This window comes from Peromyscus californicus, unplaced genomic scaffold (genome assembly GCF_007827085.1).
Source record: "Peromyscus californicus insignis strain IS unplaced genomic scaffold, ASM782708v3 Scaffold_4__1_contigs__length_199733344, whole genome shotgun sequence".
In the NCBI taxonomy this organism is placed as follows: domain Eukaryota; kingdom Metazoa; phylum Chordata; class Mammalia; order Rodentia; family Cricetidae; genus Peromyscus; species Peromyscus californicus.
The window spans coordinates 4,826,400-4,970,578 of NW_026294562.1; the positions used below are offsets into that span (position 1 = coordinate 4,826,400).

Here is a 144,179-nt window from a genome sequence, read left to right on the forward strand (position 1 = left end):
GGCATGTGATTTATTTACATAAATCAGGGACAAAGGGAGTTAACATGTTATAGGGGGTTCTTAACGGCAAGTAACAAGAACCAAATCTGACCCTTTGAAGAAGAAACAAGAATGTATTAGAGCATGTTAGGTGACTCCCAGAATCCTATGAGGCTTGGAGGCTGAAGCTTGTGGGCAATAAAGTTTGTAACAGATCCTCAAATCAGTCACAGTGGATGCCCGCTGCCTTCATCCTTGGGAAAGAAAAATGCAGCAGCTTACACTGTGGCCTTCCCTCCCGTGGGCTGAGCTACTAGATTCTCTACAAACTGGTTGGTCCTGGCTCTCTACACCTTTGAGCTCCCTTCCTGAAACTGTGGCTTTTGCCCATGCAGAGCTGTCCCGTCCACAGTGGTACCCAGTGGCACCCCGGCTTCGTCTTGACGGTCAGTGGTGTTTTGATGGGTGTTTTAGACTTCACGGAGACGGAAATCCCTGGGCTGTAGAGACTTAGTCCCACTTCTGCCATGGATTTCAAAGGCACCTCTGATTCTCTGCCTGGTGGAGCAAGCTCTCGAGTGTCTCTAAGGGAGGGGCAAATATTGCATCTCAGAGGACAGTGCAGTTTAAACTTACACTAAGAAAGAAAATTCTCACATGCTGTTTCCAGCAGCAGCTGTCAGTCTTGATTTTATGCCCAGTAGCCATCTTGGGATTGCCTAGGACAGCAAAGGACCACTGTTTTCTCCGCTGCTTGGGCCTACGGGCATACCTGACCACTTATGGTAAGGATCTTCCATCTTTTAGTTCTTTCCCATCTGCCTCTGGTGGGTGGAGGGCAGTGGAGGCATGGCGTCAATTCTTCCCATTCCGTGTATCTCGCATCACTCTTCATGTACTCATGGCCAAGACCATACACTGAATATTTAATGTGGCAGATAACAGCTAGAGAGTCATTAGCTTCCCCGCCCTTCCGCTGTCCTCTCATTGGGAAAGAAAGAGCTGTTTTGTGCTGCTTCTCTCGGGTCAGGTACCAGCTTCTGTGTCCCAGGTGCCTGGCCTTCTCTTAGATGCCTTTGCCTGGTCAGTCCAGGCCTCTGCAGGAGAAGGACTCATCCCACTTGAAGAGGGAGCGCTCTTTGTGGGTTGTAGGAAGGAGAGAGGGGAGGTGGTGGAGGCCTGAGTCTGGCTGGTCGGAAGGAGTGGGGATGTGGAACGGTGAAGGCCTGTTTCAGCCGGTCGGCACTCCATTGAACAATGCCATGTCTTCCACGAGGGCAGGCTACCTGGAGGCTTGAGAAGAGGGTGCTGACAGCCAGGGCCCCACAGCCAAGACAAGTGCCACTGAGACCCCGTCTAGCGTGCGGGGCGGGGGGGGGGGGGACGGGGGGACAAGCTGGCCGTTCCCTCCTTGGCAGCATTATAACCAGTATAGCCCGGGCTTAAGGAGCAAGCAAAGCTCACTGCAGAGGGAAACAGCGGGAGGTGACACAGCTGAGCATCAGCTCCAAACAGAAAGGACTGTTTAGGACATCTGCACCCTAGAGGGTTTCCCCTAGAGCTGGAATGGATGACGTTCTTAAAGGCCAACCTACAGTGATTTAGAATCACTTAGGAGATACATGTCTAAGTGTGCTTGTGAGGATGTTTCTACAGAGGACTGAGACAGGAGACCTACCACCCAGTGTGGCACCTTCCGCTGAGTGACTGAGGGAAAGGCACTGTCCCCTGCCTGTCTCTACCTCCTCCCCAGCAGGAACGTCTATTACCACTGCTGCCCTCTTCCACTGGCCTACCAGCATGGACTGAAGACCAGCGGCTCTCCAAGAAACCCCAAGCCTTCAGCACCAGACAAGGCCTTCTGAGGCAGCCAGCTTCATGGACCGAGCGTCTCCTGGGTTCTCAGGCTCTCCAGCATGCAGGCAGCCATTGTTGGACACCCAGCCCCTATGTATTGCTTCTATTCTTTTAGAGAACCCTGCGTAATGTCCTTGGGAACGATGTTGTCGAGATAGCATAGTTTCTGTCAGGCCCCTCATGCAATCTGCATGGTTGTTAACTGTTCCATTCTCCTAATCCGGTCAGCCCAGGTTCCTTCCTTAGCATATCATATTATTGCACTGTGACTCTGGATGTCACCAGTTTCTCCACTGATACTCTCTCTAGACCGGGGTCCACGCCTGACACCATCTTGCATCTAGCTGCCACGTCTTCTCTGAACAATGGTATAACTAGGCCTTCCTTCCTTTTTATGTCTGTAATCTTGACTGATCCTGGCCAGTGATCTCGTAGAATGCCTCCTACCTTGGGTTTGTCAAGACTTTTCTCACCGTTAGGGAGGGCCACTCTAGGGCAAACAGCCTCCTCATCAGAAGGCACAGCAGCCCACACCACATCATCCGTGTGTCAGCCTCATCTTTGGTTAAGGGATGTCTGCCCAGTTTCCCTAGGGTAAAGGATTATTTTTCCCTTTCTGTCTTCTAGTAAGCCACCCCAGTCCTTTGAACTTTGCAATAGGAAAATAATGCTGCTTGAGGCTGAGCTTGAGGAAGCGACAGCGCCTGTGACGGGGTGCCCGAGTGAAGGTTTTCTTGAAGCCCGTCACAAGAGCGAAAGCAGTGGCTCTAATGGTAGGAATTTCAGGACGGGTGACAGTTGGGTGTGGGCGTGAGCTGGTGTGACACACGCAAGCAGCCTTTCCATCCCACTACTCAGGCAGTGCCCTGCTCCTCCTATATATAGGGTGAGACCACAGAATATACTGTTTATAAAATCTTGGTACAGATTTGAAAAGTTAGCACTCCCACACACAAAGGAGGAACCATCCTACCATTTATTTTCTAATTCAGGGTGTGAGTGCGGATTTAGAAGGAGGGGCTGGTGATTATTTACCCAGGATATCCTGGTAAATATCTGAGCATCCATGGTTGGGATGTAAGCAAAGGGAAATAGGATTCCTTTTCTATTCCAGATGCAATGAGAGGATCACTCCACTTCAAAAGCAAGACCCTTCCTACACCCCCAGCTACAGAAGGGGAGATATGAAAACACCATCACATGTCCTCCTTGGAGGTCATGACCCCAACAGGAAAAGGTACTACTGTTCCCAGTGGTTGCTTTTATTCCCCAGTTGCTTCTGATGACCCCAGGTCACGGATTTCTGGGCTAAATGCTTCACAAAGCAAGCACTTCTGTGGTGGAACCAAGACCCTATGCGTGCTTCAGAGCATGTGAAATGACAGTTGAGAAGGTGGTGGAGCATGGCAGAAGTTGTTTATTGGACTTCTAACTTGTGGAAAGCAATGGATTTAGCAACAGATCTGGAGAAACAAAGCATGGTAATGTTTATTCAAGCTCTGCTGTCAAAACTGAAGTTCAGTTTCATAACCATCTCATGTCCCCTCACTATGGACTGGGATAGGGGAGGTCTTCAGAACGTTAGCATCAAGCAGAAAGTTGATAGACACGATGAGATTTCAGATGGGTCGCCAGGTGGGTGTTCTGAGGTTGGGAAGCCCAGCTGAACTTCTAAGACCAAAGCTGTCTAAAGATCAGGATGAAACTCAGCCCCTGCCCACCTCCACCTGGCTCATTGCAGAGATTTTCTTTTTAGTGTGTGTGCATGCATGAGTGTGCTAGAGGTCAACGTTGGATGTTATTCCTCAAGTCATCTACCTCATTTTTAAAATTTATTTATTGTGTGTGTATGTGTGCATGTGCGTGTGTGAGAGAGAGGGTGGGTATACAGGACCAGCATGCACACGTGAAGAGCAGCTTGTGGCAATTGATTCTCTTCTGTCAGGTGGGTCTCAGGGATAAAACTCAAGTCATCAGGCTGGGTAGCAGGCACCTTTCCCTGTGAACCATCATTTGGCGCTGCCTTGTTTATAAAAGACAGGGTCTCTCACTGGGAGAAACCTGGAGTTCACCAACTGGGCTAGGCTGGCTGCCAGGGAGACCCAGGGATCCCCCTGCCTCCGCCCCACCAGTGCTGGGATTACAGATCCGTGTACTTCTTACATGGATTCTAGAATCAACTCAGGCCCATATGCTTTCATGGCAAGCACTTGGTCCCCAGTCCCACAACATCTTTTCTTTAGTGCCTCTGGTGGATGTCCACTTGGTCCCCAGTCCCACAATATCTTTTCTTTAGTGCCTCTGGTGGATGTCCAGCTGCTTGGCAAAGGATGAGCAGAAACTGCTGCCTTTGCTCCCACAGACGCCGGTGTAAATGGAGCTGAGCCCGGAAGGGGGAGCGCAGCCCAGCCAGGAGAGAGCAAGGCAATTCAAGCCAGCAGCTGGAGTCACAAGGTGACAGAGGGAGTCCCAGGCAAAGAGGGTACAGGCAGAAAGATCCCCTGTGAGGGAGGCCGCAGCTAAGAGACCCAACCAATTTCCTTCAAAATAACTGTGGATTTTCCTTCTCTTAAAGGAACGTGGCACGGGAATGCCAAACTTCATCTGGAAAAATGCAGAAGGCAGCACAGCAAAGAGAGGTTTGGAGAGGGGGTGGGGAGGAAGGAGCTTTGGTAGGAAGGGAGATTGAAGAGCGGCTGGAAATGCTGCAGGCATAGCATTAGTACACAGAGAGAACTCAAGAATTAACCCAGACAACTGCGGACATTGAAGCACTAAATACGGGAACCCACGAGGGAAGAGACATGATTTATTCAAAAAGTGATGCAGGGGAAATGGTTATTTGTAAAAGGTCAAAATTATAGCCACCTCTGAAATAGTCAAATGCATTACGGATGGATTGGCATACAAGCAAACAAAAGCTTTTTAAAATCAGGAGAAAACCCCAACTTTGGATACTTTCTAAGTACCACATCAGTCGAATAAATGAAGAGAAAGAAAGGGATTTATGGTCCCCAGCGACATTAAACAATGGTAACTGAAGTCACATGCTGACAGAAAGATTTCGACACTGCAAGGAAGGGCCACTGTCCTTATTTTACAAGAAAACCTTACAAAATATTAAGAAAAGGGGCAGCCGGGCGGTGGTGGCGCACGCCTTTAATCCCAGCACTCGGGAGGCAGAGCCAGGCAGATTTCTGTGAGTTCGAGGCCAGCCTGGTCTCCAAAGTGAGTCCCAGGAAAGGCGCAAAGCTACACAGAGAAACCCTGTCTCGAAAAACCAAAAAAAAAAAAAAAAAAAGAAAAGGGGCAATACAAACACAGGCAATGGACATGAGCACAAAGGCAAACACCCAATGAACACAGATCATACTCGACCTCATAGCTAAAGAAAGCACATACTGTAAGTATCCAGAGTGCATGTCCCCACCTACCAGAGTGGCGAAGATTTTTAAAAAGAGGCTTTGGCAAAATGTAACATGAATATTGAAAAAAATATTTATCATCTTTGATCTCAGATTCTACCTTCAGAAATCTCTCTAATGGGTAGAAATTTGAAAGTGACCTGGCTTTAAAAGGAATGCTTTTCCCACAGGCTAGAGCTATCAGGGTAGAACGCCGCCCTAGCACACCAGAGGACCTGGGTTTGAATATCCAGCAGCTCCTAAAATGGGATGTTGGCACACAGGCCTATCATCTCAGTGGGAGAATCAGGAGTTCAAGGTCATCCTGACCTATGAGCTACTAGCTCACTTGGGCTATATGAGACTCTGAAACCCACTGTCACAACACAAAACTTAGATCTTTGCTCCAAATAATCAAGAGCTACAGAATTCTAGTGGATGCCTTCTCCTTTCACACTGTTCAGCAATATTGTGATGAGGAGCTTGCCATTAGCCCATGGAGTCACTAGTTCTGAGACAACAGGCAAGTGTGTTGCTTAGCTTCTCTGAATCTCCATTTCTTCATCTCCAAAACATGGCGTCATTCTAGGTGATACATAGTGGCCTGTAACACTTGATGAAAGAATGTCAGAGTTTTTGTCTTCATGTCTTCATCGTTCCATGATGGCCTCTCAGGAGGTCGGGGCTGGCTGAGGAAAATGATGAGGTCACCACGCTCAGTGTTCCTGTGGGAAGAGCACAGAGGCAGGTCAAACACGATCTTGGATCCCTGGATCCAGCACTGACCAGCCTAGACCCAAGTCTGATGCACCAAAGCAGAATACACACTGACCTCAAATGCTTGCGACTGTCCTAAGGGAAACCTCAAAATCATCGCTCCCCCGCAGCCTCAAAGACACCCTGCATCTGTCTCCTGCTTGAGGGGTTCACTATTGTCTTGTGCCAATAGCACGTCACCTCTGATCCATAGAGGAGACACAGCCTCCCTGGTTGATTCTGGGTGAAGTGACTTGGAGCTCTCCTCTAGATGCCCACTAAAAACTCTGAATGGGATGTCTACCACTGGATACTAAGACAGGCTGCCATGTGCCAGGAATAAGAGGAATTTCTGACATATTGTATATGGCCTGGACTTGGCTCTACTGAAGAGAAAGGGGAGCTGACCCAGAGCAAATTAGAGACAGATGTGGGGCACACTCCCAGGCCCCAGAGACCACAGCCTGGGGACTACAAAGTCCCACTCACCAGATCTGTGTGTTCCAGGGCTTCTGTCCTTATGGTCCCTTCCATCTCTTATCTCCATGTCCCTCAAGCTGACTCTGCTTGACCCTCCGTCAGCCTGACCAGAAATGCAAAGTTTTCCCTATTTCCACCAAGAATTCACTCCTCCTAAGCTCTGTGTGGGTTTGTTGTCTTAGGACAGGGGTTCCACTGGGGCAGTTTTGTCCCTTGGGGGATATTTGGTGATATCTGAAGGTTTTCAGTTACCACAGTTGGTGTGGTGTGCTGCTGGCGTTTAGTGGGTAGAGTCCAGGAGGAGTCATGTGCCTGCGCTGAAGTTGTGAAGGTCGTGAACTTGGCTGACAGCAGAGTAGTGTGTGGGTTTCCGCCATCTGAGACTTTCCCTTCCCCATTTCCTCACTTCGTCTCACTCTTCTATGATTCAGGAAGAAAACAAATTCCTCTCCCTGTGCCATGGCCTACAGATAAGTGTGTGTCTTTAGTAATAAGAACATGATGGGGGAGATTTTACCCTGTAGCTGGTCAAATTATTTCTTGAAATACTGTGGACTCCCTAAGAGGACATCTGATAAGTATGTCTGTCTTCCAGTATTACTAAAACATAAAGGAACACAAAAGAGCTTTATTAGGTCTAACATTAGTTTGTTTTCTTTCACAATCACAAAAACACCTGACACTGGGTAATACATGAAGACAAGCTCACTTAACACACAGTTCTGGAGGTGCCCAGGCTCTGGTGAGGTTCTCTTGGCTACATCTCAGTGTGGTGATTAGCAGTGGGAGCCTATGTAAGAAGCTAGAGGAATTCATACCAACTTGCTCTTGGGAGAAGTAGCTGAGGTTTTGAGATGGCAGCATTCCCAATGACATACTCACCGTTTTACTAGACCCCACCTCTTCAAGGGTCTGTCACCTCTCAGAATCACAGCAGAAACCCAGCTTTTAGTACTGAAACTTTCTAGGACAATCTCAAATCATGTCCAGACCACAGACCAGAGCTAGAGAGGTACGAGCATGTGGAGCAGCAAGCGGGGAGGGAATGGGGAGTACGGAAAGCGGTGAGATTCCTCCAGCACTACCACATGTGGGGGACAGTCATTCCCAGTTCCAACATCTAGGGTGGAGAGTTGGAGGGCAGAGCCACACACGTGGCAAGGGAGCTTGCTCAGAGGACAGTTGCTCCAGACAAAGTGTGTTTGCTGCTGTCAACATGACCAGACTCTCCTGCGCAAAGGCCCGAGGTTCGGATAACCCCTTCTCTTCTCCATCTCCCACCGCTGCCACTTGACTCTCTACGGAAGCTGGTGAGCCTCTGACCCGGCAGAGCAAATTTTACTTGCATACAAGCTCTTTAAACAGATGGCATATCACTTAGAAAGAGACTTCAGCTCCCCATTGTGGAAAGAAAACATTTTATCCATCTCTGGAACTTTCAGTGCAGACAGGATGCATTGGGCATGAAAGACCTCTTTCCTCTAAAAGACAACTGGACGTTGCTCAAAAGACACAAAGTTATAGCCAGATGAGAAGATTAAGTGTGAAAGTGCTGTTGTGTCTCTCTGTGATAATAGGTCGTCCTCTGAAAAAGCATTAAGAGAATGGAGGGTCCACGCTCCTAGCCACAAAATGATGATTATGGGAGGCAATGCATGTGTTAATTAGGTAGGTGTAACCATTCTTCAAAGCATGCACACCTCAAAACATCATGTAAATAAATACACACAATTTTATGTATCAATTAAAAATTAATTGGAAAAAATCAAGATGGGGTTTATTCTAGTTTCTTTTGTTGTTATTATAGGGTGATAAAAATATCCTACAAAAACAAGTGGGGGCATTTATTTTGGCTTTAAGTAAATGAAAGGATTTATCATAGTCCCAGGTTACAGCTGGTGACAACAGAGGCGTCCAGATAGTAGGAACTTAAGGCAGTGGTCCAGTCACAGCCACAGTCAAGAGCCAAGAGTACTAAACACAGGTGTGGCCGCTTACTTGTGCTCAGCTTACTTCTCCATCCTTACACAATTCAGGACCCCTCCTAAAGAACAGTGCTGCCCACAGTGGCCTGGGTCTTCCCATATCACTAAATTTAATGACAGTCCCCCAGAGACCTACCTGATGCAGACAGTCCTTCACGGAGATTCTCTTCCCAGCGACTCTAGAGTGTGTTCTGTTGACAGTTAAAGCTAACCATCACCATGTCTGTCCGAGGAACTGAGCAAACTGTTCCCCTGTGAAGGAAACTCAGGACACGGATGGTGTCAGTGAGATCTAAGAGGACATGGCAGCCAGAGAAGCAGTCCAGGCATCCTTGAAAAAATGAAAGCTGTGACTGCCTAACTCCAAGCCCCAGGGGGCAGATTTTCACTATGGGGAGGCAGGAAGGAAGTTAAGAAATTCTCTCAGAAACAAAAGGAAGATTAAAAAGAGATGATGAGTCTGGTTTGATAATAAGACATATTAATTTAAAAAGAGAATCAGAATCGAGGGTGAAAGAGAGGCAGAGGGTTTTCTACATATTTGTTTGTTTTGTTTTTCCTCCAGGGAATGGTCAGGGCCTTCCTAGGAAGGGTGCCTTCAGGCACTACCAGGAAGTTGGTCTGTCCTAGGAACGGACAGAAGTAAGCCTTACTAAAGTCGGACTGCGCAGGGGACTTTGGTAGGACTCTTCCACGCGCCACAGCTAGGCTTAGAGAGAGCCTGGGCAGACACGGGGAAACATGAGAGCTCTTGGGGCTTCAGGAAGACAAGAAGGTCTGAAAGCATCGCCATGAGCATCGCAGTCCACACAGCAAACTGAAAAACTGCTTGTGTCAGGGGGATGTGTGTTTCCATGTCTAGACAGCCTTCTCTACTGGGGTAGATGTTCAGAAAGTGAGCTCCGAGCAAAGGGGTTGGTGAAAATCTTCTAACAAGCAGGCCTGAGAAAATGACACTGGCCTTGTCTAAGCCTGCAGGCAGGACACACGCTCCTCTGCGGCGGGGCTCATACTGGGCTGGAGTGAGGACGCTCACTACTATCCTCAGACTCTGCTGACGCTGCCCTTGTTCCCACTCTGTCTTAAGGACAGTCTTCACACGGAGGCTATGGCAGCGTCTGTCTGCCTGTTCCTGCTGTGTGCCACCTGGGCGTGTGGTCTCACACCTGTCCCCTGTCTGCTTGCTCCAAAGTGCAGTGTTTAACTCTTTGGAGTGGGCACAGACTGCATGATCAGGACATGAATACTACTTATTTGGAAGGCAGAATCCATCTTGATTGGAATATGAAATGAAAACTTATTCCTGGGTAGTACACACCAGGACTCTGTGATACTTCTCACGTAACACCTCACTGTCTGCGACAGTTCTGGGGTCCCCTACTGTGTGACCCACTTCATGCACAATGCTGGCTCAGGACAGAAAACCAACACCCCAGCCCCACAGAACCATTCCCAGTGGGAAGAAGGCGACCCCTGATCAGGAGAGTTAACAAATCCCAATGCCAGAGCCAGCTGCGAGGGCTTAAGGAGGAGCCTGTGGGGTATTACAGATGCTGGACAGCCCACTCCATCCCTTCTGCTTTTGCAGACCCAAAGAAATCCTGTAGCTTTGAAGTTCTGAGCAGGAAATGAGGACATGGAAGATCAGATAACCCTGAGATGTCTTCAGAGGGAAAAAAAATCCACGGAGTAGATGATAAAATGGGGCAGCAGCGCTTTTATATTTAGCTGTTTATTATATGCAGTGTTTATATATCTTTTATCAGGTACTTATTTTATTTTACTATATTTTAAGCTAGTCAAGAACGTAAAACAAACATCTGAGGGCTGCTGGCTCAAGAGCTGAGCGGTCCAAGACTCAGAGTTCACATCTCTAGGATGCTTTGAGTCACCAAAACTTACTGGGAACCCAGTGGCAGTTAGGACCTGGGAAGCAGACCGCTGAGGACAGAGAAGGGTCCAGGCCTAGGGCTTCCGGACTCAGGAGCAAGCCTCCTGTTGTGCTTTTGATTTGAATGCCCATAGCCTGTCTTCCCGTGAGATTATGGTGGAGAGATTACCACATTCATTGACCTCAGTAAATTCTACCCCTACACCCTTAGTCACTTCCCATGGTGATTCTGGGTCCAGCAGTTGACTTTCTTGGGCCAATCAAATGCCATCAAACATGATATGAGGAGCTTGAAAAGTGCTTGTGTATTGAGGCTGGCCTTTTCAGAACACTGCCTCCCTGTGAGGAATCACCTGACCCAGTTGTTGACAGCTGACACCAACCTGCTGCTGTGTTAGCCCCAGAAGAAACGCCAGATCCATGAGTTCAGGAGCATGAGCCACAGAAGAAACACTAACCCAGCCCTGCCTGAACACAGAATCCTGAACAAGAGTAACAGTGGGGTTTATTAAGCAGTGATAGCCAGCTGGCCAGCTGTCCAACGCTTCTTGTCACCTTTACACCTAGCACCTCGCCCTGCGTGTAATATGTGACCAATAAATAGTCTCTCTATAGCTTCTGTTTAAGGAGACACATAAAGGAGAATGAAAAATAGTCTGGAATGGTTAGATCTGGACCTCACGCTGTGGCTCAGGCTAAGCATTTAATCTCTCAGTGACTCTAGTTTATTTCTGGATTGGAGATTTCATGCCATGAAGTCTAGGTGAGAACAGTTGCTGTAGATGGATTTCATTCTTCTCTAACTGCATTGTGAGCAGAAAGATGTCATCAACATTCAAAAGGGAGACATTTAACCCAGTCTCCAATTTCACTTCTCTCCCCTGTCCGATGAGTTCAAGGCTTTGGGGAGAAGCCTGGGCATCGGCTGGACCAAATGGTGGACATTTCAGCAGTCCCCTGCCTCCTGAGCTGACTTTTCCCTTCCCAGGAACCATTCTTCCCAACCGACACAACCCGAACGCACCCCAGGGGCTATTCACAAACCTGCGAATATTTTCCTCATGGAGTGAAAAGAGGAAAAGAGAACTTCATGGAGTGAACTGCATCAGAACTTCTTGGGAATTTTAAGATATTTGTCTTTGACTCAAAGAATAGCTTGTCTATTGGCCCCGGGTTTACAGGTTATGGCCAATTATGTAAATAGTTTGTGAATGATTTTATGGCTGATAAATATAATTAAAAAGTGGAACAAATAGACTGTGTGCTAACTACAGCCTTTTTCTCAGAATGATTTATTCAGTGAGTCATATTGTTCTTATCTCTCCTCCAGGGAGAGGGCATCCTGGCTGCCTTTCAGTTGCCAGGTTCTCTGAAACAGCATTGCCCTCTCTGCACCGGAGGAGCACGTGTGTGCAGAGCTGCCTTGACCTCGGAGGAAGGTTAGCCCTTTCCTTCCTTCTGCAGCCTCTCCCACAAAGGGGGAAGCAGCACTTGTCTCGGGCAATTGATTTTGCAGGTACTGCTTCTAAAAATCCTTCATCAGCCACTACTCCATCAAGGTCAAAGCCCTGGGGACAGGTTTCCGCTGAGTGGCATCCCAGATGCTGTGCCTTTCCTTTAGGGCTTCCCAAGGCTGCCATCTGGGTACATGCCCTTGGATAGCCTGAGGCTTTTGGAGCACGTGGGACTTTGTCATGAATGGATGTCAAAGACATGACCTTACAGGATCTCCATGTGAAATTCTCTCATGGATTCATCCCTGTTACACATAACCCCCAACCATCATCAGCAATCAGTCAATCAAAAATCAACCATGAGGGCCTGTTAGAAATGGTCCAGTGAGGTAGCAAAGAAGCATCACATGGAGTCTCTGGTCAAGCACATGAATGATTTACATATTAAACAAAATAAAGTTGAATCAACAAAGATAGGAGGAAAGGACTCAAAGTGAATGCTGATAGAAGCAAATCAGCTCAAATGTATTTCAGGATAGAGTGGGTGCATTCAGGGTGGTTTGGCTGCAGACCCAAATGTATTTCAAAGAGAAATAACCATGAGGCATGATGTGGGGTGGAGAGGTGGAACTAAACCAAGTCATTGTTGAATGTATTACCGTGAGTGTAGACACTCAGTTGGTAGAGAGCAGCAGAAGCTGCAAACAGACTTGGAGCCCCGGTTAATACATATCTGTAGTAACTAGGAGACCGTGGCTGCTGTGGAACTAAGCAAATGAATCAGGGTTTTGAAGCCAGAACCTTCCCATCACAGAAAATGAGATATGCACATAGAGGAGGGGAAAGCCAAGACAACTCTTCCCGAGTCCAGACTGCCATTCGAGATGTCAGGAAAGTTCGTGACTTCTGCCCTGACCCCCCTCAAAAGTTTCCATCCTTTCCTTTCTGGCGGGCTTTTGCATCTCAGCCCGCCTCACTACAGTATTAGGTAAAGCCCTCAATATCCCTTCTGTGCATGAAAACTCCCCAGGGGCAGGCCTGGGGAAATGGCTCTGCAGGTTAAGATATTGCCACCAAGCCCAAGGACCTGAGTTTGCTGCCTGAAATCCACAAGGAGGAAGAAGAGAACCAACTCTTATAAGCTATCTTCTGACCTCCACTTTCATACTGTAGCATGTGCCCCCCTCCATATACATGCAGTAAATTAATTTTAACAAACAGTCCTTGGCTGGGGAGATAGCTGAATTGATAATTTAGTGTACAAGCATGAAGACCGGTCTCGGATCTCCAGCACCTACATTAAAAACCAGGTGTAGTGGCACACACTTGCAACCGCAGAGCTGGAGAGGTAAAGACCAGAGGACCCTTGGGGAACTTCTAGCCAGCCAGTCAAGCTCGATCAGTGAGCTCCAGGTTCAGTGAGAGAGCCTGTCTGAAAAAAGCATGAGTGGTTGAAGAAGGTGCCCTGATGCAGATCTCTGGCTTACACGTTTGTGTGTGAAATCCTTCACACATATATGCACACAAACACATGTAAACACCACCACCACCACCACCCCACACATCAACAAAATGAAACAAAAACACACTACCTTTCCCCCATGTCTTCTATCTTATCTTCCCTAGGCTGTGCTATTTGCTTCTCTCTAAACTTCAGTGGTGAGAAGTGGGGTAGAGCAGGTACATGGAGGAAGGAAGGTCTCTAGGTAGCACCAAGGTGGAACTTGGAGAATAGTGGTCTGCAGGGATGGGGGTCAAATTGTGCTATGAGAGTTTATCAGAAGGACCAAGACAGACAAATCAAACAAGCCACCCACTAGATCTGAAGTTGAACTCTTATTTCCATGACTTGTTGGCTAATGACCATGAGGAAGCCATCTTTTCAGGACCTTTTTATAAACAAAAGGACAGAATGATAGAACCGAGAGTTCTCCTGTCTTACAGGCAGACTCTCTAAGATATATTGTGGGTTATCTTTGTAGATGTCTGAGCAAAGAAGAGCTGTGTGAGAAGTGTGTGTGTGTGTGTGTGTGTGTGTGTGTGAGAGAGAGAGAGAGAGAGAGAGAGAGAGAGAGACAGAGACAGAGACAGAGACAGAGACAGAGACAGAGAGACAGAGAGAGAGGTACACTGTGGAGGTCAGAATAGGACCTTGTGTGTCTTCCTCTGTTGCTCTTCGCCTCTTTGCCTTGACATGGGATCTCTCACTGAACTGGGTGCTGAAGCTCTCACTCTCTCGACTTGGCTGACTGGAGAGGAAGCTATCAGGCTCCATCTCTGCCCAGCCATTGCTGGGGTTACAGGCGTATATGGCCATGCTTGGTTTTTAATGTGTGATCTGGGCATACAAGCTCAGATCTTCACGCTTGCAGGGTAATCAGTCTTACCCAGTGGACTATCTCTCTTAGCCCAGTGAGTGTTTTATAAAGAGGACTTTAACATGAAGGTAGGTGGAAATCAGAAAAGAGGGTAGAAAGATGAGCTGATGGGCAGGTCTGGTCACTATATCTCAACTTCAATATTGACTTCTCAGAGATTTATGTCAAAGTGTCAGGAACGAAGGAAGTCACAAACCTCTCCACCTCTCTATGACAATTACATCTTGAGGTCAAATTAATTTCCAATCTTATTGAGTAATCAAAAACCACAACACCAATATCAGTACTAAAAATACCACACCAGTGACATAAACACACTGAATTCTTCTTTTTCATGTTCTTTCATGAGAGCAGTTAAATCATGAGTCACTAAGAGAATCCCTGTAGCCATGTTCTGCAAAATGTTCAGCACTGCTTACAAAAGTATTAGGTCACACAGGGAGCTTCCGGGTGTCTTCTCTCTCTCTCATGAAAACTAGCTGCCTGTAAGGTTAAGAACACTGACATCCTCTTCCTACTCCAGTTGCTCCTTGACTTTGTAATAAAGTTTCACCCCTAGTTGTGGGAGAGTTCTCACTATGACAGTTCCCTCTGTTTCTTAAAATAAAATGCTCTGCACAGAGAGATAGATACCCATGGCTGCTTGTGGGCGGGTGACTCCTCTCCAGGTCACTGGCTTGCAGTCGGCCACATAATGGAAATGAAAATCTTGCCTGGTCACTTTATGGTGACTGTGGCTGAGGTGGGAGTGGAGGGATGAGCCTCGGATCATTGTGAGCCATGCTTCAGTGAGCTTGAACCTAATTAGAGAAGCACTAGGTTGTAGGTGAGTGCCCTGACCATGATGCTATATGGCAGGTTCCACCCAGTGACAAATACAGGAGGTATGAGAACCTAGCTAGACAATCTTAGCTCAAAGAGGGGCAAGCAAGGTAGACAGGATGAATCCATTTGAGGTGACCTGAGAGGAGGGAGGTGAGCAGAGCCACACCCTTGCCGATGCATTCTGAATGGGTCTCATCACTCCAGAAACCTGCACCTGCCTTTCATGTGTCTTCCTCCTCTGCCTTGATTTCTTTTCTTTTTTTAAAAAATTTTATTTTATTTTACAATACAATTCAGTTCTACATATCAGCCATGGATTCCTTTGTTCTCCCCCCTCCCGCCCCCTCCCCTTCCTCCCAGCCTACCCCCTATTCCCACCTCCTCCAAGGCAAAGCCTCCCCCCCCCCGAGGACTGAGATCAACCTGGTAGACTCAGTCCAGGCAGGTCCAGTCCCCTCCTCTGGCCGAGCCAAGCGACCCTGTATAAGCCCCAGGTTTCAAACAGCCAACTCATGCAATGAGCACAGGACCCGGTCCCACTGCCTGGATGCCTCCCAAACAGATCAAGCCAATCAACTGTCTCACCCATTCAGAGGGCCTGATCCAGTTGGTGACCCCTCAGCCATTGGTTCATAGTTCATGTGTTTCCATTCATTTGGCTATTTGTCCCTGTGCTTTATCCAACCTTGGTCTCAACAATTCTCGCTCATATAAACCCTCCTCTTTCTCGCTAACTGGACTCCCTGAGCTCCACCCGGGGCCTAGCTGTGGATCTCTGCATCCAGATCCCTCAGTCATTGGATGGGGTTTCTAGCACGACAATTAGGGTGTTTGGCCATCCCATCACCAAAGTAGGTCAGTTCGGGCTGTATCTCGACCATTGCCGGCAGTCTATTGTGGGAGTATCTTTGTGGATTTCTGTGGGCCTCTCTAGCACTTTGCTTCTTCCTATTCTCATGTGGTCTTCATTTACCATGGTCTCCTATTGCTTGTTCTCCCTCTCTGTTCTTGATCCAGCTGGGATCTCCCGCTCCCCCAAGCTCTCTTTCCCTCGACCCTCGCCCTTCATTACTCCCACTCATGTCCAGGCTGTTCATGTAGATCTCATCCATTTCTCCATCGTTGGGTGATCCCCATGTCTTTCTTGGGGTCCTGTTTTCCAGGTAGCCTCCCTGGAGTTGTGAGTAGCAGTCTAGTCATCCTTGTTCCACATCCAGTATCCTCCTATGAGTGAGTACATACCATGTTTGTCTTTCTGAGTCTTGGTTACCTCACTCAGGATGATTTTTTCTAGATCCATCCATTTGCCTGCAAACCTCATGATGTCATTGTTTTTCTCTGCTGAGTAGTATCCCATTGTGTATATGTACCACATTTTATTTATCCATTCTTCAGTTGGAGGGTGCCTTGATTTCTTTACTCATCCAGCGACTGAGCAGAGACCGGATATTGGAGGAAGAGGATCTGGGTGGCAACAGCACACGTGGTGGGGGTTGAGGACATGTTACTTCTTCAGCTGCACAACTGCAGCAGCCCCAGGACTTGGTAGATGCACCGAGTGTGAACTATGGTCTCAGGCATTCTTAGTGGGTACTACACATCCTCTTCTTCCTCATTGCCAAAGTGTGGTCTGTGACCCATGCTGCTCTATGGGTGTGTTATTATTGTTATTAGTCAACAATGAGATAACCACAGAAGTCGAGAGAAAGCATTTAGAATCTTGCACAAGAATTCAGCATTACTGTGGCTTGCAGACATCATTTCATGTGCTTTACCAGGGTATTGGTCTGCAGTGGGCTAGAGATTTTGAAAAATGTCATTTACCACTGAAAGATTGAGAAGCACTCAACAGAGCATGTGGGGCTTGCTGCATAGGAGTGTCAGTGTGAGGGGTGTGAACCTGCAAGGAACTGGGAATTCAGGCTTATGAACCACCAGCTAACTGATGACTCAATGAAAACAGGGTGGCCTCCAGCATTTCTCTGTGCCAAGATGGACTCCTGAAGGACAGATGCCCTAGCCCAAGCCTCTTCCTTGTCTGCCAATGCCTCTGGCAGAGAGCTGAGAGAACACACACACACCTGTCTTTGAACGAAGCTTTCCTTTGGTAATTACAATGAGAATGTTTCAGAGCAGTGTTTGGCTTTAGTAAGCAAGCGGTCACTTGCCTTTTCTGACTCTTTACTTGCCCCCCCCCCCATGGTGTGTGTGTGTGTGTGTGTGTGTGTGTGTGTGTGTGTGTGTGTGTGTGTGTACCACAAGGGGGAGTGTGTGTGCATTATGTGTGTGTATCATGTGTATGCGTGTGTCATGTGCAATGTGTGTGTCATGTGTGTGTGCATGTGTGCTCTTCCTCAGTGATTTTCCATCTTGTTATTGAGACAGAGTCTCTAACTGAACCCAGAGCTTGTTTATTCAGCTAGATTGACTGGCCAGTGACCCCCAGAGATTGACTGCCTCCACCTCCCCAGAGCTGGGATTACAGGCATGCTCCTCCACCAGCTCCTGACTTTTAAATGGATGCTGGGGATTTGAACTCAGATTCTCATACTTGTATGGTAAGCACTTTACAGAGGGAGCCATCTCCTAGCCTCTCCCTGCTCTTTCTACATCCATTCTGAAGATAAACTTCTGGGTCCTACATACTAGAGATGGTTCTGTTTCTGCATTAAGCTAAATCTGAATCTCAAAATGAGTAAACTCTACAAAGCCACATTCTTCCTAGATGGATCACACCTGCCTGTTGATTGCTTCTTAAAATTGATTTCTGGTGTTTAGAGGCCTGGAGTCTTAAATTCACATAGACCTTTGGTGAGCCCAAAGTGGCTCATGAATGATTTCCTTGTGTTGCTTGATAGCAGAATGGCACCCAAAGGTCCATTGGAAGCAAAGTCTGTGAGAGCCCCAAGTGGCCACAGCTATGGAGTGCTCTTTTTGTCTCTTATTTTACAGTGGAACCCTGAGATGCAGAGGGTGTCGGTGGGGCCTCCTGAGTGCAGGGTTTTCAGGAGCTGATGATACAAGCACAGCTAGCTTTGGGCTCATCCAAAGTCTGCACAGGAAAGCTCGGGAGCTGGTGTTTACCCACAGGTGTAGTGGCAAACACCCAAGCTAGCTATAGCCTGGCTCTCTCATTGAGACAGGTGCTGGGGCTTAAAGTCTAAAACGTGTGCAGTAGCAGCCAGAGAATTGTTTCCTAGAGCCATTTTATTACTTTTTTTGTGGTTTTTTTTTTGAGATTATAATACAAGTACATTATCCCTACCTTCCCTTTCCTCCCTCCCACTCCTCCGATATACCTTTCCTTGCTCTCTTTCAAATTCATGGCCTCATTTTTTCATCAGTTGTTACATGCATATATGTATATACACGTACATTGATGAATACAACCTGTATAATGTTACTTGTATGTGTGGTTCCAGGGCTGAGTCAGAACCTAGGCCCATTTCCATTTTGCATCAGTGTTACAGAACACACATCCCCCGTCACTTTCATGCTGGTTTCTGCTTTGAATTTTCCTGATAACCCTCTAGTGCCTTGATAGTATGGAAGTGTTGGGGCAGGCAGTTCTGTTGTTAGGACTGTCCCTCACACTATGAGATGGATAGTATGAGTGTGGCAGTTCCTCACACTAGAAGGTGAATAGCACCATCCATGGCCTCTGATCCAAAGGAGCTAGCAGAACACACACAACAGAGACACCAAGATGCCTCTAGATATGGCATATGTCCCTGAGAGCACTGGTGAGCTGGTTCTGTATAGTTGAAACAGAGTTAAATACTTACCAGTTCGCTAAAAATATGCCCAATATTATGCAAGATGAAATGCAAACTACAGCAATAATGAGATACAGTTCTACGCAGACTAACATGGCTAAACATTTTCAAAATGACAATGCCAAGTGCTGGCAAGTACATACAGAGAAGCTGGAACTCACACACTGCTGGTGGGAATGCAAAATAGGACAATAACTTTGGAAAATAGCTTGGCAGGGCTTTTTTTCTTTTCTTAAAACATAAAACTAAGCATGCATTTATTATGGGCCAGCAGTCACGTAGTTAGCGAGATTCACTCCTAAATATGTACACACATGACAGTGAACGCTCACACACAAAACTGAATATGGGTGCTCAGAAGGCCTCTGTTTGTAACTGCCAAGAATGCAGACACTGCCCAGATGTCCTTCCACTTGTGTGTGGATAAACATGCTTTGGCACATCTACTCAGCAACAGAAAGTACTCTCCTGTGGTAGGTGTGAGTTTCAGGTGCTTGGTAGGAAATGAAAGAATGGGAGTGCACAGCCACAGGGTGTGCAAGGAATTGTGTTTATATGACATTCTGGGAAAGGCCACATTGTGTGAGCAGAAAACAGGTCTGGGCTTGCCAAGGCATTTGTAATCTAAGAAATAAAGCTTGCTTGAAGATCAGAGGACAGAGCTAGCCACAGAGTTAGCCATAGAGGTCAGGCAGTGGTGGCACATGCCTTTAATCCTAGCACCCAGGAGGCAGACGCAGGGATCTGTCTGGATTTTTGTGAGTTCAAGGCCGCACTGGGTTACATAAGATTAATCCAGTCTAAAAAAACGAAAGAGCCAGGCAGTGGGGTTTAATTCCAGCACTTGGGAATCACACACCTTTAATCCCAGCACTAGGAAGGTTGAGACAGGAAGTGATATGACTGGGCAGAGAGAGGAATATAAGGCGGGATGAGACAGGAATTAGACCCTTTCAGCTGAGGACTCAGAAGCACTGAGTCTGAGGATTCATGGAGATAGGTTCTTCTCTTTTGGGCTGAGGAGCTGGCAAGGTGAGAAGTGGCTATGGCTTTTTCTGCTTCTCTGATCTTTCAGCTTTCACCCTGATATCTGGCTCCAGGTTTTTATTATAAGACCATTTAGGATTTGTGCAACATCTAGCACCCAACATGGGGCACAAATTCACAGAAAAGCCTCTTGCTTGTGGCTTTGCAGCCACCAGCCCAGTCCAGAGCTGCACATGACTGGAGTCTCCACCCACCTGGGCCAGCGTCCCTACCCTGTCGGTTGCCGTCTCTCTGCAGCAAATCCTATAGGTTTTTGGGGATCCAAAACCCACAGCAGTCAGCTGCTTTCACACATTCCCCTGTGCAGACAGCTGACTCCACGGGTGCAGGCCCAGGCTCCAAACATGCTGGAATTAGCTGTTTTTGCATGTTCTCCCACACAGACTGCTGGCTCTTTGGCTTCTCCCCTCTCCCAGTGGGTCATGGCTTTCTCTGGGTCCCCTCCTCAGGCTGCTGCCACACCATCATCTGAATCATTATCAGCAGATTTGGTGAGTCAATTGGGATTTTTTAAAAGGAGAAATTAGTTAAAAGACTTTTTCCCCACATTGAAAAATGGGAAACACTATTGCAATGGAAGGAGTTTGGTCTCTGTTTGATAATACACTAGACAGTCTGAAAATGGAACAATTAAATGAGAGGATAATTAACTTAGGTGGTATTGATGTAATGTCAACCATAAACATTATCAGTTTGATCGTTCTTATTTTATCCCTAAAAAAGTTGGTTTATATGAGTGCTAAGATACAAGTCTTAGAAAAACTTATTAAAACAGATCAAAGAGATATTCAAACCCAGACAGAGGAATTTAAAGGAGAACCAATTTCAGCATTGCATTATAAGGTTACAGAGAAACAGCCTAAGGCTTTCCAAAAGCCAAACTTAATTTACTCAGTAATCTCACAGGAGCTGCCAAATGATAGATAACCCCAAGACTGTATAAGAGCTGAATGAACTCCTGTGCAAATGTTAGATTTGAGGAAATTCAAAGAAACAATAGTTTCATATGGCACCCACTCACCATTTGTGAAGCAGATGTTAAACTTGTGGCAATATATTGTGTACCCTAGTAAAATTTGCCTGAAGATCAGAGAGACAAAGGAACAAGCCACTGCCACATCTCACCTCACCAATTTCATAAATCCTCTGCCTGAAATCCTCTGAGTCTTCACCCAAAAAGATCCAACTGAAAAAGCTTTTTTTTTTATTTTTTCTAGCTGAAACGGATGCTTCTGCTGAAAAGCCTTCAGTTCCTGTCTCCTCACACCTTGTATACCTTTCTCTGCCCAGACATCACTTCCTGGGATTAAAGGCATGTGTGCTTCCTAATACTGGGTTTAAAATTGTGTGCCACCACTGCCTGGCTCTGTTTTCTCTCCTAGACTGAGTCAATCTCATGTAGTCCATGGTGGCTTTGAATTCAGAGAGCCACATGGATCTCTGCCTCTCAAGGGCTAGGATTAAAGGTGTGTGTCACCACTGCCTTGCCTCTATGTTTAAACTAGTGGCTTGTTCTGTTCTCCAATCTTCAGGCAAATTTTATTAGGATACACAATATATCACCATATAAACTTGTGGTCAATTTGTAATAGAATCATCCCTCAAGACTGGAGAGATTTGGCTACAGTAGTCTTAGAGAATGATCCCCAATTACAATGGAGGATCTGGTGGAAGAATGAGGCTAAGATCGTTGAATAATGGAGTACAGCTAGAGGTATTAAAATTTGCCAAGAACAACTTTGTGGGGAGGGCAATTATGCTGATACACAAAGACAATCTTTATATGATGACCACACCCTGGCTTTATGCTGTATAGCAGCCTTGAATGCTTGGGACAGAATTGAAGAAATAGGAAAGAAAATTGAGTCATTTACTAAAGTTATACAGGGCCCAAAAGAAACGTTCACTGATTTCTTACAAAGACTAACGTCAGCAATAAATAGAATGATACCAAATTCAGAAGCTAGGCAAATAATAATTGAATCTCTGGCTTTTGAAAATGCTAATGCACAATGAAAAAGAGTAATTAGGCCATTAAAGGCAAGATCAGCACCTTTGGAGGAGTGGATCCCAGATATAGTCAATAATGAATCTTATAACCATGATGATGCTTGGATAGGAAAGGTGATTTCCAGAGGTTTGAAGAAAAATCATAATGTCAAATGTTTCAATTGTGGCAAACAACATCACTAAAAAGGGAGTGTAACAAGGTGTTCCCAGAAATAATTTTTTTTTTCAAGGAATAATCCCAATAGAATGCCCCTCCCTTCTGGATTATGCAGAAGGCGTGGCAAAGGCAGAAATTGGACTAATGAAGGGACAGACAAGGTAATCTTTTGCCTTTGCCATCAGGAAATGCCTTGAGGGGCCTCTCACAGGCCCCCATGTCAAATTCTGTTCAGTCTTTTCCTGTCTTTGTGTAAGAATGCAATTAAAATCCTAATGCCTATTGTTAAAAACAAAACAAAACAAAACAAAAACATACTGCTCTGGATAATAGCACAGCTATGGAAGAGAGAACAAAAAATTAGAGAGAAATCATAAAGTGAATTTTTTGGCAAACTTCTATAAATGGACAAAGACCAAAATTAAAAATACAAATAAATGATTTAATTGAAGGTCTTGTAGACACAGGTGAGGATGTAACAATAATTTCACCAGAATCTTGGTATCCAAATTGACCTCTTCAGGAGGTAAATGTTCAGTTAGAGATAGAAACATTATCTCAAGTTAAACAGAGCATGAGATAGGTCAAATGTATAGGGCCAAAAGGACAGAGAGGAAAATTAAAGCCATATGTGGCTAATATAGCCATGAATTTATGGGGCCGTGATCTATTACAACAATGGAATACCCAGATTAACATTCCTCCAACCTCAGAAACAAACCATAAACTAACATATATTTCTGGAATATTAGAAAGTATTAAAAAGAATAGTCACCAATCATTCAGATTGTACAAGAACAGGACACAACAGCTGCTGAACAGCTCTACCTTTAAAATGGTTAACAGACAAGCCTGTATGGGTTCAGCAACAGCCTTTAACAACAGAGAAACTGCAGGCTTTAGAAGAGCTGGTACAAGAGCAATTAAACGCTCAGCATATTGAAGAATCAACCAGCTCTTGCAATTCTATTATATTTGTTATTAAAAAAATCTGGTAAATGGAGAACAGTAACAGATCTAAGAGTTGTTAACAAGGTAATCCAGTCAATGGGCTCTCTATAATCTGGAATTCCTTTGCCTACTCTGTTACTTAAAGGATGGCCTCTTATACTTATAAATTTAAAAGACTATTTCTTCTCAATATCCTTACAAGAAAAAGAGAAAAATTTGCCTTCACAGTGCCTACTTATAATAACTCTCAGCCTGTTTGTTTGTTTGTTTGTTTGTTTGTTTGTTTGTTTGTTTTGGCTTTTTGAGACAGGGTTTCTCTGTGTAGTTTTGGTGCCTGTCCTGGATCTCACTCTGCAGACCAGGCTGGCCTCAAACTCACAGAGATCCACCTGGCTCTGCCTCCCGAGTGCTGGGATTAAAGGCGTGTGCCACCACTGCCCAGCCAATTCTCAGCCTGTTAAGAGCTCTCAATGGAAGGTTCTCCCACAGGGAATGTTAAATAGCCCAACCCTGTGCAAATATTCTGTATGACATCCATCAGAAGTAATACGTAAACAATTTCCTCAATCTATAATTTATCATTACATGGATGACATTTTGCTAACTAATTTAAATGTAGATACTTTAGAATGAATGTTTGAAGAAGTAAAGAAAATTTGCCTTGTTGAGGATTACAGATTGCTCCTGATAAAATACAAAGAGGAGATTCTATTAATTATTTAGGATGTAAAATAGATCTACAAAAAAAATAGATGCCAAAAGGTACAAAATAGGAGAGATTGATTATGGACTCTTAATGACTTTCAAAGATTGCTAGGGACATTTCCAATCTACAGACCACTATTGGGGTAAAAAATATCGTGAACCAAGTAATTTGTTCAAAACCTTAGATGGTGACAAGGACTTAAATAGTCCAAGAGAACTATCAGCTGAAGCTGAGAGAGAATTGCCTTTGGTGGAAAAGATATTACAGAATGCACATGTGGATTATTTGGATCTGAAGCTTGCTTGCATTCTGGTAATTTTACCCTCTAAGCTTTTGCCTACAAGAATTTTAATGCAGAGGGAAAGTATTATATTGGGATGGATATTTCTACCAAATAAACAGAGTGAGAAATTAAAGACATATGTGGAAAAGATTTCTGATTTGATTTTAAAAGGAAAATTGAGACTTTGTCAATCAGCAGGAATAGACACAGCAGAAATTGTAGTACCTTTAACTAATGATGAAGTTGACAAATTATGGGCAGAAAGTAAACCTTGGCAAAGAGCTTGCAGTAATTTTTTGGGAGAGATTAATAACAAATATCCCCAAAGAAATAGAATTCAGTTTATAAAGAGAAGTAACTAAATCCTGCCTCACATTGTACAGGAAACACCAATATCTGGAGCCCCCACATTTTATTCTGATGCAAACAAATCAGGAAAGGAAGGTTACAAATCAGAAAATTTAAGTAAAGTGGCTCACAGTCCTTATAATTTTGTTCAAAAGTCAGAATTATATGCCATTCTGATGGTATTAATGGAGTTTTTTGAACCTCTCAATATAGTTACTGACTCTCAGTATGCAGAAAGAGTTGTTTTACACATTGAAACACTGAATTTATCCCTGATGAGTTAGAATTAACTTCATTATTTATGCAGTTACAAGAAATAATCAGGAGTAGGAATCATTCCTTATATATAAAACACACATCTGATCCCATATGGGTCTGTCAGGCCCTCTAGCAAAAGGTAATGATGAAATTGATCAACTGTTGATAGGAAATGTGCTAGAGAACTCAGAATTTCATTTAAAAAATCATGTCAATAGTAAGGGTTTTAAAAAGAAGTTTTTCCATAATCTAGAAATTATAAGGAAACTATAAGAAAATATCCTACCTGTTCTTTATACAACAAAACTCCACTCCTGCAGGATGTAACCCAAAGGGTACTCAAAGGAATGAAATCTGGCAGATGGATGTGTTTCATTTTGCAGAATATGGAAAATTAAAATATGTACACCACACCATTGATACCTATTCAGGATTTCAATGGGCAACTGCTCTTCCTTCGAAAAGGCTGATTCTGTAATCACACATTTGCTAGAAGTTATGGCCATCATGGATATACCTATACAAATTAAAACTGACAATGCTCCAGCATATGTCTTTGGTAAAAATGAAATCTTTTTTTTTTTTTGCTTATTACAATATAAAGCATATTACAGGTATACCACATAATCCTACAGGCCAAGCAGTCATAGAAAGATCAAATGGAACTCTAAAGGATATGCTAAATAAACAAAAAGAGGTAATAAAGACCCCCCAAAACAGATTACATAATGCTTTATTAACTTTGAATTTTCTCAATGCTAATGAGAAAGGAATAACAGCTGTGGAGAGACATTGGATAACAGAAAAAAAAACTACAGAATTAAATCAGCCTGTATACTTTAAAGATATGCTGACCTTGGAATGGAAACCAGGATATGTGTTATATTGGGGACGAATGCAAACTATTCAGGACAATTTCGAGATGGTTAGCTGAGATGATCCAGCCTCACAGACCACTCTAGCCAGTACTTGAGACAAGCCCTGCACTTTCCCATTATGCAGAGACTGGACAACAAATGATACAGCTGCCTCTCCCAGGACTTGACAATTAACCCAAATTTTTTCTTTTCAGGATCCTCTAAAGATGCCTTCAACCCCAGATAGCAAGAAGTAAATTTAAGAACATGATGCCCACATTCCCAAGGGTTGGGGTGGGTGGTTTTTGGTCATTCAATGAGTTATGGATAGTTGTCATTGTTTTGGTGGTTGATTACAAGTTGTTATTGGTAATAGTCAGGAAAAAAGCTAAACAAAGGAGATTAGATTCAGGGTTCTTGTTTGGAAAAAAAAGAAAAAAGAGGATATAGATATAAAGATAAGATAAAAAGTAGTTTATTGAATCTACTCTGAAAAAAAAGACATAGAAATGATAGGATAATAGATAGATTATTGAGTCTACTTTGAAAAAAGGGAGAATATGGATATGATAATATAAAAAGGTAAATTTATTGAATCCACTTTTAAAAGGCATCTACCAGTTTTAAATATTTTATATTGGATTGGATTTTTGTATATTATATACCAATTGTGTATATTGATACAAAGTTGAGATTATTTTTGTGGGAACATATTGTATATATACTTCTACTCTTGTTCAAGGTATTGTACCTATATAGCTCATTTAACAACACAATGGAATCTGCTAGTCCTTGAAAGTTATTGCCAACTATTTAGGATAATGAAAAAATGCAGGTTAGTAGTTAGTTACCTATTACAATGGAACTTGTCAGGTTAGGCATGTTTTCAAGGTCAAACAGATATATTTTAGATAGACAGGTCATCTTCAAACACTTCAGAGATCTACAGAATATGGCATTTAAGATGTTTTAATAACATAGATTCTTTTTTTTTTTAATGACAATGAGATATGTCTGCTGCTGGCAGCACCAATCTACTTCAGAGAAGATGATGGGCATCAGAGAAATTCCATATGGAGTTTACTTTCTTTGTGGCAAAAGTTTGACTGAGGACTCAGAGGCACTGAGTCTGAGGATTCGTGGAGACAGGTTTTTCTCTTTTCGACTGAGAAGTCGGTGAGGTGAAAAGTGGTTGTGGCTTGCTCTGCTTCTCTGATCTTTCAGCTTTTACCTTGATATTTGACTCTGGGTTTTATTGTGAGACCATTTAGGATTTGTGCAACAGATAAGAGGTAAAGGTTCCCTGCAAAGACCAGAGAGGGACTTGAGGGTACAGGAGCTTCAATATTTTTGCTGTATTTGTGGCTGTATGCCAAATGCTTTTGTGAAAACTCCTAAGATGTTTTACTAAAAAGGCTGAGTTTTCCCATACCTAACATGCATATATTCACTTAAAGATATTTAAAAAGGGGATTTGTGAGATGGCTCAGCAGTTAAGAGCTCTGGCTGTTCTTCCAGAGGACCTGGGTTCAATTCCCAGCACCCACATGGCAGTTCACAACTGTCTGTAACTCCAGTTCCAGGAGTTCCCTCACATAGACATGCATGTAGGCAAAACACCAGTGCTCATAAAAAAAAATTTAAAAAGTATTAATGTGACCAGAATAAATAAGAATAGCTCATCTAAAATTAAACATCCACTGCTTTCAAAAGTCACCCAACAAGAAGACTAAGTAAGTTTTGTCGACTTAGTGACACCCCAGACACTTACTTAACATCCCACATGTTCCAAATGGCCTGGTCAGGCCTCTCCCTGCAAGTGGACCCCACTTTCAGAGCATCAGGGGCCATTAACTGGTCAGACACATCAAGGCTTTTCCTCCTTCTTGTCTCTGTTCACACAATGTCCCTTGACAGGTGACCACTCCTCCAAGCCATCCCATCAGCATCCCCTTTCTGGTGAGACAGACACTCCAGGCTGCAACTTTTCTCTTTCGTTGGTGCCTCCACATTCATTGCCCCCCTCAGTTTCCCTACAGTTATTTTGTTTATCTATTTATGTTTGGTGTAGAGTGTACACAGCTGCATCCAGAGGCCTGCCTGTGGAGGCCATCCAACATCCTGCTCTGTCACCTTGTCACCCAGAGCCTGGGCCTCTTACTGAGCCTGGGACCGTCTGTCTGTCAGTGCTGAAGTTACGGACACTTGCAGTCACTCCTTCCCAGCTTTCTGTGTGGGTGCCAGGGATCCTAACTCAGGTCATGTTTGCGTAACCGGTGCTCTTACTCAGGCACTTCTCCATCTCTCTATTCATTCTCTGTGTTATAGAAACATGCATATCCTGCTGTCACAAGCAATTGTGGATGCCTTTGGGGCAGGGGTTGTACCTTCTGTGTCTGTGTAGATGGGAATTCCCAAAAGAAGGCATTTAATGTATGCTTCACGATGATAACCACAGTGGAATCAAATCATGGTCCAGTCCTTATATAGCTACTTGGACTTTTCAGAAAGGCCAGATTGGAAAGATGGAAGGAGACTGACTACCCAGCATTCCCCTCAGTCACCTCGGCGTGAGAAAGTTATGCAAATGAGAAAGCAAGAATTTTAATTGGTCAACTTGTCAGCTGCAGAGAAGAGGGAAGCTACAGGCCTCACGGAGCCGTCTTGGGGCTGGGGTCCCACCTCCCAAGAGGGAATATTTTAGCCTCTATTGAGACACAGAGCTGCCAAGAATAATGATTTTAGGTGTGAGGTTAGGTCCTCTCCCAGAAAACCGTCTTCAGGGTTAAGAGGGTCCTCTGGAACTGAAGCGAACGCTTGACTGACAGAGAAGACGAAAGCAACAGAGCTCCCTAGGGCACGAACGGTATCTGACCCTCCCTTGTTTGAAATTCCTTCCCTTTATTGTCTCTAAGCTTTAAACGATGAAAACGCAGAGAAATGGTTAGTGAAATGAATTATAATAACAGAGGCAGCAATAAAAGGTAACATACGGGGAGTGATTGCCTTGAGCCTGGTGGTGAAGGCTGTGACCCCAACTGCTTGGGGGGCTGAGACAAGAGATCAAAAGTTCAAGGTCTCTCTGGGTTGAACAGTGAATTCCAGACTACTGAGACTGGCCTTAAAAAAGAAAAAAAGTAAAAAGAGGTTTGGGATGAAGCTCAGTGGTGCGGCATTGCCTAGCTTCTGTGAGTGAATCCCTTGGTTCAATCCCCAGAATGAATACATATATATACATACACACACACACACACACACACACACACACACACACACACACACACACACACACGTAACCCATCCAGTGTCAAGGGAAAACTCATCTTCAGTCAACTGGACCATCTAGAAGAGAGCAGCAAATTACACAACTACTAAAGAAAAATTCAAACAGGATTCTCCTTGGGAGAAATGTATGAAGAGCCGTGTAAAGCAAGCTAGCACAGCCGGTAGAAAGGGCTTGCTCAAAGGTGCTTCAAGTGTCCCTGCTCTCTGGTTTCAGCTGCCACTGAGTGTCAGAATATGCCAGAGTGCTCTCTTCTGTGTCCTCCACTTCCTACCGTAAAATGGAGCCAAAATTAACCAAAACGCAAACTGCCAACAGCCAGCACCACAGCCCTAAGCAAGGGGTGAGATAATCTTTTTGTTCACTGTGAAGATGTATCTGTTTTACCTCTTCTGCCTAAGGCACCTTCTGATTGGCTTGATAAAGAGCTGAACAGCCAATAGCTAGGCAGAAGAGGATAGGTGGGACTTCCGGGGAGAGAAAGGAACTCAGGGGAAGAATCTGAGGTAGGAGATTGGCTGGCCAGATGCCGAGGAAGTCAGATATATGGTACTGAGAAGAGGTAACACACCATATGGCAGAACATGTTAATATAAATGGGTTAATTTAAATTTTAAGAGCTAGTTGGGAATAAGCCTAAGCTAAGGCCAAGCTTTCATAATTAATAAGAAGTCTCCACGCATGTCATTATTTGGGGTCTGGTGGTCCAAAGAAAGTCCTGTTAAAAATGGAGAAGCTGCTGCTAGATGTCCCTAGGAGAGCAAGTCCAAAGCCAGTGCCTGCAAATACTCACCTCACCGGGGTACCCTGGGATCCAGTTCCACAAAGGTCAAGTTCACTAGTGTCTTCTTCCCTCTGATACAGATGGCCAGCTTGAGATGCTTTAGGGAAGTAGGATGGGGAATCCCTCTTTTGAGTTCCTGCTCTCCCTAAGTCTGAAGATGACAAAATGACATGCTGGAGTTCAAACCTGCACATTGGTGTCCACATGACTGAGAGTAAGGCTGGAAAAACCGTGGCGTCAAAGTTCCAGTTTTGGAAATTATGCAAATACGTGTATTTACACAACGGATTACGGAAAATCTTTTAAAAACAAACTGTGGTATTTACATCACAGATCTGGAGACTCCAAAAAGTTGTTATGTTCTAGTAAGTCAACTCCTGTTTGCCAGCTTGAGGTCTTTAAACAAAGCTACTGTCTTACAATGAAGCCATGAAAAATGAGATGAAACCACAAGAAAAATAAGGTCAGTGAGGAGCCCTCCCTCTGGTCCACTGTTCCACGGGAATGGTGGGGGGCGGGAGAGCTTGTCTGGGTGAAAAAATGATAGCTGGTGACAGACAGGACAGAACTGAAGCAAGTTCCAGCACAGGGACCCTGAACTCCACACACAGGGAAAGCAGCAGGCTTGTCTTCCCCCCTTGAATGAAATTTGTGGGATGGAAAGCGGAATGATTCACTTCTAGAAGGAGAAAAAATAAAAAGACCTGTTTTTCATCATGAAAGCATGTTCATTCAAATAAAATAATCCCTTGAAGTCAGCCCAAGGTTTGTTGATTGCAATTCTTAAAAATGTGTCTTTTAATTTGGTAAATCAGAGATCCTTGTGATTCTGTGAAGTGTGCTATGCATTTTTAATTTCTTCATCGTACCCATAATTCTCAACACTTTAATCTTTCAGTATCTAATTGGAAATTTTGCCCTCCAGGAAGCATCTTGTTTTTTAAAGTGCAGTTTTTTTTTTTTTAAACCAGTTGTCACAAGTGCTTTAAGATCTCAAAAGACACTGCTAAGAAATTGCCATTGGAAATAAGGAGGGCTGGGAAGATGGCTCAGCAGACAGAGCGATTGCTGCAAATACATGAGGACCCGAGTTCAAATCCCAGCGCTCATGTAAATGCTGGGTGGGTGTGACAGCCAAACTGTAATTCCAAAGCTTGAAGGACACACACAGGGGATCCCTAGAGTAAGCTGGCTAGCTAGACTAGCCATACTGGTGAGCTCTTGAGTTCAGATGAAAGACTTAATGTATAAGGCCAACAGTGATTGAGGAAGACACTCAATATTTACTTCAGGTCTCCATATATACATAGGTGTATTTGTACAAACATGAAAACATACATACAACATACATGCACAGAAGAATGAATGAATGAATGAATGAATGAATGAATGAATGAATAATAGGGTCTGGGTGAAAGATCCTGGGGCTCAACATAAGCACTTTACTGGCTAGGCTTCCTCTCCAGGCCCTTATGCACACTGTATCTTACTGGCCAATGCAGAAGATTTGGGAAGATACATTGACTCTCTCGGAAGGTAAGTTTAATGAGGTTTTGGCACTCAATGGACCTAATCTATATGAGGTCTTCATTGCCTGCCACATCTCTCTGCCCTGCTTCTGTCCCACGTCTGGGCCAAGACTCTGAACTTCCTTGTCATTTAGTAGATGGAGCCTTCTTGCTGGCTAGACTTACACCAAGTGTCCTGGACGCCGACACTACAGGACCGGCCTCCTCCCGGCCTCCCTGCTGCAATCTGCTGTCCTCAATTCTCCATCAGTCTGCTGGGCCAAGTTCTCCCAGCTTCCCAGCCTCTGCGTCCTTCTCTGTCAGTTCTGGCTCCTGCCTTCCTCCTGTGCTGGCCGCTCTTGCAGCCCTGTGATGTGCAGCTACTGTTTCGTGGGGGCAGGCATGGCAACTTTTTGGTTCCGCATCTATTTAAAGTGAAAGAACAAATGCTGGGCTTTCCACACGTGTAGGCTTTTCTAGAAAGAAAGGAGAAATACGGAAATATAAGCGGTAACTGTAGCTATTGGGTGACCAAAATAAACCAGTTTATAGTTCTCCATGCTAGTGATCTAACTCTAACTAGGCTCTCAGAATGGCTGTTCTGTCCCCCCCACACACAATTTTTTCTTTGCTGTGTGGACTCTGGAGCTTGACTGGCCTGATTCAACCCTGCCGCCCCTCAGATGGAGTTTGTGATGGCCAGTGTTCATTGTCACGGCACGGGGGGGTCTTGGTTGCACTATAGTGCTGGGCTGACCATTCCACAGACAGCACTGGAGTGTGCCGAGTGCAGAGTCAGCCGAGCACCAGCAAGCTTGCGTTCTCCTCTCTCCTGGGAATGCAAAATGGCCAACTCCCTCAAGTTCCTGCTACTGTGACCTCCCCATCCATCTTGAAGAGACCCTTTCTCCTTGGAGTGGCTTTGTCAGAGTATTTTACCACAACAAAAGGATATGAAGCTAAAATAGAGTTAGAGTTAATAATACCGGAAATTTTCCTTAATAGAGGATTTTCTTTTTCAATCCCGGGGATCCACCACTAAACCACATCCTTAGCTCCAAGTGTAGGATTTTTAGTTTTGACTTTTCTTACCCTGGAGAATCTAGCTACCCTACCCAGAAAGAGGCACAGATGAGACAATGCTGAGACCCAGCTGTCCCAGTGGGATGAAGGCCGGAAGGCCCAAGAGGCCTGACCCCAGAACTGTATCACGGACACCAAGGAAACAAACTTCTTTAGAAGTGATCCACAAAAGCATGAGGTTGGTCTGTGAACTGGGTGACCATTAAGGCCCATCCAACTCTGAGATTCTATGAATATAAATTGTTTTCTAGAAAGAAATTAATGTGTCAAGTTAAATTTGTACCCATTTATATAGAGACACCAGACTTGACAGAAGTTCTCGTTGGTTTACTGACTTGTTTAAAAAAAAAAAAAAAAGACCAGGTCTCGCAGGGACAGGGGTTGGACGGCTCCGTGGAAAAAGTTATCTGTAGCTCTGTGAGCTGAGGGAGGAATGTAGAAGCTCCGGGCATGCTTCAGCCACCGCACTGGCCTTCCCTCATCAAGGTCTGATGTTGGCTGTGAGGTTTGTGAAGCATTATCTCTCGAGGCTTGAGAATTCTTTCTGTGGGCTGCAGACTCTCAGTAGAGGCATTTCGGGGTGGGGAGGGTTCTAAAAGCCTCCAGAACAGTGTCATCCTAGACATGCAGTTAAGGGGTGGGCATATGATGGGAAAATAACTTCTTATTCACAACCGAACTTACTTGTAGCTAAACTGACCAAATTTCTTACTAAATTTCAAAGATGCTTAAGAAGAGAAAAGGGAAATGTTGAGTTATATGTGTGCCATGGTTTGAGTTTGATGTCCCCCAGAGTCTGGGGCGTTTGGAGACTTGATTCTCGGTGGTGCTGTTTGAGTAGAGTTAGGATGTGTGGCTTACTGAAGGTATGTTACTAGGGGCAAGATTTGAGGTTTTTGTTTTGTTTTTCTAGACAAGGTCTCTCTGTATAGCACTGGCTGTCCTGTAACTCGCTCTGTAGACCAGGCTGGCCTCAAACTCACAGAGATCCACCTGTCTCTGCCTCCCAAGTGCATGTGCCACCACTGCCCCACAGAGGTTCCTGCTTTTGGTTTGAGATGTGAGTTCTCAGCTGTTTCTGCCACCATACCTGTTACTATACTTCCTGTTAAGACAGAGATGGGTCCTTATCCCTTGGGAGTCATCAGCCCAAATACACCCTCCCTTCAGTAGCTGGCTTGGTCATGGTATTTAATCACAGAAATAGGGAAGTAACTAACATAGTGTGTGTGTGTGTGTGTGTGTGTGTGTGTGTGTGTGTGTGTGTGTTATTGTACATGGGTGTTGTGTGTGCACATGCACATGTGTGAGTATATGGTCCTGAGCAGACATGGAGTGTTGTATTAATTACTTGCTATTGCTATGATAAGACTCCACAACCAAGGCAGTTTGCAGAAGGAAGGGTTTATTGGGACTTATGGCTACAGAGGGCTAAAAGACTGTCACTGTAGGGAGAACGGCGGCAGCAGCAGGCAGGCGTGGTGCTGCAGCAGCGGCCGAGAGCTCACATCTTGATCCACAAACAGGAAGCAGAGAGCTAATCTGAAAGCGCATCAGGCTGTTGAAACCTCAAGTTCATCCCAGTGACCTACTTCTCCAGCTTGGCCACACCTCCTACCCCACAGCCACAGCTGGGGACCAAGTCTTCAATGCTAGAGACTCATAGAGGACATCTCATTCAAACGACCACAGGTGACTTCCCTCAATCGCCTGTCACCTTTATTATTTGAGACAAGGTCTCACGATGAACCGGAAGCTTATTGATTCAATGAGGCTGGCCGGCCAATGATCGTCAGTGATCCAGTTGTCTGTCTTCATTTATCCCCCCAAGGCTGAAGTTACAGAGTGCCCAGCCGTGTCCGGCACTGTATGTGAGTCCTCGGGATCTGAATGAAGCTTCTCTCACTTACACAGTAGGCACTTTGTCAACTGGGCCATCAAGCTAGGCCTGGAAAACATTGAGTTTTAACAGAGCAAATAGTAATTCACTTAAGGTTGTTTGTACCAGATACAGAATTACACGAGAAAAATTCATCAGTGGAACCACATTCTTCATCCCCGGGCACCTGTTTACATATATTGTCTTGCATTGTTTGGGGTGCATTCAGACTGGAGTTCTTGAGGGGGGACTTTTGCATTTTAGTAGTCACAGGCACCTGGGAAGACTCCAACAAACACCTAGCAATCAGCATTTCAGAGATGCTTTCTAGTCATGTCTGAGTGGACGTCCATTAGTACGGCTCTCTCCCCTGCCCCAGCTGGTAGATGTGGAATCTGTCACATGAAGCATTGCTATTTAAAGGCCTTCGGCTCCATTGAGCTTAATAGTCTGCCATGGCCTAATGTTCTGTGAATGTAGAATTCTGAATTTCTCCAAGTCAGGGGGAAAAAAACCCTGCGGGTTGGGGATACCTGCTCCAAAGAAAAAGCACATGCATGTGAAGACAAAACCAGCATTCTGGGCCTGACCAGGAAAGCAGATGTAACCCAAGAAATCAAGGTCAAATGAGAACTCAGTCAATCTGTGAAGCTAGAGCCTTGGATTTCACATCTTCTGTATCCTGAGTCTTAGCAGTTGTCCTGGTAGGGTATTGAGTTAGAGGGGACAGGGGCCGCAGAACAATTGTAACCTTTGGCCCCCACTGGAAAACAAACTGGAGAGTTTCTCTTGCCTGAAACCCAAACTCTAGCGGCCATCCAAACAAGTACAGCGCTTTTGAGCGGGCGGTCTGCCTCGGTCTCTTAGAAGGGCATTCTCAGTGACAGGCAGGAGACAGAAGCATCTCATATCAGAGGCAGGCTCTGGAGGGTGTGCCCAGGGGCTAGCCCTTTCCTAACTCTTCATTTGGAGCAAGTTGTCTGACCGCTTTAAACCTCGATCTCCACACACACACACACACACACACACACACACACTCTCACACACACACACACACCCCAAGTGCTAGCACAGCACTTATTTCCATGTTCTCTTCCCTCAAGTGCTGGGGTGCACAAGCGAAGTCAGTGTGGAGCTAAGGAAATTGGGGAGAAGAGCTGGCTATTGTCTCAAAGCGTTCTCCTTTCGAGGAAGGCATCACTCTTAAGATTCTGGATATCCCATCCCAGTTCTAAGACACGTCTGGGCAGTGTACAATCAACTGCTCTAGGCTATGGACGGGAGCAGGCACCCCAGAGATGAAGCACCCTGAAGGCTGGTTGAACTGTTTCCGTGAGGGGCAACAGCCCCCTTCTTGTTAGAGCTGGCCACCGACCACAGCCCTTCCTAAGATGAGTTTCAGTAATGAATTCAGATGTAATTAACATCTCCCTCCGTGACTCTCCCTATTGTTCCCAGCTTTTTGCTGTCTAATGACTACACGTCTAGGACTCCTATTTTTAACAACCGTTTACAGCCTGACAGATGACAGCTCTTAGGTTATAATTGTTCGTTAAAAATAGGACTCTCAACAGGTAGCTGTTAAAAGGAGAAGGGAAGCTGACTTATTAGGGAAGGTCGCCTGACAGGCAGTGATGAGCATGAGGTGGCTGGAAAAGCGGCGTTATGGAGAGGAACAGAAAATGCCAGGTCAACAGTGCTCTCAGTCAAGGGAACCAAAGGCTGTAAGTTATGCAACAGGCAGACATGGCTGTGGCAGTGCCAAGAATCCGCTTCAAGCTGCCTTCACCCTGTTCTCACACTGAGTGACCTTCTTGGAAGTGGGTGAATTTGCCCGGCTATTCCTGGCAGCAGTTCCTGTTCTCAGGCTCTTGACTCTACCAGCTGCACTTCTGGAGTAAGGAAGTAGCTGTCTGCTTGATACCAGGCCCCAGGGGCGACACACACTGTCAGTGATGAGGGGACAGCCCTACATGAAGTGGGCATAGCAACTCCAGTCCAAAGAATTAAAACTTTCCCCACGCTATCTGCCAATTACTTATCTAGTGTGTGTAGGGGGTTGATTTAATGTCAATCAGAACCTGTGTTCTTCTTGCATATTAATTAATGTTTGAATTGGATATAAAGAAGGGATAGTTGTCTCCAAGATGGACGTCTTTGGAAGCTGGAATACAGCCACAGGAAAACTGTGGGAAGACCATCCCTCCCCATCACCATTCCCTGACTTACTTCGAGGTGCTTCTGTTTTCTGTCTGGAAGTCCTCTCTCTTAGCTACTCCTTGCCTTGGGCCAACACAACATCCTCTCTGATTTCAGTCCCACTCTGAGCCACAGAACTACTTCCCTGGCCATTTAGTGGCCTTCTCTCCTGGCAAGTGTAACTCAGACCCTGGGCCTGGAGCCATGCATCTGACTCCACCACACAGTCAAAGACCCCTTAGGTGTCCTTTTTCTCCTCACTGCCCTCATAATTTTGGTTTTATTTTTCCCAGATCTTCTTGGAGACTCTGATAATTACATTCCAGCAGAGCCACACAACACTCCACCACACATTAAGTCCGAATGTTACGTTCCCAGGGGATTTCCTTCCCCTGGATTCTGCTTTCTGTCCTGTCTTACTTATTTGTTTGTTTTCCATTTACTCATTCATCTTTGTGTGTGCATGTGTCCGTGTAGGAGTCAGAGAACAACTTTTGGGATAATCCTCCCCTTCCATCACATGGGTTCTGGGGATTGAACTCAGAAAATCAGGTTCGACAGCAAACACCCTTACCCCCGACATCTCTTCAGCCCTATCTTCCTCCATTTCCTCTTCCACCAGGCCACCCTCCCTCACATTGTGGAGTGTGTGTGATGTGCCTAAAGCTGACTTGCTTGTTCTTTACCATAACTAAGACTTCTATGGATGCTCTTCCTCACAGAACGATCAAGCTCAGGGTCTTTAGCTGATGCACAACTTCTCCCCCAATCTACCCTTTGCCTCTTTATAGCCTGGAAACCTTATGATGAGTTATGCAAATTTTCTTGGTGTCTTCAAAATACATCCTGCTCTTTTGAGTTTTCCTGCCTTTAAGATCTGTTCCTATGTCTGGAACATCCTTTCCTCTTGGCAAAAAGCACCCAGCACTCAAGTTTCATCTCCCTTGGGCATCATGGGTGATGGTTTCCCCAACCATCCCAACTAGTTGTCTCCTGGTCTCTCTAGGGTTCCACAGTAAATCGTGTGTTTTGTATAATTGAGTCTTACACTGGCCACTTCCCCCATCCGGGCCCCAGTGTCCTTGGCACCGAGGTTGGTGTCCCTGTGTTTCCCTTATCCAATGTAGGACTTTGCATTTGGTTAGAGCTTAATGATTTTTTTCTTGATAGGAAGACACCAATTAATTGAAAGTCATTGATACTTAAACCACACAGATGGCAAAAAGCACCAGAAGACCTAAGCAGTGGTCCAGTTTACCTGTCACCCTTTCTGCATTCAACACTGAGGTTAGTGATATGAAATTACCCAAGCCCCCATTAATGGAGGCAAAGGATGCTGGGAGCCACACAGGTTCCTCTACTTATCAGGAGTCATTTCTGAAGAGAAAAGAGATCAATGACCTTTTGGTCCCTGAGTTAGGGACCAAATTCTCCTAACCCTGAGAACTGTCCAAAACAGGAATTACTTACAACACTTTCACGCCCCTGATGAAGCCTGCCGTTCATACTTGGGTGATTCTCAAGGTCAGAAAACTGCTTAGGAGAGACAGATAAATACTGAAACTGAAACAAAAGCTTGACCTCTGGACAGAGAACGATTCTGAAAGGGAGTGGCACATTTCACCCAGGCAGCACCCGAGGGTGTTGGAAATTACAGGAAGCAGGACGACCACAGCCAAGTGTGAGAATGTGGCCCAATCACGCTCAGTTCAGCAAGCTAAACTATGTGAAAACTCCTGGTCCTGGAACTCTGTCCATGGGTCACATCTGAGTGGCCTCTCCCTTGGACCCTACATTTGTCCTCTGAGGTCAGACTCAGGACTCCACCATGAAAGCCAGTCCCATGGCACCCTGGAAGCCCCTGCCCTCACTATCCTGGAAGGTAAGTCAGAAATGGAAATAAAATAAACGTGCTTCAGGATGGAAATGAGACTTAGGAATTTCTACTGTAGCCGAATTAGTTTGCTGATGTTGGCAGGCAGGGAGCCTGGCCTAGATGCACGGTGGAAGGATGCTGGTCTGCAAGGTGGAAGGCTTGGTCCTAGATCTGACTGGAAGCCACTAAGAGGGACAAGGTGACTTTCTGTCCTGTTTTGCTTTTGTTTTAGCAGGAATTTCCGTTCCGGAAACTGGACGAACTCTCTTGGGCTAGTCCCTTGACTTACAGCTCATCTCTGTGAGTTCTGGTCTCCTTACCAAACAGTAGAACTCAGGAACTGAATGGAGAGCTCCTGTGTTATCCACACTGTTTCAGGAGCCCTTCCTTCTGCAGTGATGCTTTAGGACATGCATTCCACCCAGTGATTTACCCGAGACAGCAGGCGAACAGCTGGCTATGGACACAGCAGTTTACCGGCCCAGACTTGCTTCCAGGACCCTGCTGTGCACTGTCTACCAACCCTACAGTGTTGTGTTATATAGACTGCCCAATTTCATCAGTTCCACTGTGAAAGGCCTTCCTGACATCGTGTGCCCACGCTAAAGCCCCACAAACTTTTCCCTTCGCCCTTTCCAGACTGCTCTCCATCCCTGTGAGATGGCTTTGCAGCACCAAGTGGTCTGATGTCTTAGGGAGCTGTGCACTGGACGCTTTCAGTCTCGCTTGCCTGCTGTACAAGCGGCCTGGAGAGACTGCCACATAATCAATAGACTGACAGGATCATACTGGAATCTACATGTCTGCTCTCCAAGATTGCCTTAGTGCAGAAGCTCTAACTTCCTTGTCTGCAACCAGAGAGGGTCAGAGAGGATTACACTGGCTCATTAAGTCTTAAGATTCTGCCTTGCTCAAATCTGCTAAAAACAAACTCAGAGCTGGGCGTGGTAGCACACTCCTGTAATTTCATCACTTGGGAGGATTAGGAGTTCAAGGCCGAGACAGAGCTACATAGCCAGTTAGCGTGTTGGAAACCAATCTAGGCTACATGAGGCCCTGTCTCAATAAGAGGAACACAATAAGACAAAACAAATAAATAACAATAAAAAACCAAACTTAACCATTGCTCAAGCCATTGTTTTCCTTCCCTTCTCTCTTTTGTTAAATATGTTTTAACTAATATTTTTGTTTATCTAAATAAAGTGCGCCGGGCGGTGGTGGCGCACGCCTTTAATCCCAGCACTCAGGAGGCAGAGGCAGGTGGATCTCTGTGAGTTCGAGGCCAGCCTGGTCTCCAAAGTGAGTTCCAGGAAAGGCGCAAAGCTGCACAGAGAAACCCTGTCTCGAAAAACCAAAATAAATAAATAAATAAAGTGCAAAGAGATCTATCAGACCTGTGTGTGTGTGTGTGTGTGTGTGTGTGTGTGTGTGTGTGTGTGTGTGTGGAACAGGGAACAAGACTTTAGCCATGTGTTAATGTGCACGGTTTGGTGATAGCACACTCAGAGCTCATGCTATCATCACCGTTATCTGATTCTGCTCTATTTTCATTACCCCCAAAATAAAGTCCATGCCCATTAAGCGATTGCTCATTATTCTTCTCCTCCCAGCTCCTGGAATCCACTAGTCTACATTCCATCTCTATGATATGTCTATCCTCGGTATGTTCATGCAGTGCATAAGGATGTCTCTCCATCAATGAGGGACTGTGCCTACGACCATGGTCCCATACGGTTGTGTCACCCATTGGCTCATAGCCATCTGAGAGCATGTGGTTTTACTCTATGGTGTTCACACAGGCATGAAATTGTCCACGGACACATTTCAGGGTGTATTCCAATCATTTATGACTGTTTTGTATAAGTGGACCAATAGTGTGTGGCTTCTGGGGGAGGTGGTTCTGCCTTCTTTGGCTAAATAGACTTTTCTTGGGGACATCAGATGTGGGCATCTATAACATTCATTTTATGTGTGTATGCTGCATGTGTGTTTGTCCATGTGTATGCAGGTGCATTGCCTGGGCGTGCACATGTTGAGGCCAGAGACTGATATGGAGTGTCTTTCTGTATCACTTCTACTTTATTTAAAAAAAAAAAACAGTGAGATCCAGGGGTCTGTACGTGTCCACTACACACCCAACCACCACCTCTACCACCAACTCCAGCTTTTTACATGGGTGCTGGAGGTCTGGACTCAGGTCCTCGCACTTGGGAAGCAAGCACTTTGTCCACTGAGCCGTCCTCCCAGCTCTCATGGCATCTTTTTCATGCTGAATAGCATCAAAAGAGCCAGCCAAATACAGTCATTAACATGTTGGAGAGCTTTTCTCCTACTGTCAGGGAGAAATGGTCCTCAGAGGTAAGTAACAACAGGAAGGGAAACTCTCCACAGGCCTAGGCCATCTGACCTAGGAGGAGATGTCCATCCCTGTCCCTGGCTCTTGGAGAAGGCAGCCAGAGCTTGGATGCACAGCCTGATAAGGAAGACTGCGAGATGAGGGAGGAGCCTGGCACTTAGGGTTTTTCTGTTGGATGAGAGTGTGGCCAGCTGCTGGATGAAGTCAAGTGATGGAGAAAGCTCTACTTTGGGATTCCTTTTGAACAGGCACAGCTTTCCTTCCATTTCTCCAGAGTATGAGACTGCTGGAGGCGGTCACTTAACCTCTCCAGCCCATGAAAGTCCACTGTTTCGTGTATGGCAACAACTCCGGTCCTCCTGTGCGCTTCCTGGGGGGCTGCTGCTGGAGAAGTCCCTTTTTGATGCTTGGACCAGAAGGGATGCTGTCATACAAGAGCTCATACAGGAGCACAGAAGAGGGAATACAGGACTACACACTCAGAATTCTCTCCCATCAGACTTCTCAAAAAGCCAAAGAGAAGAGATTCTGTGCCTAAAACTGTCAAATCTAAATCATGATTTGATGCCAGGGACTAATGTAAATCTTTATCCCCCTGTGACAGCTCAACACTTAAAAATTTTACTTCATCATTCCCTTTCCTAGTTAATGTCAAATTGAAAACTGATGCTTTGATGACCTTGCTGGTTGGAAAGTGTGTGTCTTTTCCCCAGGGGTTTCTCTCCCTGTCCCCCCGTGTTTTGCATGATAGAGGACACGAAAATACAAAAAAGAAAAACTAAAAAGGGGCCATCTTCTCTCTCTCCAACCTTTTAAGATGAAGATAAAGGTCACGGTGAGTGCGGAAATATTTATTTTATGGATATTGCATTGAAAATCTTAAGTTGATGTAAATGTCATAGACGCTACCGAGGCACATGACCACAGTCAATTTGAGGAAGCTTGACATGAAGGTGCTCTCCGTGGTACTACACTGGCTGTGAGATTTTTAAACATCCACTTTCTTTCCAAATGTGGGAAGCATCTGAGGTAGGAATTGTGACTATTTCACAGGGAAAGGTGTGTGCATCTTTCTGGAGTGGAGATTATGATGTGTGTGTATGTGTACATATTTATATGTGTTCACATATTTGTGTATTTGTGTGTGCACATATGTTGGAAGCCAGAAGTAAACAATAGGCACCTTCCTCAACCCCTCTCCATACTTATTTATAGGTAAGGTCTCACTATGTAGCCCTTTGTAGAACAGTTCAGTCAGCCTTGAACTCACAGAGATCCGCCTGCCTCTGCCTCCTGAGTGCTGGAGTTAAAGGTGTGTGCAATCACACCTGGCCTCTGACTTATTTTGAGACAGGGTCTCACTGAATGTGGAGCTTACGGATTGCCCACACTGGCTGGCCAGCAAGCTCCAGGATCGTCCTGTTTCTGCCTCCCCTGTGCTAGGTTACAGACACATGCCCCACGCCCTATTTTGTATCAGACTCAGGTCCTCGGGCTTGTTCTGCAAGCACTTCACCAATTACCTATGGCTGAGGCCCCGTCTTCCATCTGCAGTTCTAAGAAACTGACCTTGTTATAAGAAGCACATTGTCTTGCTGAGAGCCTGGCACAGGCAAACAGAAGACTGGCTGTATGATATGCAGACTTCCTTTGCTTCCCTCAAATGTTTCTCTCATTGCTATGATGCCTCTCACTACTAAAGTCTGCTCTAGGATTCAATCTTAGTTATTTTTAAATCTATTTTGTTTGGGCTAGGGATATAGCTCATTGGTAGAGCATTTGCCTAACATGCACAAGGCCCTAGGTTAAAAAATCAGCATACACACACACACACACACACACACACACACACACACACACACACACACACCCTCCAAATCTGTTTATATAACCTTTTTATTGCCTCATTGTGTTTATTGGATACTATTGCCGGTGGATGAATTGACAGGCCGTATGTGATAGGTTTAAAACACTGTCGCCTCCCTCACGAGCAGGTGATGCTCTACAAAGGATCATGTCAGCACACAGGTCTACAATCTCACAGGCCAAATTCCCAGATCCAGAAAGCTCTGGAGATACAGTTTTTCCATAACTCATTTGGCAGTTAATGTGACCTTACTTGAACTCATTTGGCAGCAAAATCTGACTTGAACTGGTGTGAGGCTATTTATAGTCATTATTTATCTACTTGGCATGAATAATCATACATTTCACAGTAGAGACACTACTATTTGATTATAGGATCCTGACCTGGACCTTACTTAGTGTAGCGTGTAATGTCTTCTATCACCATTTATCTTCCTAAAATTAAAAACAATCTGAATTCCAAAACATATATGGCCCCTCGGGGCTTTGGATAAGAGTTTGTGGCTCTATTCCATATATTTTACCTAAAAAGACAGACAGACAGACAGACAGACAGATACACACACACACAATCTCTCTCTCTCTCTCTCACACACACACACACAATCTCTCTCTCACACACACTTACACACATTCATACCCACACACAATTCACACACAGACACACACACATTCAAACATATTTGAAACCACATACAATTTACACAGACATTCACACACACACACACACACACACACATAAATAAAAGTAATGAACACAAATCTTTTTTTTTTTGAAAGGACAGGTGCGTGGCGGTTGTGGTGCACATCTTTAATCCCAACACTCAGGAGACAGAGGCAGGTGGATCTCTGTGAGTTCGAGGCCAGCCTGGTCTAAAGAGCGAGTTCTAGGACAGTCAGGAATACACACAGAGAAACTCTGTCTTGAAAAACCAAAAACCAAAAATAAAAAAACAAAAGGACAGGTAGGTACAGAGATGGATATGTTAATTAGCTTGATTAAATCATTAGTATGTTATATATACATATACATACGTATATTTATCTTACATTGTACCAGTGAATATATAAAACTACTATGTCAGTAAAACAATAAAAAGTTAAATATAGTATGTGTGGTATTGTGCTCCCCAAAATATTGTGCATGCTAATAAACTTATCTGGGGTCAGAGACAGAACAACCACAATATTAAACATAGAAGTTAGGCAGTGGTAGCACATGCCTTTAATCCTAGCATTCCAGAGGCAGAAATCCATCTGTTCAAGTATACAGCCAAGCATGGTGACTCACACCTTTAATCCCAGAAAGCGAGCCTTTAATCCCAGGGAGTGATGGCAAAAACAGAAAGATATATAAGGCGTGGAGACCAGAAACTAGAAGCATTTGGCTGGTTAAGCATTTGGCTGGTTAAGCATTTGGCTGGTTAAGCTTTCAGGCTTCTAGCAGCACAGTTCAGCTGAGAGCCATTCGGATATGAGGACTCAGAGGCTTCCAGTCTGAGGAAACAAGACCAGCTGAGAAGTTGGCCAGGTGAGGTTAGCTGTGGCTTATTCTGTCTCTCTGACCATCCAGCATTTCACCCCAACAACTGGCCCCGGGTTTTATTTTATTAATAAGAACTGTTAAGATTCATGCTACAAGTATGCATACAGGAAATGAAGTAAAAACAACGGAAGAAAGTGCCTGCCTGATATTCAAGATCTCTTATCTGGGGGTTTGGAAAGTTACTCAGCATTTGACCCAGGTTCAATTCCCAGCACCCATATGGCGGCTGGTAACCATCTGTAACTCCAGTTCCAGGGGATCTGACGCCCTCCTGTGACCTCCAATCTCATGTACATGTTGCACTTACACTCATGTAGGCAAAATACTCATACATATAAAATAAAAAATGAATAAATAAATAAGGAACTGTCTATAAAACCAGCACACAACTAGAAAAACGAATAAATACTATAAGTTGATCTGTGATACAGCAAAATGGCAACATAATAATATACTGATTGGAAACAAAAATCCGACTTTGTAGTTTATTCCACACATTTCAGACTTTGCTCTATGATTGTAATCTAAACTGTGTATCTTAAAACCGGTTGCTTGGTGCCATAATGAAATTTATCATTTTTCCTTCCCAGACAAACGTGGTTCTCCACTCTGACATCTGGCCCCTTGTGGCGGCAGCCTGCATGGCCCTGCAGAGCATGTCATTTTCAGGGGCTGAAACTGCTAAGCTGCTCTGGGCACTGCAAATGATATACACTTCCTAATCCATCTGATAGGCAAATTAGAGAAATAAAGATTTTAATGTGGGCTAGGCACATACATGTTATGTTTTGGGGAAAGGCCACTGTTACATGAAAGAGAGATGACAGTATCTCTTGTAGTGAGATGAACTGAGTCAAACACCTGGTGCCCAGAATGTGGAAAGAGAACCAGGAGCTTTTCTACAGGAAATGTGTGTTCTTCTCAGGGTGGTAGGTGGCTATAAAATCCCTCCCCTCTCCGAGGCTTCCATTAACTCAGAAATAATGGATGGGAGCAGAGGGAAGAGCCTCTTGTAAAGAGACAGCCAGGTCAACAAGACAGGGCAGTGGCCTGCAGAGGAATGTCTCTGTGGGGGACTGAGGTTGAATGAAAATGGGCACGTGCTAGAAAATGAAGAGTCAACAAGCTCTATCCTGGGGAGATGGATGGACAGGCTTAAGGGCAGGAGGCTCCCCGAATTTCAGGGAGCCAGCTCTTTGCTCTGACCTTAGGCTTACTAAGAGCCTTGTCATTAAAGTTATCTTCCCTGGGTGTGGAAAGAATGCAGAGAATAGGCTTTGTGGCTTCTACACCATAAATTATTAAAGTGGTCTTCTGATTTTCTATGTCAGTCTCAGAAAGTGATGCGGAGAAATGTGCTCGTACCAAACAGGTCTAAGCGGTTTTTAAAGCAGAGAGTTCATAAATGTCACACGGCCATGCTCAGGCATCCCCTGGAGAGCCTGCCTGCCCAATCTGAAGTGCCACACAGAGTGTCTTGCAAACAAAAATTCTGGTTTGAGCAACCATGCGATCCAGCTAGCCACCTCTAAATATGAACCCCAAATGATCAAGTCAGCTTACCATAGTGATGCCTGCATACCCATATTGATAATGGCTCTGTTTCCAAAGGCAAGATGTAGAATCAGTCTAGGTGTCAATAGATGAAGGAAGGAAATGTGAGCTGCACATACGCACATACGTACACATATGCACACATGTACATATATGCACACACATATATGTGCACTCACAATGAAGTTTTATGCAGCATGGAGAACAAAGTTACATTATTTTGCAGGAAAATGAACAGAACCAGGCAAAAATCAGCCAGTGAGCACTGCATGTTTTCAATCATGTGACATTCATATAAAAGACATTAAAATTAAATGTTGGCTTAGGAAAGCTATAAGGATTAAAAAGAGGGAGAAGAGGTGTATGAGAGGGTGATGGGGGGTGAATCCCATCCATATGCTTGTTTGAAAATGTCAGAATAAAACTCTTTACCCACTAATAAATGCTAATGAGAAAGAAACTTACCGTATTGTTTAAAATGAATGTGCACTGCTAAGAAAATGCAGATATATAACAGACAGAGGGAAGAATCGCATCTAAGTTTTAGCTTTGTCAGAAGGCATCCTGACATTCAGGTTCCCTGGGACAGCTGAGGATTCCATGGACGCTCACTCTCTCCCTCTGATGATATATTGATTAGGAGGAACCTGTTTCAAGACGGAGGGGACATGCCAATGTCAAGAGGGCCGTGATGTCTGTATGCTATTGTGATATATGATAGATAAAGATGGATGCAATTTATTTTAATGGATATATTACTATTTCTTATGGTAAAGGCACACAGAGTTAAAATTTAAAACAGAAATTTGTACATCTCCCAGACATGACCTGTGTCTGACTATGCCTTGAGCAAACTTCCTGCAATCATGAGCCTTACACCCACAGGGCATGACCTTCAGGGAAATGCCTGATCCTCAGCATTATGCACCCAGAGACCTGCTCCATAAGGGTGCACTTCTCTGAGTATCTCTGAAATTAAAATATAAAAATAAAAAACCCAAGTTAATTTAGAGCTCATATACATGAAAGGATGTAAGTACTAGTTTTTTTTTTTTATTATTTTGCACAGCGAGATTATTGAAGAGCCTCAATTATTTTTGAAGATTAGGGAAGAAGTTATAGTCACCTGTCATGCCGTTGATGGCTAATCTTTCAACGTTGCTGGTCGTAAGTCGCTATGGTCAGGAAGGCAGAGCCCAGAGGCTCCCCAGGTTTTCAGGGACACCTTCAGTTTCTGCACCGACAAGGACTATCTGCAACCGGCTATTTCCTATCTAAATACTTGTCTTGATACCCACAATGCTTTGCTTTTGTTCACGTAGTTCCTCTCTCCTCGTGACTTCCCAGGGAACGGCCCTTCATGCCACTCTTCTACCCCCAAGTTTCTGTTACTGTACCATCCACTTTGTCCCCTGCTACTGAGCACATGGAAAGTGGTGATCGCCAATCGAGATGAGTTCTATGTGTCAGACACACACCAGTTTCCTCAGGATTAGCACACACGTGCACACGGAATATCTCACACATGTATATGTATGAACTATCTCATTGATGAGGCTTTTATACATCATTTACATGTCAAGACACTAATTTCATCTGTTTGTTTTTCTCTTTAAGAAAAGCTACTAGTAAATGCGAAATTAAACACAGCTTGTATTGTGTTTCTATTGGACGGAGCTGATTTAGTCTTTCCTTCTAGCCCATATGTCTGGTACATAACCACACCTGCCTCATTATCACATTTTCTAGGGGGGGAATGCCTAATCTCCCCAAAGTGTGAATGCCTTGGGGACAGACTCAGAGCTGCAGGGTGAGTACATGGTACCCTCAATTAGGAGTCATTGGACATATGAATCACAGCAGAGTGGTCACGGAGGCGGCCCACGTGTTGACTGAGAATATCTGTTGTGGAGACGGCACACATGCCCTTCAGGTGTATCACCACACTGCAGACTTGAGGAAAGCTGAGCATCTGTGTCCTTTGGGGAGCAAGCTGTACTGTTGCCTGGTGGGGAAAAGCTATGTTGCCGGCTCTGTCCCGTGCTTGCAGGATGCTTTTGTAAAAATTTATCATTTTGCATGTTACATCTTTTCATTTTGTATAATTTTTTTCCCTTTAGATCTTCAGAGCTTTGTGGCTCTGGTGACACTGGTTTAAAAAAAAAAAAATACTAACAAAATTCCAGGAAGGGTGACGTGCTGACGCTGGCTAGCACTGTGTGCAGGCTGTGTTTGTTCCTTTTCAGCCAGGAGAGATCTCTGGGACCAGAGTCACTTCATCATTGACAGCAGAAAAGAAAGCAATAGTGTGACATTCTGTGAAAATCAAATGGAGTTACTTAGAGCATAGAAAGCCTTGGGAGGGGCCATCAAGGAGGCTGAGGGTTAAAGATGCCTGCCACCAAGGCTGACAGCCCTGAGTTCGATCCCTGGGACCCCCATGATGGAAGGTGAGACCTGACCCCCGAAAGTTGTCCTCTGACCTCCGCATGGTGTGTTGTAGCATGGTCCCTCCCCAATACATAAGTGCAATTTTTTAAAAATGCAATCTTTTAAAAGAGAAAACTAGAAATGATTCCTTGGAAAACATCTAAAGTACCTTTGATGCATCTGTGAAGATGTAATTAATATATGTTAAGAAAGCTGACAAAGGGTTGGTGTTGATTTTCACGCACCTCACTCACTGCAGAGCTCTGTAAAGAGAACAGCGCTGGGCCATCAGTTTCAGACGCCACTGGGAGCAACCGGGAGTCACAACTCTACAAAGAATTGAGTTTGCTGTAAAGGAAGTGTCTGCCGAGACAAAGGCTGAAAACATGGAGGAGCAGCAATTTGACACTCAGGTTACTCCAATCCCACTTTTGGGGGTTCTGCATCGATTGCGGGAGAACCCCAATGGGGAAATCACCAGCCAGACGTCTCGAGAGTCTTCACATGCCAAAGTCTAGAGTCTTTCTAAGTGACTCAGTTTTTCTTGGGGCTGCCTATGGGGGGAGTGTTATCTCAGGATTGATCACAGAATCATTTAAGTGCAATCATGATTCACGGAAGAGCGTTTTCCTAAGAACGTTACCTATAATGGCTTTAAAAACTCCTCACACTGCAGAAAACGCAAGTGCTGCATCTATTAATGTTTACTATTTTAAATGGATTTTTAACAAGGGTCTCAGAATTGCAGCTAAGTTCCTGTAGTTAAAATGACAGATATGTGAAGTCAGCAACGTTCCTGTGGATTTGATGCTGTTTATTAAATTGGGAACAAAAAAAACATAATATCCCACAAGCTGCAATTTAAAAAAAAAAAAGCTAAGTAACAACAACAACAACAACAACACAAGCAAACACCTGTGGCTCTCAGCACTTTCCATCTCCAAACTGCGATTCCAAGAAAAAGACAATCTAGATAGTTACTATTAGCTTTTACAACCAAACACTAAATTGTAGCGTTGAGGGACTTTCCAGTTTGACTGACTTTTCTCCAAGTGCCTGTGGTTTCGGAATCATTAAACCGCTTTTGCACAGTGAGTAACAAACAGGTTTTTAATCCGAGGCTTGGGAAGCAGATTATTTTATCCAGTTGTGGTTTCTTTGGAATTTTAAGTGCAATTTAAAAAAGGAAGGACTATTTGTTTGAATGCGTGGGGTATTATATATATTTTTGCTATTCTTAGCTGTTCTTTTTCACTTAAAAAAAAAGCCCCCTGGATTTTCGTGGGTGGTGTTGCTAGGAAAGGAGAAAGCGGTCAAGGAGAGAGGCAGGAGACGGTGAGCCGGGCAGAGCAGAGAAGATCCCTTCCACCTGAGCGCCTAAAAGGGAATTACAAGCAAACTTACCAAGCAGGCTTTGTGGGGAAGGAGCTCCGATTCACAAGCCTGCTGACTTTCCCAAGGTCACTGGGCATAGGAACCACAGTTAGAGAAGGAGCCAGGGAGGCCCACGTGGGCCATTTGTTTGGGTAGGTTTTCTGCTCTTCCAAAGGTACCCTGATTCCCACAAAGCAACAAGCTTAATTCCTACCATAGAGTTGCATGCAGAGCAGCTAAGGACAGCAACAGACTGGTGCGATAAAGTGGTTAAGAAGTGCCAGGGCCAGAGACACAAAGCCTGGGAGCGGAACCCATGCCCTCAATCCGGACCCACAGGAGGACTTGGTGGGAAAGTAAAAACAATAACTTGAGGGCTTTTTCCTGGGAGTTGTCCCTTCCTTTTGACAATACTAGCAGTCTTGAGAGGACATTGGAACATGACGGTAAACGTGCCATAGGTAAATGTCACGTCAGAAATACAAACAAGGTGCTAACCCAATGAACAGCCATGAGCGAGGGTGTGTGTTGAAGGGGGTGGGGTTGGGCATCAAGAAATGCAGAAAATCAGAGTTTTAGGAAACGCTGTGTGAGAAATGAAGAGAACTTGTGGAGAACTACATGCTCTAGATATTCTAGCTCATTCAAGAAGAAAGGACTCAAAAAAGGCTAGCAGGCATGCTGGTTCAAATCCAAGAGCAGGGTCTGCGTACAGAATGCTCGCATGTGATCTGTGCCCAGTGTCTGAGTGAAGGTGACCTTTAAAAGCAGCAACTTCCTGGGGTCGCTAGCATGCCTGCAAAGATCCTGTTCTCATGACCAGCCCATCGCGGGCCTCTCAGGGCTGCTGGCTTTCTGTAGCCTGTCATTACAGCAACTGTATTTGGAAGCTTCTTAAATGCCCCAGAGCCAAATCTGACTGACTAAGAGACTCCCTCCTCCCACTAAAAGGTAAAAGGACCATTGATGTAATAAATTAATCCAAGAAGTATTTATTTATAATAATGATAATACCACCAGGATTATATTTTAGGGGCTGGCTGGTAGACTCTAAATGACAGCGGGTTAAAGGTGAGCGTTTGCAGAGATGGTTATTCTCTGGAAAGTGGTCTGATGAAGCTTACCTCAAAATCACTACAACAGAGCAATGCTGTACCTCAGGATATAGAGGTTCAAAGATTAGGCGATTCAGAAGCAATATTCCAGACGGGAATTCAAAAAACGTGGCGAGTGTGAGTGACAGGGAAGAAGGAGAAATTAATTTTATTCCACTTGCTGATGTGGCCACAGGGAACTATTTTTAGGTATAATCCAAACACTGCATATCTTCTCCATTTTGATTAGTAGAAAATTGGCCGGGAGCCAAGAGAATTAGTGTGTTTCTCAGCACATCGAGCCAGAAACGTACAAATAAAACTACATTGTCTGTGCCAATGCGTTTAATTTGAGCTACTCCTGAGTTTCATTTTCCCCCTAAGAACACAAGGTCCAGCTTTGTCAGAGACATGCAGAAGAAGTCTTTGATAAGAAACAACACAAGTTCTAGACTCGTTCCCCTAGAACATTCTCAGGAGGCTGTTGCCACCAACGTAACTCTCAAAGTTCCTCGGGCACTTGGGGCACAGAACTTCTGCCTGGCAGTTTTACATAATGCCAGAGGAAGTCAGTAACTCTACACAATGTGAAATTGAAATAAGTTGGGGAAATATGTTTAACAAGGAAAGGTTTTCCAATAAGCACTTAGAAGTTATTAATAATTGCAGTTCCAAGGAAAGTATAGAACAGAAAAATAAACTCAACAGGCCAAGCTCAGCAGTAGCAGATTCATGAAGGGCCCATCTTCACACCACACTGCTGTACTCAGGGCAGGATCCTGGAAAATTCTGATTACTCCGTAACTCCAAAACTTGACAGTGCTCAATCTCCCTCCCAATGTAGCAAACCCCCAAAGCTTGACCGCACTTCAGTCCACTGTCGTGATATTAAGGTGCATGCCTTTGGCAATTTGATGGGCACAGACACAAGGTTAAGGGCAGCCCCCTGTGTCGACACTGCCCTTTTCCTGCCTTCTCTGCCATTCTGTCTCCGCAGCGCACACACAAAGACCAGCTGTCATAGCTTTTGGGATTGGTAAACCAGCTTCTACCATTCCTACTGAACATGGTTATCTTCCTAAGCAACAACCCAAGGTAGTTTTCATGCATATTCAGAATCATGGGCACGATCTGTCTGTGAATCTCTGTAGTGCCTGGTTGGAGAACATAGAGGATCCCACAAAAGTTTTTTCCTATTTCCTACAAGCACATGTATACAGGTCCCTCATCAGAGAGATCTCCTCTGGTTCACTACAGAGACTGGGTACGTCTACCAAGTAGTTAAATTAAACAGTTTGTTTGTGGAGTTGAAAGGGCATTCACGATTTTCAGACCTGAGGCTTGCAGGCCTGCACCTGTATTTGAGGTAGGGGTACTCTTTCATGTAGACAGCAAGGCATCAACCAGGCATTTCAGGGATCTTCAGAAGAAGCTCAAGGCACTGAGTTTTAACATTATGAACAACAACAACAACAAAAATCCTCCAACAAAATGAATGCACAAACTTTGGGAGTGGGAGGCATAAGACAGACTAGAGGGAACTTCAGTTCCTGGGGAACTCACATCGCTATTTTATCCTGAGAGAGATTTATGTTTTCCAAAGTAACTTTAAATATTATCTTTTTCAAAACTTCACCATCATGGTTTCCTTCCTTTCCCTCAGTCCTTTCCTGTCTTCCTCTTGCTTTCATTTCTCACTTTCTTGCTTTTTCTAGAAAAACAGGGTCAGCTTTTGAGGGGCTTCTGTTGATATGCGGCTGTTCATTCAGCCTTCCTTCCCGGTATTCTAAAAGGCCAGCACCATTAACCTTTTCAGACAACTGTCCCCTGAGCTTTCGGACAGGCCATGTGAGAAAGGATGATGAATCCTGCCTTCGCCTGGAAGAAGCTGTCTGCTCGTCCTAGAGTGGAGCCTGAGCCAAAACCTTATACTTTTCATTTTGGTTACATTACGGTCCAGCCGTGAAATGAAAAGATTGTTTAAACATATTAAATAAACAGATTTGGGGATGTACAATTAATCTCAGGGTGGGATTTTACTTACTCTCCTTGGGAACTAATTTTAATGAAAAATACTCTATTCATTGGGTGTTATAACGCTCTTGAAAGTTAAGGGAAAGTTGGGAAGTTAAGTCTGCTTTTCCTGCCCACCCAGAACCTCTGTTGAAGAGGATCTAGGTACTTACAGGAGAGAGATAATATTTACTTCCAAAGCCCTTTTATACATCTTTGCTTAACCATGAAGAACATGTTTTTCATCCTAAGCAGCCACTGGAGAAATCTGAACCCACCGTGATTTGCAATGGGGAGCCAAAAATAAGCTGTGGAAGCTACTCATCCAATTCCAGGTGGGCAGCATTATCCTGTGGGTCCCCCCCTCCTGCCTGTATCTCTGTGAGCAGGCACCACTGAGTTACCTGCCTCCAACACACACCCTCTGTCCTTTGCAGAAGATGTACAACCCCTTCTTCAGTCAAGTGCAGACGGGACCTTGAAGGCACCTAAGTTGTCTGGAATACCTTGACTCCGACTGTGAACATTTAGGGCAAATCTGCTGTTCTCAGTAGGTGGACGCCTTATTTGGTCTAGAGGCATTTTGCTATGTGGTTGAGTCATGAAGAGACACTAAAGGGGCTGCCAGTCTGTATTTTGAACCAGACACTGTCTTCCTTGTTATCACTGACCCCTGACAGACACACGGTACATAACCTTGATTGTGCCGCACTGGTGTTTTATTGCACATGGACCAATTCCTCACACAGTAGCTAGTTGTACCAGAGTATAAATACTTGGTCACATACACAAGAGGAAATAGAATATACACACGAGTGCTAAATTTTACCAGCAGATTCACGTGGGCACTTGGACATTAAAAAATAATAATAAAAATATGTAAATATTATTATAATATTTATAATATGGATACAGTTACAGTACCATGATAAGAGTATAAAAAGTAATTTCCCAATAAAGCATCAACTCAATAATATAATAGACAAGAGAAATTGAGTTTGAATTTTATTTAGCTTTTTAAGGTCTGCCCACCTCCCCATCCCATTAAAAATATTTAATTTTTGTGCAAGTTAACATCTTTTATGGACTTCACAATGCCTAACACTGTGCAAAATGGCATTTCCACCCCTTTTTTGTCGTCTTTCTTTTTAGCCACATGTGCGATAATCTCAACTGTTTCCTTTTTTTCTGTCCTATCTTCAGTTGACAGAGTCACATGTCACAAAGAGAGACTCGGCGCCTGGTCCTTCCAACTAATATTGATACATAAATAAGCTGTTTAATATAAACAAGTCTTTCTGTCTTGCTGTGCAATATGCACAGAGTGAGGTAGAAAACCCTCAGCAGGACCACCGAGGCGCGCAGGGGACAGGGTTTGCCCTCCAGAAGAAAGCAAGGTGAATCGTGTTCCACGAATAGCTTAACGTTTCTCCAAACCAGATTTATCTGCTTCGCGTCCATCTTTTCCCTTTGCTTTAAGAATAGGAGACACTAGGACTCCGGAATTAATATGCAATTTCTTTAGAAAGCAAAAGGAAACACTTCCTGGCTAATTATCACAGCTCCCACCCCCACCCCAACCTGGAGCTGGCTGCCTAGGTTCCTAGGTGTGGAACCGGAAGGCCAGGTGACAGACTTCAATCCTCCCCCTTACCCTCCCCACCTAGTTTCCACTTGGGCCCTTGCAGAAAATGTCAAAACCCATCTGGAAAAACGAAACAAAGCAAACCAAAACAAAAACAAAAACAAAGCCTAAAGGTGCATCACGAGTACACACAAAAGGCCGAACCACAGAGAGAAAGGAACCCAAGACGATCAGAAAGCCACACTCTCCCAACTCCTCCCAAACTTTCCTTTTTGCGCAACGGTCGGTCCGGAGCCTTTCTGTACGTTTTGGATGATTCGGATAGATCTGTGGGCTTCGAGTTCACCTGCTTTCGGTCTTGAGTAAACAGAGGTCTCCTCTCTCCCCTGGGGAGCGGCTCAGGGGCGGCCCGGCGAGCTCTCTTCCTCTAGGGACGCAGAGCCTGTGTCCAGGCCGGGACTTAGGGACCGGCGTCCGTGCGCCGCCGGGAGAGCCTGGCCCTCTACACCTTGGATTCCGAGGAGAAGCCCTGGCGCGCCGGCTCGTCCAGGCTCGAATCGCTGTCCACGGTCGTCGCTCCGCCGTTGCAGCCTGCCCAGGGCTCCAGCAGGCGCGCGGGTGGTGTGACCCCGGCATCGTCGTCGTCGTCGTCCGAGGGAGCTCCGGGGGACGGCGGCGGCCCAGCTCCCGCCAGGCAGCCCGAGGCGCGCGGCCGGTCCCCGCGGGATGCGCGGCGTCTGCGGGCGGCCCGGCGCGCGCAGCAGAGCAGGCGCTGGAAGGCCTTGCGGAAGTCGGGGCTGCGGCAGTAGATGATGGGGTTGAAGGCCGAGTTGGCGTAGCCCAGCCAGTTAAAGAAGACGAAGAGGCGATCGGGCACCAGGTCGCGGTGGAAGGCCTTCACCACGTTGGCCAGGAAGAAGGGCAGCCAGCAGAGCGTGAACACACCCATGATGATGCCCAGCGTCTTGAGCGCCTTCTGCTCGCGTAGGGCCACGAGGCGCGACGGCCGCCGCTTGCTGGAGCGCCCGTTGGCCAGCGAGTCTGCGGGGCGCGGTGGCCCTGGCGACGGCGAGGGCGCGGGTGAGGGCGGCCGGGCCGGACCGCTGAGGAAGCGGCGCTCGCAACTGTCGATCTTCTTCACCTGCTTCTGGGCCTCGCGGAAGACCCTCAGGTACACGAAGGCCATGATGCACAGGGGCACGTAGAAGGAGACGACGGACGAGGCGATGGCGTAGGCCCGGTTGGTGACGAAATCGCAGCACTTGGGGTCGTTGTAGCAGCGGCGCGCCTCGTCGCTCTCGGCCCGCCACCAGTGCATGAGGATGGGCAGAAAGGACACCAGAGCCGAGATGGCCCACACCGTGCACACGAGGGCCCGCGCTCGCGCGCGCGTCAGCAGGCTCTGGTAGCGGAAGGGCGACGTGATGGCGAGGTAGCGGTCCAGGGCGATGACACACAGGGTCTCGATGCTGGCCGTCACACACAGCACGTCCACCGAAGTCCAGAGCTCGCAGAAAAAGGAGCCGTACTCCCAGCGGCCCCACACCACTATGGTGGCCCCGAAGGGCACCACCAGCAGTCCCATGACCAGGTCGGCGCTGGCCAGGGACATGATGAAGAGGTTGGTGAGCGTCTGCAGCCGCGGGGTCTTGGCGATGGCCACGATCACCAGCACGTTGCCTACCACGATGAGCAACACGATGAGCGCCAGCAATAGGCCCATGCCCGCAGTCCACTGCTGCGACAGCGGCGCTGAGCCCTCGCTGGCGGGAGGCAGCAGCGAGGCGGGCGGCGACGCGAGCACCAGCAGCCGCGCCGCGGTGGCCGCGCCGTCGGGCAGCGGCGCGGCCGACGACAGGTTGCAGGGTTCGGAGGCGCCCAGGGCGAGCGCCCCCGCGCCCATGCCGAGCTGCGGAGGCCGGGGGCGGGGGGGTGTGGCGGGACTGGGCCGCGGCTGGGGGAACACCCCGGGAGCCGGGGCTGCGGGGCCCGCGCGGGGAGGTCGCGGCCAGGTCAGGGCAGCCGCGGCTCGGGGCCGGAGGCATGGACGCCGGGCGCCTTCTCCGCCGGAGCCGAGCGCTGTCGCCGCCGCCGCCGCCGCCGCTGCTGCTGGAGCCGCTGCCGCTGCTGGAAGAGCCGCCGGGACCTCAGCATGTTTCTGAGCGCGCGGGGGCCGACAGCTCCGGCACCCAACACCCACCCCACCCCCCGCTGCCACCCCCCCCCCCCCCCCCAGCCAGCCCCCGGGGCCGCGCGTCAAGCTCCCGCAGCCAATCGCCGCCAAGGCACGCCCCCGACCGTGGTGCCCCCACCCCCCCCAACACCCGGCACCCCCTCCTACCCGCGATTTGAGCGGCTCCAAAGATTCCGGGCGTTCTGCGGAGCCAGCACCTCCCCGGCACCCACCGGCTGCAGCGAGCGCGCCCTTTCCTGCTCCGGCTTCTACCAGAGTCGCGACTGCTGCGCCCCCTGCGGCGTCCGCCGGCCCCTGCGTCCCCCGCCCCCTCCAGGGGTCCCCGCTCGCCCCAGCACCCAGCTCTCCTTCTGCCTCCGGCGCACCGCTCCCGTCCTAGCTCCCCTCCTTCCCTTCGGCGCCCCGCAGCTCCCGAGTCTCTCTACCTCCGGTGCCGAGGTCCCTGCAGCGAGAAGGGAATCTTGCTGGCTTTCTGGAGACGCCGGAGTACCTTCCTTGGACAGCCTATCCGCTGGGGTTGGAGGAGTCTAGCCGCGGGACTGGTTCTGCCATCAGGCAGCCTGGCCCTTCCCTGACGGAGAGAGGACCCGGCCAGCCCGACAGCTTGCGGGAATGGGAAGTGGGTGTTAGTGGTTAGAGGAAACTTTCCAGCCAGGCGGGTCGCATCTGTCAGAAAGGCTCTCTGGGCGCTGTTCTCGCGCGGAGCTGCGCTGTATGTCACTCAAGTGCAGTCGATGGAGAAAGGAAGTGAGGGTTTGTGGATGTGACAGCCAACGCCAAGGACCAGTCTCTCTCTCTCTCTCTCTCTCTCTCTCTCTCTCTCTCTCTCTCTCTCTCTCTCTCTCTCTCTCTCTCCTCTCTCTCTCTCTCTCTCTCTCTCCCCCTCCCTCCTTCCCCCCAACCCCAGCTAAGGAAAATGACGCCGAGGCGTGTTCCCAGTATAAAGGAGAAGTTTAGGGCAACACTAAGTCGAGTAGATGGCACCACCACCCCGCTTAGAAAGAACACACGGAATGGCGCTTCAGACTTTTTGGCCCTGGTATTAACACCTTAACACCTGCGTTTGTGCTCTGCCGCCCATAGGGTTTTATAATCCGAGCTGAGGCAACACAAGGAACCTTTTGGTTGACGTCATGAACTGGAATTCAGATTTCTTGGTAGAATAGCTGTTTTCTCCTTTGCCCAACTTCCCAGATTCTCAAAACTGTGGGATTAGCTTTGGAAAGACAAGGGAAGAAAATATATAAACACCCAAGGCGATTAAATCTGAAAGTATTTCAAGTTATATCACATTTTCCCCTTCACATTGGCAAGTGAATCTGAAACTAGAGTGGTTAGCTTTTTTTCAGGTGGACTGGATGATGAATGGTGAGGATGGACCTCAGGGCTGGGGTGGGCCTCTCTGATTTGTCCCTGGGAATACCCCCACCTCAGGCTTTAAAAAAGGGATCTGTGATTGAGTTCTTGAGAAGCAAACAGTTTCCAATCATCTCAGAAGGGTGTACGGTATGTTATATAATGTTATGTAATGCTCACGAGTCTTTCGTGCATTGGAATAAAAAGCATAGCACCTGGAGGGAGCATCAACCTGTGGCCAGGCTGGGGTTCTCACCGGCAGAAAGATGCCTCCACAACTGTCTAGAGCAAAGAGTGAGCTTACACCCTTTATAAAGGCAAACACATGGGTGTGCTTTCGACTCAAGCTTGACCATTGAGAGTGTTACAACTGGGGAGTTTTGTTTATTCACCCCTGCCCTGGACTTATCGAGCGTCAGTTTCTGCCAACTTGGGGAGTTTTGAGAATCTGGGAACAGGAGCTACACAGGGGTGGAAGGAGCTGGCACCCATAGTCACCCCAGCCTTTTCAAGTCAGGGTCTCCCCTTCCGCAGGCTTTTGGAGGAAGGGTGTGTCGGAGACAATCTGAAAGCACACAGTGTTTTGAAATAAGTTGACATTGAGGCTGACCAGGAAAGGGCCTCTGAGGGCTGGGGTATAGGGAATGTGGGAAAGAGGCAGTCTGCTAAGTCCTGTTATTGGGGTGCAGTGTGTCAACCTCGTGACCCCAGGGCATGGTATTTCTGGGAGTGATAAGGTGAGGACTGAGCTGTAGAGGTTTGAGTCAGGAGCTGGGGCCAGCAACCTTGTGTTATTTATATGTACAAACACATCATGCAGCAGGACCACGGTTCTGGCACTTTCCCCCGATCATTTGGTGTTACATCAAGTTTCTCTGTATTTCTGTGCAAGAAATACATTCAAGTGTAAATGTTCCGAACCAGGAGGCTTTCTAACAGGGCCTTCAGTAGAGGGCTGCAAGCAGAGAGGAATCCCAGATATTCTTGGGGACTTTCCTCAGCTGTCCTGGCAGGTGAATTTGGAATAGTGTGGCTTCAGCTAGCATGTAGGCAACATTTTTACTTTCTTCTTCTTCTTCTTCTTCTTCTTCTTCTTCTTCTTCTTCTTCTTCTTCTTCTTCTTCTTCTTCTTCTTCTTCTTCTTCCTCTTCCTCCTCCTCCTCCTCCTCCTCCTCCTCCTCCTCCTCCTCCTTCTTCTTCTTCTTCTTCTTCTTCTTCTTCTTCTTCTTCCTCTTCCTCCTCCTCCTCCTCCTCCTTCTTCTTCTTCTTCTTCCTCTTCCTCCTCCTTCTCCCCTCCTCCTCCTCCTCCTCCTCCTCCTCTTCTTCTTCTTCTTCTTCTTCTTCTTCTTCTTTCTCTTCTTCTTCTTCTTCTTCTTCTTCTTCTCTTCTTCTTCTTCTTCTTCTTTCTTCTTCTTTCTTCTTCTTTTTGCCAGCACTTTTATCCTTAGATAAGGATATAAGATTAAGAAGAAGATCAATGTAACTACTGATTCAGTTTTGTTTTCTGTTTGCTATGGCAGGACACCTGAAACTGGGTAATGTGTGAAGGGGTTTATTTTGGCTCAGAATTCCCAAGGTTGGGAGGTTCAAGTCCAGGCCGCTGCATCTGATGAGGGACTCCTGTGCAGAGCGGAAAGCCCCCAGGGGTTAACCTTCATTTGTAACACCCTGCTCTCCAGACAGCAGCTCACTGTCAAGGCAACTGTGCTCATCCTGTTGCACCCGACCACTGCTTAATGCTTCCACCCCTCAAGCCAACCCTGTTCAAACAGCATCAGCTTGCACCCATGTCAGAGGTTTCAAGTCAAAATCTTTTCTACTTGCCACTCAAGGTGGATCAGTGCGTAGGAACCCACAGGTTTAGCAATACTTCAGAAAATAGGAGAAAGTTCTAGTGCTAATCAGAGCACTTGAGAGATCATGAGACCCTTCCTCGGAGTCCCCACCCCATGGCCGCCTTTCTGGGTTCGCTCCCTGCACTCCACAGGAGAGTGTGCTCTCAGTCACTAATTCTCCTCATTCCATTTAATCTCACACTGCAGGGCTGAGCATGTAGCTCAGCTGTATAGCATTTGCCTAGCAGGCAAAGGCCCTGGTTTTGACAGAAAGCAACGTATGTACTGCCTAGTTTAATGTATCAGTGCCAAGTTAATATTTCCAAAGGGCTGACGTCACCAAGAGGCTTTTTAGTTCAGAACCTCAAGGCCCCTCAGCCCAGCTCCACCTATCGATGGGCTTTTCACCATGGATGTCCCACAGTGTAGAACTCTCTACGCTGGATCCCATCATGTGAAGTTCTTCATTGTTTCCCTGGTTTTGGATCCAGTCTTTTTCCGTAGCTGGGGTATATTCTCATCTTGCTTCTCTCTCTTCCTGCTGCCTTCTCTGCCTGTTGCTTCTGGAAATGACCTCTGACTGACCTACAGTAGCTGTTTCAGGTGGCTGTGCTAGATTGCCTTTTGACGTCTCTTAAATCATTTTGATCTCTGTGTGATTTTTTCCCCTTTTCTAGGTCATATGCTTATGGAGAGTTGGCACTATCTTACCATTTTTACAGATTCTATGTTCATTAATAATTACTTGACATTAATTAATATTTAATGTGGATTCATAAATGTCATATTTAATTAAAATATTGTTTTGCGTGAATGAGAAGTGGTTGAATATTTCAGAACTTGGAATCTTTACTCATACTTACAACTCACATAATAATTATTATTCCCATATTTCCATATAAGCACCTCAAAATGCTGCTTTTATAAACAGAGTCTCATTGTGTAGCCCATTCTATCCTGTGGTCCAGGCTAGCTTTAAGCCCTGTCTTAGGCTCCTAGACGCTGAGGTGACGTGTGCTGAACTGCCACACTCAGCTAAGCACTTTGAAACACTGGAAATGTCATGACGTTACCTGTCCCCCCACCCCCCATTTCCACCCTGGGAAGATTGCTGATGCCTTGAATCTCATTCCAAGTTCTAGATCAAGTCAAATAACTATAGAACAATGATTAATAGTCACTCCACCCCACTCGTGGTTATAACCATGAACCTGACAAGGCTATTTTCACTCTTGAAAATGCAAGGTGAGAATTCAGACAGCTGCTGGAGACAGGCAGGTGAAAACCGAGGAAACGTATCAAAATCTGTTAGCAAAGTTTGCCTGGAGGCTGATAATAACCCCAAGCTACTTGTAATCAAGGTATCACTAATCAAAAGATCTCCTAATCAGAGTCTAAGTGGCTCTTCCTAAGGATAGAGACACAATGTTTCACCTGAAGCCATATGGCTGCTCCAAGATCAGTCAGTGTTCACTAACTGAAGGACAGCCTGGCTCAGGCTGGCTCTTGAGGTCACATGCTGGGTTTGTAGCCACTATGGTCACAACAAGCACAGAGGATCGTGTACAGTAAGCATGGCCAAGGCTGGGGCTATTTGGAAAATTCAAAAGCTTCTCCTCTCCCCACCTCCTTCCTCCTTCTCTGCCTCCTCCTCTTCCTGGTGTGTCTGACAAGTACATTGAACAATGCTGGAGCCAATAATAATATTTTTCGAAAATTGGATGCATTGAAGTGTTCGGATGGGGAGGCAGAAGACACAGGCTCCTGCCTGGCTTCGTCATTTGACCTTCCCTAGTGACTTCACCTTTCAAAAGGACTCACTGTTCGGCCTCCCCCGCGCCCCCCCCCCCCCGTTACATGTGAAATAAATGACGTACTGTACAGAGACATTTTTTAAAAATCTAAGCACCATGTATTCGTAACACATCGAAGGCTGTCTTATCGTTGTGACCTTTCAGATCACAGAGGGCGCCAAGACGTGCAGAAGAGTCCATGCCCCTAGATAAGCTTCTCTTAGTCACTGTGACCCCCTTCGTTGTCACATTCAATATTCATATGACTCAGAAGCTCGGTAACAGGGAACTATTTTTAATTCTCCTATCACGAACAAATCACTTAAAAGATTATTTTTCCTAAAAAATAAATATGCATGTATTTTTCTTTTTCATATCCTTACTTGGTATATGTACCTTACCTTTTGTTCTTTTCCTTTTTTCTGTGTGTCTGGTATCAAACTTGGGTCCTTATACCTGGTAAGCAAATGCTATACCACATGCCAGCCCATACCCCACTTTTTATTTTTGAAAAATTTAATTATGTGTATAAATGTTTTACCTGCATGTATGTCTGTGCATCATGTGTGTGTGCCTGATGCCCAAGCAGACCAGAAGACATCAGATCCTCTGGAACTGAAGTCATAGATGAAGATGAGATTTCATGTGGTGCTGGAATTGAACCTGGGTCCTCTGGAAGTATTCTTCCCTGCTAAGTCACCCCCCCAGCCCTTATTTAAAATATGTTTTAAATTGCTATGTGTAGGTGTGAGTGCACACGGTGAGGAGCCGTGGGGTAGCGGGGTCAGAGGGCAGGCTGTGGTGTGGCTTCTCTACATCCACCCTTTACGTAGTTTTTGAAGATGGAACTCGGGTTTCCAGGCTTCCAGGCAAGCTCCTCTGCCTAGGCTGTTTCACTGGCAAATCACTCCATCTTTTTAAAGAAAGAATTTTTGCTTGTGTGCTTCTCCCATCCAAATTTCTCTTAGTGTATTTCAGTAGTGAACTATGAGCAACAGAGAGAGGAGCCGTTCTCTGTTTAATGCCCTGACTAGCAACCTGAAGGGAAGGAGGCCGATGCAAGGCAGCTAGGCACAAACCGGAAAGCAACCCTCAAGGTTTCTGCTGTTACTCAGTTGTGGAAGGAGTGAAGAATGGCTGGTCAGTTGAAATCCCACCTTCATGTGCATATTGCCACCACAGGTGAGAAGCCTTGGCTGACCGATTTCCTTCGATTTGCCCAAGTCCAGATTTGTGACAACAAGCTGTGCAAATTACCAAAAATCTGGGTTTTCTTTTTAGCAGTCTTAATGTGTTCCAGAAAAAACAATTACGTTGTAGGCACTGACAAGTTCATAGCAACAAGAATTCCAAAGCCCTTGGTTGTAAGTGTCCAAAGGAGAGGAATGTTGTCTTCTAAACATTTGACCTCCCATTTGTCCTGGCCATGTAGAAAATGCTTACTAAAGTTCTGTGGACTAATGGGAACCACTTAAAAGGTTATGTCTAGCAGATTCTCTATAACAAAAGAGGACATTGTGTTTTCCCTTCAGCCATGGAAGGGAGTCATCAGGGCCACCCAAATGAATGAACTTGCCAAGAGGAACAGGCGAAAAAGGCTGTTTTTCTGCTTCATCGCTGGATGGCAAAGCCAACTGTTTGTGTTTCTTTCTTTCTACTTACTACTTTGAGAATGCCAAACAGACATCTTCTTTCATCTTTGTATTGTATAGATATTTTTGTGACTAACATACTCCTTATCTACAGACTGTAAAAATGTCTGCGCAGACCTTAGTAAATAGAGGCATGCCATGGCCTTTGTCCCAGCAGGACAGAGTCAGCCTGAAGACTACTTTGTTTTTGATAACCACTGTGGTCAGGCTTCTTGCTTTGAAAATAAATATCAAACCTTTGACATGACATTTATTTTCCATAATGTCTCAGCTTTGACTCTCCTTGAATAAAACCTACTGGAGACCTTTATCTGATGAAGAGATTTGTTTCCCCACCAGAGATTATCCTGTAATTAAATGTTAAGGGGGCAATGACCTTCTTTTCAGACTCCTGCTAAATTTAAATTATCTTTCATACCAGTAGAGAAATGCCTTCCCTCTAACCCCCACCCTGCTCTCTCTACCTTCTTGAACATAGAAAACTGAAGCAAGAGAAGGAAGATCTGAACACTTTCAAGGAGTGAGAGCAGCTCTTTTGACTTCCTAATTCCATGAGTTGATCTTTAACTGTCCAATCTCCCATCTTGGTAGACACTGTTCACCCATTGCTACTTGTGAGCAGACTTTAATTGTGAGATATGTTTGGAGACTTGGGAAAAGTCTTGAAGTCAGCTTTTAAGTGGCCAGTTGTGAACAGATGAAATGGCTCTGTCATGTAACATTTGTTTGCGTTTTCTATTGGTTTAAGTAAAATAGGTCTAGGATAGCCATAGCATTCATCCACACAAATGAAAATCTCATTGTTGACACACGTTAGTGTGGATTTCTAGAAGTTCCACATGAATATTAACTCTGAAGACAGGAAACACCAGAGAAAAGCTAATCAATTAAGCCCTTTGGAGCTTTAATATGTAAGTGGAAAAAGAGAAATTCTTCCTGAGAATATGAGGCTCCAGAGTTGTGGTGCCCCTGGTGAGTGTCAGTCAAGTGCTCCACTGGAGCCCCTGGGGGCGTTTGGAAGCAAGCCCTACGTGTTTTATTATTTGTGTACCCTGAGTAGTGTCATTCCAGACTAGGGAGTCAAGTGACATGTACCTTGAGCTCTAACTCGCCAAATCCCTGCCGAGACCTGAGAGTGCTCACAGTGACATTGATCCTGCTGTCCCAGATGGTTACATCGATGGTACTGCCATAATATTTTTTTTTTTTTAAATTCTGCAATCTGTAAAGGGATGGCTGTCCTCTGACTTGTGACCCACTGCCTGCCTTCCCTCTTAACTGAGGCCCATCGACTCCTTTGCAGCAAGATTTAAAAAAATATTTTTTTGTTCTTGGCTGTCAGTTCTTAAACCTGTGCTGGCCTGGGACTCACCATCTTCCTGCCTGAGCCCCTTTAGTGGAATTACAGATGTGCACCTCCATGTCTGGCTTGCAGCAAGGTTTGGAGAGCTTCTTTCACCACTGCTGCTCAGTGGATCGAAACAGGTCCACATCTTCACTCCTGGGCGCTGTTTGCAGCGGGCTCTTCCAGGAGACAGCTGAGAACAAAATTTACGTATTAGGCAACTTAAAAACCCACAATTAACTACGCCAAAAGAGGAAAATCAGTATTTTAGAACAGATATATTTTGAAAACATCTGGAACCTACGCATTTGTGTCTTAGATGGTTTTTACTGCACAATTTAAAATGATGGCATTTTAGCAAGATTACACTAATTTTAGTAATTAGTTTTGACATTTACCTCAAATATATGTGTGTCTGTGTGAGGTGTGTGTGTGTGTGTGTGTGTGTGTGTGTGTGTGTGTGTGTGTGTATTTCTCTGGATGTGTGTATATATACCTTGATGAGTAAGAACGCTACGGAGTCAGACTGTGTGAGTTAAAATCCATGCTCTGCCAGGTCAGTTAGATGACTCAGGATAAGTGATGTGAATACTTTAGTCCTTAGCTTTGACATCTGTTGAATGGGAACAAGAATGCCCACCTCTAAGATGTTTGCCATGATAGAGCACAGGAGACATGTGGTATCGTTCTCAGCTCATCACAAGCACTTCAGAAATATCAGCTCTTCCATGGATTGTTTTCAGTAACCAAACCACGAGAGGACAGCAGAAGGATTATGTCATAAAATACAAAAAGCTCGTTATATACAAGAAAACAGCAGTGGCCAAAGAGATAACTTCTAATCAGTGAAGCTGAAGAGAGGTCTGTTCTAAAGTGGGAGCATGCACTAATGAATCTTATTTGGTAAGCACTTTTTTATTTCAGAGGCAAATTTATTCCTTTGTGGCCATTTCATCTTATTATTGTTCCATTTGGGGAATTTGAATTTCCCAAACTAATTTTGCATCATGAAAAGGTCATTCCAGAGAGGTCCCCCTGTGGTACAACCATTCCAAATAAATAGAAAACAATAATGGCAAAGCTCAGCCCACTCAACTCTTATTAGGGAAATTTATTTTCCCAGCCATACTTAGTCAAGCTGCTCTCTTGAAGGTACAAATTTACAAGATCCCAGTGGGTCTGGAAGGTTCCCTTGCGACCAGCTTATGTCAAGGCAACAGCACATTTGTGGAGCTGAGGCTGTGACACCTTCATCCATGAAGATGGGAGGCAAGGAGTGACTTTCCAACCAGAAGGGGAGATTTTCCAAGTCCATGTGGTTAGCCTCCGGGAGAATCTTACAGACTAACTTAATACTACGAATTTAACTTTAGAGTTTTAATGTCTTCTTAGTTTAGATTTTGTTCTTTCACAATAGATTAAAAGAAAATTGGGATGAAGGGGTGTGGATGATGCAAGGAGTGGAGAAACCATCCCGGAATTTCCTATCAGAAGAGAGCACCAGGAAGTCACTGTTGCCACTTACTGAAAACAAGACTCTTGTGCATCCAGTGTCACTGATAAATCCCTGTTATCAGAGCTGTCACGTGATGTTTCCTATGACGTCCATCTTTGAGAATTCAAACAGGATATTTTGGAAACATTTTTTCCCTAGAAAACAGGAGGATGAGAATTTGAGAGTTATTTTCCATACTGCTTCAATTATGCAAAAAGTGAATTTAAATAGCCTGTCATTCCCCAGTGTCCTGGGCTAATGGAGGATGACTCAGTTTGCTGGAAGCTCACACTGGAGGTGTGGGCAGCTGGCTCCTCCTGAGGGCTGTGAGGGAAAGAGCTATCTGAGACCCCTTTTCTTGGCTTGTGGAAGGCCACCTTCTTCTGTTTCTGTCTCTGTGCCCCAACATTTCTTTCTCACTTGTCATATCGGATCAGGGTCAGCTCTAATGATCTCATGGTTATTCACCAGTCTCTGTAAAGACTAATTCCAAATAAGATCACGTTGTAAAGCACCAAGGATTTCGAGTCCGATATACCTCTTGGGTGCATATTTCAAGCTATAGCATAAGAAACTTTATGCACAGCCTTAGTCACCTGTATAAAGTGCATGCCACATTTATTGACCTCTGGGACAAATGGCTGACCTAAGGAGGATTGCTATTTCATTTTGAGACAGCACCCCCAAATGTGGAATCCAGACCATGGTGATATAATGTTGCATGAATACAACACGGAGATTATTTCATGTGAAGTGCCCACATAAGCTGGGGAATCAGCCTGGGTCTCAGAAGTGGGGGAGTGTAAGGCGTATCTCCCTCATGTGTGTGCTTAAGATGGGGAAGAATAACTGTTGTTTCATAGCTTTTATTGGAAGACATGAACCTCAACAACTTTCTTGTACACAGGATCAAACAGCTCAGCTTTCTGCTAGTGATTTGGAGTCATAAAGAAAAGTCAGGTAATCCATTTGCTGTGTCAGTGGGTTCTTTTTACAAACTGCTTTGATCTTGTGGACACAAACTCAGAATCTTTTCCCATGGATGCAACATGGCTGTTATTTTTTCCAAGAAAGAATTAGTGTAACAGACAGCAAATAACCATGTAGGGAAAAAATACAACAAACCTTTATAACCAAAGAACAAAGCCAGCCTTTGAGGCCAGGTGAGGCCAGGTACTCACACAGAACCTAGTGAAACCAGGGTTTTATGACCTTGAAGTTAAGACTTTGATCCACAAAGTGTTTCAGATCCTAAAATATCAGTGAGGAAATAGCTCCTTTCAGCATCTTGATTTAGCTTTAGATTTATTATAGGAGCAGCTCCATAGTATTTGTCTAGCATGCACAAAGGATTTAATCTCAGTAACACACACACACACACACACACACACACACACACACACACACACACACAATTATAGGGAATCTGAAGTTCCATGGATATCTTATGTGTTCTTAAACTGTGTACCAACTCTCCACTGTATACCAATAACCAAAACAAACAATATTGTAAAATATTGGTGTGTACATGGGACATGTGTGTGGTGTACTGCGTACATGGGTGTTTGTATGTGTGAATGCAAGCATGCATGTAAGGGGGTCAGAGGACAACCTTGCGTGGCAGTCAGTCCTCTAGCTCTATCTGCTTAAGACAGGCTCTCTCCATTGTTTGCCACTAATCCACCAGGTTTCAGGGTCACCACCTCTCATCTCGCCATAGAAACATTAGGGTTACAGACGGGAGAGCTAGCTCCTCCAACTTTGTGTGGGTGCTTGGAATTCAAACTCAGGTCCTTGTGTTCACACAGACAGTGCTCTGCCACTGAGACAGTCTTATGATCACACAGAGAGCTCTCTGCCCACTGAGACAGCCTTGTGATCACACAGACAGCCCTCTACCACTGAGACAGCCTTGTGCTCACACAGACAGTGCTCCACCCACTCAGACAGCCTTGTGCTCACACAGACAGTGCTCCACCCACTCAGACAGCCTTGTGCTCACGCAGACAGCCCTCTACCCACTGAGACAGCCTTGTGCTCACACAGACAGCCTTGTGCTCACACAGACAGTGCTCTACTCACTGAGACAGACAGCCTTGTACTCACACAGACAGCCCTCTACCACTGAGACAGCCTTGTGCTCACACAGACAGCCTTGTGCTCACACAGACAGCCTTGTGCTCACACAGACAGCCCTCTACCACTGAGACAGCCTTGTGATCACACAGTGTTCTACCCACTCAGACAGCCTTGTGCTCACACAGACAGTGCCCTACCCACTGAGACAGCCTTGTGCTCAGACAGACACCCTTGTGCTCACACAGACAGCTCTCTGCCCACTGAGACAGCCTTATGCTCGAACAGACAGCACTCTACCCACTGAGACATCTCCCTGTCCTCCAAACCAACATCATCTTAATCTGTGCCTGGCCATGAACCAAACAAACCTCAGATTTATGCAGAACAACCCTACCTCCGAATCGTCACCTAACTGAGGTCCAAGTGCTGTCACCAATGACTTGTCTTCCCATCCGATTCTAAGTCTGGCTCAGCCTGTCATGGATCCCTCCACGTCAGGAGCTGAATGTGCAAGCAGATGCCCATGATTTCCAAGTAGGAAAAATCCAGGGATCACGCTAACATAGTATGCCATTCTATAAGTACCAATGCCAACTCCTCCCTGGATAGATCTGCTATATCTGTGTTACATAAACAGCATGGATTTAGATGTATTTGATTCTCTATTTTTAAAAATGTCATATGTGAGGGTTTTTTTTAATGGCTGGGCTAGTTTAGCTGAAAAATCTTATGTAAGATAGCACTTAAAAGCTCGAATCTGTGGGTCTGTGTATTATTTAGTCATCTGTTTGTGCAACTGTATTTTTAACTTAATTTATGGTGAGCAAACAGCTCCTCTGAACTCTCAAGCTGTGTTTCCCTACTTCAGTTTATTTTCCTCTCGGTTTCCTTCACAACACCTTACAAGGAACTTTCTCTGGGAACTTGCTGTGATGCTTCCGTGGAGGTGAAGAGCATCCCTCAGAAAACAGCCCAGCCAAGTGAGCAAAGCGAGGCTTGGAATGGAATCCCCGTGCGAGCCGCGTTCCTTCCAACGCCATGCAGTGCAGATGCCGATCTATGTTACAGACTCTTTCAAAACCGGCGTCTGACTAAACTGAGACACTGTGCCACGAGCGCCATTTGTAATGTCTCGTTTAGTTATTATAATAGTCCTGTCAGATAATTGTTTTCACTTTAGGAGCAAAGAAATGAAAGACTAGAGGGGTTGATTCGCCCGACACCTCACAACACTAAGGTGTGACTTGCAACCCAGTGCTTTCGCCCCCTTTCCTGTCGCTGTGACTAAACATTTCGACAAAAGCCACTCAAAGCAGGAAGGTTTGTTTTAGCACACGATTCGAGGCACGGTCCACCAGGGCAGGAGATGTCCCTGGAGCTCGGGGCTGCTGGCCACACCGCATCCACAGTAAAGAAGCCGGTAGCAACGGATGAATGCACCTTGCTGCCAGGCATCTGCTCTCCTCACGTTCAGTCCAGGACCCAGTCCCTGCTGCCGGTGTTCGGGTTGGGTCTTCCTGCCTCCATTAACTTATGAAGAAAACCCCTCACAGGTAGGCCCGTTCCCCAGGTAATTCTCGATGTTGTCAAGCTGATAGTTAACACACATTATCACACCAGGTCTGTGAGACTCCAGAGCTGAAGCTCTCCAACAAAAGGGAACCCTCCCTTTCTCATTCTTTTGAAATAGTTTATTTATTTGAAATTGAGATAGAAGGTCAGCTGATACTACAAAGCTTACGTGAGAGGCTAGGGGTGTAGATCAGTGGTAGAGCACGTGCCTAGTGTGTGGGGGCCCAGGGCTTGATCTCTAGTACTATGCACTTACACATGTGTGAGCACATGTGCACACATGTATGCACTTGAACACACACACACACACACACACACACACACACACACACCATTAAGTGAATACTGTGCAATCCTGCAATACAAACTTTTCTTGCTGCTCCTCTTCTGTAAGAACCTCATTTGTAAGGATGTTTTCTACGAACATTTGAGACTGGTTCCACAGAAGTTACCAGGTTCTCTGTTAAGCATCTCCTCTCTTTAGCTGTAGCCATGTCAAGTCTTCCCCTCAAATTCCTTCAGAATCCACAGTTGTGCCCACTTAATGCCTGCAGGGTTTCTGTCTCAACTCTGTGACAGTGGGTAAGAAAATGATCCTTACCTGGAGGCCATGCTGACAGGAACACCCTTGATGGGAGACATGCTCCCTCTCCTGGACCCCCACACTCTCTCTGCTGAGCAGGATGTAAGGCAGCTGGCAGACTTTTTCATGCATGAATCAGGTACCAGTTTCTGTGTCCCCAGGGCAGGGCCTCAGATCACTCCTAAGGCCTGCTGCTTTGTTTGAATGTGAAGAAGAGTGCCACAGTGTTCCCACAACTCTGCAAGGATAAGGAACCCATTATCAAGCCTGTTTAAAGATCCTACAGATGAGGCCCTGGAGACCCCGGAAAGCTCTTTTTGGGCCACCTCTTGAGAGTTTATACAGATGGCCTGGCATGTTCTGAAGGATGTGTGGGCACCACCTAATGCTCCTTGTTCTCAGCTTTGGGGTCTTGGTTTGGACAAAGACATCAGAACATCCTAATTTAACTCCCAGCTACGCACAGATTTGGTAGCTGAGCACAGAGTCGTAATTAGAATTGCTGGGGAGGAGAAGCAGAGGAGAGGCCTGCCTGCTTACGGGAGTGTGCAGAGAGGGAGGCAGCCAGAGACAGGCAGCACGATGTCCATAAGAAGCAAAGGAAGGAGGAGCCCACACTCAACATTCCAAAGCACGGAGCCAGGCCCCTAGGAGGTGAGGATGCAAAGAAGCAGGAGTGAGGTTCTCCGGAAGGGTTGAAGTAGTAAGGATGAGATGTGCACGTGCATGGAGCTGACAAAAGACAGGCTGATTTAATTAAAAAGAAGGGATGATGTGTGTGGAAACCAGCTATCCACAGCTGAGACAAAAGACCCTGAAGAAATCAACTTAAATAAGTTAAAGATTTGTTTGGGCTCATGGCTTCAGTGCATGGCTCATTTGATCCAGTGGTGTTCAGGAAGGTGACACTGTGGAGAGAGGCTGCTCTCTTCATGAGATTTGAAGGAGGAGAGGTAGGGAAGGGTGAGGACAAGATAAATCCTTCAGATCCATAGCCCTATGACTCAGCTCCTCTACCTAAGCTCCACTTCCTCCGCCTAAGCTCCACCTCCTCCACCTAAGCTCCACCTCATCCACATAAGGTCCACCTCCTCCACCTAAGCTCCACCTCCTCCACATAAGGTCCACCTCATCCACATAAGCTCTGCCTCCTCCACCTAAGCTCCACCTCATCCACATAAGGTCCACCTCCTCCACCTAAGCTCCACCTCCTCCATCTAAGCTCCACCTCCTCCACCTAAGCTCCACCTCATCCACTTAAGCTCCAACTTGTAACAAGTCAGCTATGAATCCATAGACAGGTTAATCGAGGGATAAGGTTGTGGCCTCCTGTCTTGTCATTGCCAAACACCACTGGGCAAATGTATGAGTCTTTTGAGATATTCAGCTGTAACCTCCAGCTCACTCCTGCTTGATCTGGAAAGCCCCATTCCTCTCTCTCCAAACCCCACCCTCTCAGAGAATCTCCAACAAAGAAAAGGCACCAAAAAGCCCAGTTCTGTATTCTTGGCGGCTGTGGCAGCTCCATCCCTGAAGTTGCCAGCAGCCCAAGTTCCCACCTAAAGCACTCAGCTTTTGACCATACTTGGGCACAAACCCAGCTCGTGGCGGACACATCATTGCCCCTTGCCTACAGGCTATATAAGCTCCCGGCTTTAGTTCTGGCGTGTGACTTCTCCCGCCTCCATCTCTAGGGCTGGAGAGCTCACCTGGGAGTTGCTTTATTCAAATAAACCTGTTTTTACTTTTTCAGTTCGGCTTGATCCAACTTACTGCTTTGGGGAAGAAACTTATTATTGCAATAGCAATACAGAAAACGTATTATGGGATATTTCATTTCCTTTGTTTTATTTTTTGTTTACATTTATTTATTAATGTGTGTATGTGGAGGCCAAACCTGCCACCGCATGCATGTGGAAGCCAGAGGACAACTTGCAGAAATTGGTTCTCTCATTCTCCTGGTGGGTTCCTGCTGTGGAATAATTCTTCTGTACACTGTGAATTTGTATTACTCTCATTGCTTAATAAGAAACTGACTGGCCTATAACTGGGCAGGAAAGAGATTGGGCAGGAGAGACAGATGGGCAGAGTCTGGAGCTGGGAGCAGACACAGAGAGAGCAAGACGGGCGTGCCATGCTAAGAAAAGGTACCAAGCCACATAGTAAAGCATAGATAAGAAATATGGGTTAATTTAAATGTAAGAGCCGGCTAGTAGCAAGCCTGAGCTATTGGCCAAGCATATGTAATTAATATTACATATGTGTTTATTTTGGAGCTGCTGGAGGGACAGAAACTTCTACCAACAGGTTCCCAGGATTGAACTCAGGTCATCAGGTTTGATCACAAGTGCCTTTACTTGCTAAGCCATCTCACTGGCCCTTTGGGAACATTTTATATTCAAACCACAGACACATGTCACACAAGATCCATACCCTGAGACTTAGAATGTTCCAGTTCCCAGAAACCAAGAGTAAAAACACTAACAGCTCAACAGAAAATGAGCAAAAACCATGAACAGAGAGCTCCCAAGTGAAGACAGAGAAACGGCCTTTAAATGCTGACGCTGCCTAACCTCCGTCTCCGAGGAGGAACGGCAAGAACTGTGTGGCTCCACTTCTCACCTCTGAGCTTGGCCAAAGCTTTGACAATAGCCCGTGTTGGCCAGATGGTGGGGAAATGAGAACTCTGTTCAGAGTGCAAGGGGTTTCTGGTCCTGTCTCAAGGAGTCCGGTGATGTGTATTAGACATACAGATGTCTCCTCTGTGACAGGGATGGCCGAGCTGCTCACTTCCCTCTTTTGAGATAGGGACTCTTTCTGTGGAGCTCTGGCTGGCCTGAAATTCACACGAGTCTCTTGCCTCTGCCCTTAAGTTCTGGGACTACAAGGGTATGACGTCACATCAGGCCCCTGGGCTACTGTTCCTCACTTTGGCTTTGGACCAGCAGCTTCCCTGGTCTGCTGTCCTTAGCGTGGGTTGTTCCTTTGAGCTCTCTGTTTTGGCTGTCTCACCTCTCCCTGGTCTTAGATTCCTCAGAACTCAGAGGGCCAATCCAGTATCTTTTTCCACTTCTTTCTTCATTGGTCATCCTACCTATTCGCAATTCCTTTAAAAGAAGATTTATTTTTTATTATTTTAATTATGTGCGTTGGGGGAGGGGTATGTGCACATGAGTCCAAGTGCCCACAGAGGTCAGAGGTGTCAGGTTCCCCTGGAGCTGGAGTTACAGGCAGCTGTAAGCTGCCTGATGTGGGTGTTGGGAGGCACACTCAGGTCCTCAGGAAGAGCAGTTATTTGCTCTCAACCACTGAGCCATCTCTCCAGTCCTCCCAATACCTTCTTTTAAAAAAGATTTTTATTTTTTATTTTTAATTAAGAGAGTTTGTGAACCAGCAGCTTCTATGCTTGGTAAGGATTTCATGCTCTCTATGGCATGGCTGGTGCCTTCTTCATGCCCTTCCTTGGTGGAAAATGGGAGAAAGGCTCCCAAGCCTCATATAAAGGAAAGTATCACTGCCAGTGGGAAGGAAGCTAGCTCTTCATCCATTCAGCTCTCCAGTTGCCTACCTCATGACACTGTCACATGACTAATGTGAGCCAGGGTGGGGAAGGACCAACATTTAGACCACAGGCTGTGTTTCATGAATCCAACAGATTGCTAAAAGACACTTACCTATTAAGAGTGAGTGTGTGTGTGTGTGTGTGTGTGTGTGTGTGTGTGTGTGTGTGTGTGTGTGTGTGTGTGTTTGGACACACACACGCCGTTATATAGAAGTCAAAGCACCTGAGGGAGTTCTCGCCTTCCACAATGAGAGTCTTGAGGGCTGAAGTCAGGTCATCAGGCATAGTGGCGTCCTTACCTGCTCAGCCATCTCTCCAGCTCAAGCATCTTTTATCTACAGCATCAGATCCCTTTCCTGAGCTTATGGAATTTCTTAATTCACAATCTTACCATTCCATCATGTCAAAGGCAGACTTTCTGTAGCCAGCCCATCGCTGTTCTTGGCTTGCCCTGTTTCGTTCTCACTTTGTGTGAGGGACCTGGGTTACATAGTGCCTACCTCTCAAGCTGACCTTGGCAAACCACCAGAGACCTTAAGTCTCCAGCTCTGTGTCCGAAGAGCGAGTTGTTGTAAGCTTCAGTCAGCCATGGAGCATTCAACCACAGATGGCCCCCCACTGCTTCCTCTTTGGGACCAGCATTCAAGCTACATCTCATATTTCTCCACCGCTCCCAAGGATCTCTAACAGGTTCTATTGTCCCTTGCAGGCTGAATCTCACACTTTAATCCAAGCGTTCCACAATGTTTGGGGAATCTAGTCTCTATTTTCTAATTTTTCTGTAAACCATGAGAAGCATGCACTGATCTTAAAATTAGGAAATAATGTTTTATATGTTTCTTCCCTTCAAGAAGTGTGTCTGTATGAACTCAGTTGTTCCTCCCTCAGACAGGGTTACTCAGACCTTTGAAGTGTCACTGGGTGAGGGCGGTGGTTCTCAGCCTTCCTAACACTGGGACCCCTTAACACAGCTCCTCATGCTGTGGTGACCCCCAACCATAAAATTATTTTTGTTGCTACATTATAACTTTAGTTTTACTACTGTTATGACTCATAATGCAAATATCTGTGTTTTCTGATGGTCTTGGGGGGACCTGAAAGGGTCATTCAACCCCCAAAGGGGTTGAGACCCATAGGTTGAGAACCACTGTCCTATAGCTTGTGGCCCTTGGCTTTGAGAAATCAAAGACAAGTATGTATCTATGTACATGCACGCACATATATGTGGAGAGGAGATACAAGCTTATAGCCAGTTGTTAGAGAAATCAGAACTGAGCTGGGCCATTGTGGCGCACATCTTTAATTCCAGTACTCGGGAGGTAGAGGCAGGTGGATCTCTGTGAGTTTAAGGCCAGCCTGGTCTACAGAGTGAGATCCAGGACAGCCAGGGCTACACAGAGAAACCTTGTCTTGAAAACCAAAAAAAAAAAAAAAAAGGGAGGCAGAGGCAGGTGGATCTCTGTGAGTTTAAGGCCAGCCTGGTCTACAGAGCAAGTTCCAAGACAGCCAGGGCTACACAGAGAAATCTTGTCTTGAAAACCAAAAAAAAAAAAAGAAAAGGAAAGAAAAGGAGAAAGAAAGAAAGGAAGAAAGAAAGAAAGAAAGAAAGAAAGAAAAGAAGGAAGGAAGGAAGGAAGGAAGGAAAGAAGGAAGGAAGGAAGAAAGAAAAGAATCAGAACTGCAAGCTGTCTGGGTCCAGGGATGGAGTCTTAGTTTTTACTCATCTGGATATTTCTACTTTGGTGGCTGGGAACTATCAGAATGCCTTACTCATGGTTTAAATAAACATTTATTTAATTGAATTGTTAGCCAATGCATGTAGGAACAAGCTGGACCTACATGCTTTGTCTCTTATGAATAGAATAAAAATAGTCTGTGTAATTCATCAGATTATCTGATCAGCCTCTTGTTTCCCCCTCGAGAGAGGGTGACAACAGGTCATGTGTAAGTGGCTAATCCTTTTCCACATCCAGCGGGTTAGCACCTTTGCGTAGATGGATAATAGCTCAGTCTGAAACTTCATATGCATCTTTTGCTGGCTTTCACTTATGAAAGATGCTTGAAATACTTCAGCAGGGGCAGGTCCAGGGAGAGGTGGGGGCCAGCCCACATTCCGGGCCTCCCACAGCTGCACTTGCAGAGGGAGCTTCTCCTAAGCAGGCATGCCACTGTGGGGACTTCAGTCACCTGTGTGGGGGTGGCGGCCATTTGCCTGCCTCTTGCTGTATTATGTGGGAAGAGTTTCATTACAATTCCATCTAATAATCTTCAGTGCCCTGGGAGGTCAATAAAGGGACTGTATATTCTTGTTTCTGCTTCAATTCCATTGACAGGAAAGTAGGTTGGGTGAGGCAAACTGGCATTTGAATTTTTCACTTTTTTCAAATGTGAGTCAAAAATGCCTGTTGCATTTTTAGTGAGTGTGATCATCACTCAGCAGCCTTGAGGTGTCTTCAAGTTGTGTTAAAGTTTGTACAAATCAGATTAGTCCCCATCTAAAAGGGACATACCATTTTAAAAACAAAAAAGCCAGGGAAGCCAGCAGTTGTCATCAGGGCAGGGCTTCGTGTCCCTGGAGGACATCTGCTGGTTCCTGGAAGTAGAGTTGTTGTCAACCCCGGGACACTGGGCTGGGGGTGTAGCTCCCCGGTGAGGCCTTGGGTTGCTCCTCAGTGCTAAACACAAGCAAACAAGCAAGTAGTGATACCTGCAGCCGGTGGGTAGAGGCCAGAGAAGCTCTTCAATACCCCACTATGCACCCCACCAGGTACCCCAGGAAATAAATATCTGTCTCTAAATGTTAATAAGTCTTGAGGTTGCAAACCCTGATAGTAGACATACGGAGTAAACACACAAATAGATTTTAAAAATGTGTATTTAAGAAACAAGTATATAGTTTAGATAAGAGATTAGAGGCACGGAATAAATTTTTGGTGGCCCCAAGTGTAGGTTATTACATTTCTACCAGGTATCAGAGCATGCTTTGAGAGAAGCAGAAAGGCCCCTGAGGTCTTACAGAGGATGAATTTAAATCCTTCTGATTTTAGGCTAGAGAGATGGTTCAGCAGGTAAGAGTGCTTGCTGTGTAAGCGTGAGAACCTGTAGCCACTGTCCCGGGGTGTGGGTGGCAAAGACAGGGGACCTCTGGGGCTGGCTGATCACCAGCCTGGCTGCAGGTTCAGAGACACCCTGTTCCAAGGTCCTAAGGCAGAAAGTGCTAGAATAGGACACATGATGTCCTTCCCCGACTTGTGTGACCACCCACCACACACACACACACACACACACACACACACACACGCACGCACGCACGCACGCACACATGCACACATGCATGTATGCACACACACACACACACACACACAGAGAAATGCATAAAATGATTATGATTTTTATATTAGGATCTACACCCTGTAAAAAGCGGAACAGCGACAAGAAGAAAACTCCACCCATGCTTAGGAGTTAACCACCACCAGTCAGCCCTTCAGATTGGAAGAGGTGAACTTTGTTCTGTGATTACGAAATCACTCCCAAAGGCCAGAAACAGCGTGGAGCTCAGAGACAAATTATATTTAAAGACGAAAAGAGAGGAACCATTCAGTCGCCTCAGAGAAATTATTGCATCATTTCCTTGTGTGTGGTTCAGGTTAAAAATAACCTCTAAGCCGAGTGGCAAGTCCACTGTCCTGTCAAAGAGAATTAGGAAATTGCCTCACGGCCAGGTTGTAGGGTAGGGTGGAGAGGAGTAATTCCTGGAGAAAGAAATGTCTGGCTGGGCTTTACATTAGAACTCTGAATTTCTGACTTGAGGGTTTGCAAGAGCCCGGAGGCCCAGGAACACACCTGTGGTGGAGATGGCTGTCCCAGGTGGTGCCCAGCGCTGCTGGGCAACTGGGTGGTTCTTTTGTTCTGCTGCGGCCTGAGTGCTCACAGAGAGGGGAGGGACCATAGCGCTGTGCTCACTGGGCCAGAAGCTGAAACACAGCAAAGCTGACCGTACACAGAACTCAGAAGCCAGAGGAGCTCCTTGGCAGCAGGCAACACGTGGGGACAAGAACAGACACGTTCTTTGCAGGGTGGCAGCTGTGGGTTGAAAAGGAGTGGAGGGGACAGCTCTGGTCAGACAAAAGGCAGCCTCTTGTCCTTCAGGCTCACTGCAGGTTCGGCCAGGGGCAGCCTCCCCCTGCTTGTCACGGTGTTAAAACAACAATAACAAGGAAACCCCTGAAGTCAGAGTTCGAAGGGCATGCTGTGGCTGTGCCTTACACACTGAATCCGGTCACTGAAGTAACAGGCTGCACACCATGGTCCCTCCAGCCTTGTACAGTAGGTTTTGAGCTTTCTTCATAATTCAGGCCAAGCCTTATTGCTCTGGAAGCAATCAGCCAGCTTCCTGCTCCTCAACCAGCTCAGAGTGTGTGCGAATTTGCATATTGTGGTAATTAGTACTCCAAGATTCAGGACGATTATTTTTTTGAGGTCACATTGCGTTGAGGTGGAAGAAAATCTACATACCTGACCTTGGGAGTCTCCTCCCTCTCCTCAAAACCACCATCGTCTGAGCATAACTTTCAGCAAATGGGCAGTAGCACAAGGTCCCATGCAGCATGCCGAAGTGAACGAGAGAGTGCAGTTTTCTTAGAATAATCTAACCCGTGTGGTGGAGGACAACACCGGCTAGACAGGGTTTCATTCTGAACTCACTGCTTGCTGGGTTTCTGACCTTGAGTACTACACGCCAGTTTTACAGAAGCAGTTATTGCTCATTTTTACATTAAAAACTGTGTGTGTATGTGTGTGTATGTGCATGTGTGTTATATGCATTTGCATGTTCATGTGTGTGTGTGTGTGTGTGTGTGTGTGTGTGTGTGTGGTATATGCACTCACATGTTCATGTGTGTGTGTGTATGTGTGTGTGTGTGTGTGTATGTGGTATATGCACTCACATGTTCGTGTGTGTGTGTGTGTATGTGCATGTGTGTTATATGCATTTGCATGTTCATGTGTGTGTGTGTGTGTGTGTGTGGCATATGTACTCACATGTTCATGTGTGTGTGTGTATGTGTGTGTGTGTGTGTGTGTGTGGCATATGCACTCACATGTTCGTGTGTGTGTGTGTGTGTGTGTGTGTGTGTGTGTGGTATATGCACTCACATGTTCGTGTGTGTGTGGATAGGTCCACATAGAGGCCAGAGGCCCGCCTTCAGTGTGTCCTTCCATTGCTATCCACCTTATTTTTTGAGACTGGGTCTCTGATTGATGGAGCCTAGAGCTCCCTGATTGGCTGGACCATTCAGCCCATGAGTTCCAGGGATCTATTTGTCTCTGGGGTAATGGACAGACATGCACCAGCCTTTTTTTTTTTTTTTTTAAGAAGCTGGAGATCTGAACTCAGGCCCTTATGCTTATATGGCAAGATTTGACTGATGAATCCATTTCCACAGTCTAGAGACTCAAGTATTTCACCGAAAAATGTAAATAAGATTCCTTGCTTCTTGGGCCTATCCTGTGAAATGAATGAGCTAAGTTATGCAGGAACTTTGCATAGAGCATGGAATTTGGTGTGTGCTTAATTAAAATAGTCTTTGCTATTTTTTTATCTTGGATATTTTCTGCTAAAAGTACGACATCTCTAAGCGACATGTGCCACCAGTGATTACGTCAGACATTTTAGATCAGAAGCTATGATACTCACTGTATTCATCTTAGCAAACGCAAGACATTTACCATTGACATGATGACCAAAAATTTGTTTGTGAGGCTCTTAGCAGGCAGAACCAAAACATGCTCACTTCTAGTGAAATCTATAACCTGAGGGAAATCATAGCTAGGTATATACAAGACAGTGTGAGTCTCCTGTTAGAAAAACACTCATGAAGAGCATGACATCATTTGGTTTGAAGGCTGAAGAGATTTGGTCAGCAGAAGTATGCAGTAGCTCCAGGGAGATACTGGGAAGGCAGCCAATAACTTCTGACCTACAGGCAGAAAAGAACCTCAGGGAACTGAAAGGTCTCTTATCACATTTTAATTCAAAAAATAAAACCTTCCACATTAGAGCCAGAGTCTATAAATGGAGTGAGTCATCAGGAGGAATGCTTCAGGTGGTGAACCGTGCATTCGGTGGAGAGCGTTCTGCATGTGGTGCCGGTGAGGAAGAGCGTCGTCTGTGCTTCTCTCCAGCTTCGTCATCAGAACAGATGGGTAGGAGGAACCAATGACAGTCTCCTGTGTTGTATAATTTGATAGTGCCAAGGTACCTTCACATACAGGAACTTGTAAGTGAGGAGACTTAATTGACCGACTGGTCCATCCACCCACTGAACCTACCTACCCATCCATTCATTTCTGTCCATTCACTCACCCGTCCAGCAGATATTAATTGAATACACCTCTTTGCCAAGCTCTCAGCTGCAAAGATGGCGAGGTTCGGGTCCCACGAAGCTTGGGGGCAGTAGACACAGTCAGTCAGAGGCCACAGATGTACGGTGAGAGATTCCGTCTGTGTATGCTTTTCCATTTTAATTTGAGGGTAAGGACCTTTTAGCCTGACTTTGGGTGATTTGGGGAAACTAACCACTGATTAGGTGGCTCTTGCCTTTCTCTCTAGCCCATGTTCGTCATCTCCAGAGAAAACAGCTCCCGTGGCTCGGAGCCTCTAATGGGGCCAGTTTCCCCCACGGACTGTCTTCACTCCAAGTGAGGCCGGGTTATTTACTGCAGGCTTCGTCACTGAGGATCCCGCCGAGAGAATGCAGGACTCACATTCACTTTCAGCCAGAGCGGGCTGGACGGCAGCCATCTACATCTACTTCCCCTTCTGATACGTAGACAGGGACTGGTCAGAAGTATAGTTTTTAAAAGAAACTTTCAGAATGAGTTTTAAAAATCCAAATATAATTCCCAGGTCGGTATCAAGCTGCTACTTACTGCTCATTTTTTGTGTAAAAACTGTGCTTTTTGCCAAGTATTCAATCAGGATTTTTTTTTTTTTTTTTTAAATCACAGGCAAAGCCTAGAGCTGTTAAAAACAAACAAAAACAAAACCAAACCGCCCCAGCTTCCAATTAAAGGCAGTGCCTATCTGTTTTAGAAGCTGGTAAGATTGGAATTGGTTTTCATACTTGTAAGTTACGGTAACTTTTACCTACCTGGACTTGGAGTGTAATTTTGACAGGAATGGATGAGAGCTGGGATGCTGTTAAGCTATGTCCCACTCCTGCTTTGGGGGTGGGGGTTTAAAACCCCAACACCATTTGTCAAGTTACCTCAGCTGTGGTGTACAGGGTGTTCCCTTCCAGGCTTGCTGGACCATCCCATCCATTCCCATCTAGACATTGTCACCCAGGCAGACAAGGAATCAATCAAATCAACACGCATTTATCCAGGGCTTATTACGCACGTAGAACAGTCCCAGGGCTCTGTTTGGAAGGGGCGCAGGGAGGCCTAAGGCACATCCCTTCATTATACGAACAGCCACACAATTGTCTCCTTGAAACACTGTCTGCCTTGATCGTTCACTTTGAATAGCCCTGTGATTTTAAGCTACGAGATTAAATATTATTACTGCTTTTGTACTTTCAAACTGAAATGAGTCCTTGCAAGGGGTGGGGAGGAAAGGCCCACAGGCTCCTTGTGTTGGTCTGCTGTTACGTCTCTGCAATTGCTGCTGATCTGGAGCTGCTTAGAAAGGACTGTACATCCTGTCTGCCCAGGAGTGCACAGAAAAGGCTTCATAGAAATGTCCCCCCCCCCCCCATGTCACCATGGCTGAGACTGTGGAGACCAGCCAGGCCCAGCCAGGCCCTGCTTATCCGTTGGGTTTTGCTGCCTCTGAAGGAGCATGAGGCTGACCAGCAGGCAGACAGACTTAGATGTTCCATCTATCGTCCTAGTAAAGGAGAAGTACCCATGTTATATAATAGTCTGATTTCATGAGGAATCCAGACCCTTTTTGTTATAAGCAAAGCCCCAGCTGGGAGTTGAAATGGCAGCGTTCTCCTGCACCTCCAGGCTCGAGCATTGGGGAGCACTCTCCCGGGGAGCACTCCTTTGAAGTGTGAGGCACACAGTACGAGCTCTGAGCATTGTAAGTGCATGAATGGTTCCAGATGTTTTAGTGATCTTTGGAAGCTGTGCAGCCAGCCCCACAACTGAGGGTTTAGAAGATTTCACTTCTTATCTCTTCCCCTTCTCCACGCCCCGTATTTTCCTTCTTCTGTCTGTTCAAAGTCAGACTTCCTCCAACTCTCTGGCCAGGGCAGCCATTGTTTTGCTTTTAGTCTAGAAATGTTGTAAGAATGGAATGCTAAAGTGGGCTGTGTTTTGTGCCTGGCTTCTTTCACTTAACAGACTGCTTTCAAGATTCATTCATGCTCCTGCTTGCATTCATCCTTCACTCCTTGGGGCTTTGCTGCCCTGTCATCTGGAGAGGCCCTGCTGTTGATTCAACCATCAGCTGGGTGTGTTGAGATAATTCTAGTTTTTGCTGTAATATCTACAGTCACAGATGACTGTAACACATGACACTAATGTTTATGTGAGAATTTATCCACTATTGATTTTCTGTGGTTTGCCTCATTTTTGAAAGATTCAGACATTAGGGTTGTGTGATATAAAGTATATGAGAGAGAAGGATGCTATCATCTAGTTAAGGCTGGCTGCAGTTAAAACACAGGTGTATTTGATTTGTTTATTTATTTTGGAAACAACGTCTTGCTTTGTAGCCTTGGCTGGCCTGGAACTCTCTGTGTAGACCAGGCTGACTTGGAATTTATAAAGAGCTGCCTACCTCTGCCTCTCAAGTGCTGGGATTAAAGGAATGCACCTCCATGCCTGGCAGGTGTATTTGAAATATTGCCTAGGGTTACCTTCAGGATATGTGCTTGAGGTATGTATGAAGCATAAATGAATGAAGTGGGTACCATCCCTGAAATATCTCCTCATATTCATTCAAATATGAAAAAATATGAAATAAAAAAAACCACTCTGATCTCAAGCATTTTGAGTAAAGAATGGCTAACCCATATAGAAAACAGGGCTCAGAGAAGTTAGCAAACTCATCTAAACATACGAAGCCAAGAAATTTCAGAGTTGAAATTGTAACTGATGTCTTCTGTCCCCCAAGGATGTAAGTTGGCAGTTCTGATTGAGAAGCTATTGTGTCAATAGCTGAGAACACAAAGATGGCAGGGGCATCACCCCTGACCTGAGGAGTTCGTGGTACATGCTTGTAGAAACAGAGAAGCCCAGTCAGCCATGAGGAGTTCATCAGCTAAAGAGCCGGAGGTCTGCTCTGCAGGAAGTGAGGGGCCTCGAGTGAGCAGGCAAGACCATTGCCTGCAGATGTCCACTCTGCCTGGCAGTGGGTGAGAGGTACTGAGCATCTGGCTGGGGAAAGAAGTAGTGGGAAGGGAGAGAAGAATGTGGAGACTGTGGGAGGAAGCAAGACCAGCCTCGGAGGCTGATTCTGTTCCAGCGTCAACGAACACGTCACATTTAGTCACCATGGTAGCTGACAGGAGTGACCCCTCTTTGGGCCATCCAAGGCAACCATACCAGAAAAGTTTTCGATGATGGTTCCCCATTCTTTTTCAGAGGGAACCCCCTTGATGCCTTCTGGGTGCTTGCTGTGGCAGAATTGGCTTGAGGTTTATTTCTTTGGGTGTCCTGAACGTACTACTGAGTGAGGAGTCCTGCTCTCTACCACATCTCTCCCTGTTGCACCGAAGCTATTTTGGAGCCTGTGATTTTCCTAGTTTCGGTCCAAGTTTCAGGGTGCTGGCAGTTGTGTGGTCCAACCCCTGCAATATGTTCCCCCATCTGCCAGGGTTTCCACAGTTTAGCCTGAGAGATCTTGAAGCCACGCCTGCCGGTGGGTTCACACTGCAGCGTGTCTCCTAGATTCATACTTTCCTTTAACAGACGCAGGTGCGTATCCCCAAGCAGCAGAGCACAGGCGAGGACTACCCATTAGCTTGATCTTGATGACTCTGGGCACCTCTGTGCATCCTTCTGTCCTCCATTATCTAGCTCTCCTGTTAGTCTGTGGGAATGAGGTGAAAAGTTTAAAATACCTCATGATTAGGGATGATCAGGGCACTTCATGTTAAAAACATTTAGAAGATGTCTCTAGAACTGGGATCTGTCCTGCCTCTGAGACGCGGCCTCGTGTAAAGAACCTGTTACTGGTTTTCACTGGTAACCAGCAGCAGGGGACGTCAGCACCAGTGGCTCCTGTGAGCCCCAGGAAAGGATGATCTAGGCCTCATGTTCCTGCATGAGAAATGGGGGCAGAACTCACAGCTCCAGAGCTGGAGGGCTGGCTCAGTGGTTGGGAGCACTTGCTGTTCTTACAGAGGACCCAGACTTCATTCCTCACACCCACATGGCTGCACGCTGTCTATAGCTATTGTTCCAGGGATGCCCTCTTCTGATACATGAGCACCAGGCACACATGTGGTGCACAACTATGCAAACAGGAACACACACACACACACACACACACACACACACACACACACAAAATGAAACAATATTTTTTTTTAAAAAAAGAAAGAAAGAAATGGCTGCCTCCTGAAGTGGGTGCCAGCCAACAATGGCTGAGCAATACTCAAAACTGACATGGGCTATTTCATTCTTTCTCCTTGGTCCTTACTTTTTGTTTTCAGGTGGGAAGTCCTAGCCTCCTGAAGGCAACTTGTATACAAATGCGGCCTTCAGGATCAGGATTTTGAGTGTTTGATCTTAGCCTTGTTTTCAACAACATAGAACAAAGTATTATCAACATGCTGTGCCTCAGTCTTCCCTTCAAGTAAGATGGGGTTGCTGAGTATCCAATGAGTGGATGTGTATCACTCCCCCACTAGGGTGATACTGTGTTCCCCAAAATGCTGTGCACCCTAGTAAACTTATCTGGGGTCAGAGAACAGAACAGCCATAGATACAGAGGCCAGAAAATGGTGGCACACACACCTTTAATCCTAGCATTCCGAAGGCAGAGATTCATCTACATCACTGTGAGTTCAAAGCCACACTGGAAACAGCCAGGCATGGTGACACACACCTGGCAGGAAGCAGAAAGGTATATAAGGTGTGAGGACCAGGAAGTAGAATCTGGTTAAGCTTTTAGGCTTTTAGCAGCAGTTCAGCTGAGATTCATTTGGATGAAGACTCAGAGGCTTCCAGTCTGAGGAAACAGGATCAGCTGAGGAATTGGCGAGGTGAGGTTGGCTGTGGCGTGTTCTGTCTCTCTGTTCTTCCAGTATTCACCTCAGTACCTGGCCCTGGGTTTGTTTTTATTAATAAGACCTTTTAAGATTCATGTTACACCCCTCATCCCCAAATCTTAGGATCCTCTGTTAGGTGACAGATGCATCAGTATTGAGCATGTTTTCTGCCAGCTGCTTATTCCATTTTTCAGATGAAACTTCTCATGCAGCTTGGAGTCCACAACAGTGAGATCTACAGTTAGATAGATTCTGACTTCAGAGAAAGACTCAGCTTGAACTGTTCTTGCATGGACAAATTTCCTGTGGCCCTGAGTCTCCCAACAGGCCTCTTCTCTGAGAGGAAGAGGAGTTGGGAAACATTGGATATTTTTAAATCATGGTAAAATATGGATGAGGCAAAATTTTCTATTTCAGAGAAGTTTGAGTGCTTGGCCGGTGCCTTCATCAAGTCCATTAAGAACAAAGCGTCATTAAGTACACTTACACTGTTGTGTGGTCAGCACCTCCATCCATCTCCAGAACTTTTCCATCTTCCCAAACTGAGACCATGTCTATTAGATGCTAATGACCGGCCCCAGCCACTGGTACCACCATCTGTTGTCCTTTCTATGAATTTGGGTGGGTGAACTGGTTTTTAGTGAAGTCAGTGTTAGTCATCTTCCTGTTGCTCTAGCAAAATACCTGACAGAAACCAACTTGAAAGAGAAGAGTTGATTCTGACTCATAATTTCAGAGGTCTCAGTCTATGGCCTCATCTCAACAGCTCACTAAACTACAAATCCATTGATGGATCAACCCATTGATGAGGTAAAGGCCTTCATCATCCAGGCCTTAAGCACTGTTGCACTGGAGACATGACCTTCAACACACCAGCTTGTGGAAGATATTTATGATCCAAAGTATTTTTTCCCTCAATTTAGCTGCTGTGGACGTCACAGGGATGTGAGGGTATAAACTCATGCTGCATCTGTAGTCAGGAAGCCCATTTTCTTCCTTTCATTCAGCCTAAGATCCCAATCCATGGACTATGCCACCCACATTTGGGGTGGGTCTTCCTTGCTGTGGAATAATCCTCTCGTACACTGTAAAGATTTGTCACTCAAATTGGTTTAATAAAACGTTGACTGGCCAGTAGCCAGGCAGGAAGTATAGGCAGGGTGACCAAACTAGGGATGATGGGAAGGAGAAGGGCGGAGTCAGAGGAGTTGAGAGAGATGCCAGGCAGCTGCCGAGCAAGCAGGACATATGAAAAATGAGGTAACAAGCCATGAGCCATGTGGCAAAGCATAAACAGAAATATGGGTTGACTTAAGTGTAAGAGTTAGCTAGTAAGAAGCCTGAGCTACGGGCTGAGCATTTATAAGTGATATTAAGCCTCTAACTCATTATTTGGGAAGTGGCTGCCAGGTATTTGCGAACAGGTGGGTGGGAGAGAAATGTCCATTTACACTTCCTGCTTCAATTAACCTAATCTAGATGACCCCATATAACACTAGAGGCTTTTTTCTACAGTGATTCTAGAGCCTGTTGAGCTGAGAAGCATCATTAACCTCTGTATTAGTCACTGTGGTAAAATGCCACGACCAACTGCAGCTTGAGGAAGAAAGGGTTTGTTACAGCTTATGGTTCCAAAGGAGGAGGAGTCCGTCACGGCACAGGGGAAGGCATGGTACAGCAGCAGGGGCAGGGGGCTGGATAACAGTCTTTTACACACACAGGAATCAGAGAGAGAGAACAGGAAGTGGAGGGGGCTATCAACCCTTGGAGCGCCCTCCCCCTAGCAAGTCCGTACCACTTAAAGATCCCAAATCTCCCCAGACAGGGACGGTAGCTAGGGTTCAGTATTCAAATGTGTGAGCCCATGTGGATAGTTCTCATTTAAACCACAACTCAACAATGGGGTCCGATCATTCACCTGACAGACATGGCATGGTCCTCCACTTTGGGAACGGAGCACTGGCTATCAGGTGCCTTTCTCCTCTCCTGTGAAAGCTATGTGAATAGAATTGACGCAGATGTTTCATCCAAAGATCAGGGCTCAGGGGTAGCGCAAGATGGACAGTGAGAAAATCCTTAGCTTACTCAGGTTTGCTTTTTAAATACCCACTGCGCAGATTCTTATCCTAACTACAAGGCACCCTTGCTTATCGTCCTCACTTCAGACCGTCAAATAATATTGAAAATTCCCTGTTTCTCAAGTGTATTTGAGTCCCACATAGGCTGACTCTCCAGGCCATGGGTATAAGTGATACACATTTGGGTTTTTGCAAGTTGTGACATCTAGAAGTCAGCTGATTGACATTTTCCCTTGGCACCAAGTAAAAAGATGGGAAGGAAACACAGCTTTCATTTGATACTGGGGAGGTCAAGTGACCGCACACATGCATAGACATGTTCTGGATCAAGAGTGTTGGCCTCACTGAGATCAATAGCCCTCGGAATGGAAGGGCTGCCATGACTGGGCAGATGTTTTCAACACTGGCCGCACCACTATGATATCAATAAACAGTGCTGTGGGGACATCAGCAGTATGTCCTCAGAAGGACAGGGACATTTTTCCACAGGAAAGTATTGCCAAGTGTGGACCACTCTTGGATGCTTGAGGAAATCATACGTGAAAGGCCCTGGTGGGTGCTGAGGGGGTTGTTTTCCGTCCGCAGGCAGGTGCTGCCATCCTTGCCTTTGCTCGGGTGTCCTTCCTTGAGGATCTCTCTCCAAAGGCTGGGCCCATCGGCCAGTTTGTACCCTCAGTGACTGGCCTTCTGGCCAGAGCCGCCTGGTCAGGGCATGCTCCTGACCTCTGAGGACAAGTACTGAATGAGGAGGCAGAGCAGGCTGAGTCCACTGGGAGCCCTTGGGGCCCTCAGGTCATGTGAAGATGAGGCTGGGGCTCGTGTCATGGGAAGCTAGCAGCTTGGGGTAGAGTGGGGAGCAGAGGTCAGGACCTTGTGAGCAAGAGCAGACGTGCAGTGAGGGACGGAGACAGGACCACACTGACCCTGGGAGAGGGACAGAGACAGGGTAGTGGCCGGACGCCTTTGTAGGTCCCTGAAGACCCACAGAGCTTCCTGTGTCAGGATCTCACGGAGGAACCCCTTTGCTTCAAAGTAAGCCCCTCCTTTATTGTGATTTCGGGAAGGTGGGGAATCAGTACTTGCTTCCTTCCACCAAATGTTCTTTGTGGAAAGGACTCTGATGAGAAGCCTCTGTGTGTCCAAAGCAAAACAGGGTCCTCTTGCTACTCATTTCACAAATGCCTTTCCAGAGAAGGCATGCCAGTACCCAGGAAGCACAAGAAAAGATGTCCTGCCCATCATCAGTCCTCAGAGAAATACAAATCAAGACCCAAGGAGATACATCTTCATACCCATGACGATGGCTAGTTTCGTAAAGGAGCAGAATGTAAGTTCTCTCAAAGGCTGCAGGAACTGGGACCCTGGTGGGAAGGAAATAAACAATATAGCCACCGTGGAGAAGTTTGACAAATCCTCCAAAATCTAGACTAGAATTCTCATATGATGCACGGTCTGGATTGCTTTTCTCTTGCTGTGATAGACCATGCCCAAATGCTATGCAGGGAAGGAAAGGCAAGGCAAGCAGAAACTGAGACAGAGACCAGGGAGGAGTGCTGCTTCCTGGCTGCCGTCCCCTGGCTTGCTCAGCTGCTTTGCTTAACATCTCAGGCCCACCTGCTGGGGATGGTACTTTCAATGGTGGCTTGATCCCTCCCTTATCAATTAGCAGTTAAGAAAATGACCCACAGGCTACTCTGACTGGGGTATTTCCTCATTTGAGATCCCCTCTTCCCAGACATGTCTAGGTTTGTGTTGAGTTGACAAAACTATGACAAGGCAGAATTCCACTCCTATTTACCCACAGGAAGTGAAAGCTGACCGTCAAACCCAAATGTGCATCAACCCACGAACTGAACACGTTGTGGTAGATCCATATACTGGACTATTACTCAGCCTAAAAGGGGACAGGCATTCTAACACACACTCAAACATAATTCATCCTTAAGGATCAAGTGAAACCAGCTAGACACAGAGGAGCAAATGTATGAGTCCTCTCACGAGCTGCTAGAATAAAGCAGCTTCATAGAGACAGAAAGCGAGATGGTGATTATGGAGGCTGAGACAAGGGGGAGATGGGAGCTACCATTTAAGAAACACGGAATTATAATTAGAGAGCCACACATCCTAACCACTAGATCACCAGGAAAGCTAGAGTTTTTATTTGAGACAATGAGACGTTTCCAGAGGTGGATAGCAAGGACGGTCATACGGTATCACAAATGCATTCCTGTCTGTGGGTGGCACACAGAAAAGCAGAGTGGTAAATTTTATGGACATTTTGCCACTAAATAACTAAAGAGAGGGATGTGTGCCAAGCAAGCTCCTGCATTGCTGGCACTTTGCTGAAGCCTTGCATCTGACGGCCATCTCTCCGTCTCAGGTCTGTGAGGAGGAGGCCAGGTTCTGACTGGCCTGCACAGCAGCCAGTGTTTCCTAAGGCTGGTTGTCCAGAGATGACGAAGGAAGCCTGATTTTGACTTACTCATTGAATTGCCCTGTATCTTTGATGAATGCCCTCGCTGAAATCCCACCACCCCAGCATATGGCACCACAATCTTTCTTGTGCTGTGGCATTCTACCCACACGGAACACAAAGACATCTCTCTGAGCTCGGTTGCTAAAATTAAATTAATCTAAATATCTAAGGAAGGAATGCAGTTAGTACAATACACCCCTATAATAGAATATTATGCAGCCATTAGGTTTCCTAGTTCTAGGGAAATTTATATTATTATATAAATATCCCACGCAATAACAATGTGTCAATATAATTTGTTGGGAGAAAGAGTCAGGATGATGTAGGGAAGTGCTCACAATAGATATTAAGTGACTTTTAGTGAGTGAAAAAAATTGGATGCAAAATTGGATAATTATCACTATTCCAATTTGTCATAACTGGGTAGAAAAGCACTGTAGGGAAGACATCAGTTAGCGGTGGTTACTTCAGCCCAGGAAGGGCTGGGTGACTTGAGCGTTGCATTGACATTCTTTTCCTGTCGGAGCTGCTGTTCTCATATTCAGGTGGGACTAGCTGTGCGGCACAGGGTTAAGCCTGGCACGGCACACCTAGGACAGCGTGTTAGGTGCACAGGAACTTGGCTCGTGACCACAGCCTGGAGGTGAGGTTGTCATGCATGCTAAGAGCATCTGGGAATGCCAGTTTCTATCCTGGTGCTTCTCTCGAGACCTCAGGTTAGGGCTTCCTTTGTTTGGTAGGCCACTGATTTGAGATGTGCAGGGGCCGCCTGCTTCTTCAGCTCAGATCCGAAGCTCTCCCTGCCTGCTGCTTGTTCTTCTTGCAACTCCAGGGCCTGTCCTGACCGTTGCTGTGCAGCCACCACTGGGTAGACCCTCCTACCACTACAGGGCCAGTGGAGGCATCCACCGTCGAATGCATCAGAGTTCCCAATTCATAGCTTACTCAAAAGGACAAGTGACCCCTGTCCTGGAAATTCCATGCCTGTTCACCATCACAGCACAGCTATTTTGGGACACTTGGCTTTCATCTTGGTTTAAGTTCTGTGGAAAGGAGATAGATTAGTCCTTTCCCCAATAAAATATGTTCCCATCTCTGCTATTGTATGGAGTACTGAAGCCCCAAGGAAAACAAACGCCAGTGACACACATTTCCTGGAGTTAACAACATGGGCGTTACTGCAGAAGGCAGATGAAATCAGCAAGCCCCAACAGCAGTTTTATGGTATACACTGTGGCCATTTCCTTGACGAGAACAGTACTTAAGGTTCTGTGGGACTTGTGACATTTGTGTGCCATAGCTGTATGCCACCATTGGTTCAAACATCCTTCCTTTTGGAATACTTAGAACATGGAGCCTGATTTATATCTTTTGCACAGCCTGGATCAATGTGGATTGTGTAACAACAATCTAATGTTATTAAAATCCATAACCTCGAGGTAAATATGTGCTTGCAGTGACTTTGGGGAATGTCATCCTGTTTATGTGTTTTAACAGTAGTAACAGTTTGTTCTTTGGCATCCTTTCAAAGAGCCACCATTTCTAGGTGGAAAGGACTGCATTATTTGAAGACTTTGGGAACATATCACTTGTCTAGGCTAACATGAAAACAGCTAGACCATTAGAATAATTTTCTATCTGGAGCAATACCTCAGAATGAAAACGGACCCAGAAAGTCTGTTGGAATAAGTAGTCAAGTTCGGTCTCACAAACACAAAGCACCCTTGACATCGCTGAACATTAAGAGTGTTTGGACACAAGTATGGCTATTATCAGTCACAGCTCTGACATGTCATTAAACCAACAACATGTTTCGCCTGTCCTTTCCTAAAGGCCAAGCTTGGATCATACCAGAGAACTCAGTTACAGCTGACTGGGCGACAGGAACCAAACAAGGTCAAGACTGCTCTGCCGCGATGGTTGAATACCTCTGTTTCAGAAATACGTGATCAGAGCAACACTGAATCCATGTTTCGGGCACCCACCTCAGTATGTAGAAGTGGAAAGACTAAGCAGGAGGGAGAGGTACTGAAATTCCCTTAACGGGTAGAGTACTGGTTTACGGGGGTGTGGTCAGGGATGACTGGGTCGTGAGGGTGAAGTTCTCATGATCTGTTCTTTGCCCTTCTGAAAGGGAACTCAAAGAGCCTGCAGTCTGTAACCTGTGCTGGAGGTTTGCCTCAAGCCAGAATTGTAGGAAACTATCTGTAGTTTATAAGCTGCCCAGTCTAGGCATCATCACTCCTTGGGTTTCCAATTAAGCCCAAGGTGGATAGTGGTGCCTTACACTGGGATGAGGGAAGCCAGGAATAACAAGTGCCATTTGAGGAGGTCAAGTGTTCAGTTTTGGCTGCGTGAAATGAGATGTGTGTAAGATACCCAAGTGCAGAGAGCAGTGAGTATCTGCGTGTGGCTGGAAGAGACGGCCCAGGCTGGAGGGGAGAATGTGGGCATTTCCAGCCTACAGTGATGCCTGACGCTGTGGGAACACCAGGGAGACAGCATGGAAGGAAGAGAGGAGAGGCCAGCGCCAAGCCCTGGTAGACTCGGGCATTTAAGGGTTGGGCTGAGGAAGAGGTCTTGCAAAGGAGACTCCGAGGAGGCAAATACAGTAGGACAGCAAGAAGGCAGGTGTCACTGAAGCTGGTCAGAAAGAGAACCTGCAGAGGGACTGCTGTCACTTGGATATTCCGTGGCCACCAAGGGCCATGTGCTATTGACTTGGTACTGCTGTGAGGTGGAACCTTCAAGAGGTAGGGAGCATGCCTTCAAAGGGCACTGTGAGATTTCAGCCCATCTCCTGCCTCGTTTTAAACTCCCAGGCCATGAGATGAGCGGTTTTGTTGTGAGCATGCTCCTGCCATTGGGTCCGACACTCCCATCAGAGGTCCCCAAACGAGGACTCCACCTGGCCGTGGACTGGAAACTCCAAGACCATCAGCCAGGATTCACCTTTCCCCTCTGAAAATCTTTCAGGATTTGTGGCAAGGGTGAGAAGCTAGGCAACACAGGGAGGAAGAGGCCTCGACCAAGTCATACTCCAGGGAAGGAGTGTGGGTGAACTGGGTGGGAAGGGCAGGTGTACTGCTTGAAGAAGCTTGATGTGGGTGGAGTGGAGAATGGGGCCATAGCAAGAAGGTGAAAGGGGGCCGGGGGGCCGGGGGTGTTTGTTATAATGATGAGCAAAGTTGCACAATAACTGGGATGGAGCGGGAAGGAGGGAGAGGAGAACAGAGCACGGAATGAAAACGTTCAGATCAAATGCAAACAGATTTAAGAGAGAACATGAAGGTGTGTGCGGCTAATTGTTTTGCTGTTATTTTTAAGTCTGCAGGAGTCAAGATCAGCCCTGGGAGGTGTTGTGTGGCAACAAGACCAAAATTGGAAATACCTTGTTTGGTAGGAAAGGTTCTCACTAGATAGAGCTCGACTAGACTCCTGGGTTCTGTTGAAGACCACACGAGTACATTCATTAAAGTGAAAGGCGGTTACCCACCGACTGTGAGGTGATGTGTGTGTGTGTGTGTGTGTGTGTGTGTGTGTGTGTGTGTGTGTGTGTCTAAAACGCAAGGTTAAATAACACTGAGTCTCAAAGCAAGAAACGATATTCCTTTCCACCTCAGTCCACTAAGAAGAGCTCAGTGTGGTGTACCTACAGCAACTCTTTAACATCTCTTAATGTTTTTGTTTGTTTGTTTGTGTTTTTATTTTCAAGACAGGGTCTCACGTAGCCCAGGTTGGCCTCAAGCTCACTACGTAGCTGAGGATGACCTTGAACTTCTGACCTCTTTGCCTCTACGTGCCCAGTGCTGAGACTGCCGAGCTTACAGGAACGTGCTTCCGCACCTGGCTTTGAGTGGAGCTGGACTCGAATGCAGGGCTTTGTGCGTGCTAGGCAAGAGCTCTGCCAGGGGAGCTACACCCCAGCTCAAAGGTCCATTTTTAATCAAGACAGAGCAAGTTCCAGATCTGGAGCTTTCCATTTGAAATTCCATCAAGCAGGAATTTAATAACACTGCTCTGTTTCCCTTGTACATTTTTTTTTAAAAAAGTGATTACTACATTTTTGACGAGGGATATTGCTTTTATATTCACTTTGGTGGTATGTGGTTGTTCTTTTAAAACAGAAAGACTTGGCTTTTAAAATGAGGCGGTAATATGAACAATCTGTGGTAAGTGACGGTATGGTAAGAGGAGGAAGAAGACAAAAGCGTGCCAGTGACTCAGAGTGGGGTGCCACACGTCACTGTGCTAACAGGCCAGTGAGCAGATCAGGCTAACAGTTCGTTCTGCCTTTTACCGGGATAATAGCAGCTCACCCAGCTCACACCTGTAAGTTCGCCTCAAAGCCTTGCGGTGGGCTGGGCAGTGCTGCAGAACAGAGACACACGTCTCCTGGGCCCGACCGACGACAAGGATGAAGAGAGACCCCCTGTAGAAGAGCAGATGGCTACACTGTGTGGTGCTGCCGCAGCCCGCCCCCCACTGCCACCCCAGACAGGCACTCTTTGGAGAGCCCCTCCGCACCATCTGTACCCACCTCCCCCGGAGCCTCTTCCTTGTCCTTCAGCTCTGTTCTCACCGCACCGGGTGCTTCCTGCTGCCCCACTGCCCAAGAGCGAACACAGGGGACAGGGTCCAACTGCTCTCACTCCAGCACTGGCCTTTGTGAGGCCCTAGGTAGAACCACGGCATGTCTCAGAGACTGGGATTTTCTTGGTCGGTGGTGCCTTCAAAGAACACATCAGGACCTTGAGAGGACGGCTCAGCAGGTACAGTCCCTGTTGCACAGGCATGAGGACCAGAGTTCTGAACCCCAGCACCCACATCAGAGCTGGATGCCACAGTGACTGTCTGGAACCTCAGCATTGGGTGGAGCCAGGTGTTGGTAGCCCAGCCAGTTTAGCTGGAACAGTTCAGTGAGGGACCCTGTGTCAAAAAACAAGGTGGAGAAGAAGCAATTGAGGAAGATACTTCCGGCTTCTAGATACGGATGCATAGTTGAGCACACTCCCTCATATGTGTATACACACACACACACACACACACACACACACACACACACACAGAGAGAGAGAGAGAGAGAGAGAGAGAGAGAGAGAGAGAGAGAGAGAGAGAGAGAGAGGCACACACCCCTCTCTATGTGGTGGGAATGCCGTTCCTCGGGAGGAAGAACAAAGGCAGTCTTCCTGAGCCCTCCTTGGAATTCCCTGTCATATCTGCCGACCTGCCTCTAACCACATAGTATCTCGTTTGCTGGTCAGCTGTTGAAGGCCTCACATCATTCCAGGACCCCTCGGGCAAACTGGGAGGGTTGCTCACCCAGCCTCAGGCCCAGGGTGGGGGTTCTTTTGGACAGTAGAGAAGGTTTGGATAATTGTGTCCTCAGAACTGTGTTACGACCGATCTAAAGGGAGAATGTGACCCCCTCACTCAAACTTACCACGATGAACACGTTAAAGCCATGCTGTTTTTATTAATAGACATTATTTAATTCAGCGAGCAGAGGGATTATTGTATCAATAGTGGCTTTTATTAGTCTGGGCCAGGAAAACCTGCAAAGAGCCATTCTTCCAGACAGGTATATAAACCTGCCGCATCTGCAGTGAAGCTTCAGCCACAGTCAGCTGCTTGCAGGTCCCTGGATCTCATGGCATGCCTGTGCAAAACACAGGCTGTGTTTACCCAAAACATCTGAGATTTGCATGGTATGAAGCCTTCAAGTAACACCAGCTTTTGTGACAAATGTCTCTAAGTGTATAGTAACTCAATGCGATACAGATTGATTTCTCATTGACATAAGGCCCCAAATAGATGTTCTCCACGGACTATTAATTCTTCTCCAATCAGGGATCAGGTCTGAAGATTCTTCCATTTTTCAGTGTCCTTAACATATGGTTTCTGAGGTTGCATGATTATCTGTACCAGACCAAGAAAAGTGTAAAAACTGTGGTGTGACAGGGCCAGCAAGATACTCAGTGGTGAAGGTACTTGCCACCAACCCTGATGACCTGAATGTGATACTGAGACCCCTGCAAGTTGGAGGAACAGCTCCCATAAGTTGCCAGCTGCACATGTGTCATGTAATTGAATGCGTGCACATGTGCCCGCACACACAATAAATAAATAGATGTAGAGAAGAAGAGAAAAATGAGGAGAAGAACATGCTTGGAGAGCAGAGATAGGGCGTCATCCACACACACTCACCTACCTGCAAGGTAGCCTGAGAAACCGTGCCAGCGGTGCCCGGGAAGAAGAGAAAGAGGGTTGGAGGAAGCCAGCAGTGACCTGTATGTCTCTCTATCTGGCCACCCTGCTGCAAGGCAGGTGTCCCGAGAGCCAGGCAGCAGCTATGTCGCCTTTTAGAGTTCCCGTGTTACTGTGCGTTCTTCTGCCTGCCCAGGTAAGGGAAAGCCAATGTGATGTCGTAAGGAAGAGCTATGGGATGGGACACAGACACTCGTTTATTTTCCAGTGTGGCCAGGTTCAGAAATCACAATCTGCAGAGTCATCTATTTTGTACAGCTGAAGAAGCTTAGAACAGATGACTTGCAAAATGATATTGCCAATCGGTCAAAGAACCAGCATTTGAACCCACAGCTACTGGGATCCAGGCCCATTTAGCTAAGGGTGTGCAAGTTTGTAGTTACACAGGCATTCTAGGCTTTGGTGCAGATTTCCAGAGGTTGGAGGGAAGTTAGAACAGATGTCACAGTCAGGGACTTTCAGAAGAATGGTGTCTCCAGAGAGTTGGGGTGCTCTCAGAAATGTCACTCAGAATCTGCAACAGCAAATGCTTCTGATAGAGAAGAAAGGGGTCTGGGAAAAGGGCTAGTAAAACCAGGAGCTGCCAGGAAATCTTCTGATTTTACAAGGGCAGGAACAAAAATGGGAAGGAAGAGTACTCAACCCAAGACAGATGTCAGGGGCAAGAACTATAGGAATCGTTATAGGAATCGTTGCAGGAAGCGTTGACGCCCCAAAAGATCGGAAGGAAAATGTTCCAGAAACCAGGGAAGGGCTTAGGTTTGTTGCTTTGGGTCAATGGTGCAACATTTATGAGTTTGAAAAGGAAGATACTTCTGGAAGAGGATGGCCTTGAACTGAGTCGGCTTCTGGACCGTGGCAGAGGATCAACGCCTATCAGTTAAATGCATGAGCAAGCACCAAATTTGTTTAGGAAAGAACTGAAATTTGATGCCAAGTGGCTGCATGAGGAGATCTTCCAGTCCAGAAGACCTCCAGCCGTGTGGACGCTTCCAGCCAAGACTATACAGGAAGCAAAGAGAAGATGAGCAGGTAGGAGCCTGGCGGACCGAAGACAGCGGGGATGCTCGGCTTGACCGAAATCAGAACAGCCCACTACAGAACTGCCCAGAGAAATCTTGACTCACAAGCTTTTTTTTGAAATGGTTAAAATGTAAAACAAGACATTTGTTTTAAAAGTGTACTTTGTTTTATTTTAATATAATATAAAATGTCTTTATCACAGTATCTTCTTGCTAAGGAGAAAGAAACCCTGACTCAATTTCTTGCTAGAGAATTAAAACCCACTCTAACTTTGTAAGCTCTGCAGGCATGAATGCACCTGACCGCTAAGGGAGTGTGTTAGAGTTGTCTATTTAACCTAAGGAAGATAGGAAGGCTTTTCTAGTGAAATGGGAAAAGGTGAAATGAGTAGAATCTATATTTCATTGGGCTGTATTTTTATGAAATTTGCCCATTGCCAAAAGCATTTTGAGTAGTATAACCAATAAAAATAGTTTTGTGGCCATTAATATATTTTATGGGTAAATGATAGAGCTTTGTGTTAAGGTATTGTGAGATTTCTACCCAGAGCATCTATGATAAACTATTTTAATTTAACTTGATATTCGGAAACTTATTGACAGCCTCACATATGACATGAAGCATGGTTGTTAGTCCTTTTGAGGCAGAGCCCCACTATTCAGCTCAAGCAAGTCTCAATTCACAACGCTCCTGCCTCCCAGATGTTAGGACTACAGATGTGTGTCAACATGCCTGGCTTGTTGGATCCTTTTGTTTTTATTGTTAAATGTCTGTCCTCTGAGGTCTATACTCCAGGCACTGGAGAGAGTCCGGCAGGCAGGACAGGCCCTGGTAAACAAGGCATCAAATACATTTACAACTGGAGCTAAAGAAAAATGCACAGCCTAAAGGAAGATGGGTAAGGGAGTCCAAGAGCGCAGCGGCTTCTATTTCTGATATCTGGATAGGATTTGAAAGGCGGTCCCTGACGATCATCACCTGAGGAGGAGCCGTTGCCTAACTGGGAAATATAGTAAGGCATTGTCCCTCTAGCAAGTTCCTAAGAAGTCTATGAACTGGTGGCTTGGGGACAGCAGAAGGCTGAATTCAGCAGCTCTGGAGGCTGAGTTGTCCAAAGGTCATTGTTTTGAACAATGCCACCAAGTGTTCAAACACCTGAGCCTGTGGGGGACATTTCTAATTCAAACAAGAACACTGCCTGATGTGGTTAGCAGGGAACACAGTTCCTTGATTCTCTTTTACACATTTGTATCACTCAGAAGGGTAGAACCCTCAGGATCCATCTGTCACCCATTGGCCCAACCACCTGGAGGTGGCTTTGGTTTCCCAGGACTCTGGGAGTGGGGTAACTTCTCTACATGAGGCTGTTATTTCCTTATCTGAAGTCCTCAGTAGGGCAGGTATCTGGAGAGAGAAGACAAACATGTAGTAAGGGTTGTAGGGACAGGACCAGGCTAGAGCCCTCCCAGTCTCCCCATGTCTCCACGCTCCATCCTGCACTCTGTTCATCGCTCCGCTCAGTGTGTGCCCAGCAGAGCCCGTGGGAACTCAGGAGGTCTGGCCCAGCTGCTGCCCTGCAAAAGAAGCCAGAAGATAAGCAGCAGCTGTGCAAGCTGCTAGAGCACCAGGTGCCCTGCCCTGGCCTTCCCCAGAACAAGAAAAGGCACCTCTGCCTCGCCTCCGTCTTCCCAGTCGCGTGCACTGCCTCTCAGACGTCCCAATGGCGAGAGGGGAACTCTGTCGCGGACACCATCGCTGCAGCAGGACTTGTCTCTTCCCTTCGCATCTTAGGAGCTGATTCTGTGCTGCGGGCTGCCCCCACCAAACAGCTCCAGCTCCTTTTCAGCTTCACCCTGTCCTCCACAGCACTCACCACTTTCTTACATAGCACATCACGGTGACCAGCGGTCTGGCCTTTTGTTTCCCACTGCAGAAGAGAGGTTTCATGGAGTATGATCTTTTTTTTTCCCAATCTGCGCCATGTTAAACCTCAAATACCCAGAACAAACTATCACACAGTGGGCCTCGGCCCTTCACACAGTGGGCCTATAATTCACGCTTCAGAAAAACAGAGTGGGTGCACTCAAAGTGAAAACCGTGGGGCATTCTAGAGGTGAGGCAGAAGTCCACAGTCGACTTTATTCTACATATGGCAAGAAGCCTGTATTTACCTGAAAACTATCACCCTGGAGCCAAGTAAGGGTGCCTTCTGCCAAGCCTGGCTTCCTGAGTTCAATTCTCAGGACCCACACAAAGAGAACCAAGTCCTGAACAATGTCTTCTGACCTCCATATGCTCACCATGACACACCCACCCATACCCCTGTGTGCACGAGCGTGCGCGCGCGCACACACACACACACACACACACACACACACACAGACCTCCCTAATAAATGAGTAAATATAATTTTTAAAAATTTAATGTACCACTCTAGTGCCAATGAGATATCTCAGCAATTGAAGGTGCTTGCCACCAAGCAAGGCGACCTGACTTCAAACCCAGAACCAATCCCACCAAGTTGTCCTGTGATTTCCACATGTGGACTGTGGCACATTTGCCCGCACATTCACACACATGCAGTGCACATAAACACACACACACACAAACAATCGATTAAAATACATTACTCTGACTCTGGGCGATGGGCGAAAATGGTGAGAGGTGAGGCTGGAGGCACAACGTCAGGTAGGATGTGGCCGCAGGTGCTTACTGGGAAGACGGATGCTTGGACCACGGTACTGGCGGAAAGACTGAAGCCTGTGGTTGGATCTGAGATTTCCTGTGATGACAGAATGTCAGTGCCCACCGGTGGGCTGGATGGAGAGGTAGCTCAGAGCTGGATGGAGAAATGATAGACCCGTTAGCAGAAGAAAGCCTGGAAGAGGAGGAGCACATGGGGGGCAGAAAACAAGATTTTTATTTACACATTTTCTCTTGTATTTATTGTGCTCTCTGTACTCTGGGAACTGTGTGGGGCTGAGGGTACTGCCATGAACAACTGGACTAAAGGTCTTATGTGCAAGTGCAAGAAGCTTCCATTCTAGGGAAGATGGGGGCACTAAACAGGAAAGTGGGGGAGTCGGGTGTGCCGGGGTGTGGCAGAACATGGGGGACAGGGAAGAGAGGAAAGGTGAGCGTGGTTGTAATCTAAAGTACTCAGGAAGGATTTGAAGCAGGAAGACATGAAGACCCCTCGTGAATCTTCCAGATAAGACAGCCAGTTCTTCTGAAGTGGAGCCTGTCCTCCTCCTGTAAAAGGCAAGGAACTCATTGCAGTGGGCCGAGGCAGGGGTGGGTGTGCACAGAGAGGCCCCAGGCTGGGGGTGAAGACCAGGTCATTCATTGGGTTTGAATTTGGTGGGATGTAGGAAGACACTGGGAAATAGTGACTGAGCTGACTCCTGTGTCTGAAACACCCACTGATGTTCTAGTGGAGGCTATGGGAAAAAGTTGGATGCATTCTGAAGCTCAGGGGAGGAACCATAGCTGGGAATACACCACCGTCGGTGTGCGACAATATTTAATGACAGGCATTAGACAAGGCCAGCCAGAGAGATGCTAGCGCCGTGAGGAGCAAACACAAAGTGCTGTGGTGTGACTTCTCCTGTGAAGACTAGACAGAGGACACAGCTACCAAAGAATGGATCCCACCCAACTCCACCTAAGTGAACGGAGTTTTACTGCAGTTGGAGCATGGATAACACAAAGGTAGCCAAACTGTTGGGGAGTCTCTTGGGCAGCTTACGAATAGCCATGCGGCTGAAGAGTCCCGTGTGTAGCATGGATGATTCATGAAAAGCTGCAGACTAAAGAGTCCTAGGGTTCCAGTCCCCAGTGCTCTTGTATGACCTGGGAAAGGAGTGGGTTTGTGTGGAAGCTGTAAGCGTTCCTTGTGATGCTCCTTTTCCCGTGAGGGAGTGTCAGCAGACTGGACCTCAGGCGTGTCTTTTATGGGCGACACAGCTGCTCCCATTCAGGACAGCTATGGTCATGTCCAGCCTGGAGGAAATAACTGCAGAACAGCTGCAAAGCTCCAAGAAGAGGTTATCATGTGCAGCAACGATGACAGCCATCTGCCGTCCTTCCTGTCCCCGCTCCCTTCATTCCCGAGGGCCCATCCCCCGACAATGGCCGCCCTCATTGAAATGCAGTGCTCAGTGGAGTCTATCAGGAGATGTAGTCATGATTCATATGACATACACACATGTGAGAAGATCTGTGGCCCTGAGCAAGGGTCAAGTGCATGAATGAATGTAGCTGACAAGACCAAGAAGGGCTTGAAGATTTTCAGCACGCTTACCCACAGGTGAAATCCAAGTTTGTTCCTGGAACCATGAGCTGATGTTGGCAGAAGCCACTGCATTATTCAGTGAGTCACTTAAGGTCACCGCCAGCTTCAGGTCTGTGTTAGAAATCACTACTGCCTGTTCACAAATAGCTGGCTGCTGTCAATAGGACCTTCATGGGCCTGTTCTCTGTGTGGAATTCAATGAGAGACGACCCCAATCTATAGTGTTTACTGATCTCTGTGGTGTGAATATCACCCAATGGCTAACTTCACATTCTAATGGTTTAACAACTGTCTCTTCAAGTTCTTACAATGTCCTTGAACGTTTAACAGCTGGCTCCAATACGCCAGCCTATTTCTCTCTGGAAGGTTGGCGAGGCGACACTTCCACAGTCCTAATTCCTGTGGCTTGTCAGCTTCTCTTCACTCCCTACATCCGTGGCTACAGTTTACACTGGAGATGGCAGGGTGCCCAGGACCCTGATGTTCCTCTGTGCTGAGTTTTGCCTGTTACAGTCTTTCAGCCATGACCCTAAGGCTCTGCCGAGTTGACTTGCTGCCCTGTGACTTCCCACTGTAACGTTCTTGCCCTGGCTTGGGGTGGGCCATACCCCTCACATAGGAGACACAGTCGTTCTGAATCCTTTAGAACTTGGTGTTCATGATAGAAAGGATGTCACCGTGCCCTCTAAGAACTTAAGAAGAACACCTAGGATGGGGATGGTTATTATTATCCCATCATCTAAATGTCCTGAGAAGAGACAGACTGTGAATGATGCAGAGGTTCCACACAGGCCATGTAAGCTACAAAGATCCCATTCTCAAAGCATGTTGATAATGAACAAAACGCCATGGAACTCAGTCAGGGTCAGACTTTGAAACAAAGACAGGTCTTCACAGATTTATGTGTTTAAATCTACACACTCTATCACCCCACCCCAACAGACCACCCATTTCCAAGAGTCCTCTATGGGAAATTTCCCACCCCAACAGAACACCACCCATTTCCAAGAGTCCTCTATGGGAAATTTAACATCCTCTGGGCCTCATTTCTCCTAAGGGGCTGCTGCAAGGGCTCTTCACTATGTTGATCTCTGCACTGAGAGCCCAGCAGCCTTCCTCCACGTGTGCAGCATTTTGAGAGAAATGGACCACGCTGCAAGCCCCCCACAGGTCCCTGCCGTTTCTTTGTTCATGTCCTTCACCAACCTGGCATGAAGCTGCTCAGGTGGGTCCTGTGGAGAAGCCGGACACAGCTGCTGAAGTGTGACCACCCGCAGAGTCCTGGGACAGGAGGCATTTTGTGGGCAGTGGAGGCATGGTGTCACCAGTTTCACATGTGTGCTCGTGATCTGGGGGGTACACACACAAGCCAGATGACACCCAGACAGCGAGGTTTGCTCACTGCTGACATTTGTGCCACATTCTTCCTCACCCCCGTGAGCCTTGCAACACCAGAGGCTGGAGACTCCGGGAGCCAAGGGTTGATTGGGAGCCCCAGGAGGCACGGGATACAGGCTAACCTCCAGGCCCCCCAGTTCCCCTGAAGCACCCACTTGCTACAGGATCACTTCCAAGCGAAGGGCAGCAGCTCCAGTCTGAATTTTCACTTCTGGAAGAGGCTGTGAAACAGTCAGAAACCCAAGGTGGATTGGTTCGTTTTTTAGCTATTTTGCATGGACTATCAGAGAGCAGTGCTCCAAGATTCCAGATGGGCAGCAGCTGGATGAAGGGTGGGTCCCCAAATCTACATTGCACCTTGGGAAAGAAGAGTGCTGAGGGATTCTGAAGTCATCAAGGTCTTCCCTTTTCTTCCTCCCTCCCTCCTTCCTCCCTCCCTCCCTTTCTTCCTTCCTTCTTCCTCTCTTCCTCCCTCCCTTCTTTCCCCCTCCTCCCTCCCTCCCTTCCTTCCTCCCTCCCTCCTCCCTTCCCCCCTCCTCCCTTCCTCCCTCTCTTCCTCTCTTCCTTACTCCCTCCCTCCTCCCTCCCTCCCTCCTTCCCTCCCTCCTCCCCTCCTTCCTCCTTCGGTTCCTCAAGCCGATCTGTACCTCTGGACTCCCTGTTTTGGACAGAAATAAAGAGGAAAAAAATCACTCTGGCACTGGTTGTTTTGTTTTCTCAATTTTCTTGTCAACTGACTCATGACAAAAAAATGCCAATTTCAATCAATTTCAATTCCACAGAACAGAAAAATAGAGAATTTATAGGCAGCCATTGGAAACAAAGGAACCATCTGGTTTTTTAAGTGTAATTTCTCTCTAGACTAGTTTCTGTAAGAAATAAGACTGGTTTCCACCAGCACACCACTGAGAATATTTCTATTTTTTCCATGGAGCCCCATAGCCCAGCTCTGGTGGATTTCATGGAGATGGTCCCTCCTCTCCAGGGAGGGTGGCCTTCTCCACCCCAGGGCTTGTGGGTGGACCAGTACATCTGTCCCTTTAAGTGGAGAGGAATTGGGTTTCATGGGAAGCAGCCTGGGTGACTGGTGGAGGTCACCGACCTGATTATCCCAGTCCATTTGTCATTCTGGAGTGACAATTCTCACTTTCGCCCAGGAGTCTCCAGAGAGGGTTTACAACATTGTGGCTAAAATTCAGTACTGTGCTGGAGGCTTCCAAAGATGAACAGTTCCTCCCCCAGAGTTGGGGGGCAGGGTGGTGGGGAGTGGAGGGGCGGCTCTGTGAATCCGGAAATCTCATGTAGCTCTGGTAACAAACCTAAGAATGTCTGAATTTTATAGTTTTAAGTTATTGGGGTCTTGCTTCCTGCCTGTATGATGTCTGTTGTCTGGTGGGCCATTCCCATTCCAGGGCTACCGTGTGTGTGTGTGTGTGTGTGTGTGTGTGTGTGTGTGTGTGTGTGTGTGTGTCAGAGGTGAATTATGGAAGTCATTCTTCAAGACATCCACCTTGGGTTTTTTTGTTTTTGTTTTTGTTTTTTGAGAAAGCGTTTCTCCGTGTAGTTTTGGTGCCTGTCCTGGATCTCGATCTGTAGACCAGGCTGGCCTCAACCTCACAGAGATCTGCCTGGCTCTGCCTCCCGAGTGCTGGGATTAAAGGTGTGTACCGACACTGCCTGGCCCACCTTGGTTTTTGAGATAGGTCTTTCATGGGCTTGTGGTTCTCAGAGTAAGCTAGACTGGGCTGGCCAGCAAGCCAGGATCGCCTGTCACTGCATTACAAGCACACATTGCTCCACTTGACTTTTTTGTGTGGGTTCTGGGGATTGAACTCAGATTCTCATACTTGCAAACACTTTACCGACTGAGTTATCTATCACCAAGACCCATCTTGCATTTGCTCCAAAGGTTCTGTGGAAACCTGACGAAGCTTTAGCTCTGCTTGCCAGTTCCATCTCTGTGACATCCTACCTCAGCGTTCCCTTGCTCAAGAGCCTGCCTTCTAGGACCCTGCTCCTCTCTCCACGCAGACATGGCTTCCTTCCACAGGACACCTGTCACAGGGCTGTGGCAGTCAGCCCGCTCTGCTGAGGGCTTGTTGGTGGGCAGGTTCCTCAGAATATTTCTCAGCAGTGGCCTACATGTGAGTTTCCTTGTGAGGCCCTCACGTTCTGCTGTGTTGCTGGGCCTTCTTTTGCCTCCAACGATCCCTCATGTATTGTTATTGCTATTAACGTCTTTAGGTTAGCAGGCGGCCGTGGGTTTCACTACGTGTCTCAGCTGAGCACTCCAACTGCTCTCCCACTTCCCTAATCATTTCTCTCCTTTCAGCTGGGCTGCTTGGAAATCACCTCCTTCCGGTTCCATTTTGCCTCCATGCATTTGAGTCTCAACCTTCTCAGGCAGACCATGCCCAGGAGGCCTCTCCTCCCTTCACCAAACAGTCCATCAAAGCAATGAGGCTATTTGATGAAAGAAAGAGGCAGCACTCTGCAGCAGGGTAGGGGTGGGGGATCCTATCACTCTTCTACAAGGCCTCCCATATGGCAGTGGCTTGGGTATTAGCTGTAGAACCCAATAAACCACACTACAGTCTTCCAGTCTCTGCTTATACAAGGCCTTTGCTGCAATTTAGCTTTCAATATTAAGTGTAGGCTCATGTATTAAGGGCTTGATGTGCCAGCCATTCTAACTGTGTTGCAGATACAAGAGAGGGATGCTCTCAGACCTCATGAAACTGATGACGGCAGCCAGATGAGGATGGCAACTGCACTCACCTGAGCATGCATGTGGAGAACAGAGGTGGACTTAGGCTAACCTCCTCTAGCACTCTCCACCTTAGCTTGTTTGTGGAGACAGGCTCTCTCGTTGAAGCTGGGCCTCACCATGTTTTCTAGCCTGGTTGACCAAATATCCTAGGGTCATCCTGTCTCTGCTGCTGCAGGGTTGAGGTTGCAGGTGTGTACAACTTCCCCGGGCTTTTTCTTTGTTTTTTATACAGGTACTAGAGATCTGGCCTTGGGTTCTAAACTCCTGTGGAAGGCACCTTACTGACAGTCTTCTCCCCAGCCCAACTACAGCCTATTTTACTTCTCAGAAATACAGTTGGGTGAGCAGGTGGGCCACAAGAAGAGTTTGCAAGCTGCCAAGCTGCATAGCCACAGAGCTGTGCTCGTCCCTGAGGCCCCTGGAGTCTCAGAAGCCACAATACAGTCTCGGCACTGTTGCCCAGCATCTTCTCTGGCTCGGCTTCTGTGTCTGTCCAAAGGCTGGTGGCCAGTGCTAGGGACACACGTTAGCCAAGTGACAAGTAGGGACAAAGCAGAGAGAAGCTGGGGCTCAGAGAGAGGTCAAATTAGGATCACAGGACACCCACAGCAGCAGCAGCATGGGCTGATCAGTGGGCACAGTGTGGCCCCTCGGTTTGGGAGCAAGATTAATCAGAAAAGCCATGGCTGGCATGATCAGTTCTCTCAGACACCATGTGTCATTGCTGTGGTCAGGAAGAGAGGTTGAGAACACGCTCAGAGGTGGATCCTATGCTGGCCCAGGGCAAAGGAGCTGAGCAGAAGTTTCAACCCCAGGGAGAACCAGGCCACCCCAGTGTGTCTGAGGAACTGGCAGTACCGTATAGCTACTGGACTTTGATTTTAAAAGCCTGTGTGATTTTTTCCCCCCGAATTTTCAGGAACCCCGTGCTGCATTTTCATTTCTATTTTTAGAAGGCACAAAGATGTAATTACCGTTGTTGACACAGGAATCACCTAAAATTTCAGTTCTGACCAATACATGGTGTAGACAAGGGCTTCTCAAACACTGATGTGGCCACGAATCCCCAAAGACCTTGTTCAAATGCAGATTTGGACTCAGCATCTAGGTGGGGCCAAGGGTTCTGCACTTCTGGTAAGCTCCTAGAGCAGTGGTTCTCAACCTTCCTAATGCTGCAACCCTTTAATACAGTTTCTCATGTTGTGGGGAACACCAGCCATAAAATTATTTTTATTGCTACTTCATAACTGTGATTTTGCCACTGTTATGAATCATAATGTAAATATCTGATATGCAGGATATCTGATATGTGACCCATAGAGGGGTCAGAGCCCACATGCTGAGAACCATTGTCCTAGGTGATACAAGCCTGCTGGGATGGGACTGCCCTGAGAGCTGAGACTTGATGGTCTAACAGGTTGTCTCCACACCACACGATGCCACAGTTCTGAATGTGATGTGAGCCTCAAGGGTAGCAGGGACACCTCAGACAAGGACAAGAGGCATGCACCAGTGACCCAGAGGGAAAAGGCCTTTCTCTCCTCTCTATTCTAGAGACACAAGTTCATCCAACAACTGGATCTGAGTTGCCAATGTCCCCTCTCTCTTTGAAGACACCCTTCTCCTCAAGAGCATTCTCACCCTTCAAGGATGGAGCCATTTCTTTAAGAAACTTTCCACCTGGAAACAAGAACAGCTTCGAGTCTGAAGTTTGGAAGTCTGTTTCCACGGCTTTGGTGTAGGGAAGCATTACTCCCTTCACCTTACAGAAGGGTGGGTATGCTTTACTACAGGTGTAATGGTTCATCTTGTCAACCCGATAGGATTTACATCGGCCAGGAGACAGCCCTCTGGGCTTGTCTGTAGGGGTTTCTAGATTGGGTTAAGTGAGATGGGAAGACCCATCCTAAATGTGGGCAGCACATCCCTAAAGGCTGGGGTCCTGGAAGGAAGTAAACTGAGGACAGTGATCACCTCTCTCTGCTCCCTGACTCAGCTCATGTTCGCCTTTCATCTTTTAACTTCTATACATGAGATGAAAAATGGCCTGTCTTCATCACTGTTCTGCTGCTGTAAAGAGAAACCATGACCAAGGTAACTTAGAAAAGAAAGCATTTAATGGGGGCTTACATGAAGTTTCAGAGGCTTAGTCCACAGTCACCATGGCAGGGAGCATGGCACCAGGCAGCAGCTGGAGCAGCAGCTGAAAGCTTCTATCTTCTCCAAAAGATGAGGGAGATAGAAAACAAGCCTAGCCTGGCTTGAGCTTTTGAAACCTCAAAGCCCACCTGCTGTGGAATAGAACATTCATTTAACTTTGTAAAGATGTGCTGCATTTGTTTATGTTGAAGAATAATTGTTTAACTATGTAAAGATGTGTTGCATTTGTTTATGCTACATTTGTTTAACTATGTGAAGATACGTTGCTGTTTTACCCTGACTGTCTAAGGTACCTGATTGGTCTAATAAAAAGCTGAACAACCAATAGCTAGGCAAGGAAGTGTAGGCAGGGCTGGTGGGCAGAGAGAAAAGGGGAGCCAACCAGCCAGCTGGGAGCCAGCCAGCCAGACAGACAGACAGAGGAAGCAGAAAAGCAGGATAGACTATAGATGAGGAAAACAAGCCTTGGGGCAGCATATAGATTAATAGAAACGGGTTACTTTAAGTTTAAAAACTAGCTAGAAACAAGCCTAAGCTAAGACCAAATATACATAATTAATAATAAGTTTCTATGTCATGATTTGGGGGCTGGCGGTCCAAAAAAGTCTGCTACATTGGCACCCAACATGGGGCCCATATTTCTACATAGGACCTGAAAAGGCTGGGGAGGAGGGGAAGAAGACATGGCTTCCTAGTAACCCAGTGCTTATAGTGTACAAAAGTGTGACTCTGCCATACAAGGAGCACTTGAGCAGTCGGCACACTAAGTAGAAACAGCAAGCTAAGTAAAACACACCTGCCACACTGTGGGCACCAACTTCCTAGAGCTGAGGTGATTAAATGCAGCTCCTGGTTAAACGCAGCTCCCAGTTAAATGCAGTTTTCGGCCAGGCCTGAGGGATGTAAAGATTGGCTCTCATGGACCTGAGTGGGGCGGAGTCAGCTGCCAGTGCAAAGCCACTTAGCAGTTAAGGTTTGGCTCACACTGTCAGAGAATGCTACAGGTGAACAGTAAAGCAGGACCAGACCAAAAAAAACCTCTAAACAAGTTACAGTGTGTTTAAAAAAGGACATAGGCACTTAAGAAAGAAAAGAAAATGGGTATAGACAATCCTAGAAAAAAATAATAGTTTAAAAATAATAAAGTCTTTAGAGAGAGAATAAAATAATATAAAGGGGAAAAGCCACATAAAGATGGGAAATACACAGAGCATCTGGAACCTATGTGGTGTGGTGTTGACTTTGAATATTTTAAATGCTAATGAGTGAACAACACCTGCTGAGAGACATTAGACTGTAAAAGGAACTGCTGAAATAAATAGCCTAGGTGCTTTAGAGATGTCTTAACTTTAAAATGGAGTTCAGGAAATGTGTTGCATTGGGGAGAGGTTATCCTTTTTTTTTCCAGGAAATGAAAGGCTGTGGGTCCCTTCAAGGTTGATAGAGATCAGGTTTGATCAGGGGAGACCTCCTGAAAATCTTGGCTACAGATATAAAGAAATAAACCAAGAGAAACTACAAAACAGGTGATGTACATACTGATTGCTCAGCATGGGAACAGTTCTGAGACTGGACAACAAAGGCTATAGCTAATTTTTTTAGGACTTGACCATTATCTCAATTTTCTCATGGTCCCTTGGAGATGATGTCACTTCTAGACAACAGGAAGCAGTCTAGAGAACACAACACCCACATTCCAAAGAGGTGGGGTGGGTGGGTTTTGGTCATTTGCTGGGTTATGGATATGTGTCATCATTTAGGGGGGATATAGAAATATAGGATAAAAAGACAACTATTCATCTCAAATATTTTACATTGGTATGGATTTTTGTATATTGATACAAATTTAAGGTTATTTTTGTTAGAATATACTCTATAAATGTTCCTATGGTTATTTAAGGTATTTTTGTTTATTGATACTAATTTAAGATTTTTTTGTTACACTGTATATGTTTCTATTCCCATTTAGTATTGTACCTATGAACTTATTTAAAAATGTAATGTATAATTAAGAAACATAGGTTAGTAGGTAGTCATCTATAATAATCAAACTTGAAGTCATATTAGGTATGTTTTCAAGGTTAAGCAGAGCTATATTTTATATAGGTGGTCTTTAAACGCTTCAATGACCTACAGAATAGGCATTTAAGATGCTTAATAACCTAAGGCTTTTCATGACAGCGAGTCATGTCTGCTCCTGGCAGCACCAATATACTTCATAAAAGGATGATGGGCATTGAAGAACCTCCATATGGAGTTTGCTTTCATTGTGGAAAAGCTAGTCAAGGCAAGAAACTGTTCTTGCCTTGACTGCTGACAATATACTATACAAACTGGACAAGCAGGACACAAAAGAAAAAGACTGCCGAATTTTGCCAAGAAAAGGTAGAATAGTCCTTCAAAATTCCTGCTTCATAGAAAAGTCTGCCAGATATTCTAGGTCTGTAGGCTAAAGATGAATGCCCCAACATTGCAGAGGAACCTTGGAGTGACTATCCAGGAAACCAGATGTCTGACATTTCTATAGCTTTGGAAGTGGCTTGCACTGCCACTTCCTGTTTATTCAGGTAATATTATATCCTTCTGGGGTCTCTGATGGAGTTGAAGACTAGTTATAGTAAAAGTTTTCCTTAGTTGTGATAGAAGATAAATTAGGTACAAAACTTTGGACTCACCTCAAGATAGGATAAATAATGGAGTATTTTCTCTGAATTTGCCAAATACAAATGGATGGGATATTGAAAATGTAATTCTTGCTTGATAATTGTTCTTGTTGTATATAGTTTTAGGGAAATCTTGTGGAATAGAATATTAGTTTAACTATGTAAAGATGTGTTGCACTTTTTTATGTTGAAGAATAATTTTTTAATTATGTAAAGATGTTGTTGCTGTTTTACCTTGCCTGCCTAAGGCACCTGATTAGTGTAACAAAAATCTGACTGGCCAATAACTAAGCAGAGGAGGAATTGGTGGGGCTGGAAGACAGAGAGAAAAGGCTGCTAGCCAGCCAGCCAGACACAGAAGAAGCAGGATGGACAGTATGTAGATGAGTTAAAGGAGCCTCGGGATAGCACATAGATTAATAGAGATGGGTTGATTTAAGTTATTTTTAAAAAGCTAGCTAGAAACAAGCCTAACCTAAGGCTGAGCATTCATAATTAACAATAAGTCTTCATATCATGATTTAGGGGCTGGAGGCCTGTGGTGGTATTGTGTTCCCCAAAATATTGTGCTCCCTAATAAATTTATCTGGGGTCAGAGGACAGCCACTAGATACAGAGACTAGAAAATGGTGGCACTCACACCTTTAATCCTAGCATTCCAGAGACAGAAATCCCTCTGGATCTCTGTGAGTTCAAGGCCACATTGGAAACAGCCAGGCATGGTGACACACGCCTTTAATCCCAGAAAGTGAGCCTTTAATCCCAGGGAGTGGTGGTAGAAGGCAGAAAGGTATATAAGGTGTGAGGACCAGGAACTAGAAGCATTTGGCTGGTTAAGCTTTCAGGCTTCTAGCAGCACAGTTCAGCTGAGACCCATTCTGGATGAGGACTCAAAGGCCTCCAGTCTGAGGAAACAAGACCAGCTGAGGATCCGGCGTGGTGAGGTAGCTGTGGCTTGTTCTGGTTCTCTGACCTTCCATTTCACCCCAATACCTGGCTCAGGTTTGATTTTATTAATAAGAACTTTTAAAATTCATGCTACATAGGCCCAAGAAAATCTGCTACACCCAACCCCAGGGACACACCACCTCCAACAAGGCCACATCTCCTAATTCTTCCTAAACAGTCCATCAACTGGGAACCAAACATTCAAGTGTATGAGCCTACAGAGGGCCTTTTTTATTCAAATCACCACAGAATCATTAAGTACCAAGTAGATTTTATTAAGTAGGCCAGTGGATTTGCCCTAATGAAAACTTTTAAATTCAAGGGCAAAGAAAAAATTTAAGCAACTAGGCAAATTACTCTAAATAAATAAATAAATAAATACCAGGACTTCCTTAGACTATGTGAAGCAAAATAAGTAACTAAACAATATCACCATAATTTTAAAGGAAAATTTTAAGAACCATTGATTTATATTTAAAATGTAGGGAACACCTCTCCATTTGATCACATTAATATTTACATGTATGTACATTTCAGACCTTGAAAAAGCAATTAGTTACCAGTGTACAGTGCCCACCCCCAATCTAAAGAAAAATACCAGCAAGTTGGCAGATGAAGTAAAATAAAATAACTCAAAAATGCAAAACAATACAGAGTAAGTGTACTAAACCATGGCACCAATTAAATATGAGTCAATCCATATGATTGCTAATGTGGCTATAAAATAGAAGTTGATGTTTTGGTTTTAGTTATTTTAATGACTATTGAAATAGAAGATACATATTACTAAATAGTAACATTGTAGCAATCATTCAAGTCAAATAATAAATAAAACAAATGTGAAAGTAATTGAAATAAAACAACTTCAAGAATGTATTGAACTTTATGGCATATATAAGAGAAAAGCAACAAGTGCTATTTCATTTTTGACACTGAAGTGGGGATATCTCAGATCATTTTTCAGATTTTTAGAACAGAAAATAACTCTCATAATGTACACAGTTTTTGCCTCTAAATGGTTGAATCAAGTGACAATTTATTATCTATTTTTAACTACTCATTTTCCAAATTCTACAAAATAAATATGCATTATTTCATAATATAAGAACAAAAGCCACACAAATTTTATAGGAAAAATGTTCCTCCTTTTAGAATCTATACCCCCACCTAATGAGCAGCTTTGCGCAGTTCATCATGCCAAACTGTCATGCTAAGTAGATTTTCCCCTTTTTAGTCATCTACAGTCCTAGCATTAAGTTGGTTGGTTTTGAAGTCTTAAATGTGGGAATAAATAGCTCTATGGAATTGATGTATCTGAAGCTCCCTATGGATATGTCAGGTGCCCTTCATTTTCCAAGTAGCATCGGATGAAGGAAAAATTCAGCTACCTCACATTAAGAGGTGGGATCACTCAGAAAGAGGGAAGAACCTCCTTTAAGCATTCATTTCTGGTTCTTTGAAAGTGAAAATTACCATCATTACTATTACCACTACCACCATCATCATTGTCTTTTATTGAGCATCTATTGTGTGCCAGATTGCGTACCCAATACCTTACACACACACACACACACACACACACACACACACACACACACACACACACACACACACATTGTCTCTTTCTTGTAAGTGGAGGTGACAAGCTCAGAGAAGTTGAGCAATGATGACCTAGCATAGTTTATGGTGAGTTTTTAAAACATTATCAGAATCTTGTGTTTATATTAAAACTAACACTGCCTACTTTGGGTAGTGGTCTTCATGGAGGTATTGTATTTATTCTCAGAAATGGATAGGGACCCAAAAGATTCCAGCTAGAGAACCCACAGGGCTTAGGGGGATCAGAAGGTAAGCAACAAGAATTACAAGGACTTGGGTTTGGGAGAGGGAGATACAGCCGTGGCCAGGAGGGAGCAGTGATGATGGTGGTCCCAAGGACTTAAGGTTTACTCACCCGCAGGTGCTGGGGATGGGTTGGGAAGAGGGAGGCACAGTTGCTGCTGGGCTTTTAGATCTCACTGACGGAGTGGTAGGGGTGGGAAAATAGATCAAGCAATGGAGCCAGGGATTCAGAGGCTGGGGAGCCTGGTGAGTAGAGACACACAAGGGAAACCAGACCAGCATTCCCATAATGGGGAACGGAGCGAGGGCGGCCCCACCCCCAGCTCTGGTACCCTCTTCAGTCTCCTTCCCTTCTCTCTCTTGGTTGATGCAGCCTCAGTGGTTCTCTGTGTTTTGTTTTATTTATTTTATGTGTATGGGTGTTTTCCCTGCGTATATGTCTGTGCACCACGTGTGTGCCTGGTGCCCATGGAGGTCAGAAGAGGGCATCAGGTTCCCTGGGACTGGAGCTACAGATGGTTGTTAGCTGCTGTGTGTGTGCTGGGAAACGAACATGGGTCCTCTGGAAGAGCAGGCAGTGAGTGCTCTTAACTGCCAAGCCATCTCTCCAGCCCCAACCATAGTGGCTTTGGACTTCAGGCACTGAGCAAACTCTGCCTCAGGTCTATGGACCAGTACCCTGGGCTCACCAGCTCCAAGTCTTTGCCCCAGTGAATGCTGAGTAAGTGGCTCTCTGGTCCTCGGTCTCAGGATCATTCATGTCTTCCTCTACTGTGGATCTAGCTTCCTAACATGCTGCCCCATTTTGCTGGTTGGTTCAGTTTTATCACTGGACTTTCCTTACTATAGTGTATCAGTGCCATGCAGGTAGGGGATTTGGTTTTGTCAGTCCAGTGCAGTGTTCTCACAGATGGCGTGCAGCAAGTGCTTGCTACTGACCTGTCCAACAGTGATGGGGAGGGGGACAAAACCCAGCGGCCAGGGAACAGAGCTGGCTTGCACTGAAAGGAGAGAGTAGCATTGGTCTGTAACGTTTGGCCAAAGGTGCTTGTGGGGTCCCGGGCATCGGGAAGATTCACCGGGATATGGGGAGCTGGGGTCAGTTTGGAAGTCTGGGTTTGAAGTCGGAGAGAGGGAAAATGAGAAATTACGTGTGGGGGCATTCAGAGTGTGGGGGCACACAGAGAACAGTGGCAGGCAAGACAGGAACTGGGAAGCTGGGTTTTGTGAATCAAGGGAGACTTCTCAGGGACTAGGTGACAAGTGGGACTCACTCTGGAGAGGCAGAAGGAGAATGGTGTATGAGAAGAAGTCACTTGGGGGTGTCCCAGTGTCCTTCCAGAGAGGAGTTTTAATCATGTGGTGTAGAAGGACCAGTCATGTGCTTCCCAACATGGTGGCCTTACGCTGCAGCCAGCTTGACCTGGATATGCTCCAAGTGCCCACGACACACAGGGCTGTGGCAATTCAGACAGGGGGGGGGGGCGGGGGGCGGGGGGGGGCGGGGGGGCTGGGGGGGCGCCGTGCAGCAGGTCTGGGTGTTTTTAATGTTTTTACGCACTTACACATCTTCATCTCAAATATAGTTAGGTGAGACGAGGTTACCCGCTTCAATTATTACGTTGTTTGTTTCATGTTTCTTTGTTCTTTTCTCTAATTCAGTATGATTAGCAGAAACTCTACGGTTGTTCACGTGGTTCACATCATATTTACCTTAGACACAGCTGGGCTATTTAGTCAGGTGAAAAGTTACCGGCTCGTGTAACCCACACTTCCTCCCTCCCTGCGTCCCTCCTCCCTCCTCCCTCCTTTCTCTTTCCTCTGTCTGTCTGTCTGTCCCTCCTTTTCCTTCCCTCCCTCCCACATTCTCCTTCTTTCAGTAACTTAATTGTTTCCTAAATGGACACCCAAGTAGTCAATCTTCCATTCACAATAAAACAGATGCTTTTCATAATATCAAATCATCCAATTGCCTCCGCATTAAGTTGCCTGGAACGATATTAAAGTCAGTGATATGTAGTCCATTAGCTGTACCCAGCTCAGGCTTCCCTGGGAGAAAAAGAAACCACACAAATGAGCTTTCTTCTACATTAAACAGCAAATAAATGAAAGCTTTTGAAGAAACCACCTACAAGAAGTTGGGGACTATGATTAGCCAACCCTCCAATTTGACAAACAGATTTCTTTGCAATATAACCACCTTTCAAACAATGGCCCCTCCCTGGTGTGGGAGGGACTGTGAGTTGCCCTGGTCTGAGACAAAGTCAGCCCCAATATGGATGTTTAAGATGCTCTTAGAGAAAGAAATTCCATTCACACTGTTCATCTTGGCTGGGGCTAGGAACTGCTCCTGTGCACTCTGAGGCTGGCCTTGAACCTTCTGTGTCTGAGCGGTGTGCTGTGTCTACTCACTTTAGAGGAAAATGAGAGGACTCTTAATGAAGTCGCTTCTACCGTCCTCTTACGTGCTCAACTCAGAGTTGAGTATTAAGTCACAGTCATGTGTGGCATCCTTCCTGGAGGTCATGAGATCAGTGGCACTCCAAGGACTCATGGTAATCATTTCTCTGGACAAGGAATGAGTTCAGAGCAGTCTGTGACCCAAGACCGCAGCGTTGAGATGAGCTCCCCATCTACTCCGCCGTGGCCCCCATCTACTCTGCCCTGGCCCCCATCTACTCTGCCATGGCCCTATCTACTCTGCCATGACCCCATCAACTCGGCCATGACCCCATCTACTCTGCCGTGGCCCCCATCTACTCTGCCGTGGTCCCCATCTACTCCGCCATGGTCCCATCTACTCTGCTGTGGCCCCCATCTACTCTGCCATGACCCCATCTACTCTGCCATGACCCCATCTACTCTGCCGTGGCCCCCATCTACTCTGCCATGGCTCCCATCTACTCTGCCATGACCCCATCTACTCTGCCATGGCCCCCATCTACTCTGCCGTGGCCCCCATCTACTCTGCCATGACCCCATCTACTCTGCCATGGCCCCATCTACTCTGCCATGGCCCCCATCTACTCTGCCATGGCCCCCATCTACTCTGCCATGGCCCCCATCTACTCTGCCATGACCCCATCTACTCTGCCATGGCCCCCATCTACTCTGCCATGGCCCCCATCTACTCTGTCGTGGCCCCCATCTACTCTGTCGTGGCCCCCATCTACTCTGCCATGGCCCCCATCTACTCTGCCATGGCCCCCATCTACTCTGCCGTGGCCCCCATCTACTCTGCCATGGCCCCCATCTACTCTGCCGTGGCCCCCATCTACTCTGCCGTGGCCCCCATCTACTCTGCCATGACCCCATCTACTCTGCCATGGCCCCCATCTACTCTGTCGTGGCCCCCATCTACTCTGTCGTGGCCTGCATTTACTCTGCCATGGTCCCCATGGCTCACTTCTCGCCTATCCTCTGTCACCACTCCTCCAGGAACCTCTGTGAGTCTCTGGGGTGTGGTGGTATTGTGTTCCCCCAAATATTGTGCACGCTAATAAACTTATCTGGGGTCAGAGAACAGAACAGCCACAATATTAAACATAGAAGATAGGCAGTGGTAGCATTCCAGGGTCAGAAATTCCTCTGGATCTCTGTGAGTTCAAGGCCACATTGGAAACAGCCAGGCATGGTGACACACGCCTTTAATCCCAGAAAGCCAGCCTTTAATCCCAGGGAGTGATGGTAGAAAGCAGAAAGGTATATAAGGCGTGAGGACCAGAAACTAGAAGCTTTTGGCTGGTTAAGCATTCAGGCTTTTGAGCAGCAGTTCAGCTGAGATTCATTTGGACGAGAACTCAGAGGCTTCCAGTCTGAGGAAACAAGATTAGCGGAAGAATTGGTGAGGTGAGGAAGCTGCGGCTTGTTCTGCTTCTCTGATCTTCCAGCATTCACCCCAATAACTGGCCTCAGGTTTGGTTTTACTAATGAGACCCTCTAAGATTCCTGCTACACTGGGGAATCCTTCCAACAACGTGAACTTTACGTTTGAGATAACGAAAAGCAAACAGGTGCTGGGGATGTAGCTTAGCCAGTGGAGTTCTAGAACACGTGAAGCCCTGGGATCAGTCTCCAGGACCAAACAGCTTGGTGACTCACCGCTGTAACCCGTCACTCGAGAGGTGGGAGGGAGCAGGGGACTCAGAAGTCCAAATTCATCCTCAACTATTCAATGAGTTCAAGGTCAGCTTGGGCAGCACATGACTCTATCTCATATTAATTAATTTAATTAAGTACAATAAAATGAAGCAATCTCTCCTTCAAATATTCACCTAAGCTCTTGAGGTTATAGAAGGTGCCTCTGGGACCCAGTCAGCATTTTCTTTTTGTTGTTGTTGTTGTTGTTTTTTTTTTTTTTTTTTTTTTTGCTCTGTTTTGTTTTGAGACAAGGTCTTGCTATGTAGCCCTGGCTGTCCTCTGTAGACCAGGCTGGCCTCGAACTCACAGAGATCCACCCGCCTCTGCCTCCCGAGTGCTGGGATTAAAGGCATGCGCCATTACTCCTGATTCAGTGTTTTCTAACCAAGGAATCATGAAGCTAGGCTAAGACTAGGTTGGTGGTCTTCTAGGTCTTTAGAAGGTCTTCATATGATGACCTCTGTCATAAACAGAGGGAACCGGGTTTCTGAGTTGGCAGGGTTTTGTTTGGTTGTTTTGTTTGTAGACAGGGTCTGGAGTAACCAAGGCTGGCCTTGAACTGTTGTTTTATCTCTCACGTGTGCCCTGGGATCACACATGCACAGCACCAAGCCTGCCTAGGAATCTATTTTGCATCCAGGATTGCAACTCAGAGATCAAAATCACCTCACTATGACAACATGATAGGCAGTGTGGAGGGTGGGGTTTCCCTGGCTGCTGACATTTCAACATGCTTGTGTCTTTGAAGCAGACCCCGAGATGAAGATTTGCGTGCAAGTGATTGGTACAGAAAACCCTCAAGGGACTAGGAGACCAAGACAGGAAGGAGGAGAGCCTGGTCCAGACTCAGGTGGACCCCATCTCACAGGCCCCTTGGGAGGTCTCTCACCTCAGAGTCACTCCACGCTTGAGGCGGGCTTTGTCTTCTTACCATGATTTGCACAAGGGCCAACCTGGCCAAGGTGAGCCTTGTCATCCTCAGAGCCAGGAAACAACAGACACATAAAAAAGGAAAGTTTGGCATCTAGGTGTGGCACCGTCAGTGCCCACTGCACCGTATCTTGGCTCTGAGCTGAAGGCTGACATCTTCTGTTTTATCCATCTTCCAGGGTTCCTTGCTCTGAGGTCTGGGTTGGAATGGGTAGTGGACAATTGCTGTTTTTGATTACCTGGTCTCCAACCTCCCAGCACTTAATCACAGGAACAGAGACAGTGCCCTGAGGGAAGGGGTTAGTTACTTTGGCAGTTTTTCAATGGAAAGGTATTCAACACAGGCTAATAGCCGCTCATGAAGTTCCCGGAAGGACTCACTGAGCTAATTCTCAACAAATTCCTGTGAAAGAAAGTGTCCACTGCCCTTTGGGGATGAAGCAAGAAGGTAAGGAGTTAAAGCCTTGCTGGAACCACTGCACTCAAGAACATTCTTGGACTGGAGAGAGGCCTCAGTCGTTAAAGTGCTTCTTTCCCAGGCATAAGAATCCGAGTTCAAATCCTGAGAATGCACATAAAAAGCTGGGCACAGTGATGTGTGCCTGCAACCCTGAGATGCTGGGATGGGAGGGTGCTTGCAGCTCGGCTGGCCTGGCCTATGAGGTAAAGTTCCAGAGTAAATAAGAAGTTTCATCTCAAACCAAAGGGGTAAGAGCCCAAGGCCAACACCTGAGGTTGTCTTGCACCATAAACACCCATCCTGCCCCCTGTGCAGGAACATACCACTTGCTGCAGTCCAGGATTCTCAAGTGTCTCAACACCGGCAACTGTGGTAGACACCGAAGCAGTTACTCCTGCCGGGAGCCACAAGCACGGTGGCAAGAAAACGGTCCCCGCTCACGGCTGCCGTCTGAGATGCCGGCCAGTGCATCAGGTGGGACGAACTGAGGAGGATCTTAGTGTTGAGTCACCCAGCAGCCTTAACAGTTCAGGGAAGCCCCTCGGACAAGGGTCAGAATGGACTCTGGCGGCCAGTGCACCTTGTCCCGCATGCTAGGTAAGCATGTAGCTTGATTCAAGTGACAGTCACAGCAGGCCTTTGACCTGGAAGAGAGAGACCTTCGCATTCCCTGCTGGTGACGACCTTGAGTACTCTTGACACTGCAGGAAGCCATCTGGACTTCCCAGAAGACGGGAATGAGACCAGAGTGGGTAATGGACAAGAGAAGCCAGGCTGTGGAGGATGCATCTTAATGCCTCTTAAAAGCTCAGAGAGGGGGACTGACCTATTCCAGGTCACATAACAATGGGGGTGTAGATGGGCCTAGAACCCTGCCCACCCAGCTCTCATCATTTAGCCTTTACCTGGCTGCCCTTAAGAACTTGTGGACTCTTTTCTCTGTCCAGTAGCGCTGGACACCAGGAGGGTCTCACAACCCCTCTTTACACCCTCTGAAGTGGCCGATTGATCTGAGCGCACTGGGCGGCTGAGGTGCCTGCAGACCAGACCAGCAGAGACCTCTCAGAATGCATTTCCTCTGGCAGACCTGGTGGAGCCTGGGTGTGTCTTAATAACTCAGGACAGGAGCCTGGCTGGTGGGGAGCTCAGAGCCAGCTTTGAAAACACCCTAGGGGCTCTCTCTGAGTGGCACAGTGAAATGTGGCCACACCGGTTCAGTCTATTTTAAGCTTCGGAAACCAAGGGAGGTGAAATAGGGTGAACCAGTGGGCTCCTGGGCAGATGAGTTCCAGGCCAACTCTCGGGGAGGCTCCAAGGTGACCTTGGGCCCTTCTGCTGCCCGGGCGCTCTGTTCTTTCCTCTTCCCTTCGGATGGATGGGAAGGAGTCAGACTGGAGGAGGAACACTGGATTGAGAAGACTCGGTTTAGACAGAAAAACGGGGGAAATCTTGTCTGCTGGGACCTGGTCAGTGTCTCTAAACTGATGCTTCACCTTTCTCTCATGTAATCCTCTGCCCTTTGAGGGGTCTGACCTCTGTCTCTCTCTTGTGGGAAGGAATAGAAGCTCAGAGAAGGTGAGAGGCTTCTTCTGGGTCACCAGCAGAACCAGGGTTTGAAGTCTAAGGAGAGGGCAGTGTTGGGGCACTAGCACCCCAAGTGGGAAGGTCTGTGCTCTCTACTACCATGTCAAAGGTCTCACACCAAGCAGTGGCCACATGTGGACTGCACTGGGTTATTTGATAGCTTAGAAAGTTTGGTTCTAACAGTCCCATTTCTCAGATTACAAAACGGAAGCTCAAGGATGTCAAGAAATCTAGCCAAGGACACGCAAGGACACGCAAGTGACACAGAACAATGCTGGAACTGACCCCTGTTCGTCCTCCATGGCCACAGTTCTCATGTGTAGGTCAGGGACCGTTTTTTAAGGTTCTGAAGAATTTCAATGGTTCACAGGACCCTGCTTCCACCCTCTCATTTTACACTGAGAACCTGGACTCCTGAATGACAGGTAACTCTCCCACACGGCTAACGGCTAGCTGGGCTAGAAGCCAGCCTCCACACGCTTCCAAACTCTCCGTCCTGTGGAGTTCCATATGTTTTCAGGGATCTGAGTCTTCCTCTCCAGAGGGCCATCTCTTGGTAGCGGCTTCTGCTCTGTGTTCACCTTATCTCTGTCAAGACGGTAAGCTCTGTGATGCACAAAGGGGAGGGGCTAAGTCAGGGCTTCAGCCACTGCAGTGGAGATTTCTATGAGAACACTTGGTTTAAACACCTGTTTTGTGTGTGTGTGTGTGTGTGTGTGTGTGTGTGTGTGTGTGTGCCCGCACGTGTGTGTATGCATATGGTGTACATGTGGAGGTCATAGGACAGACTGTGACCTTCGGGAGTCAGGTTTCTGCTCCCACCATGTAGATTCCATAGTTGGAACTCAGGTCATCAAGTTTGGCCACAAGAACCCTTATCCATGGAGCCACCTCACTATCCCCAAGGGGTGACTTTCCAAGACACATCTCTTCTTATCATAAGATGTTCACACTATAATACATTGGCCAACCCATTCCATCACCATAATCCTTTCCACTGATTTCGTGAGTGCCACACAACTTGGCTAGGTTCTTCCTCGGACATACTTACTTGGAGTTTGGGGATGACAGTAAGCAATAAGAGAGCTAAAAGGCTCAGAATATCAAATCTAGAATTTGTAAGAAAAAAATGTTTAGAATGCAGACTCCAAGAATCATTTATCATTTGCTTTTCTTATGCACTTGGATAATGCCGTTTTAGCGCGTGTGTGTATGTGTGTGTTGTAGCAGGAATCTTAGAGAGTCTTATTAATAAAATCAAACCCGAGCCAGGTATTGGGGTGAACTGGAAGATCAGAGAACCAGAACAAGCCACAGCTAACCTCACCTGGCCAACTTCTCAGCTGGTCTTGTTTCCTCAGACTGGAAGCTTCTGTATCCTCATATCCAAATGGCTCTCAGCTGAACTGTGCTGCTCAAAACCTAAAAGCTTAACCAGCCAAATGCTGCTAGTTTCTGGTCCTCACGCCTTATATACCTTTCTGCTTTCTACCACCACTCCCTGGGATTAAAGGCTGCTTTCTGGGATTAAAGGCATGTGTCACCATGCCTAGCTGTTTCCATTGTGGCCTTGAACTCACAGAGATCCAGAGGGATTTCTGCCTCTGGAATGCTAGGATTAAAGGCATGAGTGCCACCATTTTCTAGCCTTTGTATCTAGTGGCTGTTCTGTCTCTGACCCCAGATAAGTTTATTAGCATGCACAATATTTTGGGGAACACACTACCACCACAGTGTGTGTGTGTGTGTGTGTGTGTGTGTGTGTGTGTGTGTGTGTGTGTGTGATGTGTTACATGGTGCACATACATGTTTGCATGTATGTGTATGTGCCTTTGGAGGCCTGAGGTGTTGTCTTCCTCAATGGCTCTCCACTTATGTGTTGAGGTAGGGCTCACATTAGGCGTGGAGTGCCGTGATTTGGCTCTTCTGGCCAGCCAGTTGGTTCCAGGGATCCCCGTCACCTCCTCCCACATCCCAAGATTACAGCCTGGCTATCATGCCCACGTAACTTTCATGTGGGTCCCGGGGATCTGAACTCTGGTCTTCATGCTTTAGCAGCTGCCTCACTTACCAAGCTGCTGCCCCTGTCCAGATTAAGTTGAACGGAAAGTACAGCAAAATCAATCAATCAATCAATAAAATTTAAAAAAATCAATTCCTTGATCTGACCTCCTCCTTTCATTAAATCCGCACTGCACACCACCCTTTTCTACCGCGTCAGGTTTCAGTGTGGTGTCACACACCTGTGATCTCACAGCCCAGAAGGCTGATGGAGGCAGATTACGAGTTCTAAGCCAGCCTACAACACAGTGAGAGCCTGTCTCAAAACAAACAAAGCCAGGTGCTGAGAAAGTAGAAATGAGTAAAACTGGGTTCCCACCCTGCCAGAGCCCACACTCCAGTGAGGGAGACGAATGCATGGATGGTCCAAAACTATGTGTCAGGGTTTGGGCAGCAGAACAGGGCGGTGACAGCAGTGCTGAGGCCACCAGCTTCCTGTTGGGTGGGATGCTGGGCTTCACAGAGGCCTCACAGTTACACTTCAGGTTTTCAAGGCCACCCTGGGAGGAAGTGTTTTAGGCAATGAGAGTTGCATGGCTGAAGACCTGTGGCTGGAGGAAGCCACTGGGGTATTGTAAGTAGCCCATTGTTGCTAGGGAGAGTATATTCGAGTGAAGGTACCGCTGACACTCAGGAGAGCTGTCTTGCGGGGAGAGATGATGCTGAGGAAGTCGGCAGGTTGGCTTCTAAAGCATCCTGTGTGATACGGGAAGGAATTCATAGCGTCTCCTGGAAGCTACGAAGGACCTGCTGAAGAGGTTAAGCAGGAATGTGACATGAGCAGTTTTCTGTTTTAGAAAGTTTGCTGTGGCTGCAGAGAGAGGATGAAGTGGACGGTGAGAATGGGAACTAGGAAGCTGTGTAGGGGAGGGCTTCCACAGCCAGGAGGAGGAGCCAAGGCGCCACTCACCTGTGCCCAGACAGGGGCTAGAAATAACCCTGTTAGGGCAGGAAGACACAAGGGGAGACAGTAATTGTGACAGCAGGATTTTGAGCTGTGTGTGTCTGATATACTTTTTAAGTGGAGGAACTTTTTAGCCAATCTAAAATGATTATAAAGTTGTAACTTTTGGTGGTGTTGTGCTGCAACATCAGGCAAAAGCGCCTCCAGGAGGGTGGGGCCAGGTCCACTGCGGGCAAGCCCATCCTCATTTCTTGTTACGTAAAGAGGAGTCGGTTTGATCCAGGACTTGATTGCAAGCTCTTCACAGTTTCATTTGTCCCAGAGCTTGGAGCATCCAATTGCCTGTTCCCTTTCGCCTTCCCATCGACCACAGAAATGATCAAGATGATGGAACTCTGTACATCTTTCTGTCCTGGAAAACTCACCCCAAGCTGCCAGGAAAGAAGAGCATTCAAATCAGTCCTTGCTGCAGCCCACTGTCGAGATGGTTGGTGGCAAGAGAATACTTTTTTTTTTCTTTTTCCATTTAGCACTCTGGTGTTTTCCCTACCAGAGTATTCACTGAGCATGAGTCAGCCCTGCCTTGCTCCACAAGGAGTGTCCAGCCTGGAAAAGAAAAAGTAATTGATGAGAGGCCCACAGAACAGTTGTCTTGGCACTGGCTGGACCTGCTGGGTCACAACAATTGACTGCTGGCAAGCCCCGCACCCTCCCTCCACAGGCATGAAGGGAGAACTGAAACCTTCTTTGGGGAAGGTATGGTGCAGAATGTCAGAAATTTGGGTCTTGAATGGAAGGCCTCAGGGGGACATCCAGACAGTGGCCTTATTCTGTGTTATGAGGCCAAGGGTGATTTTGAGAGGCAAGCTTGGCAGAAAAGTGAAATCCCTTTGCTGAACTGCCATCTAGGTTAGATGGAGTGTTGGCAAGTGGGAACCCTGGATTCTTTGACATTTCCTGCCCTGCTCTCCCTACATCCGCTGGGAAGAAGTATGGTAATAAAGGAATCTGGAGGAGGAGGAGGAGGAGGAGGAGGAGGAGGGGGAAGAGGGATTAAAAGTGGCAGATGTGGGGGCAGGGTGAGCGAGAACAGGGTTCCAGCTACTGGTGAAGAGCAAAAGCTACAGAAGTCTGCTTTGAGCCCCATGCCAGGACAGCCAGGTGAGTCCAGGGGTCTGCTCATGGCTCTGCCGGGCTAATCTGACATCACAGTGGCTGCTCTGTGCTGTTTTTCAGAGTGTTGGAAAGTCAGTGTACACTGCTGTGGCCTAGAGGCCAGACTTGGAAAAGGTTCTTCCTAGGACTTCCGGCTTGGGCCAGCAGCAGCAGTCAAGGGACTCAGGCTGTGCGTTACCCTGGAGGCTAGACAAGCAATTCCCCTGGCAACCTCATTGTTCTTACAGAAGAGAACCTCTGCTGGTCCCAGGCAGGACTCTCCATGCGGGCAGGGACTGGCTGGTAGCGCTCCCTACCCCGGAACTGGGTTCGTTCGTGCCCTCTGGGATGAAGTGGGGACTTTTCACTCAGGGGTCACTAGGAGATTTTGCAAGCCAGCTTGTGTGCATGGCTTCCTGTAGGCCTCACCCTTCTCATCCGTCCACGGAAAACGGCTGTCCCTCCAGAGAAAGACAGGAGCCCAGTGCCAGAGTCCGTCCTATTGGCAAGAGCAGACACTTGGTGTTCCACACTGTAACAGAGCTTTTGAAATTTCCTAATCTCTTTAAAAAGAGATAGCAAGAATTTAATAGCTTTTTTTTAAAGGAAACTACTGATAAAGAAACTGTGATATAAGCAAAGAAAAATGTAAGTGCTTTTGAGAGCAATAAAGGCATCAAACAGGGAAATGCCATAAGCCGTGACCCGTAGTGTGCCTGCTCGGCAGCGCATTTCCATTCACACAAAGGGGAGATTCTTGTTTTCCACATGCCTTTATTTAAAGATATAACTTAGTGAGGGAAAGGAATTATAATTACTATTATTCGGGGGGTTTTGTTTTGTTTTTTGGTTTAGTTTGTTCTTTCAAAATAGCTCTCAAGTAGAGTGTCCCAGTGCAACTTAATCTCTTATGTCAACATACAGCCTACACAGGCTCCACATTCACACCTAGGGCCTTAGAGTCTGGGCCACTTTCTCATAAGGAAGTCAACCTCCTGTCTGCCCTGCCAAGACAGTCCCCACTTACAGCTCGCAGGCTTTCCCGGGTTAGTATATGAAGAGTCCTGCAGCCAGGGACAGGACCAAGAGGAACCAGCTACAGAGCCAGGGAACGTTTAAAGGGAGGGCCACAAGGAGAGAAGGGTCCTTCACCCCTAGTCTGGCTGAAGTCCTCCACCACCTGTGAGTCGAGAATTCTAGCGCAATTAACACTGGTGTGAAGATTATTGCTACAGTATTCCTTCCACACAGAGAGATTTCAAATAAATATGAGGACAGCAACAAACCAGAGCCCTTCTTCTTCCAAGCTGTCAGCCCTCTTGCTAGGACTCTCACAAGAACCCCATTCACAGGAAGGACATGCCTTAACCCCTTGACCCATGGCTTTGTGCTATTAGGTTTTAATCCTGTGCAAGGAACCTCTGGAGCCACCTCACCCCATAATCTCATTTACTGAAACAGAAGGCTCTTTAGTCTTTGGTTTTTTGTTTGTTTGTTTTGAGACAGGGTCTCACTTGGTAATCCTAACTGGCCTGGAACCCTTTCTGCCTGGAGATCTTCCTACCTCTGCCTGCCCGGTGCTGGGCTCATAACAGTACACCACCTGGGGGCACAAAGGTGCAACACCACCACACCCACAAAGGTGCACCACCACACCCACAAAGGTGCCCCACCACGCCCACAAAGGTGCACCACCACACCCACAAAGGTGCCCCACCACACCCACAAAGGTGCACCACCACACCCACAAAGGTGCCCCACCACCTGGGAACACAAAGGGCTCTTTAATAACTCTTTGAGATCCAAATCAAGAGTCACAAAAATGTCTATTTGGCTACTGCTAAAACACTTGGACAGCTCTCCCTTGAGAAGCCACACTCACAGTTAGATGCATCTTACCCTTTGCCAGCACCTCCCTTTCTGTTAATCACCCGCTTAAGTTTCCATTGAAGGCTCTCCCTGATGGAGACCCAGCTGTGCACCGCACTGATGCGCACTGAAATTCACCTCCTCGGTGAGTCAGGAACCCCATCTTCACAGAGTCTCTGGAAAGGACCCCTCTGGCTGCTGTAGGCAGAACCTGAAGCAGTACACCCCACTGCCACCGACAGATCTTTCCCAATTCTCTCTGTAGAGAGTGGCAGAAACCAAAGTGAGTGTGAACTGATGGCCTCTTAACCAGAAAAGGGCAACTTCCCAAAGAACAAGCAATGCTGTTTCCAGAAGAAGAGGGCCAAGGTGTGCAGAATAACAGGTCCTCCATAACCTCTACTCCACACCAGGGGGGCCTGCCCCAGCCCCTCCTCCCTTTCCTCTCACTGACGCCCTCTCCTGGTATACTGTTGTTGGGTCAGCCCCTACTTCGAAGCACCTCTTTGGTTGCAGTTCATGTTGGGGGCACATGGTATATATCCCAGCAAAAATCCTGGTCTGGCTAATGCATACTCTTGGGAGAACAAGGACCACAAAATAGTTATCATTTAGTGATAGTGGACTGGACAGAAAGCCACAGTTCAGATCTTGCACTGAGGCTGAGTTGCTGTTTGAGATGTTATTAGAAGTTCTCTCTTTTCCGTGTTAGCGAGGTGTGATCCCCAAGATTCCAAGGCTGATGGAGTGACCCAAATGACTTCTGGCCACATTCCACTCCCACTGCTTCAGATCTTCCAAAAGCCAGTGTAGTGCTCACCATAATGACCAAGGGAAGGGGCAGAATGGGGACTGTTCGGGTTTGACTCCTGACGGTGTGAATGGAGATTTCTTCAATACCACCTTCATGGACATTCAAGGACAGGAGTCTATGGGTTAGAGAACGGAGGTTGGAGATGATTCTGGATTCAGGATAGGATGTTAACAGTAGATTTCACGGCACTTGCTACACATGCACACATTTGGCTGCATACTCCAGTTACGCTACAAGAGAACTCGTTATCTTATCCAAAGCTGTGCCCCAATGCCCAGTACTAAGGAGATGCTCCTTTTATTCTATACACGGAGCTCGTAGACCATCACCTTAAGTTCTAGCAAATCCAAAGGCCAGTAAACTCAAGTCTGCTCCTGTCAACTTTGCCCTCACGTGCTTCTCTGGTTCCTCTGCTCATGAGTCACACTCTTCACTGGGCCTGACCATTGTTGTCCTTGCAACTTCATATTCATCATGTGATGAAGAGGAGAAGGAGAAAAAGGAAAAGGAAGAGGGGGAGTGAACACTGATGCGCTAGCCTGCCTATTTGTATCCACGTGTAGATTATGATCCTAACAGAAGATTGATAACTCCAGTCTGATGCCCACTTATGGCCGTCAGTTGAAGTGGAGAGCACAGGTCACTCTCAGCTGGTGGTAAGCAGTTGTGAAGTAAGGTGTACTCCTTAAAGAGCTCACTACAATGAGAGAGATGAGGCTAACTCATATCTGCAACAGATACAAGTTGCCCAAGGAGCAGCTCTTCCTCTCTTCCTCTTAGAAAAAAAAAAAAAACATTGTTCCTGGCCTTAGAAGCATTCCTGGGACCCAGGGGCGGCCACCTGGGGAGACTCACCTCCCCAGCTGTAATGACTGGGTCAAGGGTGAGCACCCCGCAAACCTACCAGTGAGTTCTTCCTTGAGGTTTTTAACAATGGATCTGGAAGACAGCACTCAATCTCCTCTGTGATCTCGGAGCTGCTGGATGTGAAACAGACAGGCCATCAGCAGCCATGTCCTCCCTCCAAGAAAAAAAGCACACGTGATCTGCAGTCACTGTCAACTCCATTCTCGCAGGCCCTCTGACTCTGTCTCCCGCCCCCCCTCCTTCCCTCTCTTCCTCTCTCTGCTTGGGCTTGTTTAAGTGGACCTTCTCCTGTAACCAAGGGAATTCAGAACAAAAACAAATGCTGCATGTGAGTCACTGGGACCAAATATTTGTCAAAGAATGAACATAACTCGCAAAGTCATAGAGGGGAGTGAGAGATGGAGGTGGGGGAGGGGGAGGGAGGGAGGGAGGGAGAGAGAGAGAGAGGGAGGGAATTTAGGGAAAATCTAGAGAGGCACTAGAATTAGGGAAAACTTCATGGGCAGCATGCTTGAACTTGACTTGAAGAGGAAGTAAGGAAAATTGTAAAAGGCGGGGCTATGGGGGGGGCGTGCCGTATGATATAAACAACGTGACCGAAGATGAAGGAATAGTCCTGATACAAAGGAGGGGCTGGGATGTTTTAGTCTTTAGGGGAAAGGAGAGGAACCTTCATCTATTGACTTTGACCCAGACGTTCTTCTAGAATGAGGGCTACTGTTGCATCTCACCCATAACCAGCAGTCTCTACAATAGTTTTATAGTAGACTCAATATGGCCACAACACTGAGAAACCCACTCCCAATAGGGAGCAGTCATAATAAAAGTAGTCATATTTTTTTGCATTGTGGACATTGATTCCAGGGCCTTGTGAATGTTGAGCAAGTATTCTACCACTGAGCTATATCCTCGCCTCCTAATTTTGATTTTCACAGCCCATTGATTTCTGTGATTTTAAGGCTTTTCGTATAACATGATGCTCCTATTAATCCCACTGGTTGAGAATAAGACCACTACCACAGTTTAAAGCCTAATTTGAAACAAGTTTTAAATACTGGCCAGGTGGATGGGCTCTGGCCAGGTCCACCTCTGGGTTTCCAGAAAATGCCCTCGAGTCACGGTTTGCAGTGACTTGAGTACTTCCCATCAGGTCCAACCAGGGGCAAACATACATTGTGATTTACTTCCTGCCTGTGAACCTCCCGCCCACATGTGATCAAGCACACCTGGTGCAGATGGGTCAAACTAACATGTTTAGGGGAGTGAAAACGTGGCTTGTTGTCCCCTATAAACAACAGCCTCCAGCATTTCAGAAACTATCTATCCTTGGGCAAGGGCATGCAGATCAGAGGAATTTTGTTTCATGGATCTCTATGGCACAGTCATTAAAACTTCAAATGTAACTTTGGTTCTCACAGTCCAATAATCTTTCACTTGCCACAGTCCCTTTAGTTTTTATTCGGTACAAGTTAGGCCTAAAATAATTTATTTGTTTGTTTGTTTGTTTGTGGTATGCCGCAGTGTGTGTTTGAAGGTCAGAGGACACATTTTGGGAGTAGATTGTCTCCATTGTGGTTCCTGGGGATTGAACCCAGGTCTTGGCAGGTGGTAGTTTCATCTGCTCCATCTCACCCGGGCCCAGAATACTTTTAAAGCTCATTTGGGATAGGTGTTGTTTTTAAAACTCTGATAAGACCTAAGAATTCTCTCTTCAGAAAAGTGTACATACTCACATTTGAGAAATTTGTATAAAACTCCCGGGGACTCTCAACATGCCCTCCTGAGAACCCTGTGGTCTCCCTGCTGGTTCGTTTTTGGAATCTGCAGTAGCAGATTTATTTGGTCCTTATTCCAGCTCCATGTGACAGCCATATGTCCACGACCATTCAGATACAGCCCTTCGCTCCTCGTGCCCTGCGTCCTGGTCTGTTGGTTTCCATTATGTCTATTTGCCTTGAGATACTATTTGTAGGACTTTTTTGAGGCCTAGGAGAGAAAAGATGGGGTTTGCACCCCTGCCAGAAAAGCCAAGGGGTTGCACTGGTGTCTGTCAGGAATTTATGGAATCTACTAGTCCAGGTCCATTTCCAATTATCATAATGGTTTAAGATTCTTTGACTAGTCAGATTATACAGATGAGGGACACTATGGTGGGCTAAGTGATGCACCGAAAGATACACTTTCCTAATCCCTGACTCTGGGAATGCTACCTTATTTGGAAAAAGGATTATGCCCATAAAATTAAGATAAAGGATTTCAGGATGAGGTCATCTTGGATAACATGGGTCAGTCCTGGATCCTAAATCCAATGGCAAGTGCTCTTGTGAGAACTGCAGAGGAGAGACTCACAAGGAAGAGGAAGCAGAGGTTCCTCTTGGAGCGGTGTAGCCACTAGTCAAGGGATGCTGACAGCCATCAGAAGTTGTAAGACACTCAGAGCAGACGCTCCCCAGAGCTCCCTGAGAGACCAGCTCTGCTAATCCCTTAATTTCAGAGAGCTGGCTTCCAGAACTGTCAACAATATATTTGCCATCTGATCCACGCAATCAGATGGCTGTCTCAGGAACTATAGGAGAGCAATACATTCATTACAACCTATATAAAGGCTTGCTTAAATATAAACTATATAAAGTTTCTCCAGGACTTTCTCTCCTCCCGCCCTGCTCAGCACTAATACAGCATTCCTTACTATTCTCTAGGAGAAGAAAACCAAAAATCCTGATGGTCATTTGGCCCTCGCTTGTCAACCACAGGTTCACAGACATTAACAATTTAAGTTCCCAGGTCAGAAACAAGACAGTTTATTACAGCAAAAATAGCGGCCAGGGTATCTGAATCTGGGTGTCCGCAATTCCCACTGAGTGACAGGAAGAGAATCAAACGCTAGCCCATGCTAGTGGGCTTCACCATAGGAAAGGAACGTGGGGGCGGGGTGGGAGGATGAGTGTGATATAAAGTGGGGGGTCAGCTTGTCACATCAGGACTGGCTTTCCCTGTTGATTTTCACAGAGGAGTTCCTTCCAGAGTATGGCCTATTTTGGCATCTTACCGATAACCAACACTCTCTATAATAGTTTTACATAAATTCTACTATGGATAGCTCAAGACTTCTAATATGTCCATGATACCCACTCCCAATAGGGAATGCTCTTAATAAAAACAATCAAATTTAAGTTAAAATTTTCCCCATTCATTTGTGTATTCATTCAGGAGTGAGAGAGAGAAAGAGTTGGTATATGTGCCATGGTACGTGTGTGGGGGTCAGAAGCCAACTCTGGGGGCGCTGGTTCTCCCCTTCTGCTGAGTGGGTCCACAGTACAATCTGGGGTCTTCCAGCTCCAACACCTGTGCCTGCTGAGCCATCTTGCCAGCCCAAGATTTATTGTTATTTCCAGTGCTGGGTATGAACTCAGAGCCTGATTCATGCTAGACAAGCACTCTACTGCTGCCCTGAATCGTTTGTCCTGGTCAGTGACCACGCATTTCTGTGGTTCCTCAAGGAGATACCACCTTTGTTAGGCTAGTTCGTAAGCTTGCATATCCTTTGATCTGAAGTAAGACACTGTCTCTGTTTTCCAAGGCAGTAAGTGAACCTATCCTTTTGGGGAGGGGCAGTCTTTCCCGAGTTCTACTCATTACATACACAGCCTTGAAATAGTCTAGAGGAGGTAGCCAGAGCATCTGCTTGCAAGGTGTGCAGAAGGTCAGCATTCCATGAGAGAGCTGTTTCCTGATGAGCAGGAAGGGGGTTGGGTTTGCAAACTTGCTCTTGCTCTGCAGATACATTAGTTATTGCTGCACAGTCCATGCTCCCCTGACTGGGGCAGCTCGTGCATAACTTAAGGTAACACCGACAAGAACAGTGTGGGCGATTCCACACATAAAGTGGCTTTGGGAAAGCTTCTGAGGTGGCGATGACCCACCGCTCACAAATGATGAAGAGTTTTAGTGCAATTCCTTGTGGCCACTACCCTGCAAGGCTTTTGGAGCAGCCTTCAAAGTGCTTCCAAAAGAGGCCTTTGCCGATAACTGGAGCAGCCAGGGCCTCCCTGGTAACAAAGCCCACCACGTCCCAGGAAGTCGCCTTTGAAGAAGGCCTACTTATTTGTATCTAGGCTTCAGGAGGATTGTTAAACAGATCAGCACTGGCTTCTAACTCTGTCCTCTTTACCAAAAGCCGGCTAAGCACTAAACAGTGAGGAGAGCAGGCAAGGGACTGAGTGGGAGAAGGACAGCTGTGGTGTGACATCCTCTACCAAACGGCACAATCCCACCGACAGGACCACTGTGGTCAATGCCTAACTCAGGACTGAAATTGAAGCAGGAGAGGTAGTTTGGAAAAACCCACGCCAGTTCTGTGCTCAGTTTTTTCTCTACTGTTTTTCCATCTGAAATGTCGGGCTGGTCCAAATTGACAGCTTGCGTGAGCTGTCAAGTACTAAGTCAACAACCCAGTGAAATGTCTGCTCTACATAAATCCTGCTGATTCCTTTTTGTTGTCTTGTGTGTGTGTGTGTGTGTGTGTGTGTGTGTGTGTGTGTGTGTGTGTGTGTGTGTGTGTGTCTGGTGTGTGTGTCTGGTGTGGGTGCGTGTGTATGCATGACCACATGTGTGTACAGGCACAGACCCCCACGCACAGCTTTTTACAAGAATTCGAGGGATTGAACCCAGGCCCTCACGCTCATGTGACAAGCGCTTTGGTGACTGAGCCATCTAGTATAAAGAGGCGAAACCAATAAAATGTAGTATACTAAATTGATTTATTCGGGGAGAGTAAATTTAACCTTAAACAAACCCAGACACTGAGATTTGAACCTTCCCTTCTTCTTTTTTTTCTCATTTTATTTTTGAGAGCAAAACACACGTTTTTCCCTACGTCAGCAGTTGAGGGAAATGCTGCTTTTGGGGCAACTGAAGGGCGTGAACTTGAACTAAAGCTTGAAAATATAGACTGTCCTAGATAACATCTCAAGATTAGGAGACATTTTGATGTAGAGCTTCACGTAAGTCTTTTCTCTTCCGAAGGACCAGTTACTCTCTGTTCTGGAAGCAGAGAGAAATAGTCTACATTTCCCAGAGTGAAAAAAAAAATTAAGTCTCCAATTGGGCAAAATCAAGTTTTCCCAAGACTTATTTTGGTTCTTTGTCTGGGGTCAGGGAGGGATTCCGACCTTGGGTTGGAAGGTGGGTGACCTGAGTAAAGGTGCCTCTGGAGATGGGACCTGCAGGCTTTCCTTGGAGTTTTAAAGAAATGTACAGTGACCCTTGGTGGCTCAGGGTTCACATGGTCAGTGGCACTGAGAGCTAACATCTGAAAAGTGAAAGTAACAAAAAGAAAAAGTATCTAAGCACATCTTAGAGCCAACAAGAGAACCTGTGAGTTCTTTCTCTGCCAAAATTCAGGCTTTTGAATCTTCAAGATGAGCTTGAGTGAGTCTGCTGAGTAGAGCCCCATCTCACCTTGGAAGTCAGTCTGGGAAGCTTCTAGTCCAGCAAAACCTGGGGCAGGATGCAAGTATGGTTTACAGTTCAATAGGACCCTCAACAAGAGTGTGTCCCTTTGGGAGACCACGACCTTCAACCAGGCAGAGTCCAGAGTTTTAGGGGCATACAGCAGGTCCCCAGAGGGGTGACCTGCTCCTACCACATGGCCCAGAACTCATGTGCCCTTTCTCTTGGAGATGCTATCCTATGTGAAATGACTTGCTTAATGGATGCATCACAGCTTTCCTCGGGGTTTTCTCTGAGCTGATACCATGGTTCTGATGTTAGAAAGCTTTCTCAGCAATCCTTCAGACCGATTGTCCCAGGGCAGGTCACCACATGTCCCACCCAAGCAGACGTCCAACGGAAGATGTAATGGGACCATCAGCCTTCTGCAGACGTTCTCAGTGTTCAAGACTGATTTGACTCCAGGGAAGGGGTTATATTGTCAGTAAACAATTTACAACACTGTACACGTGGGCTGAGGTGATGCTCAGAGGATAAAATGGTTGCTATGAGGGCATGAAGACCTAAGGTTGATTCTTGCATCTGTGTGTTGTGTAGTGGTTTCCTCTCAGATCAAAACACTCCATTGAGAGTTATTGAGAGTTACATAGTGAGATCCCGTCTTAAAAAAAGAAATCAAAGACAGATTGTTTGACTGCTTTGTTTTGGTTTTGTGTAGAACATGTGTCAGGATTTGGCTGGAATGGAGAGCTTCAGGGTAAGACACGCTCAGCTCTCTTCCTTCTCTGTCAAAAGCTACCGTACCGAGCAAACAATTAAGGAATTAAGAAACTGGCTTAGATCAGATCACAACACGGAGCAGCACTTTCTTGGCTACCAGAAAGAAAGAGCTTCCCTTTCCAAACGCTGAAGATCAAAGAAAGAGCATGAGGTGAGCATTGTCCTCTGCAGCCCCCACGTGGAACGAGCATCGGGAGGGTCTGGAATGGGTATCTGGCCCATGTGTGGTGGCTTTTTCCAGAGGTTGGGGTATGACAACTCTGTTGTCATCTGTAAACCTCGTTACAAGTTGAGGTCGTGGATAGTATCAACACTGTGCTTCAATCTAAACTTACAAAATAAATTTCATTGCAGGAAACCTCAAGAACTTACACAGCTGGCATTCTGGAACCAGAAGGCACAGCCAAGGCCACTGTGTGGGCTGAGTATAACCGGAGCTCAAGTTCCCCACTCTGTGGGGCTGCTGTGTGCAGCCAGCCTGACTGTTCAGGGAAACGGTGCATAGCAAGCTGAAGTGTGGGACCCTCTGTCCATCCGTCACCAGGCATGCTGAGTGCGTGGGACCCTCTGTCCATCTGTCACCAGGCATGCTGAGTGCATGGGATCCTCTGTCCATCTGTCACCAGGCATGCTGAGTGCATGGAATCCTCTGTCCATCCATCACCATGCATGCTGAGTGCATGGGACCCTCTGTCCATCCGTCACCAGGCATGCTGAGTGTACGCCTTCCCCACTTCATGAAGCAGGTAAAGAAGAGAACACATGGTTCCTTCCCTAGAGGGTTTCTGGGGTTCTTTGGGTGTCGTGGCTGACACCCAAAGAAGTAACACACTAGAATGGGAGCAGCTCCAAGAACGAGAAACCCAAAGAGGACTTCTCCAGGGCATGCACCAGACTGCTTTCTGTTGCTGTGATAAACACCATGACCAAAAGTAATGTGGGGAGGGAAGGCTGGTTCATCTTACATCCTTGAGGGAAGTCCAGGCAGGAACTCAAACAGGGCAGGAAACCCAGGCGGGCAGCAACTTGAAGCAGAAATTATTCAGGAACAATATTTACACATTTGCTCCTTCTGGCTTGCTCAGCTTGGGTTCTTACACAGCCCAGGCTCACCTGCCTAGGCACAGTGCTGCCCACAGTGGATTAGTTCCCTCCCATGCCAATCATCAATAAAGGCAGTGCCCCAGAGCCGTGCCCTCGGGGCAGTCTGAGGGAGGCAATTCCTCAATCGGGGTTCCCTTTTCCTAGGTGACTCCAGTTTGTGTCAGGTTGACAGTCAAGACTATACCCTAGTTGCATCATTATAGGGGTGATTAAAAGAAGTGCTTACCCCTGGGAAGGGTGGCTAGGAGTGGGGACAGGACAGTAGGACCGCCATGAGTTTCCAGCCAGGCTGGTCTACATGGTGGGTTCCAGTCAAATGAGAATAAACAACAGTACCCGTGTCAGAGGACAGTGAGGAGGAAGTATAATCATGCCAACTCCGCGCTGGAAACAGAACCAGACAACACAGTAAGCGTGTGCTCGCTGATCGACACGGACGTCTTTATTTAGTGATCAAAGAGGACAGCCATAAGCACGTGCCTTGCTTCTTCTCGAATACAGTGTTCGCGGTGCACCTGGTACTCCAAAGGGCTTCACTAGAGGGTGGGGTGGGGCGTGAACTGACCCTAAAGAATGCTAATGAAATGACTAAAAGAACCTAGTAAGTAAATAGGATGTGGACACAGGGTCCGCAGAAGGTCGGCTAATTATGGTGGGATTACTCTGCTGCCGATTTGTCAGGACTGTTGAGCATCACACAGGATTTCAGGAGCAGTAATCACCCGCTTTCCCACACACTTCCTCAGCGTCAGCCCTTCAATCAGTCAGAATGCAAGCAGTGTGCTAAAAATTGACTGAACATCTCTCCGCAGAGTTGTCTTTGTGGGGCCAGTGCCACGCTGCTATGCCAGAGGGATTAAATGTTCTCAGCGTTTCTGTTTGCAAATCTCCCAGCTTCATGAACACCCAAGGTCATGTTTAGTGTGGATCAGTCTATTGTAATGCAACTCCAGGGTGATCACTGGAGAGCGAGCACCAGGAGCTAATTAAGAAGCGGATCACCAGGCTACCGCCCCCAAAGAAACCAGGACATCTCCAAGTAAGGAAAATGGAGTCAAAGTTCCGGAAGCCTGGAAGGGACTGCTTCAAATGACTTTAATCTGAAGGAGAATGCCGGGTACAGAGCCCTGATCTAGGGTAGACGCCGCAACAGCCTCAGGCTCAGAACCAACCGGAAAAGTCTAGATAGTAAATGAAGTCCATGATCTGACTAGTAATACGGACAAAGAATTTACTGTTATTTTAGCACCTGTGACTTGGACAAACCTGTGACCTTGTGAACTGACCCGTGAAATGACATTGATTTAATACAGACACAGGAATGTGAAAATTAACTGTGAACAGAAATTCCACCATCCATTTACTTGAGCAGAGTGCTTTATGACTGACCATTCACTTTTTGAAAAAGAATATTTAAAATCTATTGTTTGATAGTTTCATATTCGTACACAATGTATCTTAACCATATCTACTTCCAACTCCCCCGCCCCAAATACCTCCCAACACGTGCCCTCACCCCTTCGTGTCCACTTTTTATTTTTTATAACCCACTGAGTCCAATTAGTGCCGCCCACGTGCACATGGGCGTGAGGCCACCCACTGAACCATGAACAACCTATCAGTGGCTGTACTTCTGAAGAAAAACTGCTCCCCTGTCCCCAGCAGCTGTCAACTGCCAAGCGCTTCTCAGTCGAGGGTGAGCCTCATGAACCCACCCCACCTGTGCTGGAGGGAGCAAGCGTTGACTGGTTTGAGCTGCTGCAGGGCTTGTGTGCAGGGACAGCTGCTGTGTGCAGGGATAGGGCTATAGCTGCTGTGAGGTCCTGCCATGCCAGGTCCAGAAGACAGCAGTCCCAGCACTCCTCCTCTGGCTCCTACATTCTTTCTGTCCTTATTCCAGATGTTTCCTGAGTCTCGGAGTGGGTGGTGACTTGAATGTCCTGAGCATCTGGCAGTCAATTAGTCTCGGCACTTTGACCAGTTAGAAGGCTCTGTATTTATTAACTGCTGCCATTTCGAAAAGAAGCCTCTCTGACCAAAGTTGACAACACTCATCTACAGATTTAAACATAGATATTTAGAAGGCAGTTTGACTTGATTTTGCAGGTTCCTCCCCAGGACTTACTACTTCCACAGCCTTGACTTTTGACTAGGTTTACAGTACCAGATAGGAATTTCCTCCTATGGAGTAGGACTCAAGTCTAAGCAGAAAGTGGTTGGTTACCTCATACATATCCACCAACATGTAAGGAAACATTTGTTTACTTAGATTAGTGAGCTTCTTGTAATCATTAGCATTGCCGTTTCTCCTGGGAATCCCATTTCTCACTTACCTAGAGCAAAGTTGATATGAGCCTGGGAGAGGAACGTGCAACGCACGGCTACTTCATACCAACATCTTTTAAAAAACCAAAACCACAAAATCACCACCAACGAGACAAAATCCAATTAAAGCAAGCCATATCTGATGGCACAGGGCTGCAATCCCAGCTTCTTGGGAGTCTGAGGCAGGGGATCAACATTTTAGGGCCTGCCTGGACAATGTCATCTCAAAATAAAAAGTGAACCAAGGCTGAAGGTATCTTAGTGGACCCACTGCGATGTCTGAGCTCCAAACTCTAAGATGATGTGTGACAGGCCACCAATTGTTTCTACTTTGACAGTGAACACATTAGATAACAGTCTAGAGCCCTAGTCCAAGCTGACATGCCCTCAAAAGCTGCAAAAGTGAACTCATAGGTGCAAGCTTGGAGCTTGTTTATAAATGATGTGTGAGGAAATCTGGAACTCCTGCTAAATATGATCGAGGGTTTCCATATAAATGAGAATTTGCCTGTTTAATACTCAAAGCTTTGTTTAAAATTTTATGCATTTTTTAAGATGAACATTCTTAACCAAATATTAAAGCCTTTCTTCATTATATAGCTGATGTAATATAAATATAATATTATCTGTATGTAGACAATAAATGCCTTCACATAAATGTCCTTATAAACTAACGCACACATACGTACACATGTTCCTTCCAACTGAAATAGAATATATTAAACTTTATGTCACATCCTCCTGACACATGGGAAAACTCCTGACTTTGAGTACTAACCATTAGTCAACTCTATGGTATTGGCCTTGTGTTTGACCATCAGAAAACTACCGCGTGCTACAGACTTTATGGCAAGACCTAATTTTAGGTATTTGTCCTTTTTCTTTGTATTTTTCTACCTTTCCTGTTTTTTTCAGCTCAATACTATGGCAGGTGGTTGTAAAATCACTGTTTCCATAATAAACGTTCCCAACGTACTGACTGACAGGGAACTCTAAACCATGCCTTTCCTTGCATACATTAAAAAGAAATAAAATATTTCACAGCTTCCTGTTTGTTACTTTTCAACCCTGACCAAGAGCTTTCTGCACAGATTTTTTTTTTTCCAGTCAGTAAACTTTTTTCCAGTCAGTAATTGACTTCTGGGTTACTGGCAGGGTGAGATAAGAAGCCAAGGCCTCAGGCAGGTGACTGACTCTGGTGCGACACAGCTGACCTCTAGCAGAGCCATGGCGGAGACTCCGTCCCTTAGCCCTTGTCCTTTGACCTGGAAGACCTGCCATCCTGCTTTCGGCTTGAGTGGTAGACCCTGGATCTCTCCTGAAGAATTCTCAAACCAAACAAGCAAACCTCCAGCGTGGTTACCATCTCCCAGCTGCCCCCTGAACAGTGTTTGCACTCTAAATCCAGCTTCAGAGGCCTAAAGCAGCTGTGACCACCAAGCCCTCTCAACACACGCATCATCCAAAGGCGTTTGAGGAGTTCCATGTCTTAGCAGTCTGTTTGCAGCTGCCAAGGTCACCACCTGCCCAAGAGACTTCGTTTCCGTGTGTGTGTGTGTGTGTGTGTGTGTGTGTGTGTGTGTGTGTGTGTGTGCGCACATGCATGAGTGTGTGTGTATGTCTGTGTCAGTGTATATGTGAGTGTATGACTGTGTGAGCTATGTAGGACTGGAGGAGTTGTACATAATTGTTGGTAGTCATGTCTGTCTGTCTGTGTGTCTGGTATATCCATGTTTCTGTGGTGGTGCTCTGTGTGCGATCTGGTGTGGGACTGCACATGTACATGTGTATATAATATGTATGCTTCATGTGTGCAACTGAAGGAGAAAAAGGAAGAGGGAGAGGTAGAAGACAGACCGAAGATGTTCCCCAGCTAAAGTCAGTAAATAAAGGATTGCTCTGAGTGACAGAGGCCAAGGACAGAGGCCAAGGGCCAGAAGAGAGAAGCTGTGGGCCAGGAGCCACAGCCCTGTTTCCTGTCTTTGAAAGGCAATAGATGCAGAAGCTTGCAGGGCAAACAATGCCATCCTTTGCCATTTTTCTGTCTCCTTGTCTGCAGACTCCGTGACAACCTCCATGGCTCTGGAAAGTGGTGCTGTCCATTACCTATAGCCTCCTTGCCAAACCTGGGGTTCTTTTTCTCTTAACAACATAGCAACATCCAACAAAGGAAGTCACCCTTGTCCTCTGCCTCAACAAGGTAACCATTGACTGTCGCAGTCTGGATGTCTCCCTTTCAGATCACATACAGGTAGGATCAGGGCCTGACAGGGGATGTGAGGTGGCGGGGTTGAAGAGAACTGGGGTCTGAGAGCAATTTAGTACTGAGCAGCGACAGAGGAGAGGAGATGATTGCAGAGGGGACACACCTCTACCAAGAAGGCTGGCGACCCCTGTGTGGGTGACAGGAAGGACTTGGGACTGCTGAGCCTCTTATAAGGGGGCTTTTCCGAGTAGGTCTGGGTCTTCTTGTAGCAGAAGGCTTACACTAGTTCTGTGGTTTCCAGAGTGCTGGAGAGATTCTAGAGGGGCCCAGAGAGTCCTTCAGCACCTGTGGGTGAGGCTGGGTGAAGTAGCCTGGAGTCACAGTCTCTTCATGGCACCAACCTGGCATGCCTTGGTGTGAAGACCATAAGTCCTTGAAGCATGGATCCCCAGGGTTAGCACTTTATGACCTTACATAAAGTAGCTGTTAGAGGTGCTTTTACATGAGACAGTTGACGGTGAACTTCAGCTGAGGAGACTCCTTTGTGATCAAGCGTGCTTGTTGACTGGCCTCTAGCAGCCATTGTACCATAGAGGCTGACTGCTGGAGATGGAGAAATCCCAGTCACGGGCTGGAGGAGTTTAAGTGGCACAGCTAAGGGTAAAGAGCCCCAGTCTTACTCTCCTAGAACAGCTGGGATGCCCAAACTGTCACAGACCTCGTCTTCAGTAAAAAGCAGAAAAGTTACGCCGATGAAATCAAAGCCGTTCTGCTGCTAACCAGTCCTGAAGAAGCGAAGGAAACCAGATGCCATGGCTCGCTGAGGTGGAAGGCTTGGGTCAAGCTCTCCAGTATGACAGTGGCCAGGCCTATCTTCTTCCCAGCTTCATGCTGTGAGCTACAGCTTCTTAGATGGCCCAGCCCCATCCTAACACACCTCACTGTGGGCCACCCACTTTGCCAACAAGCAGCTACTGTCCCTCAGCTCTTCAAGTCACTGCTAAACTCTTGAGCTGCCTCTGATGTCACAGCAGAATGGCCACTGCATAGTCCAGAAGGATCATAAATCAGGGCACCACCACCACCAACAAAACCCCAGACCATCAGCAGTCGAATTCTCCTTGAACATTTTCTTGGATGTAGGGGCTTCAGGGCTGAGTGAGGGGTACCTACCTCAGTGTTGAAGGGCTTGGGTGGGGGCATTCACCACCAGAACCCCCTGCCCCCATTCCTACCAGGGCTCAAAAACCAGGTGGGTAAATCTGAAATCAATAAAACTGCACCCTGTTCCATCAGACTGAAACAAAGGCAGATGCACACGGCAGAGCTGTAATACAACCAAGAAGATGTTAAACGTTTAAATGTCTGCTGGTGCTGACTTACCAGTAGGAGTTTTACGGTGTGGGGTTTTAAAGGCAGCCAGCTTGTACACCGCTATTTTCTCTAATTTTTAAGAAAAGTGCTATGTCCATGTTTTCACACGTACTGTCAAGTCGCCTTTTGGTAAATCGTTATTTACCTTAAGCCTCAGACTCCTTTCTCACACTGGAAAGTTCCTTACCAGAGTTGTCTCCAAGCCAGGAAAGCTCTTCCCAACTGGACTGTCGTTTATTTCTGTTTCTAGGAGCAACCACTTCAGAGCGCTAGCATGTGGGTGGTTTGCATACATGCGTCATGCAGATGTTGCACTCCTCTAGAGGAACTAGCCAAATGCTCTTGCCAGGCAGGCCCTCATCCCAAGGTGGTGTGACCTAGGAAGTCAGCCCCACCAGGGAAAGGGATGATGAGCCAGGCAATGAAAAGGCTCAAAGGCTAGCCCCTCTTGCTCCAAAGGATGACGTGGCTATCATTTGAGAATGCTCCCGTGGCTTCAGGTCGCAGCTCAGTTTTATCTGAGGCGCCTGCCTTTGCTCAGCTCCTCATTCCCTCACGGTCATGAAAGGCCATCTCCTGCACAACTCACGTGTCTGGGGATCCTGTCTCAGTTACTAAAACCATGCAGAGACCCCGATCAGTGGTCCCAGGGAGCTCCCATCTGAAGGCCTTTTACCTGGCGTCACAGATGGTCCATAAATACCCAACACCAGTCTCCAGTTCCCTCAGAGGTTGCCTTGGTAGTAGAAGCAGGTCATGGAGTCTCCATTCAGGCCCAAAACTGGAAGACAAAGGTCTTTGGCAGATGTACCTTGACTTCAGTAACGGATTCTCCCTAGGGTGCACCATTAGACAAGGATGCAGCTACCTGCTGATGACCCGAGCTTCATCCCTGGAATCCACAATTGAAGGAGAGAACTGACTCCCTAATGCTGTTCTCTGACTTACACATACACACCATGACATGCCTGTGCTTCTACACACACACACACACACACACACACACACACACACACACGCACGCACACGCACGCACACCAGCCACTAATCATGACGAATAAAAAAAAAACTGAATAAAGACTCCATAACCTCTAAAACAGAACCATGAACTGGGAACAAACTTCAGATACACGAATCTGTGGGAGACATTTCATATTTCACATCCAGCCCATAACAGCCACCATCGCTTAGTGCAGACTTCAGGCTACAGGCTCGGGGTAGGGCAGACAGATGAGGGGCTGTGCAGATGGGCTGGCTGTCCCTTACCAGACCATGACCACCATCTGAAATTCGCTCTTGGAGATTCAGTGGACTGAATCACAAAGTTGAAACACCATGTGCTCCATTATGTTGCCAGCTGTTAGCATTTTCATGGGATTTTTTTTGTCCCAGAGCCCGATGTGACAATTAGTCCAGGCAGCATTGGATAGGGACAGGGAGGAAAGTTAAGACCAGAATAGAAATGTGGGAGCAGGCAGCTGCCATCGGCTGGGGTGATACATGGAGCCATAGCCAAGGTCTGGCTTCTCCCTAAACTGGCCAGTGAGGGGGTCTCTTATGAGTGGATGTGAAATGTCTCCCACAGACTCACATACTTGAACGTTTTGCTCCCAGCTGGTGGTGCTGTTTTAGGAGGTTGTAGAGGCTTTTCTTAGATATAACATATATATCTATATATATACCATGTGTGGGTGGTATTGAGGCGAAGGGCACACGCCCTGCTTTGATGTGCATGCTAGGTCAGAGGACAACATTCTCAAGTCTGTTCTGCCCTGGGTTCCAGGAATCAAACTCAAGTGGTCAGACTTGTGCTGTAAGCACATCTACATGCTGAGCCACCTCTCTGGCCTGAGGTTGTGGAACCTTTAGGAGATGGGGTCTGCTTGGAGGAAGTGAGTCACTGAGGGGTGAGGCTTGAAGGTTATTGGCCCTCCTGACTTCTGGCCTGAGCTCTGTTTCCTGATCCAAAAACATGAATAAATTACGTGACAAGCTCCCACTTCCATGCCTTCCCCATGATGGACTGTATCCCCTGAACTGTGAGCCAGAGTGAACTCTTTCTCCCTTAAGTAGCTTCTGTCAGATATTTGGTAGCAGTGGGAAGAACCGTGACTATAGAGGAACTGTGGTAGTGTGGACTGCCCGGGGTTGCCTGAAAGGGTTCTGCAAGCAGGTTGATCAGACCCCACCCGGGATTCTCTTTTCTAACAGGCTGTTTTCTGCTTTTGCTTCCCAACTCTAGTCCTCTGACTGACGGAACCCACTTCACTTCTCACTCAAAAATCATTTTGCCAGCCGAGCCTGGTGGTGCAGGCCTGCAATCCCAGCTATCAGGGAAGCTGAGGCAGGAGAATGGCAAGTTCAAAGCCTCCTTGGGCTACAGAGTGAGTGCAAGGGCTAGCCTGAGCAACTTGGTGGGACTTTGTTTCAAAACAGAAAGTAAAAGGTCGCTACCAAGTGAGTCCCAGGAAAGGCGCAAAGCTACACAGAGAAACCCTGTCTCGAAAAACCAAAAAAAAAAAAAAGAAAGTAAAAGGTCAGGGGTGTCTCTGGGCGGAGTACTTGCCCACCACGCTCAAGGCCCTGGCTCCAATCCCTAGTACCGCACACACCAGAGGAGCAGGAAGTACATTCCTTTTGCCAAGTCAGAGCTGCGTTTGGGTCTTCAAAGGACTATGGGATGGCAAAAGGCCTGAGCGAGCCAGCTGTGAGTGAATCTTACCTGAGCTCCGTGAAACATGACGACACCAAGGAAAGAAGTTTTCTTTGCAGTTGAAATGCCACGCTGCTTTGCGTACGTTTCCATACAGATTAATTTCAGAGTAATTATCCTAACTTCGCTGTACTGTGTAAACCACTTTGGGGAAATGTGATGAGCTTGTTGAGTGGGGCAGACAAGATCCTGGCAGTGACAGGGGTTTAGAGTCACTCCTCCAAACTCCCCTGTCTCCCAGCTCAGGCAATTAGGTCTTACACGTCTTCATTTAGATGAACAAGACAAGCTCTTATAATTAACATGTTGTGGTTAACTTGGAATATCTGCCCAGCTACAAAATGGGATGGGGAGGGCAGGGAGGGAGTAAATTAGCCACAGATTCAGAGAGCTGGCACACTGTGGATGCTGACAGAATATGCAGATAAGGTCAGCTCCCAGGAGGCCACACAGGAGGAAAACGGACTTCCTGTGGGACTCTCCTGAGGCCAGGTGCAGAAGAAAACAGTGGGAGCGTGGGGTGTGTTGTGGCGGTGCTGCCAGGCCTTGCGGTCTTTTTAAGGGATAGCGGAGAGACCCAGGGGAGTCCTTGGAGCTGAAAGGACCCAGCAGGAAGCTGATGCAAGCCATCAAGACTGGTCTTCTTGGTCTCCAACCTGACTTGCCAGGGAGCATGGAGGGAAGGGCGCTGGGAGGGCAGTCCCCATCAGTTGGCCATTTTCCATAGTTCTAGTAGGTCATCCAAGGTCAAGGCGCAAGCAGATTCTGCTTGTGGTTCAGACCCTCTGCCTCGCTTGTAGTTAGCCATGTTCCTGCTGTCTTCATGAGGCAGAGGACACATGCTGGCTTCTCTTTCCTGTTTTATGAGGACATTAATCCCATCCAGGGGACTCTACTGTCATTATCTAAAGCACAACTCAGTCTCTTCCCAAAGGCCATTGATGCCACCACACTGGGGGACTGTGTGTGAATTCAAACCCTCGGCCCAGAGCACATG

The 144,179-nt window shown here is 46.5% G+C and overlaps 1 protein-coding gene and 3 long non-coding RNA genes across 11 annotated transcripts; 1 reads left to right on the forward strand and 3 right to left on the reverse strand.

The window, feature by feature from the left end:
• Nucleotides 1–3,233: 3,233 nt before the first annotated feature.
• LOC128124479 (uncharacterized) lies at nt 3,234–56,862 on the reverse strand. 8 transcript variants are annotated; one of them, XR_008222890.1, is made up of 8 exons: nt 56,452–56,862; nt 45,802–45,983; nt 33,778–34,008; nt 31,164–31,453; nt 29,479–29,620; nt 8,598–8,792; nt 6,994–7,076; nt 3,234–5,965 (listed from the first exon to the last, which is right to left on the reverse strand). It is a non-coding gene; the product is annotated as an uncharacterized LOC128124479 (long non-coding RNA). The 8 variants fall into 8 exon arrangements; XR_008222892.1 differs by lacking the exon at nt 6,994–7,076 and having other exon boundaries at nt 8,598–8,713; XR_008222891.1 differs by lacking the exon at nt 6,994–7,076 and having other exon boundaries at nt 8,598–8,725.
• Nucleotides 52,945–55,841, reverse strand: Adrb1 (adrenoceptor beta 1). The gene has a single exon (XM_052760791.1). The coding sequence runs from the start codon at nt 55,733–55,735 to the stop codon at nt 54,335–54,337; it is 1,401 nt and encodes a 466-aa protein (XP_052616751.1). The 5' UTR covers nt 55,736–55,841; the 3' UTR covers nt 52,945–54,334.
• A 7,171-nt stretch (nt 56,863–64,033) lies between the features above and the next one.
• On the reverse strand, nt 64,034–68,151 carry LOC128094280 (uncharacterized). The gene is made up of 3 exons (XR_008212909.1): nt 67,976–68,151; nt 64,648–65,657; nt 64,034–64,200 (listed from the first exon to the last, which is right to left on the reverse strand). It is a non-coding gene; the product is annotated as an uncharacterized LOC128094280 (long non-coding RNA).
• Nucleotides 68,152–123,607: 55,456 nt separating this feature from the next.
• Nucleotides 123,608–137,927, forward strand: LOC128125266 (uncharacterized). The gene is made up of 3 exons (XR_008223120.1): nt 123,608–123,685; nt 133,399–133,611; nt 133,815–137,927. It is a non-coding gene; the product is annotated as an uncharacterized LOC128125266 (long non-coding RNA).
• The last annotated feature ends 6,252 nt before the right edge of the window (nt 137,928–144,179 follow it).

Excerpts from the sequence above, each read along its gene's own strand:
- Adrb1 (XM_052760791.1), bottom strand. The coding sequence starts at position 55,735 with ATGGGCGCGGGGGCGCTCGCCCTGGGCGCCTCCGAACCCTGCAACCTG.